The sequence below is a fragment of the Lactuca serriola genome, chromosome 5 (genome assembly GCF_051521515.1).
Source record: "Lactuca serriola cultivar US96UC23 chromosome 5, Lser_US96UC23_V15, whole genome shotgun sequence".
Lineage (NCBI taxonomy): Eukaryota > Viridiplantae > Streptophyta > Magnoliopsida > Asterales > Asteraceae > Lactuca > Lactuca serriola.
In genome coordinates, this window is record NC_136412.1 from 310859942 (window position 1) to 310980612 (window position 120671).

At 34.7% G+C, this 120671-nt stretch overlaps 3 protein-coding genes, 3 long non-coding RNA genes, 6 other non-coding genes and 1 pseudogene across 16 annotated transcripts; 6 read left to right on the forward strand and 7 right to left on the reverse strand.

Annotated features, from left to right (window-relative positions):
* Positions 1-8774: 8774 nt before the first annotated feature.
* On the reverse strand, positions 8775-8971 carry LOC145056326 (U2 spliceosomal RNA). Its single transcript, XR_013685807.1, has one exon. It is a non-coding gene; the product is annotated as a U2 spliceosomal RNA (small nuclear RNA).
* Positions 8972-25410: 16439 nt separating this feature from the next.
* On the reverse strand, positions 25411-25607 carry LOC145056315 (U2 spliceosomal RNA). Its single transcript, XR_013685797.1, has one exon. It is a non-coding gene; the product is annotated as a U2 spliceosomal RNA (small nuclear RNA).
* Positions 25608-30158: 4551 nt separating this feature from the next.
* On the reverse strand, positions 30159-30355 carry LOC145056316 (U2 spliceosomal RNA). Its single transcript, XR_013685798.1, has one exon. It is a non-coding gene; the product is annotated as a U2 spliceosomal RNA (small nuclear RNA).
* A 21047-nt stretch (positions 30356-51402) lies between these two features.
* Positions 51403-53340, reverse strand: LOC145054918 (reticulon-like protein B12). 4 transcript variants are annotated; one of them, XM_079003186.1, is made up of 5 exons: positions 53143-53340; positions 52976-53052; positions 52225-52399; positions 51898-52109; positions 51403-51779 (listed from the first exon to the last, which is right to left on the reverse strand). In XM_079003186.1, the coding sequence occupies exons 2-5, from the start codon at positions 53043-53045 to the stop codon at positions 51610-51612; spliced, it is 627 nt and encodes a 208-aa protein (XP_078859312.1). In that variant the 5' UTR covers positions 53046-53052; positions 53143-53340; the 3' UTR covers positions 51403-51609. The 4 variants fall into 4 exon arrangements, with proteins under 4 accessions (XP_078859312.1, XP_078859311.1, XP_078859313.1 ...); XM_079003185.1 differs by having other exon boundaries at positions 52225-52405; positions 53143-53339; XM_079003187.1 differs by having other exon boundaries at positions 52976-53340.
* Positions 53341-54537: 1197 nt separating this feature from the next.
* Positions 54538-55355, forward strand: LOC145054919 (uncharacterized). The gene is made up of 2 exons (XR_013685005.1): positions 54538-55091; positions 55156-55355. It is a non-coding gene; the product is annotated as an uncharacterized LOC145054919 (long non-coding RNA).
* LOC145056249 (small nucleolar RNA U3) lies at positions 54641-54852 on the forward strand. Its single transcript, XR_013685778.1, has one exon. It is a non-coding gene; the product is annotated as a small nucleolar RNA U3 (small nucleolar RNA).
* A 12124-nt stretch (positions 55356-67479) lies between the features above and the next one.
* LOC145050752 (uncharacterized) lies at positions 67480-68229 on the forward strand. Its single transcript, XM_078998951.1, has one exon. The coding sequence runs from the start codon at positions 67480-67482 to the stop codon at positions 68227-68229; it is 750 nt and encodes a 249-aa protein (XP_078855077.1).
* Positions 68230-68880: 651 nt separating this feature from the next.
* Positions 68881-69897, forward strand: LOC145054921 (uncharacterized). The gene is made up of 2 exons (XR_013685008.1): positions 68881-69204; positions 69284-69897. It is a non-coding gene; the product is annotated as an uncharacterized LOC145054921 (long non-coding RNA).
* On the forward strand, positions 68977-69188 carry LOC145056248 (small nucleolar RNA U3). The gene has a single exon (XR_013685777.1). It is a non-coding gene; the product is annotated as a small nucleolar RNA U3 (small nucleolar RNA).
* A 1956-nt stretch (positions 69898-71853) lies between the features above and the next one.
* On the reverse strand, positions 71854-75568 carry LOC145054920 (uncharacterized). 2 transcript variants are annotated; one of them, XR_013685007.1, is made up of 6 exons: positions 74580-75568; positions 73688-74326; positions 72948-72998; positions 72589-72817; positions 72312-72488; positions 71854-72216 (listed from the first exon to the last, which is right to left on the reverse strand). It is a non-coding gene; the product is annotated as an uncharacterized LOC145054920 (long non-coding RNA). The 2 variants fall into 2 exon arrangements; XR_013685006.1 differs by having other exon boundaries at positions 73688-75568.
* LOC145056247 (small nucleolar RNA U3) lies at positions 75092-75303 on the forward strand. Its single transcript, XR_013685776.1, has one exon. It is a non-coding gene; the product is annotated as a small nucleolar RNA U3 (small nucleolar RNA).
* A 1043-nt stretch (positions 75569-76611) lies between the features above and the next one.
* On the reverse strand, positions 76612-78356 carry LOC145054922 (putative sugar phosphate/phosphate translocator At3g11320). The gene is made up of 4 exons (XM_079003188.1): positions 77572-78356; positions 77382-77485; positions 77048-77276; positions 76612-76953 (listed from the first exon to the last, which is right to left on the reverse strand). Exons 1-4 carry the CDS (start codon positions 78025-78027, stop codon positions 76807-76809), a joined length of 936 nt encoding a protein of 311 aa, XP_078859314.1. The 5' UTR covers positions 78028-78356; the 3' UTR covers positions 76612-76806.
* Positions 78357-84591: 6235 nt separating this feature from the next.
* Positions 84592-87612, reverse strand: LOC145050754 (uncharacterized; annotated as a pseudogene).
* Between the last annotated feature and the right edge of the window lie 33059 nt (positions 87613-120671).

The following is a 120671-nucleotide window of genomic DNA, read 5'->3' on the forward strand; positions in this document are numbered from 1 at the left end:
TCATTAATATTTTTAAACTTATTGAATCAAATATCTAAGTAGATGTCAAATACGGCTAAACATTTGAAAAATAAACTACAAATCTTTAGATACTTGAGGAGTCGCTTACAATGACTTGTAGAAAAGCCTTCATAATAACAACATACAAAAAACATGACAATTGTTTGTCCCATTGTTTTTGTCCATGTTTCAAAGTAATAGTAACATACTTTCAAAGTATGCTGTTATTACTTTGAAAGTGGTACAAAATACATGGTTTAAAGCAAAGCAAAGAGTAAATGACTTTAAATTATTAAATACCAAATAAGATGATAATATACAACAAAATAGAATAACATAATAATACCTCTTTGTGAGAAAGCCGAGCAAATAATTGTCCCAGAAACATGAGATTCATTTGTTTTCTTTTTGTAATTTATCCAAAAAGAAAAAGTTACCAACTTCTCATGGCATGGAGCTATATAAATTACTAAATTAGTTCATTTGACGTGTAATATCCAGTTTTGAGAAGTTTCTTATTTCAGGATTGCGGACAATAAATGGATCAAATAAGGCATTGGGCTTCAAGGGAATTGGTTTAGACCCTATTGGATGTTGATGATATTGGTTAGGTGATCTAAGCCTTTTGTTTGTGTTTCGGAGCCAAAGAGGTAAAACGAGAAAAGTTAATTGTTAGGTGTCTTGCATGGATTATGCTTTTTAGACCAATATGTGTTAAGCCAAAAGTAATTAGATAGATGTGTGGGGCTTGTTAATACCTTTTGTAGATATAAAGATCGTGAACACGAAGTTGAAATGAAGAAGTTATGGTTGTTTAAAGTTGGAATGGATTTGGGTGAAAAGTTGTGGCCACGATCTGAGGATCAGAGCCTATAGCATGACAATCAGTCAGACCCAAGTCCATGATTTTTAGGGTTTTCAACGTATTTAACCTTAATATTCTACATTTTTGGGCGTTTTATCAGACTCCATCACCTATAGGACCCCTTGGGAGAAACCCTAGTCTCCACCTTCAAGATTTGAGCTTCTTCCCCCTTCTCTCTCTTCTTTTGGATGTTTTCTATGAAATTTTGATAAGATCAAGATGGTTTTTTTGGTTTCAAGGAAAGTTATTTCAAGTTTGGATCCATCAAAGGCACTACATTTATGGACTATTGTAAGTATAAAGTTCCAATCTTGTTATCTAGTTCTTTAGATCTTGTCATTTGGGGGGGGGGGGGGGGGGGATGGTACTTTTAGTCCATTCTATGGGTAATCTTGGAGTTGGGTGGACTCCAACATATTTTTATTAGTTTAGAGTGTTTTTGGACCTCATGGACTAGGAAAGTTATGATATTTTGCTTTCCCTTCTAGCCATGCAATTTATCTTGGTCATTTAGATCATTTCGATGTATTAAAGTTTAGATATTGAAAGTTGGTGACTTTGTTATGGATAAAATTGGAAACTTTATCCATCTCAACATCATGTTGATCAAGATCTATAGTTTGGAGACTTGGACTTAATGAATTAAGTTAAGAAATATGCATTTTGGGTCCCTTTGAGACTTAAATTCAACATCTTGGTGGTTTGGACCTTCCTAATGGATAAAGTTACAAACTTTATCCATTAAGACCTTGGAAAGGATCATATATGAGCTTTGGAGTTCTTAAAATCAGAAGAACATGGATTAAGCTCATTTGAGTTGTTCAGACCCATCCCCACGACGTGGACTTAGGCTGCCACGACATGGCGACTGGGGAATCAACGACTATTTTGGCATTTAGTGCCCAGGATGTGGAGAGCTATTGTTGGAAATTTTGACCTTAGCTTTGACCATTGACTTTTTGACTAGTTTGACTTTTGGTCAAACTTAGGTAGAATTGAATATTTGGCTAAGGATTGGTCTCAGCTTGGTTTTAGGAAGCTCCGATCAGCTTTGTTGTTGTTGGGGTATATGTTGAGCTTCTGTTGAGTTGTTCTGGTGAGTCTTCCTCACTCTACTTGTGGGTCGAAGGCACTAATGCCGACCCATTAGGTTATTTATCATGGTATATAGGTTGATCATATGTTGGTTATATGATAGATTGGTAGATCTGTATGATTTCCTATACATGCTGGTTATATGTTTACGTTTATCTATTGCATATGTCGACATATTATGGATAGGTTGAGGCGGTCCTGCTTGCTTTGTGTTGATGGGCAAGATACCCAGGGAGATCCGGATAGGCTGTAGGCGTTACGAGGTGGTCTAGTCAGGCCAAAATCCCGGAGAGCGGTCCAGATAGGATGTAGGCCCTGCGAGGCGGTCCAGTCAGGCCGAAGGCTCGGAGAGCGGTCGAAATAGGTTGTAGGCCCTGTGATGCGGTCTAGTCATGATGAAGGCTCATGTATGCATGTTGTTATTTGTTGGTGGTGTGGACTATATTGGGGGAACTCACTAAGCTCCGTGCTTAAAATTTGATTTCATGGTTTCAGGTACATCAGATGATCGGGGCAAGACAAATGTATGATTGCGCACATCATCCTTGGATATTTTATTGATTGATGATTTTAAGATACTTCGATTTTGACTATGTTCTTGAAAACAATGTTTTTATATGGTTTATGGATTACTAAAAGGTTTTAAAATTAAATTTTTACTATGGTTTTTAGGATGTTACATGACGCCTCAAATGTCATATAGCACATAATAGTAACCATATATCCATATATATATATATATATATATATATATATATATATATATATATATATATATATAATAAAAAAATTTATATAATAGTTTTCAGTTGCATCTTACTTTCATACGATGTTAAAGCGATTTGTTGCATCTTACCAAAATCTTAGGCAATATTCTCCTACAATCCACAAAACAGTCAAGTCAAAAGGATTTATATAGACATAAAAAATTTGGTATGACGATCTTTAAGAAACAAAGTAATGTAAAAGCATATGCAAACTTATAGGATACAACATACCAAAAATAAAGAGACTTTTCACATTCAACATGGATAAAATTAATAGATAAAAAAGAAAATTCTACATAAGGTATGCCACATTGTTTATTCTATATTTGAATTAGTGTAGAATTTTATTTTGTTACTTTCCTCAAATAAAACCCTAGAAACCAGTGATAAGAATTGTCTCATTGCATAGAATAATATGAACACCAAGCATGGCATCTCTCTCCATTAGATAGCCTAACAATGGAACTCTTCAGAAAATTTTAAAAAATTAGAAATATGTATGTATGTATGTATGCATACACAAACCAACACACCTTGCTTATGGACGATGGTGGTGGTGAAGCAGGGTGATGGTATGAGTTGAAGAGCCGATTTTACCAATTGTTAAAATCATTGCTTGTGAAGGGTTTTAATAATGGGAGAGGTATGAGTTGAAGAGCCGATTTTACCGATTGTTAAAATCATTGCTTGTGAAGGGTTTTAATAATGGGAGAGGCAAATTGTAAAAATGTGAAAATGTAAAATTGATTATTTCCCACTAAATTTATTAATTTTTATACAAAAGGGGATTAAAATAAAACTTTTAGTGACATATTTAAACATTATGCCGCTAATAATTATGAATATTAGTGACATAAAATGCATAAAATGTTAAACGCCATTAAATCTATTAATTTTTATAGTGGCACATATGCCACTAAAAACATGATATAAAGGCACATTAAACATATGCTATTCAAAATGCATGTCACTAAATGACATATTTTTGTAGTGTTTAGAGTGAGAAAGATGAAAAATACATGTATGGCTTTTATGGAGAGGAGATCGGAGAGGAAGAATGGTCGTTGGCAGCTGGTGGAGTGCACTATGCACGTAAGAGAAAATAGAGCAAGGCGGAGAAACAACAATCCAGTAATGGACATGTAGTGGTCCGATGAGTGGTGATAGAGATGTAAGGGGAGATACAGTTGGGACGCGGGCGGTGAATTTTATTTCGATGAGATTTGGAAATTTTCTGACTACAATTTATGGGTCTTTATTTTCTTAAACTAAAATATTGAGCTAAGAATTTTTGTACCTTTGATTAAATTTTTGATAGAGTTTTAGAGATTTACTAGATTAATTAATTTCCTAATGTGATATGGTTTCTTTTTTATCTTATCAATTAATAATTATTTTATCAAAGTTTTTTTATTTCATCCGTGATTTTTGGATCTATTTATAACAAATGTTTCAAACTAATTTTTGTAGTGAGCTCAAGCCAGGGGGCCGAGTATATATATATATATATATATATATATATATATATATATATATATATATATATAGAGAGAGAGAGAGAGAGAGAGTTGGGTTCAAATGTTTTTAGCAACTATTGTGTGCATGAATGTACCAATAGGAAATTAGGAAAAAATAAATCATTTAAGGGTATTATAGTAATCTTTGCATAGTTAATTATGGTAGATTAACAAGAATTCCTTATATCACGCAAGAAGTAAAGATAAATATAGAACATTAGCCCTAAATTGATTTCAATCGACGCCCTGCACTGTGCATATATCTTCCTCCTCAACTACCATCTTCACCAACTGTTCTTCAACACCCGTTTATGTTTCTGCTCAGCCTTATCTCATCTCTCGCTTCCCTTCCATTTCCATTTTTTGAAACACAATCCAAGAAACAGACCCACCATGGTAAACGATGCTAACATATGCTTTCAAGAAGTGATTTTTAGGGTGGACTACCTGTTTACCAAATACTACCTAGATCGATTCAAGGGATGAAGAACGATCTCCATCCGGTGAGTTGCCTGATGTGCTTGAAACCCAAATATACCTCAAGAAGACCAGAACCCACCATCTCCCTTCACTCGATGCAGATCATAACATTTCATGTTCGTTCGTTTGATGCAGAATGACTGCACCAAAAATCATAAGGTACACTTTATAAACCGATCTAATATCACATTATAATCTCGATTCTCTTCTGATAGATTTCAGTCAGACCATTTATTTGTTGATAATAATATAAGTTTCTCGGGAAGTGTTTTTAGTTATCCAAGTCCTTTTTTCTGAACACCAAGTGTTCGACTAAATGCCTAAATGAAGATTTACTTTGTAATTTGTCACTTGTCCATTAAAAACACTTTTCTATGGTCCTAAGTGAATTGTTACTGAGTTTAGATAGTTCTTATATTTTGAGTAATAGTTTTGTTTTTACTTTTTCAAATGCTTGTTTACCTTTCAATTATGTTTGGTTCAATTATCAATTTATGTTTGTGTAAAGTGCACTAATCTTGTTTGGTTCAATTCTCGCATCATATGGATATATAATTTCAATAGGCCTAATTAAAAGAATGATCATGAAATTAATTTATGTTATCTCATCTCATGAAAATTGAGTAAGTAATTGTGTTGTTGATTTGTAACTTACAGGTAAACCATTGAAGGAGCACAAGCAAAGAAAGTATGGGCAATATTCTGCCATAATGTATACTATATAGTCTTCCATATTCTATGTATATACTGATGGGGTTGATTTCATATGCCAACACAGTGAATTAATTTTGTTTGATTTCATATACCAACATAGTAAAGGCTTAATATCATATACCAATATAGATTGGTGAAAGCTACTCATCTTGTTCTAGAAAATTGTTTAAAAAGGTAAGTAATTTGTTTGTGTATTATTTTGGTTCAATTTGTGATTTTGAATTTCAATTTCTATTCTCCTTTGTTATTATGTATTTGAAATCTAAAATTATATTAGCAGTAAATACGATACTATTGAATGTATTCTAGGTATTCTGTCAGAATATATTATGCCAGAATAAAATCTATGTATTCTGCCAGAATACATTGTATGTATTCTACCAGAATATATAAAGTGATATTTATTTGCAAGCAACATGTTTTTAACCATTATTAGTTTTTGTTGTATTTGTAATAGGAATGACTGGAAGAATGTGTTGAAGACCTAATAGGAATAACTTGAAGAATGAATAAAGTTTGATCATACTCACATTTTAATAATGTTGTTATTTTTTAAGAATTTTATTCATTTTTATTAATATTCTTTTAGAATATGTATAATTATATTAAAATGTATAAGACTTTTAGTCTGTAAGAATATGTATGAATTTGTATTTAAGTTTGGATGTATAAGAATATAATATTAAAATGTTGTTATTTTTCAACATCGGATTCAAGAACTTTGTTATTCTTCAATAATATTTCAATAGAATAAAATTATGAAAGAGCATCATTCTAACTAAAAAAATATTTTGATAGAATAAAATCGGTTATATTTACAAATTATGTTAGAATTAAAATTGAATTAATTAAAAAAATTCATATTTTTAAAATTAGGAGAATTAATTATCCATAAATATCCGAAAATTTGCTTTTATAATTGTAGTTAATTGTCCAAAACACATTTTTGCTAAAATTTGTATGATTATATGGTACATGCTATCCCATTATAATATCATACACTCTCAAATTATGTCCATTGATGAATTTCATCCGTTGGTCTAGATTTGTGCATTCTAGCACACAATAGTTAGTAAAAACAAAATAACCTAACCATATATATATATATATATATATATATATATATATATATATATATATATATATATATATATATATGCACACACACACACACATAGGGAGGCCATGCCCCCTGCCCTCCTAGGATTTGCCCTTGAATGTAACAATGTATTGATTAATTAGTTCTCTCTTCAACTAAAGTATCTTTGTAGAGTGCTAATGATTAATCACTAGCAAAAAAATAGCCACGTTCCGTAAATGTGGTCAACTAAATCAGTGGAAGATTGTGATATGTATCTTGATTTTGTACTTCCATTTATTGCGTAGTACCAACTTCTACGCATTTATAGACATGTAAAACTTTGTTTTAGTCATATTAACATATCATATTTATTTCGTCTTCTAAAATCATATTATGTTATATGATACACGCATACATTATGTCTCTTGTTCTTCTTGGCTCCAATGAACGTATCAAGTTATCAATTATGTGCCAACGTTTCTTAAGAACATCAAAGGCACGTTCTACATCCTTCACAACTCCTTCATGAATTGCCTTAAACATCATTCGTTTTTTCATCATTTGTTCATGTTCATGCTTTCACCAATATAGAATAGTCATGATAAATCTCATAGGCACGAAAATACATGTGCTTGTATGATGCTTCATTCAATTCAAATGGACACTCTGTTGATAAATGTCCTTGAACGTTAGTGATTGATCTAGAATGTCGATGACATTGTTGGATCCAACAACACCAAAAAAATGTAAGTCAAATCCATAAATCCTGTAAAGCCATTGTTTCTAGAATTATCATCGGGTGTCCAAGACATATTGTGTACTTCGTTCATCTTCTAAAATCATATTATATAATATTATGCACACACATATTATGTCTCTTATTCTTCTCGGTTCCCATGAACGTGTGAGGTTGTCGATTATGTGCCAACGTTGTTAAGGACATCAAAGGCACATTCCATCTACTTCCAAGTTCCTTCTTGAGTTGTATGATGAACCATTCACTTCATACAAACACTTAGGTGTAGTTCCTTAGTAGATGTCATTGAATATCAACGATTGATCTAGAATGTTGATTTCATTATTGGATCTAGCAACAACAAAAGAATGCATATCAATTTCATAGATCTTGTGAAACAACTACTTCTAGAATTAACGTCGTGTGTCGATGATCACATCGTCATCTCTTCATCACATGAATCTCCTGGTGGGGTAGAAATTCATAAAAAGCTGGATTAAGAAGAAATCATATCATCGTTTTGTTGAACCCGCAAAATCTTTTAATTATGTAGTAAATCATTTCGTTTTAAATCACCATAAGTTTAAAATGTTGGTGGAATTGTTAATTTATAAAAAATAGTGAGTGGACGATGTCATGAAGACTTTATAAATCTATCATGTAGACTCTTGGTCATTGACCTTGGTAATGCTTACCTGTAACCCAAGTCGGGGTTGGATTTTGTGATTTGGTCCAAGTTCAGTTGGTTTTTGTTGGTGGGTATTTTCTATTTTGACTTTGCCGTTTCCTAGTTCCGTATTGAGTTGCCTTAAACTTTCATTATCTACACATGTCACGATAAAATCTAGCAGCAAGAAAATACCCGTGCTTGTATGATGATCCATTCACTTCAAATGAACACTTAGGTGTAGTTCCTTAGTAGATATCATTGAATATGAATGTTGATGACATTATTGGATCATGCAATCACCAAAGAATGCATAGATCTTGTGAAACAACTACTTCTGGAATCAACGTTGGGTGTCCATGGTCACATCTGTCATCTCTTCATCACATGAATCATCTTTCCCACTGCAATCCTGGTGGGGTAGAAATTCACAAAATGTTGGATTAAGAATTGAAGTAATCATCCAACCAGCAAAATCTTTTCATGTCGTAGTAAATCGTTTCGTTTTACATCACCATAAGTTGAATATACTGGTGGAATTGTTAATTAAGAAAAATAGTGAGTGAACGATGCCAAGACGACTTTGTAATTCTTCTATATATCCTGTGGACTCTTCATCATCGAGGTTGGTAACGCTTGCCTTAACCCTAGTGGGTTGGATGATCCAATAATGTCATCAACATTCATATTCAATGATATAACATGAAAACCTTTACCATACCGCTGAAATTTTTTTATACGTCCCATGAAATTTTTTTACTAAATATATAACATGAAAACCTTTACCATACCAGTATTCTGGTCTAAGTATTTAAATCATCTACAAGTGAAATTTTGTTAAACTAAGTATTGGAGGGGTAAGCCAGGCCTCGGCAGTAGTGTAAGACCAAGGCGACTCATGAAGAACCCCAGCAGCAAGCTACTGTAATGGGCCTTCCCCCATAAAAAATAAGATTAATATCGAGTGGGCCGATGGCCCACATATCAGATATTAAACTGATAAGAACAGATACTACACTTGATCTTAGCCAAAAGGCCGAGAAAGGTATGCTTATTCCGCTCCTTGGCTTCTTCTTTTATACGTAGCTTTCTCTTCGCTGCTTCATTCACCCTTCCGATGTGGGATGCAAAGTGCAAACGCTTTCACTGCCTTCATACTTCATTCATAACAAACAACTTTCATCATTCTTTTACTTCTTTACTTTCTATATTCAAATAAAAGTTTGAGTGTATATATGTGTTTATCGATCATAGCATTACTTTTCTTATTTTTCTTCTGTAGAACAAATTCAGAGAACCAACATATCCATTTTTCACACTATCATATCCATAATGGGTGGGTCTTTAACACACAACAGATTTGGAGAAGGAGAGAGAGAGAAACACCATGCTGGAGGTTTACTATAGATTAAATACGTACTGCTTTGTGACCAAGAGAACCATAATAGAATAATAGAAGAGAGACAAGCTGAAACGAAGAACCTTCAAAAACCCTAAACTGATCAAAGACGGTTTCTAGAAGAAGAAAAAGAAAGAGGCTTGCCTAGGAACCAACACATAAGCGTGTGATTCCTACCTCTCCATTGTTCTAAAACACCATACGATTATCAAGAGAAGTTTATTTATTAATGTAAGAACCAGTTCATACTATTACAAAATAAAACCCCACTCTAACACTACACAAATAACTAAAAAAAAACTAACTCTTACTCTCACATATTCAAGCTATCTTTACTAGCTGCACATCACGTATAAAAGCTAAAGAAACAAGGGAGAATTTCGTATATACCCTTATTAAACGGCTAAATATTGTATTTGTCTGACCTAAAATTTAAATATCATATTTAACCTTCTTAATGCTTTAAAATATCAAATTTGCCCAAATCAGTTTTTTTAATAATTTTTATTATTTAATAATCATTTTTTTATAATTTTAAACCATTAAAACTAAAAAAATAACTAAATGGTCCATAATACCCTTCTTTTCTAAATCGCAGGAATCTTTTACACTACGTTTTATCAGCTCTCATCATCTTCCTCAAGCCACCCTCCTCACGAGTGTTCCTAACGCCATCTTCCTTCTTGCCTCTCGCCATTTTCTTCTTGCAATCGTTAATATGCTTCAGGTAATATTCCTCTTCCTTATATCTCATGTTGGATACAAGCCTACATACAATCAATATACACTCTTATACACTATGATATGGAACAATTTTTCTGTTTTTATTTCTAACACAAAATAGGTTACATATTGAATAAAATGGAAGGCTACCTACGCCTATCAAAGTAAATAGATAGTTCTACTTATACTAAAAAAATAACTTAATAGTAGCTAACACATTGCCCGGGATATTATGCTAAAATGTAGCCACTCACTTTTATTTTCCATAAAACCCGGTCAACACAAGACCAAGTTTAATCTTCCCAACTCATAGACAAAACAATTAACCAACATCTCATTCTTTTTGGCAACAGAATCAACACTTATGCGACAAGAATCTCGAATTGTTGAAACCCATGTATTAATTTCACAATTCCCTTTCAATATATGCCCTTCGTTTAGGCCACGACTCCAAACCACAAGCTTAATTTCGAAGTATTGCTAATATTGGTAGCTAGAGTAAAGTACATTGCTACAGGGAACATGCATTCAAAACGTGCTTGATTCTATGGTTCAGGCTCTGTTGGTTGACAATAATTGGAATTTATATATGTTGAACAGGTTAAGAATTCGAAATCATTAGACTTCACTGTGCATTTTGATTTTTCATTTTAGACTAATGAGTTTGTTACCAATGGTGCATGCATTTTTTTAGAAGTGGTGGAGGGACCAAAGTAAGGCAACCCAAGAGACAGTGAAGTGTGTTGTTAGTTCTGGACAACTTGAGTTAATATAAGCAAACAGACTCGACTAATTGTTAATACTAGGAATAAGTCTCATGTTGTCTGTTTATGTTTATAATGTTGTGTGATGGATATATGAGGCTGATGTAATGAGGATATATAAGACTGGAGGGAATGGTGCCACAAAAGTTGCACTTCCTTCACTGCCGCCACGTAGTCGCCACCTCACTCTTTACCACAAAAATGTGGTTTCATACCACAGCCTCGGATTGGTGCCACATTTGGGTATTTTTTTTTAATTTTTGTTTTAATAAATAAAAATGACCAATCAGAAGGAGGTAAGAAAAAGGAACCAATCACATTGTTTGAAGGAGTGCTCCCTTGGAATGCCGCACTGGACCCCTACCGCACCTCTCCCGCACCCAGGGGGTGATGTTCTTGCTGATGTGGCACTCAAGTGTGGCAAGGGTCACAGCCCACTCCCTTTGGTCTAAGTAATTTGCTTTTTATTTGGCATAAATAGAGGATTAGGGGGGGCATGCATGATGAAGAAACACCTCGTTATATTGACATGATAGATTAAACTACACTTGGGCAGAAGTTTATCAAACAACAGTTCAATGTCACACCAAGAATTGGGTATGAAATTGGTCCTTTTGGACATTCTGCAATGCAAGCTAACCATTTGGGGGGCAAAGGTATTTTTCTGTCTTCAAGCCGATACACCTTCAAAGATCCAGCAATTGGTTGTTGTTTAAAAAGACATTATCAAAGTCCGTTGCCTTATATAGGTGTAGTTGCCATGTGCACATTACATCGCATAAAGCCGAATGTTATTTCAACTTTCCCTTTTTGGCATCTTAATGTAGTTTTTACTATTGCATGTTTGTAATCTGACCAGTTCCCCGTTGATTAATGAAAAGCATGTGCATTTTGAATGATGTCTCAGTATAATAAGTTTTTATACGCTTTTTTGATATTTAAAAATCATTAAAACTGAACAAAAAGATTACATGGACCGTATTGCCCAATGTTTTAAAAACCGGTTTGAACCGGCCGGTCGAACCGGTTGGACCGGGAACCGGAGAAGAAAGCGATTCAACTATCACCGGTTTTATGTCAATTTTTGAACCGGATTGAACCGGCCGGTTTTAGAAAAACCCGGTTGAACCGGTCAAAATAAACCGGTTAAAGTGAATAAAAACACATGAAAAGAACCATTTGAATAAAAACTTTGATGATTTTTTTAAATGTATTTAGTTTTTTCTAAATAAAAACATATAATAAATGTTATAAAGTTTTTTTTGGATGTGTTTGTATTCATTTAAAACTATATTTTGTTTTGGTATTATGTTTTTTTTAATGTATATGGATTGATGTAAAATACTCGAACTTATGGTTATGTGTTATTTTAATGTATTTGGATTGATCTACAACTTATTTTTATGTATATTTCTAATGTTTGAACTAGTAAACATCAAATTCATAATTTATATATGTATATATGTATAGGAAAATAGGAAAAATGATGAAAATTATAGAAACCGGTTGACCCGGCGGTTGAACCGGAAATTGGTAAGCATACCGGTTCAACTAAAAATCTGGTTTTTAAAACATTGGTATTGCCCTTACCTTTTAAATAGCAGGAAGTCACAAACTCTGAACACAATAAATAGTTTTGAATTCCTAAAAGCATCACAAACCCAATATATTATGGATTTCTCATTACATCTTTGTACAAAATGATAGTGTTAAATTTGAAATTTGAGTTATCAGACATTACCAAACTAATGAACACTTCAACCGAGTTTCAACCCTAATTAACAACATCTTACAACTTGTAATCCATTCATTAAACCCTTATTAAGAATTTTTACAACTAAAGCTAACAAAATTGTCAAATGGGCCAACTATTTTCTCAAGATTTTTTCACGTAGACCCCGAAACTCCCAAGCCACCATGATATTTAGTATTCTTTCCAGGGGTTTATGATCAAACGCAAACATAAATAATAGTAAACATAATTACCAGTTGCTTATTAGCTTTAGCAAAAATTGATCAAAAGCATGAACTTTGATGGAGAGAGGGCAAATAGGAATATGGAGGAATGACAATTAAATGTTGTGAATAGTTGTTTGCAAGAAGAAAGGTGTAATAGGGGAAGGAGGACTACGATCATAAGGAAGAGGGTCACAGTACGATAATCTTACTCTATTGTGGTTCAGTGGTTCTTATAATTTGAATTATCGGATTTTTCACTTATCTTAATTTCTAGTTTCACATCTTCACCATAAATCCAATAGACTCTCACTCGTGCACGAAACAAAACCAACTAACTATATAGACAGTCTAAAAACACTCCACTACCCCATGACTACATCAACTAAGTATATAGACACTTACATCTAGACGTTTATTTTCTACAAAACACACATTAACTTGTAATTTTTTATGACTAATCGTCTGTCCCTTTGTTATGATATGAGTTGCACTTGATACATGCATCTAATTATTATCATATTAGTTGAGTAGTAGGTTTCTTGATGTAACTGGCATGAGATCATCAAACTAAATTAACCACCTTGTCAATGTTGTATAGGTATGGTCATTTATATATTAGTTCAATAATAGGTTTCTCAATCTAGAACTCGAATGAGATCATCATACTAAGTTGGATAACTTGTTAATGTTGTCTATTTGATTCATTTAAGTGTCTGGTGATATCACATTCCCAATCGGTAGAGAAACAAATCTCGTCTTGACTATATGCGTTTATCATGTGGTTAACACTATGTTTGGTAATAGCCTTTTTATTGTCTTAACTAGAACAACGTTCGACTACATCAAAATATAATGATCCACTCATTCTAAAGCCAACATATATCTCACGTAGAGAAATATATAGACACGGTCATTTTGGAGATTCACTGGCTGCATCGATCCATGCAGAAGGTTAGGTCAATCCAAAATTCACCAACAATGAATGCATGTGAATTTGTGCTCTCATGAAGACACATTTTCATCAACAATGAATATAGGCCAGAATTCACATTAATCTCGGTTCACATTATTCTCATAACATGACTGACTAAGGGCATTTAGAATAACTTAGTTGTTTATCGATTAAAACATGTTAATATAGAACATAGTAATTTAAATGAAAATGATCATACCAGGTATATCATATCATAACTTTAAAGAGCTTGTTATGGATCTCGTTTTATACCAATAGTTGAGTATGGAGCCGACTTTGGCAAGTGCTAAAGAAAAGAAAAAGGCAAGAAGGTTGTGAGGCTTTTGTAGAGTGGAAGAAATCATTATGAGCTCCTTGTACAAACAACACTCTATCCCCTCTGTATTATATTATTATTTTGAAAATTTTTATTATTTAGAAGTCGTATAACAACTTAGTGGCATTATGCTTTGTGATTAAAAAGGGTAGTGTTTTACATTTGATTTATCGTGAAGTACTATTACAAGTTCATGGTTAAACTATGTTGTCTTCATGTCATAAATGTAACAGGGGCGGAACACAAGGACTATGGCTAGGAGGTCCAAAATTAAAACTTCAAAAATTAACCATATTGACAAAAAAAATATTGATTTAAAATTATGCTATGATCAAATTTCGAAACTACAAAACTAATAGCAAATATTGTTACATCGCAATTCAAAGTAGAACGAGTGCGTCTTCAAAAGTAATTTCTCCTGTTCACAAACTTCTCTACTAGTTGACATACATCACCACTTCGGAAAGGCTCAACAACACTATTAAGGTCTAAACTCTAAAGTTCTTTAATGTTGAAGCAACTCCATTGATCTGTCATTAAACCAGTGGTTTAATTACATTAATTGTCAATTAATGGCTTCATAAAAATATCCACTCGGTAATGATGCTTAAGTGTATAACCACTATGCTCATTACGAGCTCGAGCCCCTCTACTAAAGTAGGCGGAAGATAAATTAGGGATATCAATCTCGCGATCCTGACAAAATGAGAGAGAGAGAGAGAGAGAGAGAGAGAGAGTAATAGTTATATTGGTGGGTGCAACTAGATTCAATGCATTAGAATTATCTTGAGATTTCTTTGTAAAGCTTGAGAAAGTAAATCAGTGATCTCCATTATTTATTACTTGGGATGCAAAACAAAAATGATGTCAAACGTAGTAATAGTCTCGTATATTGAATATGCATCCCCTTTGATCGAACCAATGCCCTCCTCAATAATTTTAAGTAAAACCTCGCAAGCAGGACTAAACATCTTGATTAAGCTTGAAACTAATTTTAGGTGAGAACTCCATCTGGTATCCCTAGCTCGTTGTAATGTACCAATTTGGTTGAGACCTGTACCTGTCTCCAACTCATCAATAAAAATCAAATATGCAATTTGTTCGGCTTGCGTATCTCTTAATTGGTCTGTACGCTTTCAAGAAGCACTAACAACATTAATAACAAAAGATAACTTAGTAAAAACTTATGCACTACGACAACTCCTTGTGAAGCGGCCATCAATGTTAATTGTAATCAATGAGCGAAACAATGAATATAATAGGCATATGGTCTATCATTTGAAATCAATGTTTGCAAACCCTTGAACTGACCTCGCATACTACTTGCACCATCATACCCTTGGCCACGAATTGATCTAAAATCAAGATTATTGTGTGACAATACATAATAGATTCCATTCTTAAGACTTTGTGATGTAGTGTCTGGTACATGAACATGCCCAAAAAAATGCTCCATAATAAAGCTATATTTATTTACAAAACTCAAAACAATTAACATTTGTTCTTTTTTAGACTCATTGCTTGCTTCGTCAACAAGTAAACAATATTTCCCACCACCAATCTCCTTACAAATCATCCGTCTCACCTTTGTTGAGATAAGGTTTAAAATCTGTAACATCCATAAAATTCATGTAAATTTAAACTTTTCAAACATTTCAAAACCATCCACTGTTTACAAATTGTTTTCAAAATAATCCAATATCAGAGTTTTCCCAAAAATCACAACATGAAAAATGAGAAGGTGCACGATCAAGCATTCGACTTTCCGCGATCATCCGAAGTACCTGCAAAAATCAACAACTGTAAGCACGGAGCTTAGTGAGTTCCCCAAAAATATTCGCACAACGATAACACGATAGCATACTATGGGCCCAATCAACCATTGGGTTGGAATGCCCTAGGCCCTCAACCATCGGGTTGGAATGACAATATATTATGGGTCCAATCATCCTCGGGATGGAATACTCTCGACCCACAACCATCGGGTTGGATTGCCCAGGTATGTTGGCTCACGCACAAAGCAGAAAAGCCTCAACCACCAATCAAACATATGCACATATATCAGATAATCACATAACAGTCTACTGACAGTCAAACCGATCTACGGATCACTAAGCAAAGCAACATCCTATCTACCAGGATACCGATCATAACCACATAGAAACATCATATCTACCAGGATACCGATCCAACAGATCACAACAGAAATAAAGCAGAATAAAAATCCAAAGGGTCGGCTTTGGTGCCTTTGACTCTTGAGAGTAGTGGGGAAAACTCACCTCATAAGTAGTGCTGAACTGGACTGAAAGTCTCCGACTGCTGTCTCACCAAAAATCCCTAACTATCCAAAATAACGAATACTAAGTCAACAGTTGGAATATCAATCTTGACCAAAGGTCCAAACATAGGGTAATAGTTCATTCTACCCTTTCCTTAAGTTGGGCCAAGGCCCAACTCCAATTCCTTAATCAAAAAGCCCAATATATAAGGCCCATAATAGGCCCAATTTCCAAATTAGGCCCAAATCCCTTATTGGGCTTTACCCAAAGTTTCGGTCCTCTAACTAACCCATAATTACACTTATCTAGATGATCCATGAGGGCCCAAACATCAAGGCCAACAGATGGCTCAATATCTGAAGCCCAAAATAGCTAAGCCCAACAGGCTGAGTACGCGGGGCGTACTCAACTATATGCTCAACGTAAACGCCTTGACCAAAAAACGGGACGCTGACCACCTACGCCCGGCTTACGCCTTGGTACACCCAGCGTACGTTGTGGCCATGCAAAACTTCATTAAGTTCTTAATACACCTCGTCCAGACGTCCCAAGTTAGATCTATGCTTAAAATGATGTCCCAAACCATAAAGTTTCCAACTTTATGGTTATGCATGCCCTATAACTCCATAAACTCAAAACCCTTGGTTGTCTTAACCATTTAAGACGTTTATAGCTTGATGAAACCACTAAACGGGACAAGATAGCATTTTTATGGTCCAAAACACTCTAAATTTTCTAAAAGGACATATCATTTGGTCTTAGAGTAGCTTAACTCATCAAGACCAAGAAAAGGGACTCATTTACTCATAAAACTTCCATACAAGATCTATGGGGAAATACAAGTAAAGGTAAAGGCTTTTTACCTTATGGAGCTTCCCCAAGGGATGAAGATCACAAATCCAAAGATTGAATCCACACCAAGGCTCTTCAAGGAGTCTCCTCCCCTTTTTCTTCTCAACCCAAAAAACTCTCACACACTCAAACTCACACACATACAAGGCTAGGGTTTGGAAAACATCTCAAAAGTATGGAGGTTGAACGTGTTGGGAGAAATGAGCTATAAGGATACTTATATACCACCCAACCCCTAAATATTAAAGTTTTCACCTGACATGAGTACGCCCAACGTACTAGGGCGCGCCTAGTACGCTCAGTGTACCCTTATGTACGCTCAACGTACTCCTCTTGATCCAAAATTACAATATTAGCCATTAGGGCATCTCATGTCTACACCCTTCCATCCCCAAGGACTAGAAACGACAAAATAATAATAAAAGGGAGGATTCGGAAATACCTGCAAATCCCGGGATGTTACTAAATCACTTTTTGAATTGACGGTGATGTATATAACGCATGTTTAGGAGTAGTACGAAACAATTCTTTCGTGTCGGTTCTAAAAAACCAAATGCCTTTAACATTTCATGAAAATTTTCTTTGTTGATTGAATTTGAACTTTCATCATGACCTATAAATACAACTGCTTGAAAGGCACACCAACGAACTAAAAATGTAGTAGCCATCAATCTTAGTCTATTATTCTTACCATCTTCTTCTGTAAATTTCTCAAAAATATTTTGTATATCTCGTTCCTCATTTAACAAATCATCATATGCTTTTTGTGCAATGTTGTGAAAAGATGTACACTCAGTCCCCTCCCCATATGATTCAAAAAGACGCATTTTTCCCACCTACTTTCTTCCAATTTTGAAAACCATGTATAGTAAATCCCCGTTTGTCGTATTGTCCCATTCCAGAAGGTTTGTAAATTAGAAAACATGGGAAACAAAACGCAACATATCAACTCTTTTAGTATTCAAGCTAGGAAAATAAACTAAACCAAGAAACTTGAAAGTTATGTTTATGGGTTTCTTGTCCATATTTTGTATATAATTGAAGTTCTTGTTGAAAGGGGCCAAGATTTATGTACCCTCGACGGATGTTATGTCGTTGATTAATTGGATAATCGTAAATCTACATACGCAAACCGGGATCTCGTTCAACTGTACTAAGATCAATTTCATTCACTTCAAGTTGAAGTTTTCTGGACGGGTTCTCTACAACAGGAAATAATAGACGTTGGGTTCTCCACAACAAGAACACTAGACGTTGGTTATTCAGGCTTTTGAGTAGAACTGGCACGTTTTCTTTTAAATAACCCATCAATAGTCGATTGTTTTTTCATGTTGATATGTACTACACGAAATAATTAACTAGAAATTAATAAAAAAAATATATAATTGTAAAATAAAATAATAACTAACAAATATATTATATCAAACAACTATACTTTTATTATAAAAAAATAAGTTATTGACTTTCTTTTAATATTATATCAAATCCTAAATAAATAACATATCATAATTAATATCAATTGTATTATATATACTAAGAGTATACGATTCATAAATAAATAAAATATCATAATTGATATCAATCGCATTATATTATACTAACAATATACGATTTAAGTGTTTACATATTTCTTTTACATACTACTAAAACATATAAATAAATTAAATATAGATGTTATCATTAATAAAGTAAAATTTTCACTAATTTTGTACTATATATTTATTTTACACTCAACCACCATATATCTATTATACTTTTGTACCAAATGTCTATTCTATACTCAACTACGTCTCTCCATCTCTATAGATATAAAAAAGAAACAGATAATAGACATAAATAAAGAGATATAAAGTAAGAGTCTAAGATATTTTCACTACAAAAAATGTCATTTAGTGGCACACAAAAAGTGTCACTAAAAACCCAAAAAAATGCTACTAAAAGCTTATCCGTTAATCAGAGACACACATAATAAGTGTCACTAGAAACGCTCCCACTAAACTCCTTTAGTGACACTTTTTGCTTTTGACGTTGTAGTTTTTTAAGCTTTTAGAGGCAATTTTTTATTTGTCATAGTTGAAGAAAAGTTTTTTATGGCACATAATTTGTGCCATTAAAGCTTGTGTGATTCAAGAATTAATGTTTCTTTAAGTTACACATTTTAATTTAGTGACACCTTTTATTTGGCACAATACAAAAAATATATATATAAAAAAAATGTGGTACATTTTACGCCAACATGAAAGTTTATAATTTAAGCTACTTATATCTATATAATGTTTTACCCATAATAAAATAATATAAATAATTAAATTGTAGCACGTAGAAATAATAAAAGCTCCATTGTTTTTCATCAATATTTTTAAACATTTTGAATCAAATATCTAAATAGATGTCAAATACGGCTAAACATTTGAAAAATAAACTACAGATCCTTAGATATTTGAGGAGTCGCTAACAATGACTTGTAGGATAGCCTTCATAATAACAACATACAAAAAACATGACAATTGTTTGTCCCATTGTTTTTGTCCAAGTTTCAAAGTACTAGTAACATACTTTCAAAGTATGTTGTTTTTACTTTGAAAGTGGGACAAAAAAACATGGTTTAAAGCAAAGCAAAGAGTACATGACTTGAAATGATTAAATACAAAATAAGATGATAATATAAGACAAAATAGAATAATATAATAATACCTCTTTGTGAGCAAGTCGAGCAAATAATTGTCCCGAAAACATGAGATTCATTTGTTTTCTTTTTTTAATTTATCCAAAAAGAAAAGGTTACCAACTTTTCATGGCATGAAGCTATATAAATTACTAAATTAGTTCATTTGATGTGTAACATCCTGTATTGAGAAGTTTCTTATTTTAGGATTGCGGACAATAAATGGATCAAGTAAGGCCTTGGGTTTCAAGGTAATAGGGTTTAGACCATATTGGATGTTGATGATATTGGTTAGATGATCTAAGCCCTTGGTTTGTGTTTTGAAGCCAAAGGGGTAAATTGGGTAAAGTTAATTGGTGGGTATCTTGCATGGATTATGCTTTTTAGATCGATATGTGTTAAGCCAAAAGTAACTAGATAAATGTGTGGGATTGTTACCTTTTCGTAGATATAAAGATCGTCGAAAACGAAGTTGAAACAAATAAGTTATGGTTGTTTAAAGTTGGAATGGATTTGGGTGAAAAGTCGTGGCCCCGATATGACGATCAGAGTCCACGACATATCGACCAGTCAGGCCCAAGTCCATGATTTTTAGGATTTTCAACGTATTTAAGCTTAGCGTTCTAAATTTTTTGGGCATTTTATCAGCCTCCATCACCTATAGGATCCCTTGGGAGAAATCCTAGCCTCCACCTTCAAGATTTGAGCTTATTCCATCTTCTCTCTCCTCTTTTGGATGCTTTCTATGATATTTTGATGGAGTTTGAAGATCAAGAAGGTTCTTTTGGTTTCAAGGAAAGTTATTTCAAGTTTGGATCCATCAAAGGCACTACATTTCTGGACTGTTGTAAGTATAAAGTTCCAATCTTGTTATCTAGTTCGTTAGATCTTGTCATTTGGGGTTTTTTGGCACTTTTGGTCCATTTTATGGGTAATCTTGGAGTTGGGTGGACTCCAACATCTATCGATCGGTTTAGAATGTTTCTTGGACCTCATGGACTAGGAAAATTATGATATTTTGCTTTCCCTTCTAGCCATGCAATTTATCTTGGTCATTTAGGTCATTTTAGTGTATTAAATTTTAGATCTTGAAAGTTGGTGACTTTGTTATGGATAAATTCCAACTTTATCCATATAAACATCATGTTGATTCAGATCTGAAGTTTGGAGTCTTAGACTTAATGGATTAAGTTAAGAAAGATGCATTTTGGGTCCCTTTGAGACTTAAATTCCACATCTTGGTGGTTTGGACCTCCCTAATGGATAAAGTTAGAAACTTTATCCATTAAGACTTTGGAAAGGATCAGATATGAGCTTTGGAGATCATAAAATCAGAAGAACATGGATTAATCTCATTTGAGTTGTTCAGACCCGTGCCCACAACGTGGACTTAGGCTGTCACGACATGGCGATTGGGAATCAGTGACTATTTTGGCATTTAATGCCCACGACGTGGCCAAGGAAGGCCACGACGTGGAGAGCTATTGTTGGCAATTTTGACCTTAGCTTTGATCATTGACTTCTTGACTAGTTTGAATTTTGGTCAAACTTGGGTAGAATTGAATTTTTGGCTAAGGATTGGTCTCGGCTTGGTTTTAGGAAGCTACGGTTAGTTGTGTTGTTGTTGAGGTAGATGTTGATCTTCTGTTGAGTTATTCAGGTGAGTCTTCCTCACTATACTTGTGGGTCGAAAGCACCAATGCCGAGCCACTAGGTTATGTATCCTGATATATAGGTTGATGTTATACTGGTTATATGATAGATTGGTAGATCTGTATGATTACTTGTACTTGTTGGTTATATGTTTATGTTTATCTATTGCATATGTCGACATATTATGGTTAGGTTGAGGCAGTCCTGCTTTGTTTTGATGGGCAATATACATGAGGCGGTCCGGATAGGTTGTAGGACCTACGAGGCAGTCTAGTCAGGCTGAAATCCCGGAGAGCGGTCCGGATAGGATGTAGGCCCTGTGAGGCGATTCAGTCAGGCCGAAGGCTCGGAGAGCGGTCGATATAGGTTCTAGGCTATGTGATGATGTCCATTCGCGCTGAAGGCTCATGTCGATGGGTTTCCTAAACCAACACATGTATGCATGTTGTTATATGTTGGTGGTGTGGGTATATTGAGGAAACACACTAAGCACCTTTGCTTACAATTTGATTTCATGGTTTCAAGTACATCAGATGCTCGGGGCAAGACGAAGGCATTATTGTGCACATCATCCTTGGATATTTTGTTTATTGATGATTTGAGGATACTTTGATTTTGACTATGTTCTTGAAAACAATGTTTTTATATGGTTTATGGATTATTAAAGGGTTTTAAAATGAAAATTACTATGGTTTTAAGGATGTTACATGACGCCTCAAATGTCATATAGCACATACTAGTAATATATATATATATATATATATATATATATATATATATATATATATATATATAATAAAAAATTTATATAATAGTTTTCGGTTGCATCTTACTTTCATACACTATCATGCGATTTGTTGTTCTCAAGAAGATAGAAGATAGAGACAGATACCAAGAGCTTGGGCAATATGCTCCTACAATCCACAAAACAATCAAGTCAAAAAGGATCTATATAGACATAAAAAGAAAAGAGGAAATTAGTAGACAAAGACAAATACCTTGGAAAAAAGAAACATATATAGATAGCTTGAAAAGATGGACAAATACAATAGTTTGAAAGGAAAAGCTAGACAAAGAAAGAAAAAAATCAGTAAATATAGAGTATAAAATCATCTTTGCAATTCTCACCTCACCATCAGGTTGAAAAATAATGAGCATTGTTTGAAGGGTCTTCATATGAACACCTTCATATGCCATCTCACCATGGTGGAAAACAACAAAATTATAAAGGTACAACTACAAAACAATATTATATTGGAAATATAATGAAGTTAGTTGGCTTACAAAGAAAACATTTCAATAAAAATTATGGTATGATGATCTTTAAGAAACAAACTAATGTAAAAGCATATGCAAACTTCTAGGGATACAACACACCAAAATAAAGAGGCTTTTCACATTCAACATGGATAAAATTAATAAATAAAAGAAGAAAATTATATATAAGGTATGCCACATTGTTTATTCTATCTTTGCATTAGTGTGGAATTTTATTTTGTTACTTTCCTCAAATAAAACCCTAGAAACCAGTGTTAAGAATTGTCTAATTGCATAGAATAATATGAACACCAAGCTTGGCATCTCTCTCCGTTAGATAGGCTAACAATGGAACTCTTCATAAAAAAATTAAAAAATTAGAAATATGTATGTATGTATGTATGCATACACAAACCAACACACTTTGCTTATTATAGAACACCATTGCATAAGGACGATGGTGGCAGTGGAGTAGAGGTGATGTTGTGAGTTGAAGAGTCGATTTTACAGATTGTTAAAATCGTTGCTTGTGAAGGGTTTTAATAGTGGGAGGGGCAAATCGTAAAATATGTGAAAATATAAAATTGTTTATTTCCCACTAAATTTAATAATTTTTATAGTAGAGGGTATTAAAATAAACTTTTAGGGACATATTAAAACATTATGCCACTAATAATTATGAATATTACTGACATAAAATGTTAAACGCCACTATATCCATTAATTTTTATAGTGGCACATAGAATATCCCACTAAAAACATGATATAGCGGCACATTAAACATATGTCGTTAAAAATGTATACCACTAAATGACATATTTTTGTAGTGTTTAGAGAGAGAAAGATGAAAAATACTCGTATGGCTTTTGTGGAGAGGAGATCGGAGAGGAAGAATGGTCATTGGCAGTTGGCGGAGTGCACGTTGGAGAAAATAAAGCAAGGCGGAGAAATGATAGAGACACATAGGGAGAAGGGAGGAGGCGGGCGACTACATTATTCCTGAATTGCCTTAAACATCATTCCTTTTTTCATCATTTGTTCATGTTCAAGCTTTCACCAATATAGAATAGTCATGATAAAACTCATAGGCACGAAAATACATGTGCTTGTATGATGCTTCATTCAATTCAAATGGACACTCGGTTGTAATCCTTCATAAATGTCCTTGAACGTTAGTGATTGATCTTGAATGTCGATGCCATTGTTGGATCCGACAACACCAAAAAATACAAGTCAAATCCATAAATCTCGTAAAGCCATGTAAAGCCATTGTTTCTAGAATTATCATCGGGTGTCCAAGACATATTGTGTAATTCGTTCATCTTCTAAAAATCATATTATATAATATTATGCACGCACATATTACGTCTCTTATTCTTCTCGGCTCCCATAAACATGTCGGGTTGTCAATTATGTGCCAACATTTTTAAGGACATCAAGGCACATTCAATCTACTTCCAAGTTCCTTCTTGAGTTGTATGATGAACCATTCACTTCAAACGAACACTTAGGTGTAGTTCTTAGTAGATGTCGTTGAATATCAACGATTGATTTAGAATGTTGATGTCATTATTGGATCTAGCAACACCAAAAGAATGCATATCAATTTCATAGATCTTGTGAAACAACTACTTCTAGAATTAACGTCGAGTGTCGATGATCACATAGTCATCTCTTCAACACATGAATCTCCTGGTGGGGTAGAAATTCATAAAAAACTGGATTAAGAAGAAATCGTCTCATCGTTTTGTTGTACCAGCAAAATCTTTTAATTATGTAGTAAATCATTTCGTTTTACATCACCATAAGTTTAAAATGTTTGTGAAATTGTTAATTGAAAAAAAAAAATAGTGAGTGAACGATGTCATGAAGACTTTATAAATCTATCATGTAGACTCTTCGTCATTTAGCTTGGTAATGCTTACCTGTAACCCAAGTCAGGGTTAGATTTGTGATTTGGTCCAAGTTCAGTTGGTTCTTGTTGGTGGGCATTTTGACTTTGCCGTTCCAAGTCTGAGAGTTGTATCTGTTGGCATGGCTTCACAGATTATAAGTTTTGGATCGTTAGGCCCATACTGGTGACTCGGGTGTCCCATTACAATTTTTTACCTTTTAAACATCAGTGTCAATAATAAAAAGAAATAACTGAAGATCTACCACCATTTTTTGAGTAATGAGAAATCATTAAACTGAGTATCAGATGGACACTTAGTTGTAATCCTTCATAGATGTCCTTGAATGTTAATGATTTATCTAGAACATTGATGCCATTTTTAGATGCAACAACACCAAAAAATGTATGTCAAATCCTGTAAAGTCGCTGCTTCTAGAATTATCATCGGGTGTTGATTAAGAAAAATAGTGAGTGAAAAATGCCAAAAAGACTTTATAATTCTATATATCCTGTGGACTCTTCATCATCGAGGTTGGTTGCGCTTGCCTTAACCCTAGTGGGTTGGATTTTAAGATTTGGTGTTGTTATGCAAGCTTCACTGCAAGCTTCCCATAACACTGGCTTATACGTCCGATGAAATTTTTTTACTAAATATAAAACATGAAAACCTTTACCATACCAGTATTCTCGTTTATGCATGTAAATCATCGACAAGTGAAATTTTATTAAAATAATTTATTGAACTATGTAATTGGAGGGGAGAGCCAGGCCTTGGCAATAGTGTAAGACCAAGGCGACTCGTGAAGAACCCCAGCAGCAAGCTACTGTAATGGGCCTTCCCCCATAAAAAATAAGATTAATATCGAGTGGGCCGATGGCCCACATATCAGATATTAAACTGATAAGAACAGATACTACACTTGATCTTAGCCAAAAGGCCGAGAAAGGTATGCTTATTCCCCTCCTTGATCTAACACATGTGACACCCATTAAAAAAAAGATGAAACATGATTTAGTTTGTTGGGTAAGATACCATTGAAAATGCATACACCCCAAAAAAAACTTGAAGAAAAGATATAAAATTTATAAACTAAACTGCACAAATGGTCTCTGTGGTTTGTCGAAAATTGTCACTTTGGTCCAAAAAGTTTTGGACTAGCACTAATGGTCCAAAATGGTCAAAAAAATCATTTTGTTGTTTCTTTGGTCCAATCTGTTATGCTTTTTTTCAAAATGACGGATTTACCACTGTTAATATGATTTTCTTTTTTTTTCTTATTTGTTTTTTTGACTTTCAGATTTAAAAAAATAAAAATAATTCTATCTCTCTCTCTCCTGATTTTTTCAAATTAAAAAAAAACAATAAAATAAAAATAAATCTCTCTCTCTCTCTCTCTCTCTCTCTCTCTCTCTCTCTCTCTCTCTCTCTCTCTCTCTCTCTCTCTCTCTCTCTCTCTCTCAAGTCGTCGTCTACCTCCCACATCTAAAACCTTAACACCATTAATCTTTTTTGGTTTTAGTATATGAGTATGAAAATCAAAAGAATATAGCCTCAAACCATAGATATGTTCCTCTCATCCCTCTTGCATATGATTCAACTTCAACGTGTCCCCACTCTGCCACCATCACCTTCGCCTCATCCAATTTGAGATATTCATAGCGACATTTGAATCAAATCCCTCGCGCATCTGATTCAAGTTCACTGGCGAACTATGCTTCGTCATCTCCCCCATACACAGATTTAGGATGTTCATGTCGGCTAGGGTTTCATGGAGATTGTTCTCATCTGATGGCGGTGGTATGGTTTGGACAGGAGATGCAGCTAGGGTTCCAGTGGTGGTGATGAAGAGCTTTTTTGTTGGTGGTGATGCATCATGTGCGCTAGGGCGTGCTTTCACAGGCGGTGACACTAGGGCTTGCTTTAACAGGCGGCTTTGGCTCCATCGTGTGCGACTCGAAGGTGACTCGTCTGAGGGGGAGATCGGAGACAGATGGGTGGTCATCGGTTTTTGGAGCTCCAAGAAAATCGGAGCTCTCTTTATCGCTTTGTGGGCAGAAGAAAAGCCAAACCCCACTGCCTTCTTCACTCGCCTGATTTTCCCATTACCAATGTTGCAACAACTCACCATCATTTAATTTGCAAAACCCACTTGAAGAATGGGTTTGATTTTTTTCGCTTAATTTTTTTTCTGTTTAATTTTTTTATGGGCTTTATGAAGTGTTCTTGAGGGAAGAACAAACGAAGAGGGGAGGGGAAATATTGGGGAAGAGAGAGAGAGAGAGAGAGAGAGAGAGAGAGAGAGAGAGAGAGAGAGAGAGAGAGAGAGAGAGAGAGAGAGAGAGAGAGAGAGAGAGAGAGAGAGAGAGAGAGAGAGAGAGAGAGAGAGAGAGAGAGAGAGAGAGAGAGAGAGAGAGGTTTATTTTTATTTTTATTTTTATTTTAATGTTTTTTTTAATCTGAAAATCAGAAAAAAAAAATAAGAAAAAAGATAAAATATATAAACAGGGGCAGATCCGTCATTTTGAAAAAAATCAGAACATATTGGACTAAAGACGCAACAAAATGAAAGTTTTGGACCACTGATGCTAGTCCAAACCTTTTTGGACCAAACTGGCAATTTTCGACATACCACAGGGACCATTTGTGCAGTTTAGTCAGACCATTTGTGCAGTTTAGTCAAATATATATCAACCATGAGACAATCGGAAACTGAAAGGATTGATCAAGAAAAAAAACAACGTGTCACTCATCCAACACATACCGTGATTCCTACATCTCCATTGCTCTAAAACACCAAACGATTGTCAATAACAATTTATTTATTAATGTGAGAACCAGCTATGACTTTAACAAAATAAAACCTCACTCCAACCCTATACAAATAACTAAAAAACCTCTCACTCTCACATATGCATCATACAAGAGGCGATTATGGACCTTGTTTTATACCGATAGCTGAGTATAGAGCCGAATTTGGCAAGGGCTCAAGAAAAGAAAAGGGCAAGAAGGCTGTGAGGCTCTTGTACAACGGAAGAAAACATTGTGATCTTCTTGTATAAATAACAACACCTTACCGGGTCCCCTTCGTATTATATTATTTGAAAATTTTATTATTTACAAGTTGTATAACAACTTACTTGCGTTACGCTTTGTGATTAAGGGGATTTTTTACATTTGACTTATCATAAAGTATTGTTACAAGTTCATGGTTAGATTGTTGTTTTCATGTGATGAATGTAACATGTAATGATTAATTAGTTCTCTCTTCAACTAAATCTCTTTGTAGAGTGCTATGTTGGGTTAATCTTGATGGCTGGAAAATTGAAAGTAATAAATATTTATGATTTATTTATTATGTTTTAGTAGATAGATTATTAGTTGTAATTAGTCTTCTAGTTTGATTAGGTTTCATGGTTTGTACGCTGAGATTGTGCATATGGGTAGAGTTGGTCATTAGGTAGTACCTAGTCTTTAGGAGTCTTTTGGTGGAGCAATATTTTAATGTTAGTTTCCAGATGCATGATCATTTTAAAAGGCTATATATAGTCTTCATTTATATGAATAAAGTGTGCATATATTGAGTACTTACCTCCTCCTGTTTAGTTCTTATTTTATTCTTCTTCTGTCTTCATATCTGTGTAGAAAACAAAGAGGCTGTAAGTTAGGCTTTATACTCTACATGTTAATGATTAATCACTAGCAAAAAATAGCCACATAGTTGAGTTATGTAAATGTGTTCAGCTAAATCACCATAAAGATTGTGATGTGTATCTTGATTTTGTACTTCCATTCTAATTACCATGTATTGTGTGGTGCCTAACTTCTACTCGTTCATAGACTTGTAAAACTTTGTTTTCGTTATACCGACATATCATACTTATTTCATCTGCTAAAATCATATTATGTAATATGAGGCACGCATATATTATGTCTCTTATTCTTCTTGGCTCTAAAAAACGGATCAGGTTATATATTGATTATGTGCCAACATTTTTTTGAGAACAACAAAGGCATTTTCACATCCTTCTCAGCTCCTTCGTGAATTGCCTTAAACTTCATTTGTTTTTTCATCATTCGGTAATGTTCATGTTGTCGAAAATATAGAATAGTAATGATAAATCCCATAAGCAAGAAAATACACGTGCCTTGACAGTCAATTAAAATGGGCACTCGGTTGCAATCCTTCTTATATGTCCTTCAATGTTAGTGAATGTTTGTGATTGATTTAGAACGGTGATGTTATTGTTGGATCCGATAACACCAAAAAATGCATGTCAAATTCATCAGTCTTGTAAAGCCACTGCTTCTACAATAATCATCAGGTATCCTAGACATATTGTACTTTTTTTGTCTTCTAAAATCATATTATGTAATATTATATACGCACATAATACATCTTATTCTTCTCAGCTCCCATGAACATGTCGGGTTTTCGATTATGCACCAACGTTTCTTAAGGATTGTATAAGATAAAGCTTCACTTTGAACAAGAAAACAACACTTCAGTGATGTTTCAGAGAAAGAAAGAAAATATCTATAGATGAAAGAAGAAAGATTGCAAATTGCTTTATTCAACATCCAAAAAGTACATCCAGACTAAGTTATCAACACTCTATATTTCCTAAGGACTCAGTAAAAGCAAAACAAACAATTGGCCACCTTAAATATAATTAATATGGTGAAAATAACTCAACCCATGACCCATTTACCCACTTTTGACCAAAGTTATAATTAAACCTAACAAGGACATCAAAGGCACATTCCATCTACTTCCTAGTTCCTTATTGAGTTGCCTTAAACTTCATCATTACACGTCACTATAAATTTCAGCAGCAAGAAAATACTCGTGCTTGTATGATGATCCATTCACTTCAAACGAACACTTACGTGTAGTTCCTTAGTTGATGTTGTTGAATATCGGCAATTGATCTAGAATGTTGATTACAATACTGGATCAGGCGACATCAAAGAATACATATCAAATACATAGATCTTGTGAAACGACTACTTCTAGAATTAACGTTGGGTGTCCATGGTCGCATCGTCGTCTCTTCATCACACGAATCATCTTTCCCACTGCAATCCCCACCAGAAATTCATAAAAAGTTGGATTAAGAAGAAATCATCTCATAGTTACGTTGAACCACCAAAATATTTTGATGTTGTAAATCGTTTTAGATCACCATAAGTTGAATATGTTGGTGGGATTGTTAATTAAGAAAAATAGTGACTAAACGATGCCAAAAAGACTTTATAAATCTGTATCCTGTAGTCTCTTTTCATCATTGAGCTGTGTAACGCTTGCATGTAACCCAAGTGGGTTGGATTTTGTGATTTGGTGTTGTTAAGCTCTTGGATCTGTCCCATAACGCTTGCTTATACGACCCATGAATTTTTTTTACTAGAAAAACATGAAAATTAATAACCGAAAGACCTACCACACCTCTATTCTAGTCTACGTAATTAAATCATCAGACAAATGAAAATTTATTAAAGTATTGGAGGGGTGAGCCAAGCCTTGGCAGTAGTGTAAGACCAAGGCGACTCTTAAAGAACCCCAGCAGCAAGCTACTGTAATGGGCCTTCCCCCATAAAAAATAAGATTAATATCGAGTGGGCCGATGGCCCACATATCAGATATTAAACTGATAAGAACAGATACTACACTTGATCTTAGCCAAAAGGCCGAGAAAGGTATGCTTATTCCCCTCCTTGGCTTCTCATTTTATACGTAGCATTCTCTTCGTTGCTTCCTTCGCCCTTCCGATGTGGGATGCAAAGTGCAAACAACTTCATTATTCTCTTACTTTTTTACTTTCTAGTTTATGGACAAACTAATCAAATATAAACCTTTTTAAATTGTTTGTTAATAAAAACCACATATTATATGTTGAAACCATATAATTTTAGTTTCGTATCTAACATATTTGATACTCATTAAAAAAGTTGACAAGCACAAGATTTATAATTTGTTGGGTAATGTTTCTTCATTACGTTTGTCTCTTAAATATAATCCATGGAAACCCATTGGTATCGACCAACTAGTCACCAAAAACCCATATATAAAGATTCACTTTAGAAATAGGTAACACAAAAATTACACTAACTCGTGTAAATGCACAACTCACACATTTTTGGGCAAAAAAATATATCTTATAATCACTTCCAATTCGATTCTAACAATGACTTTTGGTGATCTAATACCCATCCAATATGTTTACAAAAACAGTCTTTGAAGCAAATAATCCATATCCCGATAACATCGTATTTCTGTTTAGTTCATGGATCAAAAGAATAAAATCAATATTCAACAATCAAAACACTTTACTCGGTCTTTTTTTTTTTTTTTTACAGTTTGCAATGTTTATTTTTCAATTAAGAAGACATACAGTGCTATAACTCATGTGGACTTTAATGTCTTAATGACGAAGCAACTTAACTACTATCAACCCCCTTTTCTTCAAATTCAAAACTCACTCGATAAATTTAATCTCTTCCTCTCATTCTCTCTATATCTTATTCTTTGATAAACAATATGGCTAAGGTTATCAAAATAATTCATCTTTACTTTTCCTTTACAGCATACAGTTATATAACTATAACTATAAGAGATGACGATATGAGATGAAAATAGGTAGAAGTCGCATACTTTAAGTTTCACTTGGAAAAACTTTAGTTGAATCCCAATCTTGAAATAAACTCTAGTCTTAGATAATGTCAACTCACAAATATGCCCAATTCTTAATTTAGCCGAAATGCTAGAGCCAAAATGTACATCAGACATCATCTTCCTTAAACTTTTACCTTTAAGGGTTTCATCTTAAATCATCTTTTAACATTCTTTAACACTCGTTTCACTAATTTAATTTCCAAGAACTTGTATGATAGTATATTTACATTCAGAGGTTGAAACTTTTAACTATCATATTATAATTGATTCAGCTATTAGTTTTTTTTAATAAATAAACTAAATTGTGTCAATTGTAATGCACATCCTATTCCAACTAAAGGTTGACAATTATCGACTCAACTCGTAACCCGACACGAAAATAAGCGGGTTTGGGTTGAGATTTATAACCCATCAACCCACGTATTTCATGAGTCGGTTTGTGTTCGTGTGTCAACCCGCCAATAAAAAACTCAATGTTTGACTTTTTGTTACTAAAAAAGACCATAGAGTACTATGCGCCCTTACCCTATTACCTCATCATCGCTGACCAATACCACCTCACGTCGGCATCACACACCACCAACCCACTAATACAAAGCCGCAAACCACCAATACACTTGTGATCCACCAGCCCACGACCGCTTGTCGCTCAGTTACTAAACCACCACCGTCGATGAAACCTACTCGTAAACCCACGAACCTGTATAATTAAACGGATTATGTGGGTTGGGATAGGTTGATGTTTTTGATCCGTGGCCCGCCAACCTGAATACAAATATGGGTTGGGTTTGGTTGATGTATTTTTACTAAGGTTCTGAAAAGCTCGTCATGGCACGTCATGGCTTCAAGGCTAGTACATGCCGCCAAATTTTACCAAAATGCCGCCTTAACTCATATATGTGTATAAAAATGAATAATAGTTGAAAATACATATAAAAATATAAATTATATACAAAATCGTCACCTTAAGTCACGCCTTGCAAACGAAGTGGCTCGCCAAGGCTTAGAAAAGTTTGATGTTTGATATTGCCGCCAAGTCACGTCTTACGTAATTTAGAACCTTGATTTTTACACACCAACCCGTGACATGTGAACCCGAACCCGAATCCGAATCCGACCCAATTGTCACCCCTATTCTAACAGATAATTTTTTTCTTTCCAATTGTTCGTTTTCCACAAACGAATTTGTTTTAAGACTATTAGGAAAATATAACCCAGAATTTGCACGAAAGAACAAGACAAAAAAAAAATTGTTGAGACATGTGTTTAACACAGTATCCTTAAAACAAATTCGATGTATATGGTGTTTGTCTCTCGGGATACAACAGCAGTAAGCAATTCTCCAAAATTGATCGAACTCTCACTAGGATGGAAAATACCTTGGTTGCAGCAAGAGGTGGAAGAAGAAGAAGCATAAGAGAGGAATATATGATTTCTGTTTCATTTAGTGTAACTCAAATAAGTCACGGACAATGTTGCAAAAGGCGTTCCCATGGTGGCCGACTAGCGAATATTCTGTCTAAGCGGGGAGCACTCATTGGATAATTTATATGAGATTAATTTTAGTACTAGGCGGGGAGTACTCATATTGGATAATTTATATGAGATTAATTTTAGTACAATTATAAATATGACAAATATCACAATTTTATTAAAAATTATAACAAAATAGATAAATATCAATAACAATTATATATTTTTTTCTAAAAAAATAAAATAAAACTTCTAAGTATTTTTGGTCGATTCCTAATTAGGCGTCTCGGGACATGTCCGAGTACTCGGCCGCCTAGGTCGAGTTTTGCAACACTGGTCACAAAGGTACTGCAATATGTATTAAAAACAAATTCATTATGGTTGACTAGTTGGTACATTCATACCCACATGACGTGTACATACAAGTTCAATGAACCCAAACCAAACTGGCTCGCATTTGCACCTTCCTGCATGTGCGAGCATGAGAGAGCCTTGTTTATATAAATCTTACAAGGGTAAGAAGGCCTCTAGTTATATACTCATTTTCTTTTTCTTTCTCCCACCCGTGTGGGGTGGAACAAAACTAAATTAACTCATTTGTTAATCTGTTTCAACTACCTCATTTTGACAAGTAATTTATCATTTATTTTTAATCTCTTTTAGGCATGTGATATATCAAAACGAAGGTATCACGGAGAATAACACGAACACATAACCATTTGATTACATTTAGAGTTTGAAGTTCGTGCTCATGAACGGGGAGAACCCCATTTTGGAAATTGGTAAACCCAATTTTCCAACATATTACATATATATATATATATATATATATATATTTATATTAATAACAATAGGAACCTGAAATTTATAGAAAGTCAACGTTTAATCAAATATTGACCAAAATGGCCAATTATGAGAAAAATATATGAGAATATGAAGTTGTGACTTCATGAAAATGACCAATACGAGTTTAAGTCAACAAGATGAGATTATATGAGTAAGTTCAAGAGAAAGAACGCATGGTAAAATACATTTTGGCCAAAAGCCTCGAATGGGATATTTTATGTTTTTGGCCATCTTTATGACTTAACAAATTAAGACTTGTATTAAGCCAGTGATAAGTGACTTAATAGAATTGTAGGGTATGTTCCCACCTTCGTGTGGATATAATGAACATTGAAAACGGGAAATAAACGAAAAAAATTATGAATGTTAGAAGTTGGGACAAAATGTCCCCGAAGCTGGAATGGAATCAGCAATGCACTTTGTTGATCTCCATGTGTCGCGACACAACAAGTAGTTCACCACGATGCGGTGAGCAATGACGAGGGTGCAGACGTGGTTCTTCTTAGTAGAGTAAAAAGGCAATATACTTCCCCCCCCCCCCCCCCCCCCCCGCGTTGCGATGTATGGGCACCATGACATACTAGCCAAAGTATGATGTCGTTAAGAAATAGCACCACGACGTGCCAAGCAGATGTCCATGGTGTGGGAATTAAATAACTGCCTTTGACCATGATTCAACTACCTACCGCAACGTGGTGTCACATAGAATAAACCCCTTGATCAACATTAATTTCATCAAAAAAAAAACACTCCCATTCCCTTATAGGAAGGAGCTCCAACGATTTTAGGGATGGAAGGTGATTAAATGGCTGTTAAAGTTGTTAGAGACAATGAATGAACATCAAAAGCCCTTAATGTAATCATCCTATCCATTGTTAAAGCTGACAGGGCTTAAATGGTGATATATGGAATTAAGTTATATATTAATTATTACCCTTTAGAAGCTTGTTAATTCGTTTTAGTGATAGTGTTTAGAAGCTTTAAACAAGAGTCATTAGAGCTTTACTTTGCACTCTAAAATAAAGAGTTGTTGGAGATGGTCTTTGGTAGAATATTCAATATTAGTAACTAGACATGGTAAAATGGGCACATAAATATGGATTATGTAAGGAGTGTAGATGGAGTAACTCAAAACACATGCTTTAAGGTGTTGGTGAAAACAAAATCATAACATATTTTTTTGAAGTGTTGGTCAAAACCAGTGAGGTTTAATGAAATTTAACCATTAACATGTGTATGTGATGGTAATTTTGAGACGTCTTCTCCTTTTATTGTTTCTTCTATGTAAAATCCTCATATCATCTTTAACCGGACTTTATTTTTTATTTTACCTTCCATTTATAAAGTGTAAAATATATTAAAATCTCCGAACCAACTCTATAAATAGAAAAATAAATAGTAAAACTCCAAATTTTGAGTGTTAGTGGTTCATTATTTTTATTTGTAGATAGTAACTTTATATTGTCATGTTTGATTCATGTTTGATTCATTTAGTTTGATTTTGTATGTATATCTAGTTTATCTAACTTGTTTTAATTTTTTATGTATATAATTTGATAATATTTAATTATATTGTTATTTTTATACGTGATAAAATTCTAAAATGTATTTAAAATTTTTATATTTTTTAATAATTTATAATCCGATAAAAATTTAAAATGTATTTATATATATATTTTTATTTTTAATAATTTATAAATCGATAACGTATATAATAAAACGTCAAATTGACATACACGCATATTTTATGGAAATTCAAATTGGTATACAGAATATAACTTACCGGACATTATTGCCAGATGTTGTAGATATGTTTCATGTTTTGCAGGTTCATGTAACGACAGTCGTGGTACCAGAAGAGAAGACAAGAACACAAGGACTTAGACTAGGTTGCTATCTTAATTGAATCATCTTGTTCCAAACTTTTTGTATTATTTTATTGTAAACCCATAATTATTTATTGGAATGTAAAATGTTTTTATTTTTACAAGTTAATAGAATTCCGCAATTTTTTAGAAATAACTTTGACAGTCCCTTAGATTGGATGTTAGGAAATTTAGATCGTTACAGTAATAATGTAATATCATGATATAAGTATTGTATTTGTGTATACCAATTTGAATTTCTGTAAAATATGTGTGTATGTCAATTTGACATTTTATTATATACGTTATCGGTTTATAAATTATTAAAAATAATATATATATATATATATATATATATATATATATATATATATATATAAATTTTATCAGATTATAAATTATTAAAAAATATAAAAAAATTTAAATACATTTTAGAATTTTATCATGTTTAAAATATAACAATATAATTAAATATTATCATATTATATACATAAAAAATCAAAACAAGTTAGATAAACTAGATATATAAAGTTACTATCTACAAACAAAAAATAATGAACCACTAACACTCAAAATTTGGAGTTTACTATTTATTTGTCTATTTGTAGAGTTGGTTCGAAGACTTTAATCTATTTTACACTTTATAAATGGAAGATAAAATCAAAAATAAAGTCGGGTTAAAGATGATATGAGGATTTCACATAGAAGAAACAATAAAAGGAGAAGACATCTCAAAATTACCATCACGTACACATGTTAATGGTTAAATTTCATTGAACCTCACTTGTTTTGACCAACACTTCAAAAAATATGTTATGATTTTGTTTTGACCAACACCTTAAAGCATGTGTTTTGAGTTACTCCATTGACACTCCTTACATAACCAATATTTATGTGCCCATTTTACCATGTCTAGTCACTAATGTTGAATATTCTACCAAAGACCATCTCCAACGACTCTTTATTTTAGAGTGCAAAGTAAAGTTTATAGTAGGGGTGGAATTATATAGTACCCGCTATTTTTTTCCTAAATCGTATACCGTATCAATTTTAATTTGTACACAAATTTTGCTATCACTGCTATCACTACCATACCAAATATAGTTTGTACCAACTTATTTGACTACCAATAAGTTCGATTGGTACATATTGGTAATGGTATATACCAACATATATGAGAGGTTTTGTAAATGCGGATTTTTGTGTTCTTGAGCATTATGAAACATGAATGAGGGTTTTGTGAATAAGATTTTTGTAATGGTTGAGATTGAAAATTTGATCCAAAATTATTTTATTAATTTCTACCATTAGTTTAAAAGTTAAAATATTAGAGGAAAATGGGACAGGCCAACATAAGTTTAAAATTTAAGCTTTACGAATACAGTAAATGCTAACATCAAAACATTTAAAATCTTAAACACCAAACATACTAAAATTATATATATATATATATATATATATATACGTGTGTGTATGTGTGTGTGTGAGAGAGAGAGAAGTCTATTTTAGAAACATAATAACTTGTATTACCAAAGGGCTTCTAGCCCAACGGTATTCGGTGTTGTCCTCCTTTCTTTAAGTTGAGGGTTCAAGTCTCATTGTGGACATATGTGGAATAATTTAGGAGCAGTTTAATATTAATATTTGTTGTTTAAAAAAAAACTTGTATTAAATATGTTGAATTGATGTGTGATTTCTAAAAAAAACACTAATTTGATGTAATGTTGAACATTATGTGAAAGTTTCATATATGCTTAAAAATGAGCAAAACATTCAAGCTAAACGAGCAAAATGAAGCTTACAAACATATGGACTTGGAGAATAACATCAAGTTGAAGCCTTTTAATGAAGAGAGAACAAAGTGAAATAATGAGGAAGGCAAAAAAGACCGAAAAAATAACCAAAGAATCACCAAAATAGTGCATGACGATTTTTGGGTGCAACTAAAATCAACCAATACGATTTTAACAACCTTATAGACGATCTTGGACAGAGAGAAACGTACTTTTGCATAATGTTAAATATGAAGAAATCGTCCTCGACAATTTCACAATCATGTTGGACGATTTTAATATCGAGAGGATAAATCATCGAAACACGTTTGTAATCACTCCAATCCAAAACCAAGGTAATAAATCATCAAATTCATCACCAAACAACATTTGAAGATCATTCAACTGGTGAATCCTCATCAATTCCATCAAGCTCCATATTTGGCTACTTCTTCCCCAATGTTTCCTCATTCCATAGTTGATTAATCATTAGGCTTATTGGTTTTATGATTTAAAGCATGTTTATGGATTTTAGTATGGATTTCATTGTTCTTATTTAAGTTATTTGTTTTATGAATTCATAGAAGGCTAAACCATTATGGTTACTTTCAGGGATGTTTAGGAAAGTTTGATGAAGACACTTGATTATTACCTGATTCTAGTTCAGTTCAATTGTTGTTATGCTTCATGAGATGATCTTTATGTGATAATAATTGAAATTGGGTTGTATGAAGTTTTTTGCTATCATAACTAAAATAGTAAATTGTCAATTCATAAATTGTTCCAAGTTCAAGTAATATATGAACAAAGACATTTGGTTGAATCTACATGTATTATTCTAACTTGTGATATTGAATCTTAATATTGTAATACATAATTGTAAGACACTTTATTTTAAATTCATTATTTGTTCCCGGTCCAATTAGATATATAGAGTAAGACAACTAGTTGAGTGAACGTATTATGCACCCAAATTTATGTGTTACATAATAGTAACCCCAACTGCATCTAAGTAATTGAATTAGAATATCAAGGAAGAAGATGTGTGCATTTAAAGTGTCCAATAACTAAACCAGGGAGTACCTTAGTTTTCTAATTAAAAGTTTCGTTTCAATTAATAAATTTTCAAGCTTCTTGCTTTATTTTCAGTTTGAATTAGTTTTACCGCAATTGTAAGTATTAGGTCCCGTTTGATAATTGGTTACTGAAAAAAGTGTTGATTGAGAAATATCTATCTGGGTAAGAAGTTATGACCAAGTAAGAAACCATGTTATTTCATTGTACATCTAACTGAATGTGCTGACTGATGAAAAATGACTATTTTACCCTGCTACTTTATACTACTTTATACAAGGATGTATGAAGTTGATGAAGAGTTATTAAAACATACAAATTCTTATACAAAATGTAAATTACACACAAATCATTTGAAAATCCAAAATAAAAATGGTTAAGTATTTGTATTTTACGAATGTTATTTTATATATATTGTATGATTAAGCTTCAATATATAATTCTTGAAATTTAGGTTATATAATAAAAAAGTGGTTAAGTATTTGTATTATGGAAAGTTGATTTATATTGTATTATCTAAGTTTCAATATAAAATTCATAAAAGGACTCTTACGATCTAAAAGCCCAACCCACATAAAAAGAGTTGTTGGATATTAATTCTCACGTTCTAGTCTCACCCTAATTTATCTTGGCCGTCACCCTCAATCTCACCCATCCCCCGTCTCTTCCTAATTAGTCATCATGCAACCACCCAACCCCCAAATATAACTTTGGAAGACTAAGCAGCCAGAGAAGGCAGAACACCTCTATTACAGTTCATGCACGTCTCCTTCTTATGGCCATCATCCTCTGATTCCGCTCTATTATTGCTCGTTCGAGAAGGAAGAACACAAACTCGTAATTTTTGCTTGTTGCAGGTGAATAAAATCGGCAAGGAGGCGCTGAAATTTGGAACGGAAGACAAGGGCATTTTTGGAAACGACTCTCTCTTTCTCACTCAAACAACTTCCCTTATCTTTTCTGCTCAGATCTAGCTTACCGAATCAGACATCCAAAATTTGCTTAACAAATAACTTTTGTTGACCGAGTCAGCCAAAAACGTTTGACCTAACTCGGTTAGACGTATATCAAACACAACCTTAGTTCTTTTATGTTGACTACATTTAACACAAAGTTTGACCACGAACTCCTCATGGATTCGACCCCTTACTTACCATAGTTATCTAGTGGTTTTTGAGGTTATTTTCTTTATTGAGACAACGACCTCGATCATTCGCTTCACTTATTTCAAAATGGTGTAAATGACATGTAATTTTCGACTTTAATGGCGTCAAAGTAAAAAAAGAAAAAACTTTAATGACCAATTAAAACCAAACCAAAACTTTATTGTGCTTTCATATCAATAACACAATTAAATAAACACAAGCAAATAAAAGTTCATATAGTATTAATTCAAGTTAAGTGTGATGTTTATTAAATAAATACAACCAAATAAAAGTTCATATAAAATTAATTTAAGTTAAGTGTGATACTGATAAGACAAACATTTTATTAAATATATTGTAACACCGAAAATTTCAAACAATTTTTTATTTTAAAATAATCGTTTAATTCTTAGAAACACTTGTTTAAAAAAACTCATTCATAATCGAATTACAAAAACATGACTCCATTTCACTTGTATAGAAAACCAAGATCCTCAAACATGACTCTTTCTCTGGTGTGTACAATCCAACCGACGCCATCCCGCGATCCTGAAAGAAACCTGAAACACATACATAAAACAACACTGTAAGCACGAAGCTTAGTGAGTTCCCCAAAATACCACATAAGCACATATTAGCCACTCGATGCTATAACTCTATGGGTCCGTGCACCCAAGCTCTGTGAACCCTCAGGTTCTAACTCTAGGAACCTTCTGGTTCCAACTCTAGGAACCCTTCGGTTCCAACTCTGAAAACATGCACAACATAAATCACATAGAAATCATGCAGTACAACACATAACATATATAGCATACAAATACTCTGTCACATAACTCTGGTTACCTACTCAAGGTAAAGTATAGTGAGGAGACTCACCTGGCAAGCAGAAAGAAGATATCCCCACACTTAAATCTCGAACTCGCCACCGCCTAACACGTAAGGCAAATACTCTCATGAATATAACTCTCGAGACTAGAATCAATCCTCTCATGGAACCCTCTTAAGGGTAAAAGACTATTTTACCCCTCTCTTGGCCCAAAGGCCACATCGCTGACCAAACCCTAAAAGTCAACGGTCAACCCTTGGTCAAAATCAAGTCCTCAGTCAAAGTCAACCCCTGACTGACCCTACTCGCCGAGTCAACCTATGACTCGCCGAGTTTCCATAATTAGAACTTCACTCAATCCGCGACCTAACTTGCCGAGTCACCCCGAGACTCGCTGTCACACCCCCAAACCAGAATGGCGGAAACATTCGGGGGTGGATGACTTCACGTAGTATCACAACCATTGAATATTGTAAAGAAAGTAACACAACCATCACATATATAATGAAAACGTATGTTGTTGCGTTATACATATTAGCAAAAGAATATTACAATGAGATGATAAATGTTCAATAATAAAACATCCTTAGTGTTCCTTTCTCCAAAAGCTGGTGGTTACCTGTATTACTGATTCCCTGAGAAATACAAGTGGTTTCGAAAAAGTGTCAACAATTAAGTTGGTGAGTTCATAAGTGTTTTGCATTGAAAAGTATGTCCTTTTTGATAGTAACTCGATGAACGAGGTTTTCAGAAAATCCAATATTTTCTATAGATGATTTGAAAAGTTTCCCGTGTTGGAGTGCATTAGTGTTTTCCATGCTTGAATAATAGTGATAAAATTTGTGTTAACAATAAAATGGAAAACTGAAATGCATATATGAATCTCGTAAATCAAACTTGTTTTTATACTTTTATGTGAGTTTTATAACCATACTATTGACACTGACGGCCTGTAACAACATTCTTCGGGTGTTGTAGTGTTATGACATTTGTCACCCCAGACCTGCCGGTCTAACTGTAGCTAACAGTTTAGGTGCGGGATTGTCAATCCCGTATAGATCTATACACAAGTATCACGCTCCCCTACAAGGGATTATGGTATATAATACAAGACTTAATAATGCATACTCGAACGTACGTGAAGTTGTCTCACATTACTTGGTATAAACAGATTTACGATAATAAAGACTTTACTTCTTTTGAAAGCATTTCATTTGTCGAGATGTATATGTAAAATGTATGAATCACTTGAATACTACACTCATTATAGTTTCTCAAAAGTATGTTCCCATTTGGTAATAACAACTTGGTGATATAATAGCCCTTTAAACATAAAGTTATTTTTGTATCAAAACCCTATAAGAACGATATTATAAAAATGATACTTTGATTTGTAATGTACTTGTATTCCCCCCCTAAAACGTGAAAAGAATTGAAAATTAGGGGTATGAACTCACCCGTTAAGTTTGAAGAGAGAGGCTAGGGTTGAGCAGAACTTCGACCGCGGAATGTGCGTCTTTGGGTTCTCGGGAATCTCTGCAGTGTAGATCTTTCGTCGGGGGCTTGAGTGTGGAAACCAAGGTAAGAAAATGGTCTCTGGAACTTAGTGATATGGGAGAATGACTGAGAAGTTGTGAATGGTGTGCAAAACTCGAAGCTCATGCCATCTATTTATAGTGCTGGAACTTCCTCGTACGCGGCGCGTAATCTTGGAGTACGCGGGGCGTAATATGGCGTCATGGCTTACGACTCCTGGCTAGCTAAGCGTAGCTTGGGCGGGCCGATGGGACTCGACTCTGGGTCTAGTACGCAGGGCGTACTCCCAGAGAACGCGGGGCGTAATCTGGCCTGTCCTCTTCTAAATTCCATAACTTTCGCGTACGAGCTCCGTTTTTCGTGTTCTTTATATCCACGCGTAGGTGAGATTATGCTCTACAACTTTCATTTAGACTCCGTCGGCTAGTTTTGACTTTGTTTTTAATGATATATTTTTAATAGGCCGGGCCTCCTAAAGTTCGTTAAAAATTCATAGGTTCTTTATTCGACGTCGGTTTTCGTTTGTCTTTTTATTGTTTTATTACCACTGAGGAGATCTTCAACTTCCGTTTAGGTGGCGATAGCTAAATAACACTCGATCTTCAATCCGAGTTTTTAGCCCTATACTACTGTTATGAAACTTTGAAAATTCGTAACTTCTTCATACGAGGTCCAATTTGGGCGATCTTTTTATGCACGCTCACCTTTCAACGAGATCTACGACTTTTGTTTAGATACTTAAGGCTAAAATGTATTTTATTGAGATTTTTCTTTTTATGTCAAATAATGTTTTAACGTCGTGTCGTAAATATATGAGTGGTTATAATTTCTTCAATATAACTCGGTTTTGAGCGTTCTTTATGTTTTTGGAAACCTTGGCATGATATCTAATATTTGATGCAGCCCAACCTTGATACTTGAACGCTTTATTTTCGAGGTTAATTTCGTTGTACTTAGCTTTCGAGTGTTTACAATGCTTTTGGAAAATATAGGGTTGTCATACTCGCCGAGTCCAATAACTCTAAGTCCACTCGCACACAACTCACCGAGTCATCCCTTGACTCGCCGATTCTCAACTCGACCAGAAAATATTGGGACTCTTCGACAAGACTCGCCGAGTCCAACAACAAACTCGCCGAGTCTATAGCTATCTTCAACCTACTCGCCGAGTTGTTCATACAACTCGCCGAGTTCCAGGCCATCTTCATCCAACTCGCTGAGTTGCTCATCCAACTCGTCGAGTTCCAGCTCATCTTCAAGCAACTCGTCGAGTCCACCCATGTGACTTGCCGAGTACCACCGATCTGAATCCAAACAGAAGCACTCCAGGCCATGCAATTGATCCAAAACATAGATCTAACCTCCTACCACTCATCCATCACGTAAAGTGGCAAACTTTACGTGAATCCAAAGAGATCTATGCATTTTCACTCTAGGGTTTGGGTTTGGGACAAAATAGCTCCATCAACCACTCACAAACAGAGACTTTGATGCATCCCAACCCTTCTCCATTCAAGATCTGAGGTAGCAACCTCAGATCTGACCTCTAAACTCCAATACATCCAAGGACATGGTCTCTAACATTCCCAAAATGATGCATCTAAGAAATAGCAGCTCAAAAACGAGATGTTACCTCAAAGGAACACCCCCAATCTGCAATGAAACTCAATTCCAAGAAAAGCCCCTTGCTCCAAGCCTCTTCTTCTCTAAGATCTCTTCAACAACCACCTATCCAAGCTCCAATTTACTCAACAATGGGATTTCTCCACGAAATTAGGGTTTCTGGGACTCAAGGGGGGATAAAGAGGCTGAGAAGGAAACATAATGTTCTTTATATAGGGCTCAACCCCGAGAATTAGGGTTTTCTCCACTCAGCGCCTACTCGCCGAGTCCATCTCATTGACTCGCTGAGTCGGCTACTTAACACGCGACCAAATCGCGACTCTACTCGCCGAGTCCATCCACGGACTCGCCGAGTCACTCTTTCCCAAATTACTCTTTTAGCCCTTCAACTCTACTCTTGATATTTCGGGATGTTACATATATAATTTCATTCGTAACACATTAAAATAAATATAAACACTCATTTACACAAATAGTGTACATGTAATTGAAGAAATATTATACATACATTTAGATTAGTAGTAATGTAATATTGTGATATTAATATTATATCATGTGTGCTAGTTTGAATTTTTATAAAATATGTGTATGTCAATTTGACGTTTTATTAAATAAGTTACCAATATAAACTAATAAAATATATTAAATTTTTTAATACACTTTAATTTTTTTTATCACGTTTAAAATATACCAACATAATTAGATATTTTCAAATTATATAAGCACAAATTTAAAACAAGTTATATATATATATATATATATATATATATATATATATATATATATATATATATAGGTGAGATCCGTTGAGAACTTATAGTTTTCCGAGAACTAAATGTGGAGCATCAGATCAAAATTAACTCCTTAAAGGCATGATCGTCTTCTTATCAATCTCATGTAACTTTTTGTATTATTAGAAGTATTAATAAAAAAACTCCTAAATTAACATTATAGATCAAATTTTTGGAATTTTTTATAAAAATAACAATTTTCGTTTTTTTTAATTGCAGATTTTTTAAATTTTTTCAGAAAACATAAATTTTTCAAAAAAGTTGAAAAAAAAACATTTTTTTTTTCAAAAAATGCATTTTTTAAAAAACAATAAATTTTATAAACTTAGTAAATATTAAAAAAAAAAAAGCTGGAATGTCTAAAAAAAACTATTAACTTTTTTAACAAAAAAAAAAAAAAATCAACATTTTAGGAGCATATAAGCATATTTTTTCAAGTGAATGTATACATATTTCTTATACTATAATATCCGTAAGTATATTATACAAAAGACACATTTTTATTTGCTAATCTATAAACACAACAGAATAAATATCTTATTCGATACAAAATAAAATATAAACAACAAAAAATGCTACAAATTTCAAAGCGTTTCATGTCTTCGTGTCAATATTTTCATATTTTCTTCAATTTATCATTTTTCATCTCTGCAATATTCACCACAATTTCTTTCAAATCTACAAGAAAATTAAAAAGAAATTTATTGATGCAAAAACACTCACAAAAATACATATGTGATTTACATGTGAATCACATGTAATTCATATGTGATTTACATGCGAATCACATGTAATTCATATGTGAATTACATGTGATTTACATGTGAATTACATGTAATTCTTATGTGATTTACATGTGAATCACATGTAATTCATATATGAATTACAGGTGATTTATATGTGAATAACATGTGATTTACATATGATTCATATGTGAATCACATATGATTCATATGTGAATCACATGTAATTCATATGTGAATCACATGTGATTTACATGTGAATCGCATGTGATTTACATGTGAATCGCATGTGATTTACATGTGAATCGCATGTGATTCATATGTGAATCGCATGTGATTTACATGTGAATCGCATGTAATTCATATGTGAATTACATATGATTTACATGTGAATCACATGTAATTCATATGTGAATCACAAGTGAATTACAATATGCAATATATGAAGCTATTCTATGTTGCACGATTGCAAATATGGGTGATCGTATTTGAAATGTTTCATCTAATAGATTTTATATTTTTTAAAGCCAATACTAACCATGGTTTTAATATTAACACAATATGACCAATACTGATAAACAGTGATAGTTAAGAGTGACAAGATATTGTGAAAGACTACTAATTTCTGAAAACATACCCTAATTTTTTTATTCTCATCCATAATAACACATAAATACTGCTCATTGATCCATGCCAATTGACATCAATTCACATATGTGAAAGGCATAATTGACTGGGGCATTTTGTCGAACACATGGAAGGCGTAAATGATTTCAAAAAAACTTTATGAAACATACCTAGCTCAAAACAAAGAGATACATTAAACATATATGTGATTGATTGATACCAGAATCGAATGATGGAGAATCAATTTGTATTGAAAATGAAACAAACCAGAGAAAGAAGTGTAGGCTAGTAGAGAAACAAAACAATTAACCTAAAATCAGCAAAGAGAAGAGAGATAAGAGAAACAAAACAATTAACCTAAAATCAGTAAAGAGAAGAGAGAGAAGAGAAACAAAACTATTAACCAGAGAAAGAAAACTCACCAAATTTATAACAATGGCGTATGTCCGCTTTACGAACCCTAAATCGGCCCTTGGATATGCCTCTTATCCTTCGGAATCATGTAACTTTATCATGTTGATAATCTGAGGCTTCATAACACTAAGATTTCAGAAGCATCAAAAGGATGAAGGATTGAATGTGATTCGACGGATGAGGCCCGAAGACGATGGATCGTGGGTTCCCAGAGAGTGAGAGAGCGTAGAAGTTAGCGTGATTCATTTGATAAGAGGGTATGGATTTTGTTATCCTAAAATGCCCCCGATTAATTTAAAAAAACATGCCCTCGTGCCTTTTCTTTCCCAAGTATTTACAAAAATGCCACAAAAGATCCTAACCATTGCTTATTTTGATCTAACGATCCCCATTTGTTTCTCGGGTTCTCGGGAAACTATAGGTTCTCAAATGATTCTTCCTCTCTCTCTCTCTCTCTCTCTCTATATATATATATATATATATATATATATATATATATATATATAACCAAACTATAGGGTCAAATATGACAATACAAAATTACCATATATATAAATAAAGAAAATGAATAGTAACATTTCAAAATTGGAGTTTCACGGTTAATTTCTATATTTATAGAGTGTAAAATAGAATTGCATTGAAGAATTTTCTATATTTTACACTTTATAAATATAAGGTAAAATCCAAATTAAAATTAGGTTAGAGATGCCCTAAGGACTTCCCCTATAAATGCCCATTAGAAGCAACAACATAGAGAAAAACCATATCAACAATACTATCACATACACATATACACTCTATAAATATAAGGTAAAATCCAAATTAAAATTAGGTTAGAGATGCCCTAAGGACTTCCCCTATAAATGCCCATTAGAAGCAACAACATAGAGAAAAACCATATCAACAATACTATCACATACACATATACACTCTTTCTCAAGTTCCACACCCCTCTCCTACATACATATCTCCGAGTCCAAACTTAGGCATCAAAATGTGTGATGGAAGACACCTCGATAATACTCTGGACTCTTCTTGTTTTGTCTTTGGATACCATGCTCAATCTAGCTTAATGGAGACCGACGTAACATCATATGCTATAATAATTTATACGATGAAAATAATTTTGTTATTAGTTTACACTTTGATATTTTAATCTAATAGCAATTAGTCAATCGATGCAAATCATGCAATTAAGTTGATCTCATATCAATTTATACATAAAATAAATTAACACTATATTTAAAAAAATAGTAATTTTATTTTCAAGATAAAATATTTAAATAGTTAAGTTTCTATTTAGCTTTGAAAGCCTTAAAAAAAAGGTTAAGAAAAATCACAAAAATTCCACCCATTTTACAAACTTATATACAATCTCTAGAGTAGATTTAAGAAAAGTAAATTTATACATGCAAAACACGTTGAACTTCAAAAACCTTACAATATTGTGAAAGGTACGTCTAAAATATAAAACTAATATCTAAAAACTGATATATAGAGAAAAGATATTTAGTTGGCCAGGAACAATGTATAATTATATTATCCATTTATATAACAAAATTTCATCTAAAAAAACAATATAGTTATTTACCTTTCTTAATGTTTTTAATTATATCCAATGTGAATAAGGTTGGAGGGAGTGGTGTCGCGCTCCCTCACGAAACCGCAGTGACACGTAGGTCCCACCTCACCCATTACCACAAAAGTGTGGCATGGACGGCTCAACAATTTTGGAGGCTCTAAGCGAACCAAAAATTTGGGGCCTTTTGGCCTTTACTATACTCGGAAATCGAAAATAGATGAGATGAATATTTGCATAAATCAAAATCGGTAGAAAAATGCAAAGTCGTTTTAGCTTCATGAGTGCAACGATCGTTGATTTATTCTTCTGTTTCATTTATTTCATTTACCGGATTGAAAATTTTAATAGACTAAACCTTTGGACTTTGGAGAATAGAGCTCCCTTTAGAACTGGGGCCCTAAACCCTAACTTAAAAAACCTCTATACAGAGTCGGCCCTGAAGTGTGGTCTCATACCACACCCAAGGAGTGGTGCCACACTCCTTTAAATTATTTTTATTCTTAAATAAATAAAATTTTAAGTTTTAAATAAAAAAAAAATATTTCATTAATTAAAAATAAAAACCATTACAATAGTTAAAAAAAAATCCTAAGAAATTAGAAAATAAAAAACTAGAAAGCTTTAAACGTACAACTTAAAAAAAACACATCAAATAATTAAAACTTGGAAAACAACTACAAATTAACCACGATTAATGTAACGTTTTTTCGCATCTTCCTTCATTTGCAAAACGATTTGAAGCGCATCCCCGGTTAAATTTGACGTGTCCATCGATAGCACTCTCAGGTCGATGTCCCTTTGTTTCCGATTCTTTCTATCTGAAGCAAGTTGCAAAAATTTATCCATTCTATCTTTTATGCCTTGCACGTTCTCGCTCATTTCTTTCAAGTCATCCGATTCCGACACTTTGCTCTTGCCTTTATTTTTGTGTTGTCCCTTCCCATTGGTCGGGGAAGGGAGGGGATGGTGACACTTGAATGGACTCATCTTCGTTGAGGTTAAAACCAACACGCGCATCCGATGAAGCGTGTTCGGATTCGAAAGTTTTTGACCGTTTTGATCCGCTATCGATGTGCTCGTCGCTTGTTTTCAGTTTTTGCCATTTCTTGTTGCTTTTAAGTAGATTCCAAACTTCAAAAAACTTGAAAATCTTCTTTTGCTTTATTTGATAAATGTTAAAAGTTTTCTCCAAAATCACTTTGTCACTTTCGCCACTTTTCCATTGCCGTTTCATGTTATATAAATCGTTAATCAACATCACATCTTTGTTCATCTTTCCCCATTTTGAGTACACCTGATGTTTAGTATGATATGGTTCCAAGTTCATTCCTTTGTGGAATCGAGCTCTAATGCACATCCAAAACGATCATGTTTTTGGTTCCCTCTCGTCTTCGCGTCCTCTGAATTGTCAATCCATGATTGTGCTAATACTAACTCTTCTTTGAGGTGACCACGCTTTAGCTTCCGCCTTCTCTTTTCTTTTATTTTCTGGTTGAGAGGGTTGAGTTTATGGAACAAATTCTGGTTTAGATTCGGAAATGGGTGTTTGTATTTGTGATTGTGTTTCCGGAACAAACTCTAGTTGGGAACCTAAATCAAAAGGATCAAAATCTTGGTCAAATTGTGGTTGGGTTTTGGAAATGGTTGCGTAGGATGTGGTTGTTGGATATGTTGTGGAAAATAGGGAAGCATACCCCCGTAGTGGTAGAAAGGAAGCGAATAAACCGGTTGATCGAGTGAAGGTCTTTGAGTTGTGGGTTTTCTAGTGGGTGTTTTTTCGTTGGTTGGATTTTTGGAGGATGATATTTTTTGTGGGTTTGAAAAGAGAGAAGATGGTAAAATGTTGATGAGTTTTTTTTTTGGTTAAGTTGATAAAGTATATATAGTATTGGTAATAAATAAATAAATAAAATAAATAAAATAAAATATTTTTTTGAAAAATGATCGTTTAAAAACGGTAAACCACGGAGCCAATCAAAATTAAGCAAGGAGCACACCCCTGGAAGGCCGCAGTGCGGCCTAGACCGCACCCAGGGGCGGTGTGCGTGATGATGTGGCGGGTGGAGTGCGGCCTAGACTGTACCTACTCCCTCCGGTCTAAAATTGATATCGGGTCGGTACGGTCTTTTTCTAATGTTTAGCAAGGTCGGTGCAATCTTTGAGTGTCTTTTTTTTTTGTGTCAAGTTTTAAAACCGTGTCTTCTATGGTGTCAAGTTTTAAAATATTATTTTAGTAAATAACATTGTGTGAAAAATTAGATTATTATAAGTTTAAAAAACAAGCTACTTTATCGTTACTCATCTTCTCTAATACAAGACATAAAACCATAGACAGATCCCATCTCCCATGGGCCCTTATCAAATGCTTTATTTTTCATCAAAGATAAACATGAAATTTTGTAAATTGCCTTAAGGGTGTTGTTTGGTCCGTAGAATGTTGAATGAATTTGAATTGGAATTGGAAAATGAATCTGTCATAAATTTGAATCCAATTCCATATGCTGTTTGGTTGGTAGGAAATGAAATTGAAATTAATTCCAGAATTTGTTTGGTTCGCAAGAAATGAAATTAAAATTCATGTAAAATGACATAATTACCCTTTTTGCCTGTTTTGCTTAATTTTATATTGTTTTCTAACTTATATGTAAAATACATTATGAAAATTATAAAAACAATAGAATTTCGACGGTGGTGGCAGTGGCGGTGGTGGCGGCGACAGTGGTGGGTGGCAGTGATGGTGGTTGCGATGGTGGTGGTGATGGTGGCGGTGGCATTGATTGTGGTGGTGGAAGTGGTGGTGATAGTGGCAGTGTCAGCTGGTGGCGACAACGACGACGATGATGGTGCTGGTGGTAGCAGCGGCGGCTAATGGCAGTGGTGGTGGTAACGACGATAGTGGTGGTGGTAGTGTTATTAGTGGTGGTGGCGGCGGCGGTGGTGATGGCATTGATAGTGGTGGTGGGTAATGGTCATGGTGGTGGCGGCGGCAATGGTGGCGGTGGTGGTGTGTAATGGTCATGGTGGTGGCGGCGACAATAGTGGCGGTGGTGGTGGGTGTTGGCGGCGACAACGATGGTAACGGTGATGATGATAGTTGGTGGTGGGTGGCGACGGGGTGACAGTGGTGGGTGGTGGTAGTGGTGGTCGGTGACAGGGGAGGCGGCGGCAGCAACGACGGCAGTGATAGTGGTTGTGGTGGCAGCAGTGGTGGTGGTGGCCGATGTGGCGGCAACAGTGGTGGTGATGGTAGCGATGGTGGTGGCGGTGGTGGTAGCGGCGGTGGTGGTGGTGGTCAGTGATAGTGGTTGTGGGTTTTCTGATAAGTACAAAGGGTATTTTTGTAATATGTTACTTTCCTTGATGAGAATGAATGTTTTCCATCCAACTTTGGAAGGAATGCACTTTCCTCCATATAGTGGAAAGTTTATTTCATTTATGAATCCTTTTTCCTTCTCTAAATCCAACCAAACGCATGTATTCGAGGGAATTGAAATTCTTTTTTCTCGAATTCCATTCCTTTTCCGCCAAACAAACGGACCCTTATTGACCCTAAAAAAGAAGAGGCTTTTCTTTCTGAATTTGAAACGGTGTAGAAAATAAAAAGAAAACTAATGAAAATGGCCCTTCAACTCATGGATGATGGCTAGCCATTATTAAAATACGTAAGACGACACCGTTTTTATAAAGCAAAAGCAATTAACATCAACTTCACTCTCACCACCAATATGGGATAGAATTTGTAACATAAATACCACAAATAATAATAATAAAATTTGTCTCTAATTCAGTAAAGACAGGTTCGCTCATTGTTTACTTACATAAAATTGAGAAAAAAAAATATTTAACCCAATAAAATATTATCATCATTCATTTCTCAACTTGTATTTCACAACACCTTGACATCAATTCATCAAAACCTCCATCTCCATTACAAATATAACACAAAAAGAATGTAAATAATTTGATCAACTGAGTTTATTCGTCTCCAAAATCCACTTCCTTACTTTCTTTACACATTCCTCATCAAATCTTATATACAACTCCTTCAACTTCAAATTTCCCTTCACTAAAACTGAGTCAACATGTTCTTCATATCTCTCATATGCAACCGGAACAATAAGAGCAACAAAAACACCTGTCATGAAACAACATAACAACTTAAATAATCTTTCTTTATAACTTTATATGGATGTTTTTTTACTTATTCCACCACTTAATGAGAAAGAAAAAAATAGAAAGAAAAAAAGTCTTACTTGTGTAGCACAATGTTCGGAAATCAGTTAGACTTCCAATAGTTGAGATGATAAATAAATATGCAGCAACTTTAACAAACATTTTAGGGTCTTTTCCAAGTGCAATATCATGGGATACAGATAACACTGTGTTTATTTGTTCACGAATCAAAGCTGCAGCTTCATTTGTTGTTTCTTCTGACAGCTGTAAGTATGGTATTGGTGGTGTAGGTCTGTTTGTCATCATGTTTGCAAAGATTTAAAAAATGTATATAATTTCCTTTTTTTTTTTAAAAAAAATTGAAGTGTAATAATGATCGTGAAGATAAGGGCTGAAATCTATGTTACCTGTTGAGAATTTGTGCTGATTTGGCCCAAAGGAAAAGAATGAGAAGTAGGAGTAAGAGAACATTGGAGACGTATGATAAGAATGTGTAATCGGATCTTTCAAACATCATCCAAGAAGCTAAAGTTACTATGAATATTCCCAATGTCACATTTGTATGCCTCCATAGAATCACATCTGCAACTGATCAATGCATATAATAAGACTTTGAAAACATACATAGTTACTTTCAAAAATACACATCAAAACACCCTTTAGGAACTTGCATCAATTACGAATTTGAATTTTGTATCTTGAGAACTAAGGCATACCCAGAATCAAGATCAAAATGACATCAAGATTCAAGACAACAGAGCTGATCGTATCTTGAATTATGATCAAAACAAGATCTTGATTAATGATAATCATTACCCATGAATGGAAATTTGATAAGATAAGTTTGTACATTGAAAACAATTGAGATTAAGGCCTCTTCTAGTTTTGTTCTACCATTAACTAAGAAAGATAAACCGATTGTTTTGAATTTTTCAAGTCGAGCTAAAATCAGTAGTTATCATATTTCACTTTGACGCAAAAATTGAAGTTGAAAGCAAGTTAGAAGTCAAATTGTACACTTCTATCGGGAACCAAGAACATTGTTCAAGATAAGAATGGGATCCTGACCCATCAATCAAAAAAACCCAGGAATTTAAATCCGATATGCGATAAGAATTAAAAGGGAAAAAAAGAAGGTTTCAAATCAGAAAGACTTACAAAGTCCGCCTCCGAGAGCCTGATGAACACTTGTTTGCCTATTGAACAACAATCGATCTGATGAACTCATTAAGATTCTGCAGAGCAATCAAAGATCTCAAAGTAAATCCTACAGGGGTTCGATATGATTTTGAAAAAGGGAAAAAACTGTAAAGGACTGTGTTCACCTTTCTGATAGTATTGTATTGCAATTAGAGTGTTAGGGTAGTGGTGGGTGAAATTTGTGGGGTTTGAGAGCTGTAAGATTACAGCCTAAAAGATCAAAAAGCAAAAATGGGTCTCTGGTTTGGCTTTTCTTTCTATAAAATGATGAGAGAGAGATATAAAAGTCATTCTTCCCGTGAGTGACCGGGTAGTCTCTATACTATACACATACATTACACAGGGACGGTGAAGACGTTCCTACCAATTTCCCGTGAGCCGAGTAGGACCCACAGACCCAATAAAATAATTTAAATATGGGTTAAATTCTATGTAGTTAATATTTTGAGGCCTACAGACAACAACATTATACTTCGGAATCCCATAAAATGGATTAGATATAAATGTGAATAGTTGTGTCTCAATTGATGGTAATATATATATATATATATATATATATATATATATATATATATATAATATAGGGAGAGAGAGAGGGTAAAATCTCTCGACCTACAGGTGTTAATTTTAAATAAAATTAAAAATTTTAATTAATTATGTAATAAAGTAATATATCATTTTACAATTACTTTTTGTTCACTTTTTAATTTTATTTATTTTACATTTCCCCCCTTACAAGCTTGTTGGGATTTTTGCTGACATGAAAAAAGTTTGAAAGAATGATGAACATAAGACTCGAACTCGAGACCTCTTGAGCGTATGTCTGCGCTTTATAGTGAACCAAACAAAGCTTTTGTAACTAACATTACTTTAATTACAAAAGTATGTACAATTAACGATACCTTACTTACATTTTTGTAATTAATGCATTGTATATATCCACATATACATGTTAACTAAATACATTGCACTAATTATGAAAATATTTATGAAAATATTTATGAAAATATAGTTAAGGCATGGTTAATTATATATAGCTTTGTAATTAAAGTAACATTAATTACAAATATTGTCTAGTTAATTAGTAAGATGCATCACACATGCATACACCTTTTTTCCCTATTTGTTCAATTTCTTTTTATAAGGTTTTGACTTTCATATCACATAAACAAAAAATGACACTCACATTCAAGGAAAAAAGATAAGCCAAGTGACATTGAAAAATTGCATGAAAATTATGTGATTAAAAAAAAAAAAAAAAAAAAAAACTTTAAGTAACATCGAGAAAAAAATTGCAAACGTTAGGATTTGTTTGCAAGTTTCATTTTTGGGGAACTTGGAAATTGGTGGTAAAAGGTATAGAAACATAAAACTAAAAAATCGAATTAAAGTTATAAGGTATCATCAAACAGAAAAAAGATAAAAATGTACAAACTTAAAGTTTTTTTTTTTTTTTTTGAGAAATATTCATATTATATTATCAGTATATAAAATTAATGTTATCAAAGCCCAAACTGAAAGAAGGCGCCGGCTTAGGTCAGATTTATTTCATGACTTCCTCCCACATTGGTGCAGATTAAAAATGAGAGCAGCTATATAAGGAGTCGAGAGAGAAGAAGAAGCTTTACCTTACTTGAACAGGATCTGTTCTATAGGCTCGTACCTCTGTATTCTTGATTCCTAAGAAGACAGAAACCCATGTCTGGTTGATGAACCACGACCATGTAACCAGAGCGTGATTAACAGAACTTCATGGTCTCGGCCATGGCTCAGTAGATGATCGTTGTCAGCCCATCTCATGGTCCTGGCATGGTTACATGGTTGTCTGACAGACAATCTCATCTTTTTTTTTTGGTTCTATTTCTCCATGATTCCTCATTACAGTTGACATAAATTTCGTTCTTTCATTTGTATCCAGTATCAATCCATCTCCCTCGTTTGTTATTTTAGTTATTGTTATATGGAAGGTGCTGAAGTTATATAGAAATGTGTCCAAATTAGAGCTGCAGACCAAGTGTTTGATGAAATGCCTGAAGGAGATTGCCTTTTCTTTTTTGCCTTCTTCTACAGTCAGGTAATGATTCATTCCCTACTTTGATCATGAGTGACTGAGGAAACTAACAGGTTGGTGTTTGTAGGAAGGATGATAATCTGTATGTTGCTGGGCTTTTTTATGATTCATGGCCTCATGTGATTGTCAAGAATGGGGGAATTCTTGAGTCATTGAATTTGTTTAGGAAGATACAATGGAAGGGTGTAAATTGTAATCCGTTACAAACAATGTGACACTATGTGCTGAGTTTTTTTGGTACATATTATAATTGGACTGGTTTATCAAGATGATGCTTTTAAAAATCTATGAATTATAGCAACAACAAAATTTTGTAATTGTATTGATTTTGGATGTTCAGTTGACCAATTGTTGACCTTCTTTTGGTGTTGTATTTGTAATGGTCTTCTCGTACGAAGATGGGGGTTTTGGTGTTAAGGTGTCATCGAAGACAAGCGAGAAATGACAGTTTATAACTGCAATCATTCAAGGGACAATTTCTTATTTAAAAAAAAAAGAAAAAAAGAAGAGAGGATAAAATCATAAATTGTAATATTAGAAACAAATGCTAATATAAGAAGAAACAAAGCTTAAATTTAAAGTTAAAGACTGGGTACGTTATCTTTTACAACAAAATAGAGTGTTAGAATATGATAACCTATTTATTGGTCATGTATTTTTAACTTCATAGCTTGTCATGTTTTCGTATTAACATACTATATGTTATATGTTTTCAATTATTAAAAAGTATACATTAAATTACATTTAATAAAAAAATCTCAAAGTAATATATATCTAACTTACTAAAATGTTATTTAACAATAAGATAAACTAAAAGTACATATATTCGAAAATTGAAAGCCTATTATTTGAAAGCCTATTCCAAATTAGATATTTTATTATTTACAGCACTAAAATATTATTAGAGATGTTTTATTACAAAGAAATAAGTATAAAAAATAAGGGATGGAAGAAATACCTAAATTCAATGGGAAAAACGGAAACGGAAACGGAAACTTTTGGTAGGAGTTTTTGGTTGGTTACATGGTGTAACCTCCTTTCTACAGTTTATCCTATCTTATAACACCTAAATATAAATTCTTCTTAATAAATAAAGAATTTTTTGCTACTTATCAAATCCTTATGTAAATTGATATATGACATTTTATTGATTTTTTGATTTATCTAATATGCCATTTGTCAATTTATTATAATGCCACCTAAACAATATATATACTGCCAGATGCATATTGTTGAATGAAAACACAGGTATACAATGTTTGATTTCCTAAATATATATGCAAATCAGAAATCAGAATTATAATGACATTTTCTTGATTTCCTAAATTTTAGTCCATATATAAAACAAAAGATAGTTTGAGTTCATAATAATAGGAAAAAATGTCTATTTTTGGAACCTGTAATCACACACCACTAATAATGAATTATATTCAAATTTCAAATTAATTCAATTTCTATTAATAAAAGAGTAGCACATTGCCACATGTCAATCAATTAGAGCTTCACATTAATTATTTGTCACTTGTCATTTTAAGGTTTTTCCTCATTAATTAAATTCCCACTAATTCACTCCTTCATTTTACACATATCAAACACGTCAACAAAAAAATTATTTATAATATCTATTGCCTAATTTATTAAATTTTTTTTTATCATAGCTCAATAATTACCTTATAATTTGATTAAAATTATTTTTACCTTTCTAATCCGTGGTGCCCACGAGTTATAAACTAATATATATATATATATATATATATATATATATATATATATATATATATATATGGTTAGGTTATTTTGTTTTCACTATTTATTGTGTGCATGTATGACTGATTCTGAACCAATCATTTTAGTTATTTTAAGAAAGTAATTAATGCATATTACATGTTGAAGATATAATAGATATTAATTACATCTTCAGCATTTAATATGCATTAATTACTTTCTTAAAATAACTAAAATGATTGGTCCAGAATCAATCATACATGTACACAATAGATAGTGAAAACATTTGAACCTAACTCTCTCTCTCTCTCTCTCTCTCTCTTATATATATATATATATATATATATATATATATATATATATATATATATATGATTTTTATTTTCAGAAAATCATATGATATATGCTAATATAAATTCCATATATATATATACTTTACAGTATTTAATCTGTTTTGCATCTCAATATCAAGATTACTTTGCTGCTTTTGATATACTTTCATCGCCTACAACTGCTAACAAAGGTTATCTCTTATGCTTCATCTACATCTGTACAATTCTTCTCCTCTTCCTCATTCTTCTCTCCTGAAATCACTGTGTTTTGTAATAACATCGAAATCATTGTGTTTTGTAATGAATCACTACGAATTTGGACTAAATTGAAAGAAGCTCCATGTATTAAATGGAAAGTATTACTTCAACAATGTAAATTGCATTGCTATTTCCTGTTATCATGTGTGTATTGTCCCAATTACACCAAAAATTCACAAACCTTTACATGAATATTTATGTTTTTTTTTCTCTGTACATGTTAGGAATTTCATTTTATTACAAATAATAGCATCTCACTTTCTTTGTGGTCCGTTGCATCTGTACAACACCACCCTACTTCATTTTTTCCATATGTGCTTCTTTTGCATTTTTTTAATGTATGAGTGGATTGGGCCAATTACTATCATGTTGGATAAAGATAGTATATTTATCTTTCTACATGGGTTTACTTATTATATTTTGTCATTGATTTGTTTCAGTTTTGCATATAATACTTAATCATCCATCTCATTATATGCAATCATTGATTTATTTAATGATATTTGTAAATGCAACAAATCTAAATATCATCCTACTTTTAATGTCTCTATATGTGTATGTCATTAATATATATATATATATATATATATATATATATATATATATATATATATATTGTTTCTTTGTTTTTGTTTCACATGATTTTGGATGATGATTCCATTTATGGTTCAGGATTAAGAGTTGTAGATGTCTACTTATCTAATTAGTTATATATAGTGGGCTTTTTGCATTTGCAGTTTCATTTTATTACAGGTTCACGGGTTGATTTAAAAAATATATAATTTTTTTTATGTATAACTTTATGTATATTACCCTACACCATATAATTTTTTTTTTGTTTGAAAGCAAGTCGAGTAGTCGACAACAATGCATGTAATCAACACCCATCAAAGTGTTTTGTGTTCCCTATTTCAAAACATGTATTACGTGAACATAATGGAAGTACAATACCCAATGAGGCAATGACATCGGGTACCCACCATTTGGTTTTGGATTCGGATCCAGGTTGTGGTTCCTAAAGTTTGAATTGATTGGGCTTAATTCAGAATATTTGTTTTTAAGAATTGTTTTATGTCGGGTACGCTAAATAAGTTCCACAAGACCTAAATCCTATGCACTTCAAATATATTGAAGTTTAGATAGTTTCATGCTACATGCATATGGTTAAAGTGGGCATGATATTTAAGAAGTCGACGTTCCAAAGCCTGATTGTTGTCAAAATATGTTAAAATGGGTCCAAAGTTGGTTGAGAATGACCAATATGCAGTCAAAATCATATTTTTACTCCAATGAATTATTTGCTTATCATTCTCAATTTTGTCAGTGTAATAATCATAGTTTTTATATTTCTTTTACAACTCATGGATCCAACCGAAATCACAATGATTAATGATCTAGGTCTCTTAAATGACAAATACACTATTAAGGTCTGAATAATCAGGCTTTGGAAACAAACAACTTGGTAGAAACCACATGAGACACGACAAATCGGAATGATTTTAATGGATGAAGAGTTATTTAAACTGAATTGCTTTTAAACTATTTAATGATTTCATAATATCATATAATTAGTTATACACTATCCATGTTAATCATATAGTTGTTTATTAGTTATTTACTCTTAGCATCCTATTGATATGATTATTTTTTTTTTTTACAAGTCATTTAAGGAAAAAATCTCTATATGGCTGTTTTTCCCCTGCTCATAAAACTAATTTTAACTACTTTTAAATATATAGTTGTTTATTATTTATTTATTTAATCGTTTTTTGAAGGGCAATAAAATTGAATGCACCGTGGACAAATCATATGTGATATTGGGGCAAGCACTTGAAGAATATGTTGATGTTTACATTCATAAGCCAACACTTGGTTTATATGTTGATGATGTTATGAAGTTCGTTGACACTCAAAACAAATTGTTCGTTTTCGATAAAACCCTCTCGTAAAAGTATTTTAACAATACTTTGGCTGATATTAGTAGATGCTACTCGAACCACACTTTTTCTATACATATCGACATTTCGTATAGAGGTTATTATGTCAGCAATAGTATCACTACCCATGATTAATTAAAATTATTGGTGCTTGTTGGCCCCATCAGTCAAATAAAATAGATCATTCCTTTGGGAAGAACCAATCAAAGAATTTCTTTATATCCATTCTAAGCGTTCTATTTCGTACGAATAAAGGATACATGGGTAGCTTACAAAATCTATTTTTTAATTGTCTTTCTTTTCTTAAATATTACTAAAAGAGAAACCTTATGACATCATCTTAAATAATCTGGACCATTGATTGTATTTCAATTTTATTTTTTCCATCCTTAGATCAAATTGCTGACATCATCTTCCATATATGGAATGTATTTAATTCCAATAAATGTTTTCCAATCATCAATCAATAACTTACATTCGTTGAAATGGAATGTATTTAATTTCATTAAAAGCTTTCCATATTTTACATCTTGAATTTTCAGTTATGAAGATTTTAATATGGTCAATTTTAAAAACATATTACTAACAAATCATTTCAATCAATGCCTTAATATCAGCTATTAATATAAATCCGTTTATATTAGTAAACCATTAATATAAAATCTTTATTTATTAGTAAATCATTAATACCGAAAAATCATATTCAAATTATCACATACATATACGATTCATCATCGAATCCGCGACTCACATTTATTTTCAATCGTTTCTTTTCTTCAAACCTTCTCCTACAGCATCGTTAATATTGCTTATAACTTCCATCATCATTCTCTGCTATAAACATTCGCTCTTGTGCGCTAGAAGGTTAGTACCTTCTTTCGCTTTTATATTTTTTTAGATTATTTTTTGTTCCTATATCAAATGTATGTATTCATATATTTCGATTTTCTTTATCACAAATTAAATGAAATCAGTTAACTACTTTTCTGAAACTTTTCAAATAAACATGAAAAGATATTAGGTACTTTTAACAAAACAAAAATTAACTATCTTGGGAACTGACATTAATTACAAAAATGTTACTTTTATATATTAGAGATGATTATGATTTTTTAAAAATTTTTATGTCATAAGAATCCGATTAATTTTGGCATGATTTTAAAATATCATTGAAATTATTATGTTTTTGTATATCATATCAACCTACTTTTTTTTATCTTTGTATAGTAACAATAAAATTTATTAATTTACACAACATATATAGATATTTCAAATTTTGTAATATTATTATACTTTACAAAATACAACTCCCTCCAAAATAAATTTTCGCCGGTAATTTCATCCATAATTTCAACAAATTTAAATTTGTATTTTCTTTATATAATTTTTTTTTAATGATCCTGATTTTTTTTTCTCCAAAAGTATATCAAACATTTACGTATTAGATAATGCTGCCCTATTATAATTATTATTTTCCAAAAATATATTCGTTTAATGAGGAATTTGATATAATAAAGGAAGTGAATGTTAATTAAAATGAGATATATATTTCATAATTATTACATGAGTTTATTAAAAAAATTAATATCAAGGTGTAAACATTAAGCATTTTTAAAGTGAAATTTCAGAATACATACAAACGATGATGTTGTACAATGAAATATAAAATTGAATAGACTGAAAAAAAAACACTATTAAAGCAATCAATCTTGAAAATAACATAGTTATGAAAAATTATAATGTAAGATAAAAATTATAAGATATTAGGAGATTTGTAAAAAGTATATTTAGTAAAAGCGTTACAGTTATTAGAAAAAATAAGACCGTTAAGATTAGTGAAAATACAATATATAAACTAAATTATCACAATAGTAATGAAATGTCATTATTTGATATTTCATATAAATGAAAGATATATCAAATTACATTGATGATATAATAAAATTATTCAAAGTTGCGCCAAAAACTAATGCGAAGTTCTTGCGAACACCAAATAAATAAGAACAAATATAAAAGCTAGCATTTATATTTATAATCAATTTAAAATAAATCAATCATGATTTAGAAAAGAATCTACATTGACGATATACTAAAATTAAATCTATATAACATTTATCATTTTATAAATTATATTACATAACTTTATTTGAATAAATGAAATAGTTGTCAATATTTAATGCAATAGAAAAAACGGTATATTGGTTGTCAATATATGTTTAAATTAGGTAATATTATTATGCAAGGAACGTCTAATTAAAATGCTTATAAATATATAAATATCATAACTATATGAGACGATGAAAGTCGTTCAACTAATAAAACAAAAAATGATGTCTACAAAGAGATCTTTTAATGATTATATATATTTATCGTTTTCAATGTATTTTCTACACATTTCAATAATACCAATAACCATATATTTTTTTATAATCATTATACAATATATATATAAACGATTATATGTTTTTTTATGCGTTTTCCGCGTTTAACGCGGGCTATAATCTAGTTTTCTATTAAAAAAAAAAAGACGATTAAAACTAATCAGGTCAGGAACGACGAATCTCTTTATGATAAACAGATCCGTTTTGCAAGTTCGTTATTACGGGTAGTTCCTACAAAGTATCAGACTAATGACGTATACAATACTTGAATTCTTGGTGTAGATGCTACATAGTTGGTTCTCATCCTTCAGAGACTACGAGTGTAATAGGAGCATCCGTCGACAAAAGGATCACCCTAAGATGATCATCTCATGAAATAGGAGCTAATAAAAAGACCCGCGATTCCGTAGAAAGACATCACAATTCCTTGTGGAAAAAAAACTATTTCCTAAGACGGAAATAAAGATATCAAATTTCTACCAAGATAACTCGAGGTTCCAACCAACAAGAATCCTAATGAACCTAAAAAAAGGATAACAGCCCAGCAGAAATTACTTGTTTTTCGAGCCCCCGTTATAGGTTCTATCCATATATGTTCTGATCGACAACTCATACTTGATCCAGTTGATTTTTTTTGGAATTGAGAGAATAACCGAGCCGGATCTGGTGTATCATAAGAGATTTGTCTTTTTTATTGATTCCTATGGATTGGATCCAAAACAATTCTTGAATGGGGTGTTCGTAGAGCTATTTACTCGATCGCAGACATTTCTGGAACACCTCTAACAAAGGGACAAATAGTCAATTTTGAAAGAACTTATTGTCAACCTCTTTCAGATATGAATCTATCTGATTCAGAAGGGAAGAACTTTTGAGAAGAGTTGCTCTTTGGAGAGCACAGTACGATGAAAGTTGTAAGCTATGTTCGGGGGGGGGGGGGGGGGGAGTTATTGTCTATCGTTGGCCTCTATGGTAGAATCAATATTTTTCCAATATACCACTAGAATAACCAAGTGCATTCGTTTTAATGGGCCCAAGAATTATTTCGCTTTTGCAAACTTCCAAGATCTTATCAATAAGGTTATCCCTTCAACTATTTCTTTTGGTAAGTTCATAATGTTGATTTCACATTTTACATCTTATAATATTTGTATATAATTTGTCCATCCTAACACTAATTATATACTAACATTTTCCATCGTGTATATTATAGATGTCATTGGTAATGTTTTTCAATGCTATCCACTTAGCCTGCAACACAAAAACTGGATAAAAAAATTACATTGAAATTGGAAGATGTAGAGTATGTTTCTTTCATGACTTGTGTATTATTAGTTTTAAAATTGTTGATTTAATTCATATACATTTAGGGACGACAAGTGTTTACTACTTTGTGGGGAGATTACGCTGAACAAATTGATTCATATGTATCCAAACACGGGGGGGATTTGTAATGATTATTCAATGTGCTAAGTGGATGAATCACCGAGGTCCTTTTATTAATACAATGTTTTATCTTTACCATTTTCAATATTTATATAAGAAATAATTTAATCCAACATTTTTTTCATCTTATTTTCAGGGCGTGCATATGTGAATAACACATATTTAGCAACAAAGGTATTCAATGACGAGCAAGTTGAAGAAATTATTGATTTCAAAAAAAAGTTTGATTATATTTCAATCGAGTCCTTTATATATTACTATTAACCTAAATATATTTTTATTGATGTTATACTTACACTTTATTTGTAAACATGTTGAATGAAAAAGAAAGTGGATCGGCTTCTTCATGTTCTCGTGCTACGTCTTCCATCATGTATATTGTACATGATCACTTTCTTAAAAATAATTTGTTCTACCAAATTTCCATGATCCATGAATTAGATGAGGTATATTTACATTATTAAATCTTAAATTAGTAATAATTAATTTTACTAATTCACCATCATTGATTATTACTATAGGGGAGTTATGCCATCATTCTTGGCACAATCAAGATGTTTGAGGGTATTCAACAATGGTACTGCCCAACTTACAAGAACCGTAAGAGAAATGTTTGAAAAATGCCCCTTGAACAATCCAGTGTTTTGGACCATGTGGCTGAGAATGAATCATGGGTATGTACACATGAGAAGTGCAAAGGACAAGTCATAGGTGTTGAACCAAGGTATCATAAGAAATTTAATATTCTTTCATTATTGTATTTATCTAATTTGTATTCTTTTATTTGTTTGTTAAATACCTTAGTTTTATGCTTAAAATTCGAGTACAAGGCTTGGTGGGAGTAGTGACACTTACTCTGTTTGACGAGGATGTTAGAAGTATTCTAAACATTTATGCATCAGATTTGATAGAAAAGTATGAAAAGGTATATATTATAAAATCCAAAATATAAAATCCATAATTTATTCTTATCATTTCTACATTTTAATTCTAACTTTTGTTTAATTTACATTTTTTTGTAGATGGGTAAGAATGTTGATTTTTCTCTTGAGATTAATGAACTAATTGGTAGAAAAATGGCTTTCATAGTTATAGTTAAAGGCTTTACCTTCAGAAGAAAATACATCCGTATCTCAAAAGGTAACATTAATTTTTATATATAAACTATAATTCATTTCAAGAATAATGTATTTATATCTTTAATCAAGTTTTTTTAAACAAATAATTTCGACCATGGTGATCAGAGTTTTGTTTGTATGAGCTATCATGCAAAATTATGGCAAAATGAAGCCCTTATAGGCAATAAAGATGGCAACAAAACATATTTTTTCAATGTGTTGTGGTAACGGAAAGGTCGAGCTTCCTGAATTAAATCAAGCACCTGAAGATTACCAAAATCTGTATTGTTTTGTTCATCCCAAATGGAAACATTTTCTGAACAACATTCGTCTTTTCAATTTGATGTTTTCATTTACATCGATGGGTGGAAAAGTTGATTCTTCAGTTAACAAAGGCAAAGGTCCATATATTTTTAGACTTAGTGGTCAAAATTACCATTGTATGGGCAACCTTCTACCTATAGATGGATCAAAACCAAAGTTCTCTCAACTATACATATATGATACTGAGAACGAACTTTCAAATAGACAACATGTTTTCAGGTATATATTCATGCTTATTTTTTTTTCTAATAATCCCTTTTTTTAATTATACTTATTTAACATTACACAAAAAGATGGGTGCAAATCAACTTCTCAGCAACTTGATATTGAAATCATAAGATTTTTGAAGGTTATGTTGGATTCAACAAATGGGTTGGTTAAGTGTTATAGAATGGCGAGAGATTGTTTTAATGTAAGTCCTAATATATATCTAAAGTTACGTCTTATAGGAAGAAGACAACAAGATGGAAGGACATAAAACCTACCTACCACTTCTGAGGTTGTTGCTTTAATTGTTGGTGACATTGGTAATTTAATTGATAATAGAGATATCATCGTAACAACTAAATCAGGCAGTCTACAACGTATAAATGAATTGCATCATGCTTACCTTGCTCTTCAATACCCACTGCTCTTTCCTTATGGGGATGATGAACATAGAGTTGACATCCCTTATAAAGGTGTTACGTGTTCAACGAATAGCAAACGGTGTAACTGTACAATGAGAGAATTATTTTCTTATAGAATTCAAGACAGAGTTAATATTTTCTCATTAATTCTGAATTTAAGAAGGTTTTTTCAATAATTTTTGGTCGATGCTTATACGATGATTGAAAGCGAGTGACTATATTACATACGTAACCAACAAAAATTTATTCGATGCGAATCCTATGAAACTTTACGAAACATGAAAAACAATGGAAATGCATATATTTTGAATATTGGACAGTGTGTGATATTGCTTTCTGCTTTTACTGGTGGTGCATGCTACATGATGCAAAACTATTTAGATGCCATGTCACTTTGTAAGTGGTTTGGCTACCCAGATTATTTCATAACTGTAACATGCAATCCAAAGTGGCCCGAGATTCAAAGGTTTATTACTGACACAAACCTCAAACATGAAGACAGACCAGATATCCTATATAGGTTGTTCAAAATGAAGCTAGATTCATTGATTAAAGACTTAAAGAAAAAATCTTTATTCGGTTCGATCGAAGTAGGTAACTTATATTAATAAGGCATTGTTTTTTTATATATTTTGTTGCTATGTTTTTTTTTTTTATTTTTTCAAAATCTTATAATACGTCTCTATGTAAATAAATTTCTAGTTGTTTATACGATGGAGTTTCAAAAGCGCGGCCTACCTCATGCTCATATATGTCTATTCATGCACTCTGATTACAAGCTCCAAACCGTTGAACATATTGATCGTGTTATTTCTGTTGAAATTCCAAACAAAGACGACGATCCAAAATTGTATGCACTTGTCATCGAGTTCATGATACATGGTCCTTATGGTAGTGATAATCCTAAATGCCTATGCATGATTGATAACAAGTGTTCAAAAAACTTTCCGAAGACATTCATAGAGCATACTTCGGTTGATGAAAATGGTTATCCAATATATAGGAGACATAATGATGGATCTTTTGTTGAAAAGTATGGTGTTAAGTTAGACAATAAAAGTGTGGTTCCGTATCACAAACTCCTTTTGAAAAGATACCAAGCTCACATTAATGTTGAGTGGTGTAATCAGGGTGCTTCCATCAAATATTTGTTTAAATATATTAACAAGGGTCCTGATAGAGCTACTGTTTCGGTTGTACCAAGCAACAACGCATATGATAATGATGATGTAGTTGACGAAATAAAAGACTACTACGATTGTAGATATTTGTCTGCATGTGAAGCTTCATGGCATATATTCAAATTTGACGTTCATTTTAGGACTCATTTTGTTGTGAGGCTTCCTGGACAACAAAATGTTGTATATGGTGCCGACGATGATATTGAAGATGTCCTCAATAAATAGTTTGTTTCTTCTTCGATGTTCTTAGCTTGGACGGAGTGTAATGAACATAATAAGGAAGCACACAAACTTTCTTATGTTGAATTTCCTACCAATTTTGTTTGGAAATTGAAGGATCGTTGTTGGAAGCCAAGATAATTTTTTTTTCTATCGGTCGAATTCACACTGTCTCTCCTAATTTTGGCGAAGCATATTTTTTGAGAATCCTTTTAAATAAAGTCAAAGGTCCGAAATGTTTTGCAGACATTCGTACGGTTAATGGACATGTGCTGAAGTCTAATAGTTTGTTTAGACTGTTATTTTTCACTATTTAAATTAATGTTTTACTTATTAATGCAATTGAGGAAGCAAATCATTCAAGTTCTGAATATTATTAATGCAATTGAGGAAGCAAGTCATTCAGGTTCTGGAAATTATTTGCGTTATCTATTTGTAACTATGTTGAAGTCTAATAGTTTGTCTAGACTGTACTTTGTCTGGGAAAAAACTTGACAATACTTATCATATGGAATTCTCTACAATCAACAACTAAGATTAAAGACACAAGGTAATATGTTATTTTTCACTATTTAAATTAATGTTTTACTTATTAATACTTACAAAATATATTATATTTATTCAATAAAAATTATTATATATATTTTTATATATTAACAAAAGCTTATTAACCTTATTATTATCGGTAAGTTTTAATTTTATATAGTTATATATCTAAAAAAATTAACTTGCAAATTTCTACAGGTTTATCGCTTTCTGATGATCAAGTTAAGAACTTGACACTTTATGAGATTGATTTTTTTTACTCCAGAACAATTGAAGCCTCAAAGATTTTGATGGAATGCCTTACCATGATCATGAGTTTGTATCTTCTTCAAATAATCTATTAATTACAGAGGAACTAGATTTTGACAGGACGACTCTATTGCAAGAGTTTCATCAGCTTCTTGGTTCATTAACAGATGAACAAAGAGGTGTTTTCGACGATATTATCATAAATGTTAAACAAAAGAAAGGAGACGTCTTTTTTGTTTATGGTTACGGAGGTACAGGGAAAACATTTCTCTGGAAAACATTATCCGTTGCTTTAAGTTCGGAGGGTGAAATCGTGTTAAATGTTGCTTCAAGTGATATTGCTTCCTTATTATTGACAGGAGGTAAGATAACACACTCTCAGTTTATAATCCCTTTAAATCTTATTGAGGATTCGTTTTTTTCTATAACGCCAGAAAGTGATGTTGTTGAATTGTTAAAAAAAACATCATTGATTATCTGGGACGAGGCACCCATGATTCACATGCATGCCTTTGAAGCTTTAGATAGATCTTTGAAGGATATATTGGGTTTTGATCTTCGTAGCAACTCAAAATTTCCATTTGGAGGAAAAGCAATTGTTTTTGGAGGTGATTTCAGACAAATTCTACCTGTTGTTCCTAATGGAAGTAGACAAGACATCGTCAATGCTTCAATAAGTTCCTCCTACATTTGGTCAAATTGCAAGTTCTTAAGATTAACAAAAAACATGAGGTTAAGTCTTCAAACATCTAATATTGAAGAAACAACCACATTTGCAAACTCGATTTGGGTTTAATTACATATGATTTATTATTATTATTATTTTGTAATATGGGTTCAATTATATACTTACACAATAAAGTCTTTACTTATAAGTATTGTATTACTTTAATAATTGGTTGGTGTTTAAAATTTTATATATATTTTTTTTAACAAACCTGTGTAATACACATCTTCTTTGTTCATAGTGATGAATAGATACCATGTAGTTGTAACTCTTACCCTTACTCATATTCTTATTTTATGACCATGAAGTTTAACTTCTACCATTGATCAGGTTTTTGTATTAAAATATACATGCAAGTGGTTTGTTTTAATTAAACATATTATTGTGTTTTATCTACAAAAAGTTAACAAGTTTTTATAATAAGTTGAATACTTGAAAAATATAGCTATTATAACACTTAAAACTTAATAAAAACCCGATTCATTTAAGATACATTATACAATTCAACAAGGTAAAATTATGTACATCTCAAAATTAGAAGACAAGTTTGTAAATACCAAAACTATAACAAAAAAAAAAGCTGATTGTAAAAATTGTTGCAGCAAATTTGATATTTTACTATTAACAACATTTTAATGATTCAAAACTTTATAGATTTATTAAAGAAAAATTATTTAGTATATTAATTGAAATTGAAGTTATTCAACCCAAAAGGAAAGAGGCGTACGTCGGCTTAGGTCAGACTTGTTTGATCCCACATTGGTGCAGATTAAAAATGAGAGCAACTATATAAGGAGTCGAGAGAGAAGAAGAAGCACGACCTTACTTGAACAGGATCTGTTCTATAGGCTCGTACCTCTGTATTCTTGATTCCTAAGAAGACAGAAACCCATGTCTGGTTGATGAACCACGACCATGTGACCAGAGCGTGATTAACAGAACTTCATGGTCTCGGCCATGGCTCAGTAGATGATCGTTGCCAATCCATCTAATGGTCCTGGCATGGCTACATGGTTGTCTGACAGACAAACTCATATCTTTTTGGTAAGGTTGTATTTCTCCATGATTTTCGTTCTTTCGTTTGTATCCAGTATCAAACCATCTCCCTCTTCTGTTATTTTAGTTTTTATTATATGGAAAGCGCTGAAGTTATACGGAAATTTGTCTAAATTAGAGCTGCACACCAAATGTTTGATGAAATGCCTGAAGGAGATTGCCTTTCCTTTTTTGCCTTCTTCTACTGCCTAAGAGGTTACTCTCTCCATTTTTGCTCCGGTGGAGGCTGCCTAAGAGGTTACTCTCTCCATGATTCCTCTGCAAGGTCATATGGATAGGCGTCCAATTTAGAGATGCAGGCCAACTGTTTGATGAAATGCCTGAGAGGTTACATATTTTGCCTTCTTCATGGTTTAGCCATGGCTCAGTAGATAAATGTTGCCAGCCCATCTGATTGGCTCCTAGCATGGTTATATGGTTGTCTCACATACAATTTCATCATTTTTTTGGTCCTGTGGGAATGTGGTCAACATTGTATTTCTTCAAGATTCCTCATTATAGTTAACATACTTTTCCATGTTTTCATTTGTATCTGGTAATATGTGCGAATGGAAAATGTGGAGAATTTTGGATATGCAAAGCAAGTGTTTGATGAAATGTCTGAAAAGAAATTAATTTCTTCTACTGTCTTGTTGTCTAAAACCTTTTTTCTTAGAAAGGATGCTCTGTATGTTGCTGATATTTATGATTGTTTAGACCTTTGGATTGTCAAGAATGTGAATATTGGAGTTGTTTGGGAAGCTGCAAAAGGATGACAAATACATAAAAAGCACTAATTAAAAAACATATACAAGTACACGAGAGGTTGCAATATAGCAATATCAAGGAAAGATGGTAATTTTTTAAAAAAAAAAAATTATTTGACATAATGAATGTTTTATGATGGTTAAACTGAGATTTTAACATTCAACAAAAACTATTCATATTCATTAAATTCTACAATAAATGCTGGAATTCACAAGAGATCCATTGTTGCAACCCCAAATATGTCAAATCGACTATTAAGGGTGTGTTTAACTAAACTTTTTTTCTTTCAAAAGTCATTTTCATAAAAGACCTTATTGACTTGCATCTTTTGCCAAAAGATGTTACCTTTTAGCTTTTTACCTTTTAAAAACCCCAAAAGATCAAAAGACACCATTTTGTGACTTTTGAAAAGGATGTATTTTCTTCTTGCCAAAAAGCTATTTTAAAAAAACTTCTAGAATTCCCAAACATCTTATTAAACTTTTTGACTTTTTCGAAAAGAAAAAGATAAAAAGTCATTTTAAAAGTATAGCCAAACACGCTCTAAGAAGTCAAAACATGTAGATAAATTTTGGATGAAATTGTTAATTGATTGTAACCAATGTTTGACCTTAAGATTAATGTTTAACTCATTGAATTTGTGATTAAATATCAGGGTTATTTGTTAAAAAATACCTAACATTTTTGTTTTTTCAATTTAAAGCTTAGGAGTCGTTTGATAGTTGTTGATTGAGAAAGTCGTGACTGGGAAAGGTCTGAGTAATAAATTCTGACCGAGTAGTGACCATGCTGTTTGATTGTATATCTGACTGAATATGTTAACTAATACAAAATGACCATTTTACCCTTATGCTCTATACAAAATGACAATTATTATTATTATTATTATTATTATATATTAAAATTGTGCACCAAAATGAATAGTGAACTGGTCATTTTTTTGGCAGAAATCGTCCCTTGATTATAGGTTATGTTTACCTGGACATTTTATGGAAATATTTACATTCTTATATACAAGTGTTGATCATCGTTTGGATTTATCCGCATCTGAATCCTTCCCACCGCCTCTTTATCAAATATCTCCAGTCAACCTTATTCATAATTATTCAGAAGTTTCTTCCACTCACCTCTTCGTCTGGGTTTACAGCTTCATCTCTATTTTTCTTCTCTTCTCGATCATTTCTCAGTCTGGCATTTTGCGTTGATTAAAAATCTACCACCCGTGCTTTACTCAGTCGATACCTCCATTATTTACACGATATGGAGCGATTGTTGTCACAGTGGCCACCGATGTTGTGAAGAACGAGGAAGCTCCCCACCCACCATCATCCTCTCCCACCTCCACCGTCTACTACATCTGGTAGGGTTTACCATCTGACCATCATCTCCGTAAGCATTTACTTGGAGTATTTTCTATAGAGAGGCGTTTAGATCATCGCCGCTCAAGTCAGTCTGTATCTTCTATTTCAGATGCGTAATCGATTCCTAACTTCGACTGTAGATGGTTTCCCATTGTATTAATAAAATTTTATTAAACTAATAAGATATAAGTTTTGTTTAGATTTTTTATTGATTATTTAAAATTAATATATATTTATTTGAATATCCGATATACATTCCATATGTGAAGACATTTAATAAAAGTATGATTTACAGAACGAAATATAAATTTTAATAGAGTGTAAAAATACATAATCAATCAAAAAATCAAAACCAAAAAAAAAAGAATAGGTATAAGCTTGCTTTGCACTTGTCATTTGAAAAACAAAATATTATTAGAACTTGTTAAATACAAATTAGATAAAATTTCAGTTCATACTTGACCAACCTTATTAGAGTTCAAGTAACAACATACTAAATTATGATGCCATAACGAACTAAAAGGCGAACTATCAAAAAATCTTATTAATTGATACATACATTGACTAACAAAAAATAAATAGATGACATTGATATTACATCGAGCACCTGGTGTGCACAAACAACATAATCATTAAGGAGTCAAGCATGAGATTTCCCTCATTAACACAAAGATAAACAGAACAAATAAGAAAACATAAATTTTTATGACCTCTAGTGGATTTGTGTTTGATATTTGTTGGCTCAAAGATTTGCTTGAATAATTTTGGTTGTGGGTAAAAGCTTCAAACCTATGCTTACCAGAGGATTAGGGTTCATGAATCACACAGGAGAAACAATGATGCTCCACCCAGTGCCATTCCTCGTAACAACCTCATTTTCTGTTTGGTAGTCCTAACAAAAGTCAAAATCAAACATTCAAACCCTAATTAGAAAACAATTTAGCTGATTTAGATGGTATAATGAAGAAATTTGAGGAATCGATTAACTGTTTATATCCGTTTGAGGTTGGATTCGTTTCTAATATGTCGTTCCCAACTGTTTTCAGTCTTCAGGTTGGATTCTTGCAAAGAAGCTAACATAGGCCTATCTGTTTCTAATTCTACGTTGGCCAATTTGAATTTTGAAGAGATTTGCCTAATATATTTTGGATAATGAATTGTTGCCTAAAAAGTTCCAATAAATTATAGTTAAAGGGCATATTAGATATTTCACTTTGAAAGTAAAAAAATTAAAGAGATGATAAGTGGCAAAAAAAAAAAAAACCTCATGTCCACTTCTTAGTGAGTTCCCCAAAATACCACCTACAACATATACGTCTTTCTAGACCATAACTCAGTGGGACCTTCCGGTCCAAGTGTCTCAGGGGGCTTCCGTCCCAAATCTCGGTAGACCTTCCAGTTCTACACGTATCGACCTTCCGGTCCGTAACCTCCTAACCTTCCGATCCATGTCCTCTTGACCTTCCGGTCCATACCATCTTGACCTTCCGGTCCTTATCATACATAGCATAAATAACACATACATATCACATATCAGCATATAGCACATACATCTCATATCATATAAGACCTTTCGGTCACACATAGGTACCCTTCCAGATACAGTATAGTGAGAAGACTCACCTCGGCTATCTCAGATAATCTCGCACACGTATAAACTGATCTAGCCTCCGCCTAAACACATAAACAATTATCTCAAATCAATAACGGCTCTCCAGGCTAGACTAGTTTCTTCCATGTCCTCTAAGAAGGCTAAAAGACCATTTTACCCTTCAAATGGTCCACAAGTCCAATTGTTGACCAAACCCTAAAAGTCAACAAAAGTCAACGGTCAAACTTTGACCAGACTCATCGAGTGCACTCGTGTGACTCGGCGAGTCCATGCATGTCCTCTTCGCCCCTGGTCCTCACTCAACTCGCTGATTCAACCCTACACTCAACGGGTTATCACATGTTGTGAATCGCGGGGCGACCCGACTCGACACGTTGAGTCCCTTTTGGACTCGGCGAGTTCCTCCCATGAAAACACTCAAACGATCTTTTGAGGTCAGATCTGCTTCACCAACCAGTAGATCTAACCTTCTAACACTCGAAAGTCACGTAAAGGTTCAAACTTTATGTTCATGCATTGCTTATAAGACCAAAAATGGAGAAATAACCTTTAAAATGGGGTTCTACTCTCAAGCCTAACATGAAACCTCATAAAGCTGGAAGCTTGGGACCTTTTGGACCTCCTAAGGTCCAGATCTATCATCTATGCCCAAAGGGACCTCATATGCTTCACAATCTAACTCAAAATTGTGCAAAGGAAACCCTAGATTCAAGGAATCTATCAAATACACGGAATGGGAAGGAACTTGTACCTCAAAACGTGAATCTCAGTGTGAACACCACAGATCCAAGCTCCACAATCGATCTAGCTTGGATTTTCCCACTCCTTCTTGCAAGATCCCACCAAAGGATGGAGAATTAGCCTCCAAATTGCTCTATATGCTCTCTTTGCTCTCTAGGGTTTTCACAGGGGAGTAGTGGCCGCAAATGACGGCCATAAGGGCCTTTAAATATGGCTCAAGCCCTGAGATTTAGGGTTTCACTTTACAGCGCAGACTCGCCGAGTCCACTCATCGACTCGTCGAGTCCGGTCATTAATCCAGACAAGAATTCGTAATCCTACTCGGCAAGTCTGAGCGTCTACTCGCCGAGTCCCTCCATAAAACTCAAAATAAATAATTAAAATAAGATACATGAGAATCCGGATGTTAAAGAAAGAAAGCACAAAAGTAGTTCTCACAAGTAATTTAATTTTAAAAAACAATCGTATGCACTACTTCTTAGAAAATGCACTTATAAAAGTTATCCCATAATAAACAACATTAATACTTCAAAAAGGTTATAATACAAAAAAGAAAAACGGCGGAATAGCGAATCCCTAAAGTAATCCACCAACGCTTTACCTTATACCATTAAATCATCAAGCCATGTGTATGTACCCAGTTTAAGCCCTAAGTTATCAATCATATATATCAACTGATCAATAATTCAACATGATGATAAAACTACAACTGGAAATTCCGTCTAACAAAAGAAAGCAAATTCAATTATCAAATCACGTGGATTAAAAAAAAAAAGGGGGGGGGGGGGGGGGGGGGGGGGACACGATTGGACTATCAAAATCACAAAATCCATAGACGGAGATGAATTTTATGGAATCATACAATTAAATATGTAGTATACTGAGAGAAAAATGTTACGAACCTTTTAGCAAAATCAAAACCATCGAACATTATAAAATTCCAGAAGCCCTGCTATAAGTTTTCATTACTATTAAACCCGTCTTCATTAGATTCGAGAATGCCCGGTGGCGGAGCAGGCGACGAATCGAAGGTTCCTAACAAAGCAACCATTGATACAGATGAAAAAGAAGATTAGAGTTTAAGGGATTGACAAAATATTTAAGGGTCAACAGAGTAGTAATGGGTAATTTGGTAATTTAATTTTAGTGTGAAATGAGTGAAGGAGAAGACACGTAGAATGAAAAGATTCTTTTATTAGATCGAAAGATATTGCATTTTCCATTTTCCTAACCTCTTTTGATACAATAAACAAATATGAAATATATTGAAGAAATTAGTGTTAATAAACCCAAGAGGAAAGAGGCGTACGTGGGCTTAGCCGCTCAGATCCGATTTGTTTCATGACCTCCTCCCACATTGTTGCAGATTAAAAATGAGAGCAGCTATATAAGGAGTCGAGAGAGAATAATAAGCACGACCTTACTTGAACAGGATCTGTTCTATAGGCTCGTACCTCTGTATTCTTGATTCCTAAGAAGACAGAAACCCATGTCTGGTTGATGAACCACGACCATGTAACCAGAGCGTGATTAACAGAACTTCATGGTCTCGGCCATGGCTCAGTAGATGATCGTTGTCAGCCCATCTCATGGTCCTGGCATGGTTACATGGTTGTCTGACAGACAATCTCATCTTTTTTTGCTCCTGTGGAGGCTGCCTAAGAGGTTACTCTCTCCATGATTCCTCTGCAAGGTCATATGGATAGGCGCCCAATTTAGAGATGCAGGCCAACTGTTTGATGAAATGCCTGAGAGGTTACATATTTAGCCTTCTTCATGGTTTAGCCATGGCTGAGTAGATGAATGTTGCCAGCCCATCTGATTGGCTCCTAGCATGGTTATATGGTTGTCTCACATACAATTTCATCATTTTTTTGGTCCTGTGGGAATGTGGTCAACATTGTATTTCTTCAAGATTCCTAATTATTCATATACAATTTCATTACAGTTAACCTAATTTTCATGTTTTCATTTGTATCTAGTAATATGTGCGTATGGAAAATGTGGAGAATTTTGGATATGCAAAGCAAGTGTTTGATGAAATGTCTGAAAAGAAATTAATTTTTTCTACTGTCTTGTGTCCCATGGTTTATCTTTTACTTTGATCATGATTCATTGAGTAAGCAAAAAGGGTGTTGTCTAAAACCTTTTTTCTTAGAAAGGATGCTCTGTATGTTGCTGATATTTATGATTGTTTAGACCTTTGGATTGTCAAGAATGTGAATATTGGAGTTGTTTGGGAAGCTGCAAAAGGATGACAAATACATAAAAAGCACTAATTAAAAAACATATATAAGTACACGAGAGGTTGCAATATAGCAATATCAAGGAAAGATGGTAATTTTTTATTTTGTTTTTCAATTATTTGACATAATGAATGTTTTATGATGATTAAACTGAGATTTTAACATTCAACAAAAACTTTTCATATTCATTAAATTCTTCAATAAATGATGGAATTCACACGAGATCCTTTGTTGCAACCCCAAATATGTCAAATCGACTATGAAGTCGAAACGTACGGAGAAATTTTGGATGAAATTGTTAATTGATTGTAAGCAATGTTTGACTTTTAGATTAATGTTTAACTCATTGAATTTGTGATTAAATATCAGGGTTATTTGTTAAAAAATACCTAACATTTTTGTTTTTTCAAATTAAAGCTTAGCGTAAGGTATAACTTTGATTTCACAATTTTAGTAGATTACAAGACGCAACATGTTGGTTTTGCTTATTTGGACATGACATGGCGCCACATCATCATCACATGATACCATGTTAGCACCTTAAAAGAAAGGTAAATTTCATATTTCTAAGAAACACATAACACTATGGTTTAAAACAAAATAGAAGTATTAGTAATATGATTCAAGACTCTTTCAAGAAAAACCAACTTTTGTCAAATTGTAACGCCACATAACACAAGAAAAACAGTACGAAACAATTAGGTATTTATGTTACTTTATTGAGATTCTAGGGTATTGTATAAGTATTTATACAACAGTATAACTGTAAACTCATAATCACATGAAGGTATACAACAAATTGGGACTAAAAATCAAACAAAATATATGGAAACTGTTTTATCAAGTGAAAGAATACAAAAGGTTAACTGAATATGAAGGAGGTTTATTTGGTCCTCTTCTTGGCTTCACTGTATAAAATCACCCCAAACACTGTAAGCAAGTAACCTAGCATCCCTGTTACTGACACTGGATTCTTAAATATCAAAATTGATATCACAACAGCTACAGCTCCTTTAGCATTCCCCAAAACCTGGTATGTATTAAGTAGTAACATTAATAAGATTTACAGCTACATTTCCTGCAATTTTCCATTAATGGAAGCATTGATATCATATAGTATATACCTGGAGAGTTAAAGCACTTGTATGCTTCGTAACCAAGAAATTGGTCAAGTTAACAAGATAGGCTAAACCAGAATTAAACAGCAGATACCACACAATGTTGACATCTTTTCTGGCAAGAGCTATAGTAATCCCAACCACATTATCTTCCATTAACAATGTTGCAGGAAGCAGGATCACAACAGCTACTGGAGCCATGTACAACAAAAGATTCATGGAATTTAACTTCTCCCTGTTATCATATTTCAAATCAATCCAATATTCCAATATGTTATGTTGTTAATCAATCAGATACAACTAAGAGAGATCGAGAAGGAGAAGAAGAAGAGAAGATTACCCTTCTGAGGATAGCAAAATTCCTTGAAGCACCGACTTTAATGCTCTTGCAGCTGTGGCGCCAAGACAAATGATGAAACCAAATAAATGGAAACTCGGTTCGCTCTGTCATCACGAAATGAAATAATCAGACAGATGAGGATTTTGAGTTTTGAGAATTGAGAATTGAGAATGAAATTAGGTAATTTTACCCCACTAGCAATGACAACGCCGGTGACGACAGGGATGAGAGTTACATAGGTCAACCACGCCTCTCTTTTCATAGTCATGATATAGGCAAACACCGCCGTGAAGAATGGTGTGGTGGCACCGACGGCCTGCGTAAAGGAAACGGGCAAATACCTAAGCGAGACATTTCCGCTAACGACGGAGGCACAAAACACCAAACTGAGGGCGGAGATCTTGAAAAACTGAACCCTAGACCTAAGAGTTTGGAGAGGCACCATCTTCATCCAAACAATGGCGATGTAACTGAGCAAAGAACAAGCGGTCATATGGCACATGGTGAGGAAGATCGGGTACTTGAATCCATAGTTGCTGAGTAAGTATTTGTTGAGAAGGAGTACTCCAATGTTGGATGTGTACCATGATAAGACGAGTCCGATCGTAAACCACTGTGTCTGTGACTTTGTGCTGCCTCCCTTCATTAAATCGAAGGAGGGAGGTTGCAGGGTTTGGTGAGATTTGAGTTTTGTGGGTTTACATGGATGATGATGGATGTTGGGGATTGAATTAGGAATTGAGTAAAATGTGGGAGATCTGGGGAGTTTGGTGAGGGTTTTTGATGGATCTGATGGACGAATTTTGCAATGTGGATTTCAAGTCAATTGTGTTTTGGATTGATATGAGAGAGAGAGAGAGAGAGAGAGAGAGAGAGAGAGAAAAGAAAAGAAGAAGAAGCGCGAGGTTGACGTGGCAACGGTAAGAAAGGAGAATGTGCAAGGGAGATAGAGATACCCTCTCTCTCTCTCCATCGTCTTTCATAAAATGGTTTCATACAAGGGGATATTGACTAAAATCACCAAATTTTATTTTGGATTTAAATAAAAAAAAAATCCATGTTTTTGCATTATTGGTGAAATGATCATTTAGTCTTTTGAGTATTTTATTTCTGGAAAAGAGCAAGTTGTTTCGAAGTGTTGGTGGGTAGACTTAATTTGACATAAAATGGTTTTAAATATGATATATCGGACTTGTTTTCGGCAAATTTATTTTGGAAAAACGTGTGAGATACTGAGATACACAATTCATACTTATTTTGATGTTTGCATCATTGCATGTGTATTTACATATGTATCGGTTAAGAATGAGATATACAAATACCACCGACTTTAGCCGAAAAGTAATTCATCTAACATAACAAATTAGCTTAATGTTTATGTTATCGAATTTGATGTTATTGGATTTGATGTTTATGTTATTATACTTCAAACTTCATACTAATAGTTTTAGAAATACATATAACATAAATAAATAAGAAAATATATTTTTATACACATCACATGTGCAACATAAACCTTAAATCTTAACGAAATACAATGCATTACAAAATATTCCCTAAACCAAAAACTTGAATTGTAACTAAATAGAATATCATTTGTATGTCTACTTGATTTAGGTACTTTGTTACTTGCGGCCAACATATTGGCCCGATGTCTTTTGCAAATGATGTTTTGACTCGCTTAGTATGCATATTTAGTAGGCCTCTCGGCACCCTAAACCAAGCCTAAAATATAAGGAATTATATTTGGTTATTTTCGGTCCCTAAGCTACTAACCTAGATTTTTTTTCTATGCGCACTTGGGGTCTTTAAAACATACAAAGGAATATAAAAAGGAATTTAAAAAAGGTAACATTTGGCATGACAATCATTTTAGATTTTTTCTTGTTTATCGATGTTTTTTTAGAATTTTTTTACCATTCATAGTTTGTCTACATATAGACACAAATACATATAGACATATATGACGTTAATTAGAAGTACATTAATTAGAAAATATGCCTTTTGGGCTCGTCAATCAGAACACATATTCAAGCTTGAATGTGATGATTTAGTCTATAATACAACGGACTCTTCAAGAGCAATGTTTCATAATGTTGTTTTGGCCTCGTACAACTAAATCAGGACTTACTCTTTAAAACCGGTGCAATATAACAAACACATAAACACAATAGATGTTATGTTAACGTTGCGGCTTTGAAAAAACTTGTAACACATTTAAACCTTAGAAAAGATGTCTTTGGGACTCGTATGTTAAAATCGAAACACATATACAGGTCTTTCTGAATGTTTTGTTCTAGCATCATACAACTAAATTCAGACTTACTATTCAAAACCAGTGCAATATAACAAACATAAAATAAAAAATAGATAATATATTAACATTGCAACTTGAAAAGGCTCGTAACATATTAAAACCTTATAAAATATGTCTTTTGGACCTACACATTTAAATCGGAACACATAATTAGGTTCGAAATATAACAAAGTCTTTTTTACGATATAAGAGAATTGTCGGCTGCCATTTCGAGGAATTCTCGGTGAATCCAAACATCTCCTTGGAGAAAGGGTTGAGAAAAAGTTTTTGAGAGGGGTTGATGCAAATGAAAATGAAATCAACTTTAAATAGGGATGGAATCCAAAATGATTCATTTGGATCATAAAACACGGTCAAATATAATATATTCTGATACACCTTTATGTCATGTTTCACCTATTTGTTTTTCAAAAACAACATTAAATCCGGAACGGAAGTCCTAATATTATGGTCATTTTTCAAATGGATTAATATCATAAAAACCTTATATATTGATTTTTTTGGATTAACTCTCTTAGTTGTTTCCTCAAAAAGACATTGTATTTTTCAACTATTTTCGATTCTTCACTTTTGGCAAGTTTAGTGGTAATTTCCCGGTTTTACACAATTTTTTTTGGAAAACTCTCACCTTTTTTTTCCTAAAAAGATACTCACATGTGACATTTTTTTTAATTTAAAATAACTTTCATGTTTTCCTATTTAGAATATTTTCAATTTTAGAAGTGATTTGATCTGTAATAATATCTTTGTATTCCATTGAGACTCAATTTATGTTTCCATTTGAACCAACCTTTTTCTTTTGACTCATAATTCTCATGTTCTATTTTATTGTTGTTTATAATGTTCTTAATGGTTTTCAACATTTGAATATGAAAAAAACATTTGATTTGTTCGAAAAAAAGACTAATGTCTCAAGTTTCTGTTTGCAAATGTATATCGAAATCTATTTGTAAGATGTTAGGAGATTATACAAGGTGTATAAAAGTGATCTAAGTTGAATTGATATCTTAAATTGTTTTAAGAACTAAAGAGAATGATACTTTTTGAACAACAATCTATGTTTATAACCTAATCTAAGGTTTCATGTTTTGTCCGTTAGAAATATTGCCAAGCAAGATTAGACAACAACAATCTATGTTTATAATCTAATATAAGGTTTCATGTTTTATCCGTTAGAAACATTTTTAAACAAGATTAGACAACTGTTTTTCACCTGTTACACTCTAAGCATCCTACAAATAAATTCTAATATGAATTTTGTCAGCAATCTCTCTCTCTCTCTCTCTCTCTCTCTCTCTCTCTCTCTCTCTCTCTCTCTCTCTCTCTCTCTCTCTCTCTCTCTCTCTCTCTCTCTCTCTCTCTCTCTCTCTCTCTCTCAAGAAATCAAATGTCTTATTTATATTTTAATGTTAAAACTATCAAACCATAAACAACAACAAGGCAATTATGAGCCAAAATGATTATTTTGTCAAATGTGAGTTTTTCTAGAATGGCAAAAAAAATGGTATTTTGTATAAAAACTTCTCATTCTCATTATATATATATATATATATATATATATATATATATATATATATATATATATATATATATATATATATATATAAAACATCCAAAATATCACCAGTGTTTCGTTATTGTTCCGTTATTGACATCTTATGTAGTTATGAGGCGGGTTGACGTGAGCCACTCAAATGGTTTGGTTTACCATTTTTTTTATCCATGAATATCCCTTGAATTTAATCTCCTTTTCAACCCAAAATACTTTTAAAATTTTGATTTAATATATAAGTACATAACTTAATAAAAAAAAATCAAGTTTTTGTTTACTTGATGACGTTTCGTTATTATTTTATGGTATAGAGATGTTTTTTAGACAACACGTAATCATGTTGCATACGATGACCAAAATTTATAATATTTTACTCCTAATTGGTATCAATTAGATAGATTGGTAAGAACATAAACCTTTATTGACTTATTGATTAAAAAAAGTAAACATTGTAGTATAAATTGTGAAAAACAAAACATTATTGTATATAAAAAACTATACCTGAGATCAGGAGCATTTAACTAACATCCCTGATAGATTCAAAGTTATATAACAAAATTTTAATGGAAATGCACAAAATCTGTTTTGTGGGAGAAACTATTGTTTGAGGAGATAGGCATCTCTATTTTTGGAAAAAATCCACCCTACTTATTGCCTTATTAAGGCATGTGGGACACGAATTGGTTATGGTATCAAACTGTCTAGAAAGAGAGTCGTTATGAAGTGATAGTGGGGTTTCTTTCTTTATTGCAAGTCTTGTATGTAAACTAGGGTTATCATTTTTTTAGTCTATAGTCGAACTTTGGAATTAAGAAGCAGATGCACCACTTTCGTTGTTAGTGGCTTATTTTTTATGTAATCACAAGGATGAGGATGAGGATGAAGATGAGCCTTCCTTTTGAAGATAGATGATATTGGAGTTATTTTATTAATTTGCTTTATTTATCGTGTTTTTCTAATAGTGTAGTCAATCAAATTGACAAAATATAGCTGTATGTGATGAGACTCAATAACTATCGTCGACAGTTTAATACTACTAAAAGAGATTAATGGGTCTACGTTCGTTTATATTATGTTATATTTTTGTTGTGTAGTTAATGTAAAAGGACTTATTCGTTGTAGAATAGACAAAATGGTCAAGGCCCACCTCTACGTAAGTCCAAGCCTCTAAGGCCTGGTTGAAGCCCAAAAGTCCTGAGCCCAAAACTACCTGAAAGCTCGAAGCTATATTTTTTATTTATGTACGTTTTGAAAGCTCAACGCTAAACTTATTAACTTTGATTTGTTTACAACTGTCTTCGCTAGATGTCTTTTTGAAACCTTTTAGCTTTTAATAAAAGGGATAATAACTTAAAAGAGTAATATATTTTTCGATTTTATACATTTGGTTACTGAGTTTTTTTTTCGTCCATATTTACCCCTTCAACTTGTTAAACTGTACACATTCAGTCCTTATGACCGGTTATTTCAGGTTAGCCGGTAAAAATGACTTAATAGGGTAATATATTTCTCATTTTGTACATATTTAGTCCTTAATATTTTTGTACACATTTAGTCCTTAATATTTTTTTGTTTCAAAATAAGTCATTTTTGTTTTTATACTCATTCAATACTTATGAATGATTTCATTAAGTTTTTCTCACGACATCTTACGTGGGACAATCGTTGATGAAGTGTGTGGGGTTGTTGATGTTTATGTGTAACGTCTCATTTTCACAACAAAAAATTTCCATTTTTAAATAAGGCAAAATTCCCTAGTTATAAATCCATTATTAAGAAAAAAAACGTTTATTCTAAAATACATTTATCGAAAATCAGAGTAATATAAGAAACGTGGAATCCTCAATAGTGTTGATGAGTGTGTATTGTTATGTCTTCGCCTTCCCACGATCAACGATAGAATTTGAAAACATAAACAACTAGGTAAACACAAAGTTTAGTGAATTTCCCCTAAAATACGTGATACAATAAACATATTATCATGTATAACGGCCCCACACTCATCAGATTGGAATACCTTGGCCCAAGCAGTCATTGGAATGGAATGCCAACATGCAACATGTCCAATTAGTCATCGGAATGGAATACCCAGGGTTTGTCGGCATGCCACCTTAACCCAACCGCTCTTCTCGAGCATCCGTGCCTATGGCTTACAACTGGCCTGCACTACAATATATAGCAGACCCACCTCAACCTATCCCACCACCATATGACTATCTACGTAAGATGTTGTGAGAAAAGCCTAAAGAAATTATTTATAAATATTGAATGAGTACAAAAACAAAAATGACTTATTTTGCAACAAAAAAATATTAAGGACTAAATGTGTACAAAAATATTAAGGACTAAATGTGTACAAAGTGAGAAATATATTACTCTATTAAGTCTTTTTTACCGGCTAACCTGGACTAGCCGGTCATAAGGACTAAATATGTACAGTTTAACAAGTTGAAGGGGTAAATGTGGACGAAAAAAAAGTCAGTGGTTAAATGTGTACAAATCAGAAAATATATTACCCTTTAGTTTTTATATTAAACAAATAGTTCATAATCCAAAAGCTATTTAAAATAGTTTTTGGGAGATTTTAGATTCTTAAGAGCTTTTAATTTATAATTTTATGTAATTTTATATATTTTGAAAACTTAAAACTACTCTTGCCTAAATCTATACACAAATAAAAACTACAATTTTCAACTAGTTTTATCAAACATACCCAAAGACTAAAAACTAAAATCTCTCAAAAATTATTTGAAATAACTTTTGGATTATGAGTTGTTTATTTAAAATAAAATTTTAAGCTCATACTCCCAAACTAAACTTTTTCTTTAATTCGAGTTTTTTTTTTCTTAAAACTAAAAGTAAAAACTCCTAAAGTCAATTAGAAGTTCTCAAAATCTTGTTGTCGAACATTCCCATAGTGTTAAGTTTTACTTGTAAAAATTGATCATTCAACTTTGAACTTATTTATTTTTAGTTTATTGCTTATACAATAACAACGTATACTTAATATTGTTATCAGTGTTATTAATAAAATTGTTGTTTCAATAATATGATAATTAATTATACACGAATAATGTCATTTCATTACCAATATCTAACGATATAATTTATAGTTACTGTGATAAAAAAAATACGTGTCAAATTTGTAACAAACTAATAAATATAAGGGTTGCTTTCAAACCATTTTTATCCATTTGGTGTAAAAGACACTGTTAGGGGTCAGGGATGGTCTAATACTTGCAAAAAAAACATTTGAATTTTAATTTGTATTATCTTTTTATATTTCAAAATGGCATCAAATGGATCCAACTCTAACATGTTGAAATAATATAAAGTAATTATCAAGAAAAAGGTATTGAAACAGCAAGGCGTTTACGCCTACAAAATTCCAAATAATTTGCTTCATGAGATGCATAAATCATAATTAGATATTATGGTGTATGAATAAGTAAAAAAGTAAAACAGTCAAAGAAGCTATAGTAAATAGTAATACCTTTCTACAGCTTCATTGCCTTGTGAAGCTACAAGTTTTGCAAGTTGATAAACTGCAATGAAGTTTCTTTGAGCCATCGCCTCTTTCTCAAAAATAGCATCAGATAAAATAACCGTTGATGCTCCCTCACCAATCTATTCACCAATTAAATCTATATAATAACACAGATATCATGTCATGTTATATCATGCCATGTGATGTGTAACAAACATAGTATATATCATTATAACCTACCAGTTGTTATTCCTTGAGAGGCAACTAAAGGAATATGAGGAAAAGGCTTCTTCAAAGTTGCTATGTATCCAACACCACCAAGTGAAGAAACAGGGTATACCTTTAAAGATACACAATCATTATAAATTTTGCTTTTTTGTTACTAAATTCAAATGAGTAGGTAACATAATAATGTAATAGAAAGAAACATGAATGTTAAAGCACCTAACCTTCACGATTTTGGCACCAACATTATATGATGAAAGTATCTGTAAAATAATTTTACATATAATATATAACTCTACAAACGCCTTAGTTTTTTCTATTAATAAATATGATTATATACTTACTTCTGTTGGGGTCATTACAGTAGGTATATATAGCAAATCATCACTGTCTTCATCAAGAATACCCTGCAAACAATTTACATTATTAACAGAAGATTTAAAAATAGTAAACAAACGTTATATTGTTGTAATAATTTCTGACATGCCTTTACAATTGCAGGACGCATGATGAATTTTGCACCAACTTTTTTTTTTTTTTTTTTTTTTGCATTTTCTGCATCCTCAATATTTAAAATAGTGCCAATCTGGAACATGTTAGAGCATTAAGAATTTAAGATATGTTAAGAATTCATCCTTGACAAAAATAGTTCACTAAAAAATGATCATACAATTGATGATTGTGGAATACTTACTCCTAGACTTGTGGTTGGAAAATCCTGCACCAGTTGATGTAAAACCTATCAAATAAAAAAAGTGGGAAACTGTAAACTTTCAAGATCATCAACCAGAAATGTATGAAATGAATGTAACTTATACAAGTGGCTTTATGTTAAACAACCTCAAAAACACCTGGGGTAGAAACCACAATCTCCAGCTGCAAATCAACAAACATTGCTTCTATGTCAAAACATCACAATTACATCCATTAAGGCCTTGTTTATTTGTAAATTAAACTAATAATTAGAATTTGTCATTGCATACTTATTCTTGCTTAATCACGTGAGTTAAAAGCATTGGAGAGTGAAAAGTACAAGTGTTACATTAATTTAGTTTTCTTTACTTTCATTCATTTTGGCTACTTTATCTTATATGCAAGTTATCACAATTGACAAGGGCAATACTCAAGAACACTGTGAGCTACAAGGTGAAATCACCCCAGAAAGTTCAATTGGATGCTAATTACAAAATCTGTTTTCATATGCTTTTTGTTTCAGGACTAACAACCTAATTCAAGTAAATTATTAATAAGAATTTTAAATTTGCAATAATGAATTGAGAAGTTACTTTGTATATGAATCTTAGGTGACCTGGCAATTCGTGTATTCGTGTCAGCCATGAATTTGACACGATACGATTACACAATGAGAAATAAGCTTTTTCTCAAATTTTAAGATGTATTCGTGTCGTGTATTCGTGTCGTTTCGTGTCTCTCACAAATTCGTGTATTTGTGTCTGAAATTGCCAAGTCTAAGTATGAATGCTATTTCTTTTGGGAGCATAGCTCAGGTGGAACTTTGCATGAATTCACTCACCCAAAGAAGAAAACATACACCAATTTCAAGTTTTCAATCCTTAATTTTACTAACAATACGACAACAACATACTTACAACCGATATTCCACCCGTAATTACAGCCTTTGCAACTTCCAATGCCACATCCGGGCTAAACACCATAAACACACGCATGAACGGATAGAATTACATGATAATTGGAATTATTGATATAGCGAGGAAACAACAATCACCTGAAATTGAAAATTCATTACACGGGAATTGAGCAGAGAGTGTTAGATGATGAGGATGATACCTTTTGGCACGAAGACACACAATAACGCTAGAATTTAATATGCTATTTAATGTTGTTGCATTGGTGGAGGTGGATGGTCAAGTATGGAAACTGATGAGTTGAAAAACTCTTTGATCGTTTAGATCTTATACAGGTTAACCAGAATAATGCAAACAGAAATATCATACACGAGAATGAATCTAAATAAGTTGAATGATTCAATAGATTCACGCCTCAGCAGAGCTCGATAAAGAACTTCCGCTGTAGAGGCTTTTTAGGGTTACAATCGATAAAAGGTATTCTATATGAATAATCGATTCCGAAATCTTACGTACAAAGATGCATGCAAGCATCTATAAATACTAAACCCTAAAAAATAAATCACTGATGGACAGGCCCAATCCGGATACAAAATTGGACTATGGACCGAGCCCAAGACGCTACACATAATGGACCCTACAATCTCCCCCTTTGCGTCAATTGGAGCGAGACCCTACTTTGGCTTGCTGGATCCTGCTGCAGGAACTTTCTTTGTGGTATCGAACAGACGAGGAATGATGGCAAGAATGGTTTGTCTGAAACGAATGTACCACTGGATCATATCATTGAAATACTTTTTGTCATCTTCAGAATTTTGCTTGCACCGATTAATGATCCCCAGAACATGCTCCAAACACGAAGTGGTATATAAATGCTTGTCAGCCAAGGCGAACAGACATTTTTGGCCTTCATCCCTGGTGAACATGATTGAGTTTCTCTTTGGATCGATCCTCCCCATCTGTATTTTATTCAAATCACTTGGAGAACCAACTGGGGAGATGGTGGGCTTCTTCTTGAATACACTAGCAATTTCCTGATCCATCTTGGCAACCTCCATGATGTAGCAAACCAACATCCTTTTGAAGTGATCTATGATCGGCCCATATTCAGCTTCATTGGTGAGAAGGATGTTATGCAGGATGATCCAATCGTGTGGATTCAGGTTAGGAAGATCAGCAAGAGAAATGGCATGTTCGACTTTAGCTGACCCCCTCAATACTTTGGACCTGACATTTGTGAAGTTACCCTCTCGAAAGGGTTTGAGGACCCGAACATTGACGATCTTCTATGCACTCCACCTCTGATACTGATGCTGGGCAGACCTCAGATAGAAGTCAATAAGCTACCTATCGACCTTCGGTTGAGGATGAGGGACTTCAGCAACGTGAGAAAATGCATGAAATATAAAGGCCTTTCGGGTCAAGGGCATGTCGAACTGAGAGTCAACAGAATTAAACCTGTCCAAGGAGATAACAGGTTCAAGCCAGATGATGTTGGGGGTCTCGATAGCTTCTTTGATAAGCTTCTCGAGAGTCCAAGGAGGAAATAGGGTTTTTCGACTTTCAAGGAGATCATGAGCCTCCTTCATCCTCCTTTCGTTTGCTTCTGCCTCTCTAGCGATCCGAGCACTCATGTCTGGATCCTTATCCCTGGCCTGTTTCTTCAAGAGATCAGCAATGGTCTCTTTGTCATCATCGCCATCGATCACTGTCATCCATAGCCTTTTTCCCTTTATCTTGAGCACCCGAACCTTAAGCATGACCAGTTGTTGGAGGTTCGGTTGCTTTAGTTGAAGCTGATGTAGAAGTAGGAGGCGGTTGAGATTAATTTTCGCCCTTTGAAGCTCCTTCTCCCCCTTGTTTTGGATGGGCCACGAACTCAGGAAGCCCCTCAATTTTGATGAGCAGGGCAAGGGCAGGAGCAAGCTTCTCAGCAAGAGTTCGCCTCACTAAGTAGTTGAGAATTGGGTCGTGTGCTTCAATAATGTTGGAGAGAGCTCCGTGGACATCCGAAACACAACTCGAAATGACCGCTCGCTCAGATCAAAGAGAAGCAACCTCCTTTTCTGATTGGGAGAGCTGAAGACTCTTGATCTTTAGAGCAGTTGTTTTGCGTGCAAGCGCATCCATCACAGAGTTCTCCGAAGTAAGATCTTCTTGGAGCTTGGTCAATCGCTCCTCAACAACCGCCTGGAAAGATTTATTGTCAGCTTCAAGAGTCTAACGAAGACCGACAAAGAGTTGCTTTTCTGATGCAAATGAAGTAGCCAGCTTCTCAACAGTGGAATCAACCTTCGCTGCACTATATTCAGCTGCTCCCTGTAAAGACTGTAAAAGAATGTTAGCATCGTGAAATAGTTTTTCGACTTTTTCGGTCGCTGCAGCACAGGCCTTTGTGGATGCATCTATAGCAACATTGGCAGAGTTGATAGAGGCTTCATGTGCCTTGGTGAAAGTATCAACCAGCCCCTGAATGGAAGCCTCTGAGATATTGGACCGAGAAGAGGAAGAGGAAGCGACGAGACTATCAATTTTCTCATGAAGTTCCTTGATGTGCTTTTTGGTGACAGGAGCATCATTGTCATCATCGCTTTGAACCTGGTAGGGACTGTAATAGACAGAATCAAAGGTCATGTCTTCCCCTCCAAGAAAAGTCTCGGTATCGGCTGAGTGATTGGGAGATGAAGGCGAAGGTGGAGGTTCGGTTGTGGGAGTAGGTTCGGGTGTGGAAGTATGTTCAGTTGCAGGTGTGTGTTTGGGTGCTGAAGTACAAGCCCCCGTATCAGATATGTTGGTTCGAATTCCAGTGGTTGTTGTTGTTGTAGCGTCTGAGAAAATGGGAGGTAGTACAGGAATAGAAGTAGAAGGAATGTGAGTAGTGGAGGTTATGGGGGGAATGGAAATAGATATAGTGATTGGGGGAGGAGAGACATATTTGCTTGTAACAGGTACCTCATGCGAAGGCGAACGGGGAGGAGAGTCACCTCGAAACGACTCCTCGGAGTCTGAACTCGCATCCTCTGATTCACTGGAGGAAGAAGCAAGAATGAGCTTTCGCCTGGGCTGGGTTTTCCTCTTCTTTGGTGGAGGTGATTGGACAAACTTCGTTGATTTTCTCTTTTTAGGAGAAGGGCCTTTCGCCCCTTTGACCACTTTCTTGTCCTTCCCCTTTTCTGGTTTCTTGCCCCTGGGAGCAGGCTTGTCAGCATCATTGATGGACTGAAGCATCTCTGGGGTCAGTTCTCTAGGACTCGAAGGAAGAAACTCCTTGTAGGTCTTGATGATGCGACTCTTTTCTGATACACAAGCATACATTGACTCTGGAATAGAGCCAACAAATAGGAACTCTGAAGGATCCGTCACAATGATCTTCGTAGTGTGGAAGACGCCAATAGAGGAGAGTGGTGAAGTGGCCACAATAGGGACATGATACTTGTCCATCGCCCATTTGGTGACGAGCGTCCAGAACCTGGCATAAGAAATTTCTAAGTGGCGAGAAGTAGAGGCAAGGCTTTGGATTAACTGCTGCCATAGAACTGAGCCATAGTCAAGGTTGACACCATTGTACAGCCCATAGAGAATCGTCATGAACAGACGACTAGCCCCATCAGAACCTGCACTCCTCTCTGATAGACCCTTGAACAGAATCGTGAAAAAGTAATTCCACTGAGGAGGAAGACACGACTTCTTGAACTTCGTGACGGTGGTAAGGATTTCAGTGTAACCCATGTTGTAAAACATGGAAAACAATTGTCCCACAGAAATCGAATCAGGGTTAACCCTTGACTCATCAGGTTCAAACCCTAGAAGCGAGCAGAATCGCTGTTTTGAGATGGAGGTTTTGGTATCAAGAATGTCGAAGAAGATGCGATCAACAGACTTATCATAATGAGCAGTGGAGAATATATGGGAAAGACACTCCATAGGCACCGTTTCAACCTTGGTCAGTGCGAGAACCAGTAGAGAGTACTTGAGAAAAACGTTTCCATTTTGCACGTCTTCCCATCAAATACCTTTTTGAATTCCTGAAACCTTTAGTCTCCCGGCTGAGTCATCATCTTATCTTTAAAATGAGTTGTCTTCACTAAATAAAAACAAATACGTAGATAAACCATAGCATCCCTTTGAGAATATAGCATTAAAAACCGGAGCTATAAAAATAGCTTGTAGTGAACCAAACCAGACTTTTGGAAAATCAAAAAGATTTTCGTGCGTAGAGTGTCAAAGATGAAGAAATAAAGCAACATATATGTGGGAAATTGTGATGTCAATAGACACGAAACAGTGGATCCTGGGCACGAATCTCTTCCTTCAAAGTCAAGAGAGACTTTAAAGTGTTTGTGTGGTTTCTCGTTGGATTACGATCAAGCACTTGCTAATAAGTGTTGAAAGACATCTTTTAATGAGGTTTAAAGGGGTGGCTTTTCGCTTCAGTTCAGAGTTCCAGATCTTGACATAAGATGATAACCGAATGAAGTACTTGTGAGACCAATGTGGTCTGTTGAACAAGTAGGTTTGGACAGTATTTTAGTGACTTGTGGAAAATGTTTGGTGTGAAATCTCAAGAAAATATGAAACTGGATTCTATGGGAAGAAATGTTATGGTATGTAACAATTTCATAAGAATCACATAAAAAGAAAAATAGAGATTTCATGGTACAACCACTCGGGTGGATTCGTTAATTCATGAGTGAAAGCTAGAGCAAATTTAACTGTTCACCGTCAATGCATAGTGGGTATTGAATTGTGGGTTTCACCTAGCACGTAGTGACACGAAGCTAAGATCACAAACACAGAGATTGTGTAACCATAAACCTCAGTGGCAATTTCTGAGAGTCTCAAGGGTTACATGTATGAACCGAAATATGATGGAGAAAAATATTTGAGGTGGTGTAAGGAAACCAAAGTACCTCTGCTATAAAGATAGTGACCAAGCAGAAAACTCTTAACTCATATGAGAAAAGAGTAAGGTAGCTCATGATTAGAATAAATGTAGCAGCCTAATTGGGAAGACAAGGTTTGTATATACCCAGTCAATAAGGCTTTATTCAAAATCAGTTGAGGCTTTGAACAACATGCAGCAACATGCTTCTAGGGACACTTAGCTAGTAAAAAATGTGAGAATGAAACCTGCCCCATTGATATTCCATAAACTGTTAATATAAACAGAAGTAGAGACAAAAAGAAAGAAAATATTTTTGGAATTTTTGATATTTTTGTAAAGAGAAAAATAAAGCAAACCAAACAAACAAATTTCAAACCGAACCCGAAATGGACCGAACGCTCGGTTCATTTCGGTTCCTTAAAAAAAATATTTTTGGATTTTTGGAAAACAATTGTACAAATGTATACAACCAAAGATATCACCTTTTTGAGATAAGCGAAAACAAGTGCAGTGGGACTGAACCCGAAATAGACCGAGAGTTTGGTTCATTTCGGTTCCCGTGTGAACCGAGCCCGAAATAAACCGAGCGTTTGGTTCATTTCGCTTCCAACTTTTAGTTTTGAGAAGGTGTTTTTGGAACAGACTCCGATTCCATCATACCTAGGCCTTATAGGATTTTATTAAAACTTGCTTCAGGAAGGGCTTTGGTGAAGATGTCGGCCAGTTGATCATTGGTTCGAACAAAGTGAATTTCTACGTTTCCATCTTCCACATGATCCTTAATAAAGTGATACCTCAATGCTATATGCTTTGTCTTGGAATGTTGCACTGGGTTATGACAGATCCTAATTGCACTTTATGAGTCGCAATATAGTGAGATCTTTTTCATATTGAGTCCATAATCCTGGAGTTGGCTTTGGATCCAAATCACTTGAGATGTGCAGGAGGCAGTGGCAATGTATTCTGCTTTGGATGTAGACAGAGAAACACATGTTCGTTTCTTAGATTTCCAGCTCACCAACTTCCCGTCGAGGAATTGACAACCTCCTATAGTGCTTTTTCGGTCAAGACCACATCCTCCTAGGTCTGCATCTGAGTAGGCTTGAACAAAGAAACCTAAGTTTGAGGGATACCAGAGACCGAGAGAGGTAGTTCGCTTTAAATACCGGAAAATATTCTTCACTGCCAGCATGTGTGGTTCACGAGGATTTGCTTGGAACCTGGCACAATAGCACACTGAAAACATTATATCGGGCCAGCTAGCTGTGAGGTACATCAGGGAACCAATCATTTGGCTATATAGCGTTATGTCGACTGCCGGTTTTTCCAAAGATGGTGTGAGCTTGGTACCGAACGCCATAGGGACTTTGACGTTGGAGTCTCCCATCATGCCAAATTTAGCAAGGAGAGTCTTTGTATATGCTTCCTGGTTGATAAAGATGCCATCGGTTCCCTGTCTAATATTTAAACCAAGGAAAAAGTTAATCGGACCCATTGAGCTCATTTCAAATTTAGTCTCCATCAAATTTCTAAATTCAGCTGTTAGGCTAGGATTCGTTGAGCCAAAGATGATATCATCGACATAGATTTGAACGATCATAAGGTGGCTACCTTCCTTTTTACGAAAGAAGGTTGGGTCAACCGAACCTTGTTTGAATTTAGACATCTTTAAAAACTTAGTTAATGTTTCATACCATGCCCTAGGTGCTTGTTTCAGACCATAAACAGCCTTGTCCAAGATGTAGCAGTGATCTGGATGCTTTTCATTTACAAAACCAGGAGGTTGCTCCACGTACACGGTTTCTTCAAGTTCCCCATTCAGGAACGCAAATTTCACATCCATTTGGTAGACCTCGAAATTTTTGTGTGCAACATAGGCAAGAAATATTCGAACGGATTCTAGCCTTGCTACCGGAGCGAATGTCTCTTCGTAATCGATTCCTTCTTCCTGGCAATATCCTTTCACCACTAGCCGAGCCTTATTCCGGATTACATTTCCCTCCTTGTCCATTTTGTTTCTGAACACCCATTTGAGACCGACAACCGAGGCATCTTTTGGTGTTGGAATGAGTCTCCAGACCTTATTTCTTTCGAACTCATAGAGTTCGTCTTGCATTTCCTGAACCCAATCCGAATGATCGAGAGCAGTATTTACGGTCTTCGGTTCTATTTTGGAAATGAATGAGTTAAACATGTAGAATTCTACTTTGGAGAATAGAGCAGTTTGCTTCGCCTTCAGTTGAGATCGAGTTAGAACCTTTTCAGATGCATCACCCACTATTTGAGACACAGGATGATCTCTGGTCCATTTGGTGAGAGGAGGATAATTTGGATCATAGGATGGATCCAATTCAACATTTACCATTTCTTCCAACTCTGATTGAATGATCATCATAGAGCATATCCGAGTTCTCCCCTCAACAGATGATGAATCATATGGATGTGAACGAAGAAGTCTTTCTTCGTCTGGGCTTTCGGGCTGATCCGGACTTTCGGTTGTCACTGGATTTCGGGTGCTACATGCCTTTCGGGTGCAACCAGACTTTCGGGTGCAACATGACTTTCGGGTGCAACATGACTTTCGGGTGCGTCAAATATTGGATTCTCCCCTGGATATGTGAGTCCTGTTGATTTGAAGAAAATTGATTATCCCCCTGGATCGAAGTACCACTCTGGGGAGGTTCGTTTCGAACTGGTTCTTCTTCTCCCATTAGTTTGGCTGCATCTTCGACAATCTTCTTAAGGTGATCAATCTTGTTGTCTGCTGCCGTGGCCTCAGAATGAGTAGCTTTCTCAGGTTCATTAAACAAATCCATGAACTGGTCAAAGAAATTGGCGATCGATGCTGTGACTTGACCTGTTTGAGTAAAAATCTCTCCAATTGCTTCTTCGGTAGACTTCAGCTTCTTGACGTAATTGTCATCGAACGTCACATAATAGGTTTTCTTCAATTCTTTTAGAACGCTTATTCAAAACCATGTATGCCTTTGAAGTAAGAGAATATCCCAGAAAGATACCTTCATCAGCTTTGATATCAAACTTGTTGCGATGTTCTTTGGAGTTGAAGATGAAGCACCTTGAACCAAACACGTGAAAGAACTTGACATTCGGCTTCCTGTTGTTAATAATCTCATAAGGGGTGAGAGAGAAACGCTTGTTGAGATAGGATCTGTTTTGAGTAAAACAAGCTGCAGCAATGACGTCAGCCCATAAATATAGAGGAAGGGAAGCAAAACACAGCATGGTTCGGGCCGCCTCACACAGGGATCAGTTTCGCCTTTCGATAATTCCGTTCTGTTGAGGTGTATAGGGGGCTGAGAAATTGTGACTGGTGCCTTTTTCTGCTAAGAAATCTTCGAATTCTTTGTTCTTGAATTCCAGTCCATTGTCGCTCCTGATGTTTCGAACGACTTTTCTCAGTTGCACTTCGACTTGCTTGATAAAGATCTTCAGTTTGGGAGTCGCCTCAGATTTGTGCTTTAGAAAGAATACCCAAGTAAATCGTGAGAAGCCATCAACAATAACAAAGATGTACTTGTTACCGCCAATGCTCTCGATTGATGATGGACCACATAAGTCGATGTGAAGCAACTCAAGTGGTTCAACAACTTTGGTGTTTATGATTGTTGGGTGACTTTGGCGACTTTGTTTTCCCATTTCACATGCAGCACATAAGTGTTCTCAATCGAACTTTAGCAGTGGAAGTCCCTGAACATGACCATCGGTGATTAGCTTGTTGATGTATTTGAAGTTGAGATGTGAGAGCCTTCGGTGCCACAACCAACTTTCGTCTGAATGGGCTTTGGACAAAAGACATATGGCTGGATTCCCTTTGATTGGTCTGAGATTCAGAGGGAACATTTCACCTTTTCGTTCAGACTTGAGAATAACTTTGTTGGATTTCTTCTCTATTATCTCGGAACCTTCGTCATCGAGCGAGACTTTGAGACCTGTACCTCCCACCAGTTGAGACACACTGATGAGGTTATGCTGCAATCCCTCTACATACGCCACCTTTCTGATTGTAAAATCTCCATTGGTTATCATCCCATAACTCTTTATTGTTCCATAAGAGTTGTTACCAAACTTGACATTGCCACCGTTTTGAAGTGACTGAAACTCCCTTAGCTCTTCCTTCCTTCCTGTCATGTGACGTGAGCAGCCACTGTCTAGGTACCATTCTTCGTCGAACTGCTCGTCACTTATAACCTGCAAAAATTAAGCAAATTTAGGAACCCAAAGTTTCTTGGGTCCTTGTGAGCCTTTACAGAAACAGGAATAGTAAGAGAAATATCAACAAGATATGTTCGTTTTATTAAGGTTGTTTCATCTTTCCTCTTAATAGTAAACACTTTGATTTTATTGGAATTAGATGCAGGTATTTTAGATTTAGGTTCGGGAGTTTGGACTTTAGCTTGTTTTCGGTCTTCATTTTCTGAGGAAATCTTACTTTTTCCTTTCAAATCCTTCTTCGAGTGTGAATTTGGTGTAGGACGAGAATTAGGCTTAGAAGGAGAATGAGAACGAGAAGAATTAGAGGAATAGAAGTTAGAACGAGAATCTTTCCTGACTTGAGGTTCGAAATGACCCTTTCGGTTGTGACCATTTGAGGGACCGAACCTAGACCTTCGGTTGCTGTTGACTGATGGACCGAAACTGGATTTTCGGTTGTTGTGAATTGTTGGGCCGAAACTCGTTCTTCTGCTATAAAAGCTTGATGGACTGAACTCTGGTCTTTTTCTGTTGTTGTTTGGTGGACCGAAACCAGGCTTTCGGTTGTTGTTACTTTCGGGACCGAACTTGGCCTTTCGGTTTTGTTCTTCCTGTGGCCTGAAGGTCTTTTTCTGGTTCTTTTGATCCAATGGAACGAAGCTTCTTTTACTCTTATTTTCTTCTCCTTTTGACTTGGAGTTTCTATCAAAGTGAGTATAGTGAGGATTTTGGGAGCGCCAAAATTGCTTTCGCTCTGAGAGATTTTTCTTGTATCTCAGATTTCTCTGCTGCTTTTGATTTTTCACTTGTTTCGGCTGTCTGTGAATGTTTGCCTTTTGTTTTGGATTCTGAACAACTGGTTCACTTTCCATGGAAGAGGTTTCGCTTGTAGAAGAGACGCATTCCACCGGAACCTCTTTTGTGCCACTGGAACTGGGCACGTCAAAGTTGGTAGGTTTATTTAGTGGTTCTGCCACATATCTACCTTTGGCCTTCCATGATGTTCGCTCCGACAAACCAACTGTTTCATCTGTGTTGTCTATCGGTGCAGACCAGAAAAACTCATCACAACCATCTGCATTATCTTCATTCACCAATGCAATGAGTTCAGCTGTCTGATGTTCGGTAACTCTTGTGACCTTATAAACCTGATTGGGAGTGGTTCTTACCTTTTGGTAAACAACCGCCTACTTTTTAAGGATTGGGGACTTATTTTTGGACAAACGAGCGAATTCCACAGAATTTTCAGAAATCAAGTTTTTGTGGTTTTCACTCATGTCATCATCCTCATTAAGTTTAGATGCATTTTCAACATCAATTTTATTTTCTGAACTTAATTTGGTACTCAATGAGTCAAATTTTTGTATAGTTTCGGCTCTGAGTTTCAACTTATCATTTTCATCCAAAAGATTCTTAAGCATGTCCTTATGGTCTTTGGACTTTATAAAAGATTCAATTTTGTCCAGACCATACATATAAGTGGGATTTACATCATCTGAAGATACAACATTTTCACATTTGTATGCTTCGGCATCAATTTCATCCTCCTTTAACTCAAGGAAGGGCAAAATCATGCGATGTATCTTCTGGTCTATTTCACAGTCTAAATGCAGCTGAGTAATGTTAGTATAAATTCTTTTTGCAATCAAACAAAAAACGTTTCTCTGTTTCAACAACTTAAGATTGTCTCTTTGCAAATAAATATTCTCATCCCTAGACTTAACCAACTCCATCTCCTTCTACTCAATCCACATCCTTCGCTCCTCACTCTTGGATGATACCCTGCTTATTTGGTCAGTTAGATTAGAATTTGTGACACGTGTTTGAGTTAAACAACTATCTAGATTTGAAATTCTTGAATTCAAGTTATTTAATTCCTTTTCATATAATTTTTGTGGAATTTTAAACTAAACAAAAATGGATTGTACCTTGTTGATCAGTTCATCTAGTTCACTGATCTGCACATTGAGAGGCTTCGCTGTAAAGCACACGTCCTCTCTCTCCTTAGCCACTTCGTTTCCACCATCAGTGTTGTATCCTCTCATCTGGGATACATCTATCACCATCAGACACCTTCCACCAGCATCACCACTCTTCGCCACATAAGCCTTTCCATGAGAAGGCTTTCTTGCCTCATCATCTTCTGAGTCGGTTGACCACACCTATACACCACCGAACTCGTCATCATCTACCGAATCCTACACAACAAGAGCATTCATATAGGGATTAGTAGTAGCTTTCTTTCTTTTAATCTCCTCCAGTCTTTTCAGGAGACTTGCTTCTTCATCCTTCTCCTCATCTTTCTCTACCATCTTCTTCAGCACGCAGTCTTTTGCGTAGTGATTTTTCCCACCACAGTAAAAACAGTTGACACCAGAATCAGCTTCACCCTTCGCTTCTTTCTTTGATTCTTCAACCTTCGGCTCCTCTTTCACTTTTTCAGAGCTGTAGCTTCCCTGACAGTTTCGGTTCTTGTTGGTAGGGAACTTCTTCTTGATGAACCTTCTGGGATTTGACACCATCATAGCATAGTCTTCAGCTGTTAAATCGTAGTCTCGTAGATTCAAATCTTCTTCTTCTGCTGCTGCATTCTTACCTTTAGACAGAAGAGCCAAAGACCCCAAGTTTGAAACCACGTTCTTCTCTTGTAGCACAATCTTTTCCTGGGATTTCAGAATCCCCACCAGTTTTGCCAAAGAATATGATTTGAACTGCTCATGCGCTTTAACCGTCGACACAACTACCCTTCATTCGAGTCTTAGGCCATTTAAGAAAGTGACCTTCTGTTCGATGAGCTTTCTTTCAATGTCATGTTTGATCATCTTGATGAGAAGATGATTGAACCAATCAAATGTTTGTGTAACAACCTCCTCTGGCATCTGCTTGAACTCTCCAAATTCAGAGAGAAGTAGGGTCTGAATTGAGTGCTCTAGATCTTCATATGTGGAGTACAACTCTCGCAGCCGATCCCAGATTTCCTTTGCTATACCACAAGAACTTACTAATCGAAATGTGTCGGATTGAAGAGCGAATCGAATTAGTCTCAATGCCTTAATGTTGCATTGGAACTTCTCCTTTTCGTCCTAAGCGACGTCTTTCACATCTTTTAATAGATCATTATACTCCTTTTGAGTTTTAATGATTCTTGAAGTGTTTGAATGAGCGAAAGGGCCAGCCGTGATAGCTTCCCATATCAGATACCCATTATCTTCTGATCCAATAACGTAATCTTCAAAGTGGTGCGTCCACACTTCATAGTCTTGAGTGTAGAGGATTGGAATCTTGGTTGTTGATCCAATGTTGTTAGAGATGTTGATGGGATTGGATTGAGAATCGTCCATGCTTGATCGTTTAACCTGTAATAAGATCAGACTTTGTAATACGTAATATTAGGGCAAGATGAATAATTAATGAGATACGTCAATTATGGAGTGACGGCTCAATAAATATCAATGAATGCGGAATGAACCCTAATCACTTCTTTCACAGAAGAGATGTGTATGAATTACACAGTCTCCTGCTCTGATACCAATTGATGAGTTGAAAAACTCTTTGATCGTTTAGATCTTATACAGGTTAATCAGAATAATGCAAACAGAAATATCATACACGAGAATGAATCAAAATAAGTTGAATGATTCAATAGATTCACGCCTCAGCGGAGCTCGATAAAGAACATCCGTTGTAGAGGCTTTTTAGGGTTACAATCGATAAAAGGTATTCGCTATGAATGATCGATTCCGAAATCTTACGTACAAAGATGCATGCAAGCATCTATAAATACTAAACCCTAATAAATAAATCACGGATGGACAGGCCCAATCCGGATACAAAATTGGACTATGGACCGAGCCCAAGACGCAACACATAATGGAGCCTACAGAAACAACGGATCGGAAGGACCTGAGTGGTTGGCGTAGGCGGTGGTAGAAAAGTGATAGAAGAAAGCGCGGAGAATTGGGAAAGTGACATATAGTATCCTGGTTCCCTAATAACAGCAGTGGTGTAACTGTAACTACTTATGAATGATTGTAGGGGCAAAAGGTTTAGTGGACTGGTGAGTGGTGAAGGTGAATTCCATGATAATCATATATTGTTTCATTTGTTTTCGGTATTGAGCTAATTGTAACACCCGATGTTGTCGTTTTGAGCTAATTGCAACACCCGACTGAAATCCTTGATAATCATATATTGTTTCATTTGTTTTTGGTATTTGACGATTTTCCCACTTCTAGGAATCAATCATGTTGGTTTGTCGAAGAAAAAACAAATCATCATATATGTAATTGGAATCTTCATCTTTTTCATTGAACGACAACTTATAAATGGTTGGAAGTATAAATTTTCATAAATTTCAACAAAATGAATCTACATCTTTTTAATTGATTCAACCTCCACCGTAAACTCTCAATTGCGAAGTGTCATCTGCAAATCCGACAATTCACGGTTCCTGTCAAGAATAGCTCTAATTCTTACTTATTTTCTTCATTGGAAATTGCCATTTTTTATTAATCGCATTACTAGCCTACCAGGTAAAAATATGTACAAGCCTTTGAAGCAAGAATTTTATATTTTTCTATTTTTGTGTGGATATTAGATATTTGATGATTGTCCGCAAAAAATTTATCCATTTTTTTTCATGAAAATCATTGCATAAAAATCAATTATTTTAAAAATTACTTTTGATAATAGGTATGGAAATTTGTAAATGTTAGTAGGTAATTTAAGGTTTTTGGATGTTGGAATGCATATACGTTGTTCGATAGAATGCCTCAAAGAAAGAATTTTTTTTTCCCACTTTCTTCATGTTGTTCAATAGGTAAGTTTGTAAGTGATTTTCTCTCATATATGTATATTTTAATATCATTTGTTGAGTTTTATTTGTGGGGAAATAATACCTTTTTTACCTTTCTGTATATGTAAACAGTGACAAATGATGTTGCATCAGGTGAGAATGCCTAATTAAAGAACTTGTACTTGTAAAATTAACTAAAAATAGCAAAGTACTTGTGTGTTTCACTTCTTAGCCGGCCTCCAACACTGTACTTTTTTTTGCCTTATAATTTCTACAATAATAGTAGCACACTTCTATTTTTTACCGATAATTACATTATACTTATTCACTTAATCCCCTGTAAACACTCGGTGGCTGTGTTGTTACCAACTTTGTAGCATATATAAGATATCTTGGTTTTGGAGGCCATTTGCAAAGACCAAGATGCCCCCTGCTCCTGCACATGTGTCTTAATGACCATGTCTGTTATAATTTTTACTAATTCAACCTCCACCATACTATTGCTAATATTCATACCTTAACTAACTCGATTAAGTATTATGTCTCAACAGATAGGCTTGGTCTTCAGAATAAAAAGGCGAGAATTGATGGTAATCTTGAGGTGCATCGCTCAACCTATCTTGAAGTTAACTGTATGCTTATGTAGGAACCTTTTCCAGTCATATACCAGTGAGAATTTGTTCATTTGGCACGTTTGGGCAGGACCCTTTTTTACTTCATGTGTATTGTCACACTTGTTTTAAAAGAAATTGCAAAGCAAAAATAACAACATAGTTTTCTTTGGATTTGGCTATAGTATTGTGTACTTCATGTGTTTTGTTACATTTTTTTTATTACATGGGTATGTATTGTGACACTTATTTAAAGAAAAAAGCAAAGCAAAAATAGCAATGTACTTATAACTTTAACATATAGTTGCAACGTACTTATTCGTTTGACATATAATAGCACCGTTGATAGTTTCATTTTATTTACTTCTTTTTATAGTTTATTTTAGCAAATTCCATCTCATTTTAGTTATTTTTCATGCATATTTTCTCTTTTTGTTATTTTTCTCCTTTATCTGGCGCTTTCCAGTCTTTTGAGCTTATTTGCAGGATTTATCGAAGACTATTTGTCATTGGAGGTATGGAAGGAGTGCAGGACTTTTGGAGGCTTGCAGTTTGCTTGTGGACTTGAAGTGGTGTGATTGGGCATGTTGTCAACATAATCAAAGGAGCAAGTTGGGCTTAATTTTAGATGAAGAATGATGATGATGTGAAGAGAATTTTGAGCTATAGAAGATCAAGGAAGCAATGGCCCATCTTGGGAGAGTCAAGAAGACACAATTGGGCTATCAAGAACCTTTACATGTGGGCTAGACCAATAAATAAAGGATCAAAAACTAGAAGGCCAATCAAATGGGCCAAATGGCCCAGAATCCACTCGGTCCGTGTGGATTTACAAATGGTCCATGTGGATCGCACTGTGAAGAATCTGGATTTTTGACTTTTTGACTCTATTTTGGGAAGGTTGGTGGAATGCTTTTGGGGGACTTTTAGATCTGAATTTTTACACCTATTTACTAGTTTTTGAGGAAGAAAGGGGGGGGGGGGGAGACTTTGAAGAACAACACTTTTGCTCTCTAGAAGATTGGAAGATTTAGAAGCTTGGAGCAATTTTTCTTCCAACTAGCATCTTGAACAATGTTTGGTATCACTAATCTACTTTGCATTTCTTGCATTTTGGCCATGCTTGGCTAGACTCATATTTGGTTGACATGGATGTAATTGCTTGAATGTTTTGGTTATTTTGAAGAACTCCATGAACTTGTGTCGAATATCTATGATTATATTTTCTATGAAAACTTCCTTCATGTTTATATATATATATATATATATATATATATATATATATATATATATATATATATAGTCATGAATATTGATATGTGAATGTTATTTTTTGTTGGTTAAATTCTTGGCTAAGTAATGGGTCTTCAATTTAACAAGCAACAATTAGTTTAAATGTTTGTTTTCATTTCATTTAGACTAAGAAAATATTTTCTCCATAGTGGTAATGAAAGCAATAGATTACTCTTTAAACCTAATGCTAATTGATTTTCATAAAATTACATGCTTCATTAGTTTTGTGACTTTGATTTAGGAAATGTGCTATGAGCTTCTCTAGTCATTTTAATACAAAAGAAGAGTTGAGGCAAGTTATGCTTATAAATTGCTATAGCCAAGTTAGATTATAAACACAAGTATTGCACCTTGGTATTCTCATGATATTCAAGTAATGAAAGTCCAAAGTCAACCATCTTTATCTTATTGATTTTACATCAAACTTTGTTTTTGTTGAATTGTGTTTTTAAATCTTAGTGTAATCCTAGTTTTCTTTTAAACATATCAAAAGATCAAAATCGACCAATTTTATTTTATTTTAGTTTTACAAGTATTTGTACAACATGATTATCATAGAGTTATATAATTGAACAAATTTTCGTGGATACGATCCCTTTACCACTATACACTATTTTAGTGAGTAATATTTAGGGTATTTTATTTTTTTGGCCTCGATAATCACCAACCATACTTATGTTATTGACAAAAATACCAACATCCATCATTCAAAATATTTATTCCAAAACTGAAACAAGTTTTAAAACTTATAATACGAAACATGTTCATAAAAAAATGAAATGGGCTCTAAAACTGAAGTAGGTTCTGATTTAGGTTATACAATTGGAAATAAAAAAACGAAGCAAGATCTAAGCAACATCTGAAGCAGGTCCCAAAACTGAAGCAGACTATAAAACTTGAAAAAAAAAATCATCCCATCACTGTTTCTCTTGCAACGATTCGTCTGATACATGAAAAATAAAATAAATAATCAGTATAATTATGAAACTAGGAAAATCATGAAAAATTAATAGTATGGTAAAGACCTTTCTTTTTGAACAACTAGTGGCATAATGACCCAATCCCTAGCAATAAGAACATGTTCGTTTTTTTGGCACGATGATCTCTAACGGATAACTGAGACACCATATCGACTTGTGAAATTCCCACATAAGAACCTTGAGATGCATTCTCAAAAAATTTAATCTTTTTTCGATTCGCTTGATCATCTAAAAGCCTTATTAGCAAAGTGTTGAGTTTTTTAATCTCTAGAGGGGAGTCCCTTGCTTGTTCAATTAATTTAGTAAAGTTTGAACGAACACAACACAAAGTGAAAACACTAACCCCATTTTCATTATCCATTTTCTCGAGTCCGATGCTACCATTACCCATCTTGTACCTTGCATTAATGGTCCACCTAGGTAAAATATAGTGACTCGGAAGTGTCTCAACATGTTTTTTCTTCATCACATGTAGGCTATGCTTGCATAATATCCCATATGTATCAAACTTTGCATAAGAACATGTGACATTTACTTGATTCAAAGACCGAAAGCTAACAATTCACCAATATGTTTTATCAGTGTTCAATTTCCCCACTTGATATTTGATTTCTTCTGTACATTTACTTAAAGTCTCATGAGTTAAATTGTTAATGGTTTCCATCCATTATTTTTGAAAATTATCAAAAACTTTTCTAGTATAACACTCACCTGCTTTTGCTTCGACCAGATGCATAGAAGATAGAACTGCACTCGAGTTCATAGTCTTGAAGTCTTCATCTTCTTTGGCGGCCCTTCGAGACTCGACTGCTTTGTCATACTGTAGTACAAATTCATTCAACATGGTCCTCGAATTAACATATCCATCAAAAAATGAATTAACATTCTCACTTCGCCCACTTGTTGTCATACCAGCAAAAAAAAAATCTTTTAAGAAGGATTTAGCCTAGTGTATCTGTTGGTTATACATTTAACTTACCTAACAATTACTTTCCAAATTATACTCACCACATATAACTTTTCACTTATTTTCAAATTCTTCAATCGTGTCACTATTTATCCATTCTCTATAAAATTACAGGATTTGTTACCATTATGAGCAGGTAGGCCATGTGAAGGCCTAGTGAAGGCACCCGCTACTTCTACCTTGAGGATCACAGATGGATGCTAGGGTAGGGTAGAGCCCCCGAGGGCTCGAGGTCGTGCGTTCCAACTCACAGTGAGTAAGCTAGGGCGACGCCAGATGTCGTTACTGGTATGTTTTCATTTATTATTTTGTTGATTATTTATGTTATGCTTGTGTTTATGATTATGCTATGTACCTTCTTAGTGAAATCCTTACCTGCTCTTGTGATTTTTGACTCAGGTGCGAGTCGGTCTTTTGTATACCAGTCCTTAAGTATGAGTTTTTCTATGACTCTTGGAGAGTTGGAGTGTCCGTTGTGGGTTTATATCGCCAACGAACACATGATTTCTACATCGAGCGTTTATCAGGTTTGTGTCTTGGAGATTTTCGGGGCGCCTTATCCAATTGATATGATCCCTATCTCCATGGGGGATGTGTGCATGATAGTAGGGATGGACTGGTTGAGCAGGTTTGGTACGATTATCGCCTATGAGGGTCAGCGGGTGGTAGTTCGAACCCTAACTAGGGGATAACTGATTATTTATGGAGAAGGGACAAGGATTAAATCATCCTTTTGTTCTGCTGCCAGGGCTCACTGCATCATGGGTTTATGGGTTATCTTGCGTATGTGGTTGACACCTGGGTTGGGAAGGAGGTTTAGGTTTCAGATGTGCCCGTGGTTAGAGAGTTCCCTGATGTGTTTCCGGAGGAATTTACCGGTGTGCCTCCTGAGAGGAAGTTTGAGTTCAGGATCGATTTGGTCCCTGGTGCGGCCCCCGATTGCTAAGGCGCCATACTAATTGACACCACTAGAAAGGCATGAGTTGTCTTCTCAGCTTTAGGAGCTGTTGGGAAAGCAGTTTATCAGACCAAGCAGTTCGCCATGGGGAGCACTGATCTTGTTTGTAAAGAAGAATGATATGTCTCATCACATGTGTATTGATTATCGGGAGTTAAACAAGATAACGGTGAAGAACCGTTACCTAATTCCACGAATTGATGATCTCCTTGATCTACTGCAGGGTACATCTTGGTTCTCCATGATTGATTTTAGCTCAGGGTATCATAAGATGAGGGTTAGAGACGAGGACGTGGAGAAGACATCGTTTCAGACTAGTTTTGGTCATTACGAGTTCGTGGTGATGCCGTTTGGGATCACCAATGCGCCTGCGACATTGATGGATTTGATGAATCGAGTGTGCAGGCTGATGCTCGATCAATCAGTCATTATTTTTATTGATGATATCCCGATCTATTCCAAGACCAGGGAGTGGCATGAGGAGCATATGCGACAACTACTAGGAGTTCTGAGGCGGGAATGATTGTATGCCAAGTTCTCGAAGTGTGAGTTTTGGTTACAGGAGGTCCAGTTCTTAGGACACCTTGTTAACCATAACGAGATTCTGGTTGGCCCGAATAAGATTGAGGTTGTTATGTAGTGGGAGGTTCCGAAGTCTCCTTCTGAGACTATGAGTTTTTTAGGATTAGCAGGGTATTATTGGAGATTTATTCAGGATTTCTCCAAGGTTGTTGTGCCTCTCACTTGTCTGACGAGGAAGGGCGTGGATTTCCGTTGGGGGCCTGAGTAGTAGGTTGCCTTCGAGACACTGAGGAAAAAGTTATGTGAGGCCCCAATGTTGACCCTTCCTGAGGGTTTTAAGAATTTTGTTGTTTATTGTGATGCTTCCATCACTGGTCTTGGGGAATTTCTTATGCAGCGAGGAAAGGGTTATTACGTATGCTTCTAGGCAACTGAAGCCACATGAGGTTCGGTATCCGACACATGATTTGGAGTTGGGAGCATTGGTGTTTGCTCTCAATATTTGGCAGCATTATCTTTATGGTGTCCGGTGTGCCATCTACACGGATCACAAGAATTTGAGATATCTCATGGATTAGCTGAATGTGAACATGAGACAGTGTAGGTGGCTAGGCGTAGTTAAGGATTATGACTGCGAAATTTTGTACCACCTGAGGAAAGAGAATGTGGTCATTGATGCTTTGAGTCACAAGTCGGCTAGTTCTGTTGGGAGCTTATGTATGCGGATTTCGATCGATTCTCCACTTTTGGATTTAAGTAGGGATGCTCAGGCCTAGGTGGTCAAGAAGGATAATTGGAAGCAGGAGTGGATTAAGGGTGAGATCGATGGGTTTTCTACTAACAATCATGGATTTTTGACCCGGTGTAGTCGGGTTTGGGTACTGGATTCTGGTGGGATCAGACAGACGGTGCTGGAGGCAGCACACAAGTCCACATTTTTTATACAACTTGGAGCCACCAAGATGATGGGTTTTATGCATAAGAAACAATCCTATGTGCTCATACAAACCCTAATGCTTGGATCTAGGTTTCTCTATTGTACATGCTTTGAATCCAAGACTAATAAACTTAGATCTAACATATTATAAACTGAATTAGGGTTTAGAGAATTACCTTTGATTGTTATATAGAAATAACAATCAATTCCTTGCTTGGATTGGCCTTAGAAAGCTTAGTGCCTCAGGTGCTGCACCTCTAATGGAGTCACAAACACCTTATGCAAATTGGATGAAGAGGAGAAGAAAGGAGGCTGCCAAAAACGACTAGAAACCATAGAGAATCAGTTGTCCACGTTTTTGGGGCTTAAGGGGTCCTTTATATACTTGTGTGGGTTGCTAGGGTTTCAGTCAAAACCCTAATGGACAGCTTAAACTCTAAGCAGCCCATGGAACCTTCTGGATAAGGCCATGGACGAAAATATGATGGGCTCCCATCATAATTTCGTTCACCCCTTGTTCCTTTAGCATTCCTTAGCCCAATAACTCAATTATCCAATAATTGCAGTCCAGTCCCCTAAATTTAATTAATCTCTTTTAGCCACAAAATTAATTCTTAATTAATTCTTGACTAATATTAATTAAACAATATGATTTCCCCTTTAATATATTATTCTCATAATATATTAATAAATCATATTTAAACCTCTCTCTCCTTAATGCATCCTACATATTGCTATGGTGAAGGCAACCCAAAAGGACCATGCTCATAATCGGGTCAAGTACATACCAAAATAGTTATGGACTTAGACACTAATCCAACAGTCTCCCACTTGGATAAGTCTAATAACTATTTTCCGTATGACTTCAGAACCTGATCAGCAATCGTAGCTTTCAAAAGCCGCTGTCAACTCTGATCTTATCAGATAGCGTGTCCTCTATGTTGGGTCGCATTTTGTGTTGCGTCTATTGGGCTCGTTAGTTAGTCTAATATGTATCTCCGGTATGGGCCTATCCATCCGTGAGTTTTGTTTAGGGTTTATTATATATAGATGCTTGCATGCATTCTTAACGTAAGATTGATAGAGATTTGATAGCGTACAAGTTCTTATCTTTTGTAACCCTAGAATCCTCTACAACGGAAGTTCTTAGTCGAGCTCTGCTGAGGATTAAGTAATCTAATCATTCGACACATCTTGATTCATACTTGGGTTATTTACTGTTTATATATTCATCGCTTACCTGTTACATAGATCTAATCGATCATCAAGTTAATTAATAACTTATCAATTGGTATCAGAGCAGGAGGCTGTGTAATTCATACACATCTTTTCTGTGAAAGAGTTTGAGATTAGGGTTATTCCGCATTAACTAATATTTATTGAGCCGTCATTCAATAATTGACGTAACTCAACATTTATTTGTTTTGCCCTAATATTATTCATTACAAGTCTGATCTTTCAAACAGGTTAAACGATCAAGCATGGACGAGTCACAATCAAATCCCATCAATATCTCAAACAGCATCGGATCAACGACGAAGATTCCTATTCTTTACACCCAGGATTATGAAGTCTGGGCACATCACTTCGAAGATTATGTCATTGGATCGGAAGAAAATGGATACCTTATTTGGGAAGCAATAGTTTATGGACCATTTGCTCATTCTGCAACGTCAAAAATCATTAAAACTCAGAAAGAGTACAATGATCTGTTAAAAGACGTAAAGGATGTTGCTCAAGACGAAAAGGAAAAGTTTCAGTGCAACATTAAAGCATTGAGACTAATTCGATTCGCTCTTTAATCCGATACGTTCAGGCTAGTGAGTTCATGCAGCACTGCTAAAGAGATCTGGGATAGGCTGCGAGAGTTATATTCCATAGATGAAGATCTGGAGCATTCCATTCAGACTTTACTCTTATCAGAGTTTGGCGAATTTAAGCAGAATCCCGATGAAACTGTTACTCAGACGTTCGATCGCTTGAATCATCTTCTTAGTAAGATGATCAAAAACGATATAGAAAGGAAGCTGATTGAACAAAAGGTTACCTTTTTGAATGGTCTTAGATCTGAGTGGAGAGCAGTTGTGTCCACTGTTAAAGCTCATGAGCAATTCAAATCTTATTCTTTGGCAAAGCTAGTAGGGATTCTGAAATCCCAAGAAAAGATAGTCTTACAATAGAAAAGTGTGGTTTCAAGCTTGGGATCCTTGGCTCTTCTGTCCAAAAGCAAAAGTGTAGTAGAGGATGAAGATCTCAACTTAGAAGATTATGATCTTACATCTGAAGATTATGCAATGATGGTGTCAAATCCAAAGAGGTTCATTAAGAAAAGATTCCCTACAAATAAGAATCGGAATTGGCAGGGAAGCTATAGTTCTGAAAAGGTGAGGGAGGAACCGAAGGCAGAAGAACCAAAGAAAGAGTCGAAAGCTGAAGGAGATTCTGGTAGGAAAGAACCACTATGCCAAAGACTGTGTCTTGAAGAAAATGACAGAGAAGGACGAGGAAAATGATGAAGAGGTTGTGCTGATGAAAAAGCTGGAAGATATCAAGAGAAAGAAAGCTACTGCTAACCCTTCAATGAATGCTTTAATTGTGCAGGGTTCGGCAGCGGATGATGAGTTCGATGGTGTGCAGGTCTGGTCAACCGACTCAGAGGATGATGAGGTCAGGAAGCCATCTCATGGAAAGGCGTATGTTTCTAGAGGTGAAGAAAGCAGTGGGAAGTGCTTGATGGTGACGGATGTATCTCAAATGAGGGGATACAATACAGATGGTGGGAATGAAGAAACGAAGGAGCGAGAGGACCTATGCTTCACAGCAAAACCTCTCAGCGTGCAATTCAATGAGCTTGATGAATTAATCAAGAAGGTACAATCCATTTTTATTTCATATAAAGTCCCACAAACCTCATATGAAAAAGAATTGAAAAGCTTAAACTCAAGAATCTCAAATCTAGATAGCAGTTTAACTCAAACACGGGTCACCAATTCTAACCTAACTGACCAAATAAGCAGGGTATCATCAAAGAGTGAGGAACGGAGGATGTGGATAGAGCTGAAGGAGTCGGAGCTGATTAAATCCAAAGACGAAAACATTTATTTACAAAGAGACAATTTGAAACTTTTGAAACAAAGAAATGTGTTTTGTTTAATTGCTAAGCGTCTTTATTCTAACATCACTCAACTTCATTTGAACTGTGAAATAGGACAGAAAATTCATCGCATGATTTTGCCCTTCCTTGAATTCAAGGAGGATGAAATCGACGCTGAAGCATATACTTGCGAAAGTGTAGTTTCGTCTGATGATGTGAATCCAACCTACATGTATGGTCTAGACAAAATTGAATCTTTTATAAAATCCAAGGACAATAAGGACATGCTGAAAAACCTTTTGGATGAAAATGATAAACTGAAACTAAGGACTGAAACCATACAAAAATTTGACTCATTGAATGCCAACTTGAGCTCAGAAAATAAAATAGATGTTGAAAACGCGTATGAGCTTAATGAGGATGATGATATGAGTGAAATTTATGTAGAGGATGAAGTTGACTATTCTGAGTTTATCAAGAGTGAACGAGAAAACCACAAAAATCTTATTTCTGAAAATTATGTGGAGTTTGCTCGTTTGTCCCAAAATAAGTCCCCGATTCTAGAAGAAAAGGCTGTTGTGTACCAAAAGGTGAGAACAACACCAAATCAGGTATATAAGGTCACAGGACTAACCGAACATCAGACAGCCGAACTCACAGCCATTGTAAACGAAGATAATGCAGATGGTTGTAATGAATTCTTCTGGTCTACTCCTATAGATAGTGCAGACGAAACTGTTGGTCTGTCAGAGCGGACTTCCTGGAAAACCAAAGGCAGATATGTGCCGGAGCTGCTAAACAAGCCTGATAACTTCGACGTGCCAAGTACTAGTGGTACAAAAGAAGTTCCTGTAGAAGAAGTCACTCCCTTGAGCGAAACATCATCAGTTCAAAGTGAACCGGCTGACAAAAAGCAAAAGCAAAAAGCCAACATCCACCGACAGCCGAAGCAAGTAAAGGATCAGAAGCAGCAAAGGAATCTGAGATACAAGAAGAATCTCTCAGAACGAAAATAGTTTTGGCGATCTCAAAACGCCCATTTCTCTTATCATGACAAAAATTCCAAGTCAGAGAAAAGTACTATGAGAATGCAAGAAAGTAGTTACAACCGAAAGGACAGGTTCGGTTCTGAAAGGAATAACAACTGAAGGGAAAGGTTCGGTTCAGAGAACACCAGCTACCGAAAGCATAGGTTCGGTTCCGAGAGCAAAAGCAATCAAGGTTCAAGGTTCGGTCCCACTAATAACCAAAAACAAAAGGGGCACCTAGAACCTCAAGTCAAGAAAACTTCTCAGTCTAACTTCTCTCGTTCTAATTCTTCTCAACCCCATTCTAAATCCAATTCCGTTCAAACTCAAAATCCAAAACATTCAGCAGATTTGAAAGGAAAATCGAAGGTTTCCTCAGTCAAGAATGTTCAAAAGCATTCCAAGGCCCAAACTTCAAATCCTGAACCCAAACCGTCTGTAACAAATCCCAACAAAATTAAAGTTTTCACCATTAAAAAGAAAGATGATACAACTTTAATAAAAAGAACATATCTTGTTGAAATCTCTCTTACTATTCCTGTTCCTGTGAAAGGCTCACGTGGACCCAAGAAACTTTGGGTTCCTAAATCTGCTTGATTTTTGCAGGTTATCAGTGACGAGCAGTTCGACGAAGAATGGTATATTGACAGTGGTTGTTCACGTCACATGACAGGGAGGAAGGAAGAACTGAGGGAATTTCGATCTCTTCCAAATGGCGGGAATGTCAAATTCGGGAACAACTCATACGGCACAATAAAAGGCTATGGGATGATTACAAATGAAGACTTCACGATTAGAAAAGTTGCATATGTTGAAGGACTACAACATAACCTCATCAGTGTATCTCAGCTTGTTGGAGGTACCGGTCTTAAAGTTTCGTTTGATGATGAGGGTTCGGAAATAATAGAGAAGAAAACAAAAAGAGTGATTCTCAAATCGGAGCGCAAAGGCAAAATGTTTCCTCTTAATCTCAAACCTATCAAAGGAAATCCAGCTATCTGTCTGTTATCCAAAGCACACTCTGACGAAAGTTGGTTGTGGCACCGAAGGCTCTCCCATCTCAACTTTAAGGATATCAACAAACTTGTCACCAGAGGTCATGTTTGGGGTCTTCCATTTCTCAAGTTTGATCGAGAACATTTGTGTGCTGCGTGTGAAATGGGGAAGTAGAGTCGTCAAAGTCACCCATCCAATATAAACACTAAAGTCGTTGAACCACTTGAGTTGATTCACATTGACTTGTGTGGTCCATCGTCTATCGAAAGCATTGGTGGTAGCAAGTATATTCTTGTTATTGTTGATGACTTTTCACGTTTTACATGGGTGTTCTTTCTGAAGCACAAATCTGAAGCAACTCTCAAGCTAAAGATGTTCATCAAGCAGGTTGAAGTGCAGCTGAGGAAAGTCGTTCGCAACATTAGAAGCGACAATGGGCTGGAGTTCAAGAATAAAGAATTTGAAGACTTTTTAGTTGAAAAAGGGACCAGGCACAACTTCTCAGCTCCTTACACCCCTCAACAAAACGGGATTGTCGAAAGACGAAACCGATCTTTGTGTGAGGCAGTACGAACTATGCTAAGTTTCGCTTCTCTACCTCTATATTTTTGGGCTGATGCTATTGCTGCAGCATGTTTTACGCAGAACAGGTCCTATCTCAATAAGCATTTCACTCTTACTCCTTATGAGATCATCAACAACAGAAAGCCAAACGTCAAATTCTTCCACGTATTCGCCTCACGATGCTTTATCTTCAATTCTAAAGAACATCGTAACAAGTTCGACGTAAAAGCCGATGAAGGGATTTTTCTAGGATATTCTCTCACTTCGAAAGCATACAGGGTTTTAAACAAGCGTTCGAGGAAGATTGAAGAAACGTATTATGTGACTCTCGATGAAAGCTATGTCAAGAAGCTGAAGGCCACGGAAGAAATAGTTGGAGAAATCTTCTCTCAAACAGGCCAAGTCACAGCCTCGATTGCAAATTTGTTTGATCAGTTTATGGAGTTGTTCGATGAACCGGAGAAGGCTACTCTCTCAGAAGCTAATGCAGCAGACAAAAAATTTGATCATCTGAAGCAAATCGTCGATGAGGTTGCCAAACGACTGGGTGAAGGAGGATCAGTTCCAACTGAACCTTCTCAGCACGGTGCTTCAGTTGAGGGGGAGAATCCATCTTCTTTAAAACAGCCAAGTTCACAAGTTGAGGGGGATAACTCTTCTCCAGCTGCATCCGAAAGCTCTACTGCACCCGAAGGTACTGTAGCTCCTGAAAGCTCCTGTTGCTTTGGAAAGTCAAGATTTACCTGAAAGCTCATCAGTCGAGGGGGAGAATGCCGACATGTTTTATGACGATGACAGTCAATCCGAACTAGAAGAGATGGTAAATGTTGAATTAGATCCATCATATGATCCAAATTACCCTCCTCTTGTCAAATGGACTAGAGATCATCCTGTTTCACAGGTTGTGGGTAATGTCTCTGAAAAGGTCCTGACCCGATCTCAACTGAAGGCAAAGCAAACTTCTTTATTCTCAAAAGTAGATTTTTGCATGTTTAATTCTTTCGTCTCAAAAGTTGAACCAAAGACAGTTAACACTGCTCTTGATCACTCCGATTGGGTTCAAGCTATGCAAGACGAACTTAATGAGTTCGAAAGAAATAAAGTTTGGCGCCTCATTCCAACTTCTCAAGATGCATCGGTTGTTGGTCTCAAATGGGTCTTTAGGAACAAAATGGACAAGGAAGGCAATGTGATAAGGAACAAAGCTCGACTAGTGGTGAAAGGATACTGCCAGGAGGAAGGAATCGACTATGAGGAAACTTTTGTTCCTGTAGCTAGGATGGAATCTGTTCGAATATTTCTTGCCTACGCTGCACACAAGAACTTTGAGGTCTACCAAATGGACGTAAAGTGCGCATTTCTAAATGGAGAACTCGAAGAAACGGTGTACGTGGAGCAACCTCCGGGATTTGTTAATGAAAAATATCCCAATCACTGCTATATTCTGGACAAAGCAGTTTATGGACTGAAACAAGCACCTAGGGCCCGGTATGAAACGCTAACCAAGTTTTTAAAGATGTCCAAATTCAAACAAGGTTCGGTTGACCCAACCTTCTTTCGTAAGAAGGAAGGTAACCACCTTATGATTGTTCAAATCTATGTCGATGATATCATCTTTGGCTCAACGAATCCTAGCTTAACAGCTGAATTCAGAAAGCTGATGGAGACTAAATTCGAAATGAGCTCAATGGGTCCGATTAACTTTTTCCTTGGTTTAAATATCAGACAGGGACCCGAAGGCATCTTTATTAACCAGGAAGCTTACACCAAGACTCTCCTTGCTAAATTCGGCATGATGGGAGACTCAAAGGTTAAAGTTCCAATGGCGTTCGGCACCAAGCTCACTCCATCCTTGGATAAGCCAGCAGTCGATATTACGCTATATCGCCAGATGATCGGTTCTCTAATGTACCTTACTGCTAGCAGGCCTGATATAATGTTTTCTGTTTGTTATTGTGCTAGATTTCAGGCAAATCCTCGTGAACCTCATATGCTTGCAGTGAAGAACATACTCCGGTATCTCAAACGAACTACCTCTCTCGGTTTATGGTATCCATCAAACTCAAGTTTTTTCGTTCAAGCCTACTCAGATGCAGACCTTGGAGGTTGTGGACTAGACAGGAAAAGCACCACTGGAGGCTGCCAATTCCTTGACGGGAAGTTGGTTAGCTGGCAATCAAAGAAACAGACCTGTGTATCTTTGTCTACCGCTGAAGCAGAATACATCGCAGCTGCCTCCTGTACATCTCAAGTGATTTGGATCCAAAGCCAACTCCGGGACTATGGACTCAATATGAAAAAGATCCCACTATATTGCGACTCTGAAAGTGCAATTAGGATTTGTCATAACCCAGTGCAACATTCCAAGACTAAGCAAATCGCACTGAGGTATCACTTCATTAAGGATCATGTGGAAGATGGGAACGTCGAAATTCATTTTGTTCAAACCACTGATCAACTAGATGACATCTTCACCAAAGCTCTCCCTGAAGCATCTTTTAACAAAATTCTACAAGGGCTTGGAATGATGGAATCGGAGTCAGTACCAAAAATTACCTCTCAAGATCAAAAGTAAGAAGCGAAATAGACCAAACGTTCGAGTTCGGGTCTTGATTTGGTGTGCCGAAATAGACCGAACGCTCGGGTTCGGTTGTATCATCTGATTTTCGCCTATCACTCAAAGGTAGTTTCTATGGTTGTAAATCTTTTGTATCATTTTTCTTAATTCATTTATCTTATTGTCAAAATTCTTCTCCTTTTCGATCTAATTTTTTTTGGCAACCGAAATAGACCGAACGCTCGGGTTCGGTTACAAAATTTTTCTCACCCAAAATAGACCGAACGCTCGGGTTCGGTTCCAAAATTTTTCTCACCCGAAATAGACCGAACGCTCGGGTTCAGTTCCAAAGTTTTCTCAACCGAAATAAACTGAACGCTCGGGTTCGGTTCCAACATTTTTTTGTATAATTTTTTATGTCTTATTTTTTTATTTTATTTTTATGTCCCGTTTTGGGTAAATTATTTCACTAGCTAAGTGTCCCTAGAAGCATGCTGCTGTATGTGTCCAAAGCCTCATCTGATTCTGAATAATAGCCTTACTGACTTGGTACAAACAAACTTTGTCTTCCCAATTAGGCTCTCATAATTATTCTAATCATGAGCTACCTAACTCTCTTCTCACATGAGATAAGAGTTGTCTGCTTGGTCCTTATTTTTATAGCAGAGGTACTTTGGTTTCTTTATACCATCTACATCATTTTTCTCCATCTCACTCGTTTCAAAAACGTAACCCTTGAGACTCTCAGACATTACCACTGAGGTTTATGGTTGCACAATTTCTGTGTTCATGATCTTAGCTTCGTGTCACTACGTGCTAAGTGAAACCCAAAATTCAATACCCATTATGCATTGACGGTGAACAATTAATTTTCTCTAGCTTTCACTAATGAATTGACAAACTTTTCCATGGGGGTACAACATGAAATCTCTATTTTTTTTCTTTTGAGTGATTCCTATGAAATTGTTAAGTCCAATAACATTTCTTCCCTTGGGATCCAGTTTTAATTTTTTTTTTGAGATTTCACGTATAATAGTTTACCTTGCCAATTAAATTATCTCCAACCTACTTGTTCAACAGACTATATTGGTCTCACAAGTACTTCGTTCGATCTCTATCTTATATCAAGCTTAGGAATTCTGAATTGAAGCGAAAGCCACCCTCATAAGCCTAGTTAAAAGAATCCTTTCAACACTTCTTCATAAGTGTCGGATCGTTATTCAACGGGAAACCACACAAACACTTTAAAGTCTCTCTTGAAAGAGAGGTGGTTAAATCGTGTGTTTCGGATGTCCACTCTACTATCTCCAACATCCTTGAAGCACATGACCCCATCATCAATTATTCAGTACGCCGTACCCTTGCAGAGAAGCTCGCTCCCGCCTTCGCTCTACTTAGCAAAATCGAAGGGCTCCTTGATTTCGTGTCCATTCCGAAACAAGGGGGAGAAAAAGAACAAGTGTCTCAACCACCTCCTACTTCAGCAACTCAAACAACCGAACCTCCTCTAGTAGGCCAAGCCTCCGGTTCTGGTGTGAAAGACAAAGGCAAAAACATTGCTGAGGAGAGTGAAGATGATGATAAAGAGACAATTGCCGACATTCTGAAGTGGCAAAGTCGAAACAACGAGGCTGACATCAGTGCTCGTGTGGCTAGAGAGGCTGAAGAAGCCGAAAGGAAACAGAAAGAAGCCCACGACCTTCTTGAGAGCAGGAAAACTATTTTTCCTTCCTGGACTCTTGGGAGGCTGATTAAGGAAGCCATTGACACACCAAGTATCTTGTGGCTGGAACCTGTGATCTCTTTAGATCATTCCAATACTGTCGACTCACAATTCGACATGCCACTGACCCCAAAGGCGTTTGTTTTTCATGCCTTTGACAACATTGCAGAGTTCCCTCATCCTCATCCACAGGTTGATCGGGACTTAATCGATTTTTATCTGAAGGCTGCTCAACCCCAATACCAAACTTGGAGCGCTCATAAAATCGTCAATGTTCGGGTCCTGAAGCCGTATAGGGAAGGTAACTTCACCAATGTTCGCTTCAAGGTACTTCGGGGATTTGCCAAGACCGAACATGCCATCTCACTTGCAGATCTTCTCAACCTTAATCCCCATGATTGGATTATCTTGCACAACATCCTTCTGACAAATAAAGCTGAATATGGTCCGATCATCGACCATTTTAAGAGGATGCTTGTATGCTACATCATGGAAGTTGCTTTGATGGATCAGGAGATTGCGATCGTGTTTAAGAAGAAGCCTACCGTATCTCTTGTTGGCTCTGCCAGTGATCTCAACATGATGCAGATGGGGAAGATTGACCCGAAGAGAAACTCTGTCATGTTTACCAGGAACGAAGGACAAAAATGTCTTTTTGCCTTGGCAGACAAACATCTCTATACCACTGCATGTTTGGAACACGTTTTAGGGATCATCAATCGATGCAAGCAGAACACAGCGAATGATATCAAGTACTTTGATGATATGATTCAATGGTACATTCGGTTCAGACAGACTATCCTTGCTCTTATCATACGTCTGTTTGATACCGTAAAGAAGGCTCCCGCTGCTGGCCCAAGCAAGAAGAAGAAGTAGTCTCGCTCCAATTTGAAGCAAAGGGGGAGATTGTTGGGTCGCATTTTGTGTTGCGTCTATTGGGCTCGTTAGTTAGTCTAATATGTATCTCCGGTATGGGCCTGTCCATCCGTGAGTTTTGTTTAGGGTTTATTATATATAGATGCTTGCATGCATTCTTAACATAAGATTGATAGAGATTTGATAGCGTACAAGTTCTTATCTTTTGTAACCCTAGAATCCTCAACAGCGGAAGTTCTTAGTCGAGCTCTGCTGAGGATTAAGTAATCTAATCATTCGACACATCTTGATTCATACTTGGGTTATTTACTGTTTATATATTCATCGCTTACCTGTTATATAGATCTAATCGATCATCAAGTTAATTAATAACTTATCACTCTAGATAAGGGATTATATATTCCTCCATTCTCAAGATATCGTATAGACAAAAGACATGAATTTCAATCATTCTCTCTATACCGTTTCCTGACTTCCGATTTATGACGACTGATAACAGACTACAATTGAACACATCAACTTAGTCCCGGCTTGGCCAAGCGCTTAGGTGTCATCACTAAATCATCGAGAGGCCCACATATATCGTTTTTATCCCACTTTGAGTAAAAGGAATGGATAAACTTTGACTCATATGCTTGCTTGCATTTACTGATCGAATCATACACAACAATAAGTTTTATAACACCAAGTTATTGGTGCGTTTACTTATTATCAATGTGCAACCGACCAACAAATAACAACTCACATGTCTCGGTTTCAAGAATATACAATATTATCGTCTCACTAATCACTCGTGATAAATCTATGAAGTGATCCAAGTGAGCGTGGGTTTAATCCAATACTATAATCTTATCAAAGCACTCATGAACTCTGCAACAAACTTGTGCTATGTCTAAACACTTCAGATAATCTACAGACAGATTCATGACAGTCTTTATTCATACCTACTCCCAACGTATGACTGACTGTGGATGTTTGAATAACCTAGTTATTCTGGAAGTCAAAACATGCAAACTGAAACATAATAATAATACTTAATCCTATATGGCCTCAAACTTGTGAGACTAAATAAAACACTTCTATTTAACCACCATATTGATTACTTATTATTATCGTTTACTGTTTCAGAAAATCAACTTATTACTCAAATTACAACAATAGTTGTCCCATGCATAAAGCATGCACACTATGTTTCCTATGGTCCTTACTTTGTGAAATAGATCAATTGAAAAACCTTTTCAATGATGCTCATTTCACAATTCCCAATCCTTATCATTAGTGTAAGAACACAAGGTTCTTTGCTACTATTAGAATATGCTAGATTCTAACATCTTATGCAACGATCCTTTCATAAAGTCATAGCACAAAAGTCACCAAGACTTGGCTAATGAAATTACAAAGTACTCTCTCAGAAATTGTTGCAAGACAATTCCATAGACGCGAAGTCTCACATTCAAAGTACATTCCTTTGAACATCCTTCTTGCATAAAAGTTTCTAATCTAGACATAGACTCTCAACATCCAACTTCCAATATGGAAACATTTCCATATTTGCCAAATGACAACTCATTCTTAATAGAATCTTATCTATTCATAATAATGTCAATATGGTCCATCCAATACCATACTTCCAACTACTCACAAGCGACCAATTCTCAGCGAACTTTGGATCGTCCTTTGATAGTTGTTTAATTATTTTAGTCAAAACTGATTCTAATCCTTTTTCCCACTTAATGCGCTAGACATTTGGAAAATTTTAGAATGGTCAAATATTATAACATTTGCAATCGATCCTATACCCGAAGCATATGGGACACGATGCATAATGTCTTACATAAAGATATGATACTTTACCAATCTTTTGCCATAATATTTTATGTGTCATGTTCTCACAATTCGAACTATGAAGAGGGATGTCGTAATCATAATCGAATTTTAAGAACACACAATGTATCCTTTGACTGAAAATATTAAAATTTCTCAATCTAAGCTTTAGATTTTGAAACGAAGTATAATATTCTCTCCCTTAATTATATTAAAACAACTTTTCAACCCATGCAACTTTGCAAATTGAATCTTTGTTTTTCTATAATTAATATTGCTAACTTGAAATACTCGCCATAATAATCATAAAAGCATAACACTTATGCTCCCACTATCATGATGATTATTATCATATAAGCATAACACTTATGCTCTCACTAGCTTTGACATGTATTCAGAAAACAAATGAACTTTCAGAAAACAATGCCTATTGAATTTTTGAAATTCATATTTCTAATACCAGCTGCTTCGATAAGCCTTTATTTAGGCTTCTTAACCTTATACACCTTTGTCTTAGATAGCTCATATGTGTGTTTAAACAATTCAAAACTTATGTTACTAAGTTCCAAATGTTGAAACTAATTGCCAAATCTCATAATTCGAACTATGGAAAGGGATGCCGTAACCATAATCGAATTTTGAGAATACAATTTTCACAATCGCTATCTTCTTAAAATCTCTTTTAGTGAAAGCATTTCCTCATAGTCATTTTCATGAAGGAGGGAATCTTATGACACTTAGATTTTATGGTGTATGAGTTCCTATCCATGTGAATTTGCCAAAACCAAGGTTTGCGACAAATCCAAACTCATATGGACTGAACTTTCTTAATCTTGATTTCTTGCCTTATGGTAACACGAGTGCCCACCATGTCTTCCAAGTAGTTTAGTAACTTGTCCTTACATATCAATGTACTTTCCATCGACTAAGGCTCTAGTATGCATTCAAATGAGAACTCATAGAACTCACATACGCAATTAACTCAATTGGAATGGCACAAAAACAAAATAATGTCAGCACGATAGGTTGCAAACCTCAAGTCGTGTGCTAGTGATGATTGATAAGGTATATTCTTGATTTGTTCTTGAAACCTTTCAAGACCATTAAGACTCCCACTGACTCCTTGACATATAAGATTCTCTTGTCAAGAAACATTTCTTGACAAAGCAAATATTCAAGAGTTAGTGTAGTTCTTATCAAGACAAAACACTTCACAAATTGGTCCTAGTTGGTCTTTGTCTTATCCAAGACATCACAACTTACCAATTTCTAATGTGCAA

Coding starts and splice junctions, on each gene's coding strand:
- LOC145054918 (XM_079003185.1), bottom strand. CDS start 53,045: ATGAGTTCATCAGATCGATTGTTGTTCAATAGGCAAACAAGTGTTCAT. Junction 52,406..52,975: donor GGCTCTCGGAGGCGGACTTT/GTAAGTCTTTCT, acceptor TGCATTGATCAG/TTGCAGATGTGATTCTATGG. Junction 51,780..51,897: donor CCGAACATTGTGCTACACAA/GTAAGACTTTTT, acceptor GTTTCATGACAG/GTGTTTTTGTTGCTCTTATT.
- LOC145054922 (XM_079003188.1), bottom strand. CDS start 78,027: ATGAAGGGAGGCAGCACAAAGTCACAGACACAGTGGTTTACGATCGGA. Junction 77,486..77,571: donor GCGTTGTCATTGCTAGTGGG/GTAAAATTACCT, acceptor TCGTGATGACAG/AGCGAACCGAGTTTCCATTT. Junction 77,277..77,381: donor ATTTTGCTATCCTCAGAAGG/GTAATCTTCTCT, acceptor ATATGATAACAG/GGAGAAGTTAAATTCCATGA.
- LOC145050752 (XM_078998951.1), top strand. CDS start 67,480: ATGCCTTACCATGATCATGAGTTTGTATCTTCTTCAAATAATCTATTA.